Source organism: Salvelinus alpinus, chromosome 6 (genome assembly GCF_045679555.1).
Source record: "Salvelinus alpinus chromosome 6, SLU_Salpinus.1, whole genome shotgun sequence".
NCBI classification, from domain to species: Eukaryota; Metazoa; Chordata; class Actinopteri; order Salmoniformes; family Salmonidae; genus Salvelinus; species Salvelinus alpinus.
In genome coordinates this window covers 11,397,128-11,510,414 of record NC_092091.1, presented here as the reverse complement: position 1 = coordinate 11,510,414, position 113,287 = coordinate 11,397,128, and the positions used below count along the sequence as shown (strand labels likewise).

At 43.0% G+C, this 113,287-nt stretch overlaps 1 long non-coding RNA gene and 1 pseudogene across 4 annotated transcripts; both read left to right on the top strand.

Moving 5' to 3' along the window:
* The first annotated feature begins 28,318 nt into the window (after positions 1-28,318).
* LOC139578143 (uncharacterized) lies at positions 28,319-73,512 on the top strand. 4 transcript variants are annotated; one of them, XR_011675498.1, is made up of 4 exons: positions 28,319-28,436; positions 32,625-32,647; positions 39,865-40,006; positions 72,527-73,512. It is a non-coding gene; the product is annotated as an uncharacterized lncRNA (long non-coding RNA). The 4 variants fall into 4 exon arrangements; XR_011675496.1 differs by lacking the exon at positions 28,319-28,436 and adding an exon at positions 28,970-29,084; XR_011675499.1 differs by lacking the exon at positions 28,319-28,436 and adding an exon at positions 31,600-32,307.
* Positions 73,513-74,543: 1,031 nt separating this feature from the next.
* On the top strand, positions 74,544-96,154 carry LOC139578142 (very-long-chain 3-oxoacyl-CoA reductase-A-like; annotated as a pseudogene).
* The last annotated feature ends 17,133 nt before the right edge of the window (positions 96,155-113,287 follow it).

The window sequence follows — 113,287 nt, the reverse complement described above, 5'->3', positions numbered from 1 at the left end:
AAGGAGTGCATCCCAAATCGCACTCTTCCCCATTAAGTAGGAAGATATGGTGTTCCATCCGGGCTGCGGCCATGAACATCCGGGCTGCGGCCATGAACATCCGGGCTGCGGCCATGAACATCCGGGCTGCGGCCATGAACATCCGGGCTGCTGCCATGAACATCCGGGCTGCGGCCATGAACATCCGGGCTGCTGCCATGAACATCCGGGCTGCGGCCATGAACATCCGGGCTGCGGCCATGAACATCCGGGCTGCTGCCATGAACATCCGAGATGCTGCCATGAACATCCGGGATGCTGCAATGAACATCCGAGATGCTGCCATGAACATCCGGGATGCTGCAATGAACATCCGAGATGCTGCCATGAACATCCGGGCTGCGGCCATGAACATCCGGGCTGCGGCCATGAACATCCGAGATGCTGCCATGAACATCCGGGATGCTGCCATGAACATCCGGGATGCTGCCATGAACATCCGGGCTGCGGCCATGAACATCCGGGCTGCGGCCATGAACATCCGAGATGCTGCCATGAACATCCGGGCTGCTGCCATGAACATCCGGGCTGCTGCCATGAACATCCGGGCTGCGGCCATGAACATCCGGGATGCTGCCATGAACATCCGAGATGCTGCCATGAACATCCGGGCTGCGGCCATGAACATCCGGGCTGCTGTTGGCCTTTTGACATTGAACAATTGGTCCCATTTTATAAAGTATCTCAGAGTAGCAGTGCTAATCCAGGATCAGGTCTCCCTGTCAATCTAATCTTATTCATGATGATATAAAATGCCACGCTGCTCCGAGATCAGCACTCTTAATCTATTAAAATGGACCCTGAAATCCTCCACTAGAGGGCAACACAGACCAGCATTTTGTCCCCCCTGCCCCTGAACTCCTGCAATAGTAATTTACGTTTTTTGATTCTCTTTGCATTGCAGAATACATTCGTATCCGGTAAGTCTTACCGGGTATGAGAAGCTTTGAGACTTGGGACGCATTCAGTTCGTGATATGTTTTGCTCCTTTTCACAACGGTGTAAATAGAACGTCACATTTTCCACAAACTATGCTTACCATTCTTCAGTATTCTCTAAGGTATGTTTTCTTATGTTTTGTGGGCGTGGTTTAAACTGATCTATATGAAGGTGAACATTTTCGAAATCACACCACATGTCCACAACATCCCTCTGAACCATAATAACACATGTCCACTGTACACAACCACTTTCTGGAGCCACCATAATCACACTTAACACCGTTTCTGTTCTATTAAACGTTGCACAACGTTGTTGCCTGTTGAACACGGCCCTGCTAGTCAGGTAGAGAGAATCCCTTTCTCTTCAACCCAGAGTGTAAAAATTGTTCCTCTATAATGAGTCAGTCATATTTGTCAAGTGGAGTCAGAACATCATAACCACCTTGGCTGACATTCCCCATTGCGTGGTTCTAATGAACTGTAGATCTGAGATAAGTGAATACATCTTAGTAAATGATTAGGGCTTGGGACTATGGTGACCTATTGAGGTCAACATGACTCTACCATGACATGGATGGAAACAATACAAAAAGAGAGGCGTGTATCTGATTGGATGAGTATGCATTAGTCTATTTGTCTCAGGGCGTTTTGAGTTGCACAAATTACCCCTGCCGTTTTCTTGCCAATACTGAGTGCACTAAATAGGGAATAGGGCTTCGTTTGAGACGTGACCATTGTCTCCCGGATGCTCTGGTCTCACAAGGTTCTTTTGACTCCTCCTTCAGCCTTGTTGCCCTTATTTTAAACCTGATCATTTGTTATTTCTCTTTCTGGTGCGTCTATACAACTTTTATGTTTGCATGTATGTACCAGAGCCGTGAAAAAGTATTTGCCCCCTACTCTGATTTTCTCCTCCAGAGGGAGGTTGGTGTGATTATGGGGGGTCCGTCCAGAGGGAGGTTGGTGTGATTATGGGGGGGTCTGTCCAGAGGGAGGTTGGTGTGATTATGGGGGGGTCTGTCCAGAGGGAGGTTGGTGTGATTATGGGGGGGGGGGTCTGTCCAGAGGGAGGTTGGTGTGATTATGGGGGGGTCTGTCCAGAGGGGGGTTGGTGTGATTGTGGGGGGGGGGGTCTGTCCAGAGGGAGGCTGGTGTGATTATGGGGGGGTCTGTCCAGAGGGAGGTTGGTGTGATTATGGGGGGGGGGGGTCTGTCCAGAGGGAGGTTGGTGTGATTATGGGGGGGTCTGTCCAGAGGGAGGCTGGTGTGATTATGGGGGGGTCCGTACAGATGGAGGCTGGTGTGATTATGGGGGGGTCCGTCCAGAGGGAGGCTGGTGTGATTATGGGGGGGTTTGTCCAGAGGGAGGTTGGTGTGATTATGGGGGGGGTCTGTCCAGAGGGAGGTTGGTGTGATTATGGGGGGGTTTGTCCAGAGGGAGGTTGGTGTGATTATGGGGGGGGTCTGTCCAGAGGGAGGTTGGTGTGATTATGGGGGGGTCTGTCCAGAGGGAGGTTGGTGTGATTATGGGGGGGGGGTCTGTCCAGAGGGAGGCTGGTGTGATTATGGGGGGGTCCGTCCAGAAGGAGTTTGGTGTGATTATGGGGGGGGTCTGTCCAGAGGGGGGTTGGTGTGATTGTGTGGGGGGGGGGGGTCCAGAGGGAGGTAGGTGTGATTATGGGGGGGTCCGTCCAGAGGGAGGTTGGTGTGATTATGGGGGGGGCTGTCCGGAGGGAGGTTGGTGTGATTATGGGGGGGGTCTGTCCAGAGGGAGGTTGGTGTGATTATGGGGGGGTCTGTCCAGAGGGAGGTTGGTGTGATTATGGGGGGGGGTCTGTCCAGAGGGAGGTTGGTGTGATTATGGGGGGGGTCCGTCCAGAGGGAGGTTGGTGTGATTATGGGGGGGGGGGGTCTGTCCAGAGGGAGGTTGGTGTGATTATGGGGGGGGGTCTGTCCAGAGGGAGGTTGGTGTGATTATGGGGGGGGGGGTCTGTCCAGAGGGAGGCTGGTGTGATTATGGGGCGGTCCGTCCAGAGGGAGGTTGGTGTGATTATGGGGGGGTCTGTCCAGAGGGGGGTTGGTGTGATTGTGGGGGTGGGGGGGGGTCCAGAGGGAGGTAGGTGTGATTATGGGGGGGTCCGTCCAGAGGGAGGTTGGTGTGATTATGGGGGGGGCTGTCCGGAGGGAGGTTGGTGTGATTATGGGGGGGGTCTGTCCAGAGGGAGGTTGGTGTGATTATGGGGGGGTCTGTCCAGAGGGAGGTTGGTGTGATTATGGGGGGGGTCTGTCCAGAGGGAGGTTGGTGTGATTATGGGGGGGGTCCGTCCAGAGGGAGGTTGGTGTGATTATGGGGGGGGGGGGGTCTGTCCAGAGGGAGGTTGGTGTGATTATGGGGGGGGGTCTGTCCAGAGGGAGGTTGGTGTGATTATGGGGGGGGGGGTCTGTCCAGAGGGAGGCTGGTGTGATTATGGGGCGGTCCGTCCAGAGGGAGGTTGGTGTGATTATGGGGGGGTCTGTCCAGAGGGGGGTTGGTGTGATTGTGGGGGTGGGGGGGGGTCCAGAGGGAGGTTGGTGTGATTATGGGGGGGGGGGGGGTCTGTCCAGAGGGAGGCTGGTGTGATTATGGGGGGGGTCTGTCCAGAGGGAGGTAGGTGTGATTATGGGGGGGTCCGTCCAGAGGGAGGTTGGTGTGATTATGGGGGGGGCTGTCCGGAGGGAGGTTGGTGTGATTATGGGGGGGGTCTGTCCAGAGGGAGGTTGGTGTGATTATGGGGGGGTCTGTCCAGAGGGAGGTTGGTGTGATTATGGGGGGGGTCTGTCCAGAGGGAGGTTGGTGTGATTATGGGGGGGGTCCGTCCAGAGGGAGGTTGGTGTGATTATGGGGGGGGGGTCTGTCCAGAGGGAGGTTGGTGTGATTATGGGGGGGGGTCTGTCCAGAGGGAGGTTGGTGTGATTATGGGGGGGGGGGGTCTGTCCAGAGGGAGGCTGGTGTGATTATGGGGCGGTCCGTCCAGAGGGAGGTTGGTGTGATTATGGGGGGGTCTGTCCAGAGGGGGGTTGGTGTGATTGTGGGGGTGGGGGGGGGTCCAGAGGGAGGTAGGTGTGATTATGGGGGGGTCCGTCCAGAGGGAGGTTGGTGTGATTATGGGGGGGGCTGTCCGGAGGGAGGTTGGTGTGATTATGGGGGGGGTCTGTCCAGAGGGAGGTTGGTGTGATTATGGGGGGGTCTGTCCAGAGGGAGGTTGGTGTGATTATGGGGGGGGTCTGTCCAGAGGGAGGTTGGTGTGATTATGGGGGGGGTCCGTCCAGAGGGAGGTTGGTGTGATTATGGGGGGGGGGTCTGTCCAGAGGGAGGTTGGTGTGATTATGGGGGGGGGTCTGTCCAGAGGGAGGTTGGTGTGATTAAGGGGGGGGGGGGTCTGTCCAGAGGGAGGCTGGTGTGATTATGGGGCGGTCCGTCCAGAGGGAGGTTGGTGTGATTATGGGGGGGTCTGTCCAGAGGGGGGTTGGTGTGATTGTGGGGGTGGGGGGGGGTCCAGAGGGAGGTTGGTGTGATTATGGGGGGGGGGGGGTCTGTCCAGAGGGAGGCTGGTGTGATTATGGGGGGGGTCTGTCCAGAGGGAGGTTGGTGTGATTATGGGGGGGTCTGTCCAGAGGGAGGTTGGTGTGATTATGGGGGGGGGTCTGTCCAGAGGGAGGTTGGTGTGATTATGGGGGGGTCTGTCCAGAGGGAGGCTGGTGTGATTATGGGGGGGTCCGTACAGATGGAGGCTGGTGTGATTATGGGGGGGTCCGTCCAGAGGGAGGCTGGTGTGATTATGGGGGGGTCTGTCCAGAGGGAGGTTGGTGTGATTATGGGGGGGGGGGGGGGGGGTCTGTCCAGAGGGAGGCTGGTGTGATTATGGGGGGGGGGTCTGTCCAGAGGGAGGCTGGTGTGATTATGGGGGGGGTCTGTCCAGAGGGGGGTTGGTGTGATTGTGGGGGGGGGGGGGGTCCAGAGGGAGGTAGGTGTGATTATGGGGGGGTCCGTCCAGAGGGAGGTTGGTGTGATTATGGGGGGGGCTGTCCAGAGGGAGGTTGGTGTGATTATGGGGGGGGTCTGTCCAGAGGGAGGTTGGTGTGATTATGGGGGGGGTCTGTCCAGAGGGAGGTTGGTGTGATTATGGGGGGGTCTGTCCAGAGGGAGGCTGGTGTGATTATGGGGGGGTCCGTACAGATGGAGGCTGGTGTGATTATGGGGGGGTCCGTCCAGAGGGAGGCTGGTGTGATTATGGGGGGGTCTGTCCAGAGGGAGGCTGGTGTGATTATGGGGGGGGGGGGTCTGTCCAGAGGGAGGTTGGTGTGATTATGGGGGGGTCCGTCCAGAGGGAGGCTGGTGTGATTATGGGGGGGTCCGTCCAGAGGGAGGCTGGTGTGATTATGGTATTGATGTTTATCTCCTATTAAGGCCAGTCGTCCAGGTCCTGAGGCAGTAAAGCATAGAAGGAACCATGAGTTCTGCATGCAAGAGTGGGCCAAAATTCCTCCACAGCGATGTGAGAGACTGATCAACAACTACTGAAAGCGGTTGGTTGGAGTCATTGCAGCTAAAGGTGGCACAACCAGTTGTTTGTATTTTTGTATTTATTAAGTATCTCCATTAGCTGTTGCCATGGCAGCAGCTACTCTTCCTGGGGTCCAGTAACATTAAGACAGTTATATACCATTTAAAATATTACATGACATTACATAACACTTTACCCAATTTCGAGTGTATGGGGGCAATTACTTTTTCCCACAGGGCCATTGGGTGTTGAAGATCTGATAACATTTAGTATTAAAAAAATATGCAAAATTAGAAAGGGGGCAAATACTTTTTCACGGCACTTTATGTATCTACTAACTACTATGCATTTCTCCTTCCCATGCAGTAGGGGGTGACATGTTCTTAGCTAAACCTCCCCCCTGATTTATCGTGACCAGGTATTTCCCAAACCCACCATCCGCGGAGCCTGACACAAAAACACACACTGCCGAAAATAACCAGGAAGTGGAGGTGGAGCCGCAGCACCAGGAATAGAATAGAAGAAGAAACCTCAGAAAGACTGAGCGTTGAAACGGTTCCTCAATGAGTAGTCGACTTGAGCAGGAGAACCAGGTGAATCAACAACAAAAAAACATGAAACTCAATGAGCTTTGAATAAATGGTTTACATATGTGACCTCTATTGATGGTGGTAGTCTAAACTAGAACCCTTATAGAGCCTATTTCTCCAAACTCTGGCTACCTGGGGTTGTATGTATCCAGCATATCAAAGTAAATCTAGGATCAGTTTTGGCTTTTCGATCACAATGAATAAGATTGCATGGACAACGTGGACCTGATCCCATATCAGCACTCATACTCTGAGACGCTTTATGGATACGGCCCTGGTCGTGTACCAATAGTACCCCGTCTCTAAAGCCTTGTGTTCTGATCTTAGAGGCATTCAACCACCAAAAAATGCTACCTCATTTCGAATCCAAGTCTTTATCCTTACAGCAGTGGTTCCCAAACCTCTTCTCGGGAAATGTTGTTGTAGTCCGGAACAAACTCACCTGAACCAGCTGCCTAGTCAAGGGCTTGACAAGTTGAATCTGGTGTACTGGAATACATCAAATACACGGAGTGGCAGCGGGTCGCTGATGAGAGGGACACTTGAATATCCTTATGTTGTAAGGCTCCAGATAAATGTACTTTTTAATAAGACCTCGCCATGGTTTTACAAGGACTGAGAGGGGATTTTATACCATTCAGCACCATGGGATAGCGCCATACAGATAATGACTTGATTCCCAGTGATTGATAGATACATAAGTGATTAACGTATCGATGCAGCAGTTTGCTATGCAAACGACACAGACACCAGGGCAGGAACGTACCTACACGGAGAAATAAATGCATCCATTGTGAACAAAAACTATGTATTCTTCCTTTTACTAAAGAAAAGCAACGCCCGCCCCCTCATGTACAATGCTGGGAATAGTAACAGCACAGCGAGGTGTGCTATATATAGCAGCCAGTAAGCGCCAGAATGTCAACTTCAGCAGGAGTGCGAGGAAGTAGCTGCTACACGTGTGTGACAGTACTGAATATACGCAGCTCGCTATAAACAGCAACCTCGCCATAAATTATACATAAAAAAAGATTTGCTGTTGTTACAACCCCATACAAATTCAATCGCACGTGAGATTGAGCTCAGAAGACAAACACACATGGCGTAAATGTTGCAGCGCTATGCCAATCTATATCAAAGGGATTTATTTGGTGATTTCTGACAAAGGGCTCGGTTATATCGTTTTAGTTGTTGTTTTGATGTTATATCTGATTGACGATGGATATAGCCTATACTGTATGGAATATACACTGAGTACACCAAATATTAGGAACACCTGCCCTCAGAAGAGCTTTAAATCGTTGGCTTGGACTATACAATGTGTCGAAAGCGTTCCACAGGGATGCTGGCCCATGTTAACTCCAATGCTTCCCAAAGTTGTGTCAAGTTGGCTGGATGTCCTTTGGGTGGGGGACCATTCTTGATACACACGGAAACTGTTGAGCGTGTAAAAAATCCAGCAGTGTTGCAGTTCTTGACACAAACTACCATATCCCCGTTCAAAGGCACTTAAATATTTTGTCTTGCCCATTCACCCACTGAAAGGCACACATACACAATCCATGTCTCAATTGTCTCAAGCCTTAAAAATCCTTCTTTAACCTGTCTCCACCCCTTCATCTACAGTGATTGAAGTGGATTTAACAAATTACATCAATAAGGGATCATAACTTTCACCTGGATTCACCTGGTCAGTCTATGTCATGGAAAGAGCAGGTGTTCTTAATGTTTTGTCTACTCAGTGTGTATATAAAGGATTTGGGTTTGAAAGCGATATGGGGGTTGTAGTGTATTTTCATCACCTGCAACATGCAGAAATAGCCAATAAAAATAGACTTCAGTTCTCAACCGAAGACGCTTGTGCAGCGAACCGTGTCTTTATTTGTGATGGGAGGAAGACGTAAAGCCTCGTTATGTAATGTAGCATGTGAACGCAGCGAGAGACAACCAGTTGGAGGGGGTTTGGGGGGAGAGAAGAGTAGAACACCATGATATGTGGTCTATGCATAAAGCGCACCAAAAACGAATAACAAGGGAACACTGTGTACTTTTATGTCCCTGAAGATGTGTGTGTTTGGTAAAGTACAAAATGTACTCTACGTCAGAAGAACAAGTGTATTCCCAAATTCATTCGTCTAGTCATTCGGGGAACTCGGGAGGAATTCTGTGAATGACTGGGTGAAGGGATGAATGAATGAACCCAATATGAGCGCGCGCGCGCGCGTGTGTGTGTGCGCGCGCAATCCTTGTCAATGGGTGCGAGTTGCAGTCAGCTACAGCTGCACGTTTGCGGGGGCGAAATTGCACGTAAAGGTTTCGGTTAAATTAAGAAGAAGAAAAAATAAAACATCCACCCACTCCAAACACACCCACGCACAACTTTTTTCAAACGGGTGTTGCACAGCGGGTAAATGTGACAATGGCAGGACACCCGTCCGTTGATAAATATTCACCGCCTCTATTCATGCACACTCTTGTCTTGAGGTGGTTATTGTGCAGCAGCTCTGAACCACGTGATGCCGAGGGGTGGGTGGGGGGGGGATGCTATAAATAGCGCCTACAGCTCTGCTTCCATTGACATCATTTAGGCAGGAGAGATGGAAAATAAACAGGGAGGGGGAGGGAAGGGATCCTTAATCTGAGTTTGAAATTCAAACAAACCCCCACCATTAATCTCTTCCACTCCCCCCATCCCATCCATGCCCCCCCCCCCCCCCCCCCATCCAGCTCTCAATAGTAAACAACCAAAATCCTGTCGATTTCCTAGAACGACTATGCGTCGCCCGATACGAGATGGAATGGAAACCCGAAGGCAGATGGGAGGGACATCAAACAAATTAAAATGTTCCCTGTATACACACACAGGCACATGTGGGAGACGAGGGGGCAACCATAAGGAAAATGTTCCCTGTATACACACACAGGCACATGTGGGAGACGAGGGGGCAACCATAAGGAAAATGTTCCCTGTACACACACACAGGCACATGTGGGAGACGAGGGGGCAACCATAAGGAAAATGTTTTGGAGAGCTTAATAATAGAAATGGAAAATGAAACCATGTATTATTGACATGTTTAAAATACTGCCGGTTTTAGATAGCGGCCGTATTCTAATTTCTTTATCAAGTCATATATGCTTCCGTTATGATGGAGGGAGAGTTTAAACAGGCGGAGGGAGGCGGAGATGGAGAGGAGGCGGGTGGAGTTGAGGTGACTTGTGTGTTTATGTTTTCATAAAGGAGGACAGCACTCTGTTTCCATGGTCGGTGGTTCTTAGTCACCTCCGGAATCGCTCTCTCCAGGCAGCCTTGGCTCTGACCCCTGAGTGCTGCTGCGTGACTCCTGATTGTTCCCGATGACGTCTTATGATCCATCTCTGGAAAGGCAAGGACGCGGACGACGAGCCATTTGCTTTATGCCGAGAACACCCGTATAGGCCTGTCACCCTTGACAATTTTATTGTAGATTTCATGATTTATGCAAGTAAATATAAACCTTGCTTATCATGTCTGACATTTGTGTTATTACATCATATGATTCTCCATTTTTGATTCGACTACAGGTCGTCAATAAGCCGCCTAGCCTATTAGTTCATCGTTTACTTGACAATATCAATACGAAAGAAAGACTATCATAAACCAGGCTAAGGAAAATCTAATTCACCTCCCATGATTTAATCTCAACAAATTGAGCAACTGCCCCTAAAAAACTACTTATCTAGTAGAAAATGGACTATGTGGCATCGATAAGAGTCAGAAACATCCATTCTACCATCAAAAGTGACTACAAAGTGTAAATAGGATCATTTTGGCCATAAAGTCAGTCTCATCCATAACAGAGTTTTGTGAGACATTTGGTCGTGACTACGTCACAACGTAAAATTAAGGTTGGGTTTGTTTCAATCCTGCCCATATGCCCACAGCTGACATCACACACGTTGGCGTAATCATTCATTCGCGACAGGGATCATTATGCCTGTGGTAAATGCGGGTTGACTTTGGATGTTAGACAGGGATAGTTAGAGACCATCTGTAAATTACACAATGTACATGGGACAATATGTTAAGATTCCAATAGTGCCAAATGTAAATAACTTAAAAACCTCAAACCAACTATAAATTGTAGAAATTCATATACAAATATTTGAAGGAATTTAATGAGATACAAAAAAAAAGTGTGCAACATGAAAATGTCAAATTTACATTGTGTACAACACAATCTCACACTCAATTAGTGCAAATATGTACAAAAAATATTTCAGTCGGTTTTTATGTGTTTTAATTCATGTGAAAATACGCACATTTTTTTGCGATTTAATTCATAGGAGAATACACACATTTTTGTGCGACTTCATTCATAGGAAAATACATTTTGGAAGGTAAAACTTCGGAACAATCTTTTGAAAGTTATTGGAGCAATGCATTTTGGGCAATGGTGTTCTACGCTGCCTTTTTTTGTGTCTGACATTTCTATATATATATATTATTTTTTTTAAAGTGTTAACAACCCAATATTATTAATCAACCAGGTTGTCACCGAAATACTTATAATTGTAGCGTTTTTATTAGATTTTTATTATTGCCGATGTGGTTTTCTATGCTTGTTTTCGCTTAATTCTTTGGGATCCTGGTGCTATGTCAGATTTTTATGAAGGTTGCCAGATTGGAGTAAGAAGCTGTATTCGTCTGTTTTTTTGTTGTTGTGGTTTTGATTAAGGTATTTGATTGGGGAATGGCGATACATTTCATGATGGGAGATTAATTCATCAATAAATGTTGGGAAACGGAAGACCTGCAAAAAAAAATCTGTTTGGTTTAAATCCCCCTGGTGCAACTGCATGGTATTTGCCACTATAACGAGTCTGGACTATGATCAACTAAGACATATCTATAACGAGTCTGGACTATGATCAGTTAAGACATATCTATAACGAGTCTGGACTATGATCAGTTAAGACATATCTATAACGAGTCTGGACTATGATCAGTTAAGACATATCTATAACGAGTCTGGACTATGATCAATTAAGACATATCTGTAACGTGTCTGGACAATGATCAATTAAGCCATTTCAATGCAGTTAAACAGGTTCATGTAAAATAATGAATTATGTTGACTTACACTTATGGCTTTTCCAAGGTCGTTTCATGATGTTTATTACGGTCGTGTCAATCATGTTATATACTTAGGCTATTGTAGCAAGGCATATGCCAGCGTTGTAGCCCTACTGCCTCTGCCCAGAGGCCTACTCTGCTTTCATGACAACTGCTATTAGAGCTCACTTTGCCATGTATGAGCCCTGGTTAGAGTCCCTGTTGCAGCTTTCACTTTCTTCCGCTACATTGGTGGCAGCGTTTGGATTACGTCCATATCACGTCTAGTCATCCGATCTAGTGGTGGGAAGCATTCTGTTCTTCAACATTGTGTTGGGTGTAATTACATTGATATATCTATTGGACAATAGATAAGCAACAATGGGCGTGATGGACAGTAGTCACTACAGGTGTGATCAAGCCTTACATCAAAGTAGCCTGAGGCTGAATGGAAAGTGTTATGCCCTGACCAGGTATTCAGAAAAAAATCTTCTTGTGATGGTCTAAGTTAACTTACCAGTGTGGACCCAAAACAAAACACATTCTACACATTTACAAATGACCTGTTTAAAGTGTTATTACAACCATGGTGTTCTGTTGTTTTACGGAAGTTTATATATCTAATAACCTGACAATGATCCACATCATATGGATAGACAAATAATGTGTGTTACGCAGCCAAACACAACTATCCTTTTTATAGGATGCATACCAGTAATATGAATCACTGTTGAATCCATCCTGTTCTGATCTAATGAGATCGATGGAGGATTTTCTACAGCCTATCATCAAGGCCTTTTCCAGTAATGAAGGACAAAGCTAGGCCTCTCTTGGTTTTCATTGGTGAAGACTGAACTCAAGATAGAAGTTATATGTCAGACTCTCCTATACTACTTGGCCCAACATGTTAAACCCCAGAGGTTCTAAATAAACCCTTTTTTGTCACACCCTGATCTGTGTCACCTGTCTTTGTGCTTGTCTAACCCCCCCTTCCAGGTGTCGTCCATCTTCCCCATTATCCCCAGTGTATTTATACCTGTGTTGTCTGTTTGTCTGTTGCCAGTTCGTCTTGTCTTGTCAAGCCTACCAGCGTTTTTTCCCGTACTCCTGTTTTTTCTCTAGTCCGTTTTCTAGTTTTCCTGTTTTTTACCATTCTGCCTGCCCTGACCCTGAGCCTGCCTGCCGTTCTGTACCTTGTGACAGTGCGCTGGATTACTGACCTCTGCATGCCCTTGACCTGTTGTTTGCCTGCTCCCTGTTTTTATAATAAACTTTTGTTACTTCAAACTGTCTGCATCTGGATCTTCTCCTGAGCCGTGATACTTTTTAAGGTGATATAACTTGTATCATTATTATAGGGCTGTGAAACCCATCGCCGAATGGCTTCAGACTGAGCATTTCTCACCATTTATTTACATAGAGCAATTTCCTATTTTATAACAGGTCGTGTCCATTTATTTACAGTAGTGTGTTGATTAATTAATGCTTTAATCAGTGGAAATACAGCATATGCATAAAAATGCCAAATTTTCCAAAAGATAAATCATGCAAAGATTTACGACTATTTAACCATGTTAAACATTACTGAACAATGCAAACTGCAAACACTTAACCCGTTAACTAGTTACAAATATTTTATAAAAAATAATTAATACAAAAGTCAAGAGTTGACTATAACAGGAGTACAAACAAAGTATTTGTGTGTGTGTGTGTATTATCGTGTGTATTATAATTTCCCATCATAAAAAGTTATCCCCATTCCCCAATCAAATACCTTCATCGATACCCCAAAAAAAGATTATATATATTTTTTCTCCAATCTGGCAACCCTCATAAAATTCGACATAGCCTTGGATACAATGCATTATGAAAGAAATTGTGTAATGTAGGCTCCACGAAATATGAAATGTGTTATGAAGAAAATCATGTAGACCTGGTGTTGCCTACACGAATAAAGGGCATTTCTGACTACAAGTGCACCAGTATCCCAAAGTATTAAGCGTAAACAAGCATAGAAAACAGTATTGGCATTAATTAAAAATACAACAACATAAGGATACTATTATTACAAGTATTTCGGTGACAACCTGGTTGATTAACAATATTGGGTTGTTAACGCGTTTTTAAAAAATATATAAAAAAAATGTGGGACACACAAAAAAGGCAGTGTAGAACACCATTGCCCATCATGCATTGCTCTAACAACGTTCAAAAGATTGTTCCGAAGTCTGCCCCCCCCCCCCCCCCCTAAAAAAGGTATTTTCCAATGAATGAAGTCGCACAAAAATGTGTTGTATTTTCACTCTAATTAAGCCACACAAAAAGCACAAAAATGCACAAAATCTGCTGAAATACATTTTGTACATATTTGAACGAGTTGAGTGTGAGATTGTGTTGTTGTGTAATATTGACAGTCCCTAACTAGCCCCTGAGATAGACAATCCAAAGTCAAACCAACTTTGTCACGGTTGCACACTAACTGGCTGAAGCTACTTGGCGTAAAAGTTTGTCTAACTCTTCCCACCTGCGAACACACACAATAGACACCCACATCAAACCACACCCAGAAAGAAACTCACGTTTGGATTCAGTTATGGCCAAATATTAAACGTGGCCAAATCAGGAAGTTCAGTATGGCGCCATCATACTCCATTGAAGCAGACCTAGCATACTCTTCCCTCTTAACGTTTCAGAACAATAGAGTGTTCGCGTCATTCGTATAGCCCCCCCCCCCCCCCCCCCAGACATAATGCTAGAGTAACCCATAGGCTATAGCCTATTGAGACTTTTTAATATGTTGAACGATTCTCTTAGCAACTCAGAGAAATGTCTTCTGCAGGTCATGTGTAAAAGGTGACGCTTACCGTCTGCAATATGTGTTTCTCTCAACTCTTGGCAAAGGTTATTAGTCATGGTTCCGTTGTGGTGAAGTCTTTTTGCTATTCTCAGCAGGGCCCAACAAAACGAAGTACCAGTGGTGTTTGGAGACACTCCTGAGGTGAGGTGTATGAGTGCATCCAAAATAGCATCCTATTCCATATATTTATGCACTAAGTTAGACCAGGCTCTGGTCAAAAGTAGTGCCCTATATAGCGTTCTATAGGGTTCTATAGGGCTCTGGTCAAAAGTTGTGCCCCCCCCCCCCCCAATAGGGAATAGGGTTCAATTTAGGACACACTCTTTTTTTTACGTGTAGGCTAATAAGTGCTCATGTGGTCAAAGGCTACGTATTGTTGATAAAAGGTGAGGTGCACAGGTGAGCGAGTCGGTCAAGGATCGACTCAGACGAGGAGTTAAAGTTTAACAATCAGCAGTTTATTCAGAGTAAATATATTTGGTACTGCGCATGCGGGCTCCGTCTAAGAACTCCGAGTGAGCTAAAAGAGGAGAGCCCCTAAAACAGGTTGATTACAGATTATATACAGTACAGAAAGTAGGTTGATTCTTTGAAGTCCTGGTCCTCTGGTTGGCTCTGGTCCGGGCGTAGTCCATGCTTATTGGTCCACCATTGTTGTTGAAGAATGTCCCTTGCTTAATGTCTGTTTTGAATTTCCCAACTGCCGTGGGTGCACAATGTTGATAAGCTTAGGATCCCTAGAAGCTCTATTAGGTATTAATGCGGTGTGTGTGGTTCTCTGTGTTTGAGTGTAAATGTGCGTGGGTGGGGTGTGTGTGTCTGTGTGTCTTCCAGGCATCAGCAGATATGTCATCACAAGATGAAGTCCCTTAGACCTCTGCGGTTGACCCAGTTCCTGTTTTCTTGGCTGTATGTGGAAACATTAGTCTGGCATGCCAGAAGCAGGTTGTGCAACATACTGCAAACACACTTGTAATATAAGTTCATTTGCTTTGCCTTTTGTTACTAAAAGCTAATGCATAGATATAAAGGCCTATCTTGGCTTCAAGCATATATGAGCATAAAAGTTATTTTTTGTAGGGTCTTCAGTTTTCCCTCATGTGTCAGGCCGTGCGCTTCTCGAATCAGTTCTGGGCAGAGATTAGCTGGTGCTACTAATCTTCCATCATGGGAACGCCAGAGGTCATCCATCCCTTTTGTGGCTCCCCTCTGTCCCCAAACTGAGTGTTCATATGATCCTGCTGAGAGCTGTAGTTCTTTGATGTGAAAAAGATCCCGATATCTGAAAGTCATTGTTCCCCAGTGGTTCTTCCTGTGTCCTGGGGTTCGGAGTGAGCCGTGACAGCAGTCTTGGCTCCTCAGAAAAAATAAATGGGTTGCTTGTTGATCGTCCTCCAGGGGAACCCAAATTCCCAGTGTCCATGGAGTAGAGAACGCCAGGGGGCTCCAGATCCACAACATCGATTGTTCCCTCCATCAGGCGTACTGCCACTTCCCCCTTCACCACACCCCCTCTCACAGTTAATACAGGGGCCTGTACAGTAGCTGGTGGTAAGGCTGAGGGAGGCGAGTAGGGTGGGGGTCTGTATTCTTCTGGCAGGTTTGGATAGAGGCGCTGGTTGGGTGGTTGTCCTTCGTCTGGGTTGGCTGGTGGGGTTGTGGGGTCTCCTCCCTCTTTTATGTCAGTGACTACTGCCATTACTTCCGCTTTTTTTGTCATTTGGTATCTTCGGATCTCCTCGATAGCCCAAGTGCCTATTTTCAACTCAGCCTCTGCTGTCTCTCTCTGTTTAGTCCCTTCCTTCCTAAATACGTGCTGTCTATTTAGGTCTACTTCGCTGTCCCTTGCACTCTGCTTCCCCTCTCTTAGCTCTCCTTCCATTGTGTTCAGCTGAACCCTGGTTGGCGTTCCCCCTACCAGATAACCTGCTTGTGTCCACTTCAATTTTAACCCTTCCCACACCTTCTTACACTCTTTCCACTGTACCTTTCCCCCTGCCCTTTCCTGCACCCGCTGGTCTAGATACTCGTTAAATTTCAGTTTTGGAGATTGCGAAGCTGCCATGGTGATGAAATAATTGTGACTATCTGAATATACTTAGCCCGTCACTGCCTTGAGACAGCGATGTATTCTTGGAGAAACAATTACTCGTACTCTGTCTTAACTCAGAGCTCCTCCGTCATATACTCAGAGTTGAACGAGACCTAAGACCCAATTAAAACCTTGTGAAACGCTGTGTACAGTTAAAACCTCACTGGTCACAGCCAGTCTGTTGGTTTGCTACTCAATCAACAATATGCCTCATTCGCATACCCCTTTGAACTCAGGTAGTAACTTTACAACACATTTAACCAGTCATGAGCTAAGTTATGGTATGTAAATTACCTTGTCCTTGTATTACCGAATCTGTTGGTCATATTCAAAACACAGATCTATCCCTCATCGGAACGCTGCCGAACTGTCTGAATAGTATCTCTTCTAGGTCTGTTTCACCCTAGGTGCACAACTTAAGCCTGTTTCATCCTAATTGTACATAACACAGATCTATTCCTCATCGGAACGCTGCCGAACTGTCTGAATAGTATCTCTTCTAGGTCTGTTTCACCCTAGGTACACTTAGTCTACAAACAATACAATTAAGCCTGTTTCATCCTAATTGTACATAACACAGATCTATTCCTCATCGGAACGCTGCCGAACTGTCTGAATAGTATCTCTTCTAGGTCTGTTTCACCCTAGGTACACTTAGTCTACAAACAATACAATTAAGCCTGTTTCATCCTAATTGTACATAACACAGATCTATTCCTCATCGGAACGCTGCCGAACTGTCTGAATAGTATCTCTTCTAGGTCTGTTTCACCCTAGGTACACTTAGTCTACAAACAATACAATTAAGCCTGTTTCATCCTAATTGTCAAACAATAAAATTAAGCCTGTTTCATCTTAACCTTACAAACAATAAAAATTAAGCCTGTTTCATCTTAACTTTACAAACAATAAAATTAAGCCTGTTTCATCTTAATTTTACAAACAATAAAACTAAGCCTGTTTCATCTTAATTTTACAAACAATAAAATTAAGCCTGTTTCATCTTAATTTTACAAACAATAAAATTAAGCCTGTTTCATCTTAATTCTACAAACAATAAAATTAAGCCTGTTTCATCTTAATTTTACAAACAATACAAATTAAGCCTGTTTCATCTTAATTTTACAAACAATAAAATTAAGCCTGTTTCATCTTAATTTTACAAACAATAAAAATTAAGCCTGTTTCATCTTAATTTTACAAACAAGAAAAATTAAGCCTGTTTCATCTTAATTTTACAAACAATAAAAATTAAGCCTGTTTCATCTTAATTTTACAAACAATAAAAATTAAGTCTAATACATCTAACATTGTATTGTACCACATACGTTTACTTCACTGCTTGGTGGAATTTAGTAATAAATTTACACAAAATTCATACTCACACTCGGTATTACTGATCTTAAATTTGGTATTGGACTATACGACAATGTGCAAAGTTTGTTTTAACAGGTTTTGCTTACCTTTTCAGTGGTCGACCTGAGATCAGTTCCCCGAGTTGAGCAGAATTTTGTCCTCCCCCGAATTGGCTCGTCTGTCTCCTTGAGCCGTCCTTTCACCAAATCGCTCCCGCACTCTCACGTTTTATGGGTCTTTAGAAAACCATCCTCTGCTACCAAAGTTCTGTTGATAAAAGGTGAGGTGCACAGGTGAGCGAGTCGGTCAAGGATCGACTCAGACGAGGAGTTAAAGTTTAACAATCAGCAGTTTATTCAGAGTAAATATATTTGGTACTGCGCATGCGGGCTCCGTCTAAGAACTCCGAGTGAGCTAAAAGAGGAGAGCCCCTAAAACAGGTTGATTACAGATTATATACAGTACAGAAAGTAGGTTGATTCTTTGAAGTCCTGGTCCTCTGGTTGGCTCTGGTCCGGGCGTAGTCCATGCTTATTGGTCCACCATTGTTGTTGAAGAATGTCCCTTGCTTAATGTCTGTTTTGAATTTCCCAACTGCCGTGGGTGCACAATGTTGATAAGCTTAGGATCCCTAGAAGCTCTATTAGGTATTAATGCGGTGTGTGTGGTTCTCTGTGTTTGAGTGTAAATGTGCGTGGGTGGGGTGTGTGTGTCTGTGTGTCTTCCAGGCATCAGCAGATATGTCATCACAAGATGAAGTCCCTTAGACCTCTGCGGTTGACCCAGTTCCTGTTTTCTTGGCTGTATGTGGAAACATTAGTCTGGCATGCCAGAAGCAGGTTGTGCAACATACTGCAAACACACTTGTAATATAAGTTCATTTGCTTTGCCTTTTGTTACTAAAAGCTAATGCATAGATATAAAGGCCTATCTTGGCTTCAAGCATATATGAGCATAAAAGTTTTTCTTACAGTATTCGTATTAAAGTGATGGAATGACATACGGTGGAGCAGTCTATTGGACTGGGGGTTTACCGTGTGCCTCAACACGCATAGGAGCCTAGCGTTGGCAGCCATTTCCAGCATCATGGACAGCGCCACCTCACGTTTCTATGGCGCCACCTCAATATATACGTTTGCCCTCGTGCAGTAGGCCAGGGTTTACCAAATTCAGGGCAAATTAGCGTTCCTTATGGAAAAACCACATGAATTTCACATGTGATAACGTGATTTAATGTGATGTTAATGTGATAACATGTGACAACATGATCTAATGTTAAATTAATGTGAAATAAATGTGACATGTTGATGCAAAATGTAAACATGTGAGAACATGAAAGTACACATGACAACATTTGAACATATGTGATAACCTGATCTCATGTGAATTTTGTTTTACAACATAGGGATGCAACATTTCAATATGTGATACCATGAAATTTCATGTGACATCATTTGAGCACATGCAAAAGCCAAGAGGTCAAACGTCATTTAGAATACTTTACTTTAAATTACATTAATTCCTTTTAAACATTCATGGTCCCCAGGTTTCATTCTAGTTCCAAGGTTTGTTCCAGGGACGTTCTCAGAACGTTGTGTCATGGTCCCCTTCAGGTTTAATTCTAGTTCCCGGTTTGTTCCAGGGACGTTCTCAGAACGTTGTGTCATGGTCCCCTTCAGGTTTCATTCTAGTTCCAAGGTTTGTTCCAGGGACGTTCTCAGAACGTTGTGTCATGGCCCCCTTCAGGTTTCATTCTAGTTCCAGGGACGTTCTCAGAACGTTGTGTCACGGTCCCCTTCAGGTTTCATTCTAGTTCCAAGGTTTGTTCCAGGGACGTTCTCAGAACGTTGTGTCATGGTCCCCTTCAGGTTTCATTCTAGTTCCCGGTTTGTTCCAGGGACGTTCTCAGAACGTTGTGTCATGGTCCCCTTCAGGTTTCATTCTAGTTCCCGATTTGCTCCAGGGACGTTCTCAGAACGTTGTGTCATGGTCCCCTAGAGGTTTTTGTCTAGTTCTAGTGAAAATATAGGAAATTTACAACGAGTTAGTGTATTTTTTATGTTAAATGACAGTATGCTGATTACTTGGGACTGAACCTCACTTCGGGATTTGAACTCACTACATCTTGGTTACTAGCTACCTGAAGTTCCTGCCGAGCCTCCAGGTCTATGGACATAACAGAGATTGGCTATATATTTATTGCCAAGAATACATTTTTGCACTTTGCCTTAAGTTGCAGTAAAAATAAAGTAACTAATATACAACAACTTAAAAGTGTTATTTTAAAAAATAAAGAAGATTTATTCTGATTTCAATTACTGGTAAATCTTTTGTGTTGTGAACCAAACTTGTAATGTCCTGCTGCAGGGCAGCTACACCACCAGATCTGTGAGTGTAAAAGAGATATGGCCACAGACTTATTGGCTAGAATGCATTTCTGCACTTTGCTAAAAGCCACCCACAATCAAGTAAATAATTGTACAATTATCACCACCAACATTACATCAACATAAAGCTAGCAGTTCTCAAGGACACTTGACGTAGAGTATACAATAATTATTTGAACTTGCAACCTCCTGATTGGGAGTGCATCAATATTTCCGCAGTGCCACGAAGTTTATGATTGTTGCTTGGAACATATACTTTACTAACACACTTTCAGGTTGTCATTGTAAATAAGAATTTGTTCTTAACTGACTTGCCTAGTTAAAAAAAACAAGTACAGTGCCTTCCGGAAAGTATTCAATTTCCATATTTTGTTATGTTACAGCCTTATTCTAAAATTGATTAAATTGATTAAAATAAATGTAAAACTCATCAATCTACACACATAATGACAAAGCAAAAACAGGTTTTTAGAAATGTTTGCTAATTTATAAAAAAAATTAAACAACATAAGTATTCAGACCTTCATTCAGTACTTTTTTGAAGCACCTTTGGCAGCGATTAGATATTCGTGTCTTCTTGGGTATGACTCTACATGCTTGGCACACCTGTATTTGGGGAGTTTCTCCCATTCTTCTCTGCAGATCCTCTCAAGCGCTGTCAGGTTATATGGGGAAAATCGCTGCACAGCTATTATCAGGTCTCTCCAGAGAGGTTCAATCGGGTTCAAGTCTGGGCTCTGGCTGGGCCACTCAAGGACATTCAGAGACTTGTCCCGAAGCCACTCCTGCGTTGTATTGGCTGTGTGCTTAGGGTTGTTGTCCTGTTGGAAGGTGAACCTTCACTGCAGTCTGAGATCCTAACCACTCTGGAGCAGGTTATCACCAAGGATCTGTCTGTACTTTGTTCCGTTCATCTTTCTCTCGATCCTGACTAGTCTCCCAGTCCCTGCCGCTGAAAAACATCCCCACAGCATGCTGCTGCCACCACCATGCTTCACCGTAGGGATGGTGCCAGGTTTCCTCCAGATGTGACGCTTGGTATTCAGGCCAAAGAGTTCAATTTTGGTTTCATCAGACCAGGGAATCTTGTTTCTCAAAAGGCACCTAAAGGACTCTCAGACCAAGAGAAACAAGAGTCACACACACACACACACACACACACACACACACACACACACACACACACACACACACACACACACACACACACACACACACACACCAACTGATTAATGGACTGCTGAATGTATATTTTTTTCTCTTGCTTTGTTTGCTCTTTTCCATATTATGTCTATAATATAGAAAATAATATAAGAAAGCTGAAAATATCCCATATTAATATATGTACCCTTAGAAATAAGGTTCATGAAATCAATAACTTGCTAACATCAGATAACATTCATATATTAGCCATTTCTGACACTCACTTAGATAATTATTTTGATGATACAGCAGTAGCAATACAAGGATATAACATCTATAGAAGAGACAGGAATGCCTATGGGGGAGGTGTAGCTGTATATATTCAGAGCCATATCCCTGTAATGCTTAGAGAATAGCTTATGTCAAGTGTTATTGAAGTGTTGTGGTTGGAGGTTCACTTGGCACATCTAAAGCCTTTTCTTTTGTCGTGTTGCTATAGGCCACCAAGTGCTAACTGTCTGTATCTAAATAATGTGTGAAATGCTTGATAGTGTATGTGATGTAAACAGAGAGGTCTACTTTCTTGGGGACCTGAATATTAACTGGTTTTCATCAAGCTGTCCACTAAAGAGGAAGCTTTTACTGTAACCAGTGCCTGTAATCTGGTTCAGGTTATTAATAAACCTACAAGGGTATTTACAAACACTACAGGAACAAGATCATCCACATGTATCGATCACATTTTTACTAATACTGTAGAACTTTGTTCTAAAGCTGTATCTGTACCCATTGGATGCAGTGATCACAATACAGTGGCTATGTCCAGGAAAGCCAAAGTTCTAAAAGCTGGTTCTAAAATAGTGTATAAGAGATCATACAAAAGATTTTGCTGTAACTCTTATGTGGATGATGTTAAAAATATTTGTTGGTCTGATGTGATTAATAAGGAGCATCCAGACACTGCACTTGATGAATTTATGAAATTGCTTCTTCCAATTATTGATAAACATTCACCTGTTAATGCCAGTGGCGGGTCATTGGTAAAAATAGAAAAGAGTAGAGGGCCTAGAGAGCTGCCCTGCGGTATACCACACTTTACATGTTTGACATTAAAGAAGCTTCCATTAAAGAAAACCCTTTGAGTTCTATTAGATAGATAGCTCTGAATCCACGATATGGCAGAGTTTGAAAAGCCATAACACATACATTTTTTCAACAACAGGTTATGGTAAACAATATCAAAGGCTGCACTGAAATCTAACAGTACAGTTCCACAGTCTTCTTATTATCAATTTCTTTCAACCAATCATCAGTCATTTGTGTCAGTGCAGTATATGTTGAGTGTCCTTCTCTATAAGCGTGTTCATTTGTTTACAGAGAAATAACATTGTATTAGTTCCAACACAATTTTTTCCAACAGTTTGCTAAGAGCTGGCAGCAAGCTTATAGGTCTGCTGTTAGAACCAGTAAAGGCCGCTTTATCACTCTTGGGTAGTGGAATTACTTTGGCTTCCCTCCAGGCCTGAGTTCAAAGACTTTCCTCTAGGCTCAGATTAAATATATGACAGATGGGAGTGGCTATAGAGTCAGCTACCATCCTCAGTAGCTTTCCATCTAAGTTATCAATGCCAGGAGGTTTGTCATTATTAACAATAATTTTTCCACCTCTCCCACACTAACTTAACAAAATTCAAACTGGCAATGCTTTTCTTTCATTATTAGTTTTTTATGCATAAGTACGGTGGCTCACTGTTCATTGTTGGCATTTCCTGCCCAAGTTTGCCCACTTTGCCAATGAAATTATCATTAAAATTATTGGCAACATCAAATGGTTTCGTGATGAATAAGCCATCTGATTTGAAATTGTCTTTCTGCCCATCATTTAAATTACTCCAACGTTTTTTTCCATCATTCTTTATATCATTGAATTTGGTTTCATAATACAGTTTATTCTTCTTTTTGTTGAGTTGAGTCACATAATTTCTCAATTTGCAGTAAGTAAGCCAGTCAGATGTGTAGCCAGACTTATTAGCCACTCCTTTTGCCCCATCTCTTTCAACCATACAGTTTTTTAATTCCTCATCAATCCATGGAGCCATAACAGTTCTAACAGTCAGTTTCTTAATGTCAATGCCAATGCAAGCAGAGCAACTCCTTTGACACTATTCTGCAAATTCTCCAAGAGAATGGGTCCGTAATGAGCTGCACTGCACAGAGGTTATTGTCCATTTTCCAGTTACTTGAGAATTTGTATTTTTTTTACTGGAAACTACCTATTAAAGGTCAAAACAACTTACTGGAAAAACGTTGCCTGACACTAGCAATCCTTGACAGTAACCTACTGTGCCTTCACTGACGTTTTGTTGACAACATATGCACATCACTTGCTGATTGGCAGCATACTGTAGCAGCATCAGCCTATCAGAAGATTGCAGGAGTGGCTTATTTGAGGTGTGGCTTTTTTGGTGTCCCATGAGAGGGAATGTCATCCAAGTTAACCTAGTCTGTTGTATTCTGTCCATAAACATTAAGCTTGTTTACTATCAGGTCTGCAGACATTTTATAGGCTGACCTACCGTAGGCGCGTATGTTACCAAAGAGCCATACAATATTTAATTCATAACTAGTCACCATGTTATTTTAATTCTCACTTACTTCAAAATTCAAAAGCCCCCCCCCGCTCATCTGATCTATCTTTTTTTTGCAGGTGCATGGTAACAGTTGAATAAAATGAGAAAAAAGAAGGAACCGGCACACTGCTCTTGATAGTGTCACTGCTCTTGAGAGTGTCACTGCTCTTGATAGTATCACTGCTCTTGATAGTATCACTGCTCTTGATAGTGTCACTGCTCTTGATAGTATCACTGCTCTTGATAGTATCACTGCTCTTGATAGTGTCACTGCTCTTGATAGTGTCACTGCTCTTGATAGTATCACTGCTCTTGATAGTATCACTGCTCTTGATAGTGTCACTGCTCTTGATAGTATCACTGCTCTTGATAGTGTCACTGCTCTTGATAGTATCACTGCTCTTGATAGTATCACTGCTCTTGATAGTATCACTGCTCTTAATAGTATCACTGCTCTTCATAGTGTCACTGCTCTTGATAGTATCACTGCTCTTGATAGTGTCACTGCTCTTGATAGTGTCACTGCTCTTGATAGTATCACTGCTCTTAATAGTCTCACTGCTCTTGATAGTGTCACTGCTCTTGATAGTGTCACTGCTCTTGATAGTATCACTGCTCTTGATAGTGTCACTGCTCTTGATAGTGTCACTGCTCTTGATAGTATCACTGCTCTTGATAGTATCACTGCGCTTGATAGTGTCACTGCTCTTGATAGTGCCATTGCTCTTGATAGTATCACTGCTCTTGATAGTGTCACTGCTCTTGATAGTATCACTGCTCTTGATAGTGTCACTGCTCTTGATAGTATCACTGCTCTTGATAGTGTCACTGCTCTTGATAGTGTCACTGCTCTTGATAGTATCACTGCTCTTGATAGTATCACTGCGCTTGATAGTGTCACTGCTCTTGATAGTGCCATTGCTCTTGATAGTATCACTGCTCTTGATAGTGTCACTGCTATTGATAGTATCACTGCTCTTGATAGTGTCACTGCTCTTGAGAGTGTCACTGCTCTTGATAGTGTCACTGCTCTTGATAGTATCACTGCTCTTGATAGTGTCACTGCTCTTGATAGTGTCACTGCTCTTGATAGTATCACTGCTCTTGATAGTGTCACTGCTCTTGATAGTGTCACTGCTCTTGATAGTATCACTGCTCTTGATAGTGTCACTGCTCTTGATAGTGTCACTGCTCTTGATAGTATCACTGCTCTTGATAGTGTCACTGCTCTTGATAGTATCACTGCTCTTGATAGTGTCACTGCTCTTGATAGTGTCACTGCTCTTGATAGTATCACTGCTCTTGATAGTATCACTGCGCTTGATAGTGTCACTGCTCTTGATAGTGTCACTGCTCTTGATAGTATCACTGCTTTTGATAGTATCACTACTGTTGATAGTGTCACTGCTCTTGATAGTGTCACTGCTCTTTAATAAGCTTTATGTATTATCCTCACAGCCTTCGTCAGAACTTTTGATAGCTGACACTGTCAAGAGCAGTGTGTGGGTTCCTTCTTTTTTCTCAATACTCACCTAACAGCCTGCCAGGTTAGTGAATTTGACACATTAGCTACAGTAAATTACTGTGAATTTTACAATAACCCACTTGCAATTAGTTGATAATAAGTTATTGAAAAATAAACATTAACTTCCTGTAAACAAGTGGTGAAGCAGGAAATCCAGGGTTCTGGAATCCAAAAGGTTGTGAGTTCAAATCCTACGTGTGGTTAACTCCCAAGTGTGCTAACTGACGTTGAAGGTCAATTCCATTTAACTTTCAGTCAATTCAGAAAGTAAACCAAATTCCACATTTTCCAGTATTGAAAATAATTTTAATTTCTGTGTACTTCCTGAATACAGTTTGTTGTTGTACAGTATATTTACCGTAAACATACAGTTCAGTTGTAGAAATACATGAATAGTTGTTTCCACACTTTTCACTAAAATTACAGGATTTTAAAAAATCTGTTTTTGCCATAAGTGCATCTAAACAGGTATCCTGTAAGTTTAAATGCAATTACAAGTGAGGCGTGCAAAGTTAATTTGCAGGACTGGCAAAAAAGTACCCAAGTGCATTGCTATTCACAGTAAATATATAGCGAAACACTATTACTGTAGAAACATACTGTACATTTTCAAAAAAATCTGCAAAATTAAAAGCAATGGCTAACGGTGTAGTTTCATGTTATCACATTTTGAACCACATGTATTTTACATGTGGAAAATCACGATTTCATACGATGTGAAAAAAATGTGTTTTTGAACACTTCAAATGTAAATTCATGTGAAAACATGTTTTTGGAATACTTCATGTGACATTTCAGATGTGAACATGTGTTTTTGGAACACTTCACATGTAAAAAATGGTGTTCTTGAAACTTCACATAGAATGCGTTTACACTGTTCAGCTGAAGTATGGCCCATCCTGGGATTCGAACTCCCAACCTTTGGATTTACGGAACACTGACCTTTTTTTGCTGAACCAGAAAGTCTGTAACGTTCTCATATACATTCATTCACTTAGCAGAAGAGTGACATCTTTATTTAGTTATTTATTTAGTTATTCTGACTATTCCTTCATCATTGATTTAATTGAATTATTTTAGCAATTGTAGGCTTTTCTGTATAGTTGTCTGATGTTGGTATGTTATATTATTCTGTTTTAATATTACCCCTGAATCACTATTATAAATATAGTATTGAGCGCAAAAGTCCAAAGTGTGGGAATACAGGCGAAATCAGCTATTGACACAGACGTGGTGGCGTAGCAGGCAGATTGGAATGCGGTGACACAAAAGGTTGTCAGTTAAAATCCCAGGTAAGGAAATGTTTAAATAATAATGACTGTATAAATAAACTCATAATATACTCGTATGTGTCAAAGTGGATTAAATATGTACATTGAAAACGCTATGCTAGAAGTACTGTGTGTGTCATAGAGACTCATCTTTGTTTTAAGTGCACCGGATGTGAAGTGTTTCAAAAACGCCTGATTTCACATGTGAAAATCCACATCACCTGGAGTGTTCCAAAAACACATGGTTTCACACGTGCAAATGCTACACGTGAAATCATGTGATTTTGCACATGTGAAATCATATTGTTTTTCCATAAGGGGTTGCAAAGTTCCATTAACTTTCGCAAAATTCCCAGGTTTTCCAGAAATTCTAATTGGATTTCTGGAAAACATGGGATTTTGGGGAAGTTGTCGAAATTGTGCAACCTTAGGGCAAACTAAGCCAGAATCTGTGTCCGATTTCTACACAGGGGGTTTCCAGGTATAAACATCAGTCTGGCTGAGATTATGATTCGTGACCAAGTATAAGACTCTGCCTCCCCCACATTATCTGAGAGTGAACAACACAATGACACCTGTTGGCGAATAATTGGCAGCAGTTCATATCTATAATGTATATGTCATATAATCTCAATGAAAAGCTTTATGTGAATTAATTAGGTAGTTTGTTTTAGATTTTACAGCCCATCAACAAAGGCTTTCCTACTGAACGTTAAGGTAATGTAACACCCAAATTAGCTCTCACAAAGGCAGCAGCCTGTAGCATGTCAGTCTCTGAGGATTCTTATCCTTGTTCTGTATGTGGCAATTGCACTATTCTGGGTCTGTGTTGCCTTGCAGAAAGAAGGGTTAAATGCGGAGGTTTTTCAACATACTCTCTCCAGTCAGCTGGAGATGTGCGCTATTTTTAGATCAGGAGAGAGAGAGAGAGAGAGAGAGAGAGAGAGATAGAGAGAGAGAGAGCTGCCTTTAGTCTGATCGAAGTCATTTATTTTTCATATTTTCGCTCTTCCACAGCTTCATACACACTAACCCCTCAAAATCAACTCTGGACCGCGAAGCCAGTTCCACTGCGTTTTTTCATTGTTCCTCTCTAATTAATTATCAGGTTGAACAGAAAACCAGGAACCTCCGGAACTCTATTTTCAAAGCAGGGCGTCTGGTAGTATTAGAATGGTCTGGTTTAGGGGGATGTTCTATCGTTCGAATGTTGACCTCCCAACATTTACCCCCTTTCTCTCCCCATCACCCATACCCACCCATTTCGCCCCACCCTCTCCCGTTGAATTAATTTGATACTATTTTAGAAAGTCTGTGTTTCTAAGGGATACCTAATGACGCAATGACGTCAATGCAGGTCAATAGCACACGGGTGAAATGGACTGGCGGGCTGAGAATAGCCGTGTGCCTGTGGCTGCGCGCGAACTCCTCTAGCTGTCTCCCAATGCCCGGGAACGAGTCTCCGCGTTAAAGCTGTTCGTTTGCCCACGGTATAGCCTACTCATTGTAAGAAGGACTGCCTATTGATAATATTCACTACACACAAAACGCTCGTGCTTTTAATGAATTGTTATTGTTGGAGATCCCGTTGCATCCTCGCTGTGTGAAGAGCTGGTTGGACCTGGTCGTCTGACACTATGAATGGAGCGGGACAAGTCCCTGTCTCGCTCTGCTTCACAATATCACGTTACACGGTTCATTCACACTTTCCTACTTCCCCCATCTCCAAGTCATTCACATATATGTCGCGGTGCGCATCGTAGCAACCACACCAATAATGTTCACCCCAGAGAGAAGTGAAACGAAGAGCACGGCGTGACCCCGTCCGTCCTGACGCAAGAGATGCGTACTGTCCCACTTTGGCTCCTAGAGTTATTTCCCTTTCTTGGTCTCAAAAAGCATCTCATTTAAGACGAATCCCTTTTGTAGGCTACTCGAGCACAGCCAGACAAGACTTCTTAGACGGGTAAGTGCTTTCTTTTGTGCACGCGGGAATCACGACTTCTCCAGAGGTGCCACAAGTTGTCTCTTTCAACCCTGGCAATCAGGGTAGGCAGACATGATGATACTTTAGTTCAGCATAATCTTGAAGCATGCTATTTTATGTAGCCTTAGGACCGAAACATGACAGATATTTTAGCCCATTGCCCTAATGTCTGAGGCATCTGAACACATGCATGCATACAATCGTTATTGTTATAATTTAGGCAATGACAACTAACACTGTGGCTATATGAACGGTGCATAGTATTTGTTTAGAGTTACTGTTAGTCCTGCAATTTGGGAGAGATCCAACAACGAACACAGGGAGTTGTAGACAGTGGGGGCTTCGCTAATGCGTAGGCGTATTCACGTGCTGGGGTTTCGCTGCTTAGCCCGCTACTCTGCTGGGATGCCTAGTAACAGCTCTCTGAGAGAGAGAGAGATAGAGAGGGAGGGGGGTAGGGAGAGAGAGAGAGAAAGAGAGATGGAGAGGGATGGGGGGGGGGGGTAGGAAGAGAGAGATATAGAGAGAGAGAGAGCATGGGATGGCACATAGCCTATAGCTGTCCATGGCAGCTCCGCACGTGGCGCGTAATAGACAAAGCTGTAACATTGATTCACGAGCTAAGAGGTAAGCACTTTTTTTGTAGGCTACACTGTTACACTTTGATAATATGTTCATGTGGGACTTGCGTCAGCGAGAACTTATTGTATATTCCGCTGATGTACGTCATCCGAATGACATCGAATGAGTTATTTGAACGTTTAGCCTACCTTCGTAGTTTCGTAGGTAGGTCACAGATCATTTTGGTGACCCTCTTTCCCTTGTCATAGCGTGTGACATTAGGTCTTCAAGAGCAATTATTTCGCTAGGCTGTATGCGTGTCCTGAAGGCACTTGTATGGGTGTTGTTATGACGACAAAATAAACAACGACGTTGCAATTGGTCACTATAGGCTATAGGTCTACTCGTTTTTATGGACTCGCATGAGATAAGTAAGCATACCTTTTGCGTCTATTAACGTCTCAGCACCATGGACAGCGTCACCTTGCGGCTAATCTAACCACGGTCGGGCAATATGCTACTGTGCCCCTCGTAACTTTTCAGCACCCTGGACAGCGCCACTGTGCTGCCAATCTCGCCACGTTTTTTAAAATCGGTTTGCTCTCTTCTGAACTTTACAGCACCATTGAGTTCAGATAACTTCAGGAAGATGGCAGATATCAAACCTGATATGAAATATCTGGGAGGGCGTTTTCAACATTTGAAGTAAAATATACTTCTCAACACAAAAACAGTGACATTATATAGGCTAGGCAAAGGAATAAAACAGTTTATGCTATGGCAACAAGTTTGGCTTTACACCTGGGCTGGCGCATTGATCTAATATTTTTTAGAGTCATTTCCGATGCACTATACATTATTCAAAGAGTACAGTATCTAAAGGGAGGCGCTAGCCTGTATCTATATTTAGCCTCCAGGTTCTTTTTAGCCTACCATATAACTTTTGTATATTTTGTGTGGGGAGTGTAGGTGGACTGAATTCTTACAACTGTATCAGGTTAAGTGTTGGATAACCAACACGCAAGAGACGTCACACTGTGTGTTTGGAGCAGAATCGCGTTAGTTGGAAACGTAAGCCGTTTTCAGGGCACGCCTTATGTAGCTATGTTCGTTTCGGGTCGGGGCCAATTTTAGCATTTTAGCTATGCCTAAACCTAATTCTCCTAACCTGCCACGTGAATTCTCATAACCTAACCTAACCTGCTAAGAAAAGTCCCTTCTGCTGAGAATAGCGTGGGCTCTGAATAACGTGTTTGAAGAGAAGTTCCCCAAGTGGCATCTGGCGAGTGGCCGGGCCGGGCCGGGCAGCGATCCGAGTCAGGGAGACACTAGCTCTTTAAAACAAATGCTCCAGCTGACATTTTCATTAATCCAAGAGAAAGCTCCATTGAAAGCAGTGGAAGACGATGCTCCAGGGGGGATTGGAGGGAGAGAACTCGGGCTGAGTGTGGCGACACCGTGCGGCGATCTCGGTGCTCTTCACTGATAGTCCCGCTCATTGATATTTGTTGCTGGTTCACTGATTGAAAGATTGCAGCTGCAGCAAAGGCGGATGAGAGAGAGAGAGAGAGAGTAGAGAGAGAGAGTAGAGAGAGAGAGAGAGAGAGATTAGAGAGAGAGAGTAGAGAGAGAGAGTAGAGAGAGAGAGTAGAGAGAGAGAGTAGAGAGAGAGAGTAGGGAGTGAGAGAAGGGTGTGTGAGGGGGGGGAGAGGAGGGGTGGAAGAGATGAGGGAAGAAGGCAAGGGGTAACCTCAAACAGCAATACAAATGGTGCTAGAGTACTGCTGTAGTATGTAGCCTAGCGGTTAAGAGCGTTGGACCAGTAACCTAAGGTTGGTTAGAATCCCAGAATTGACTCGATGAAAAATCTGTCCGTGCCCTTGAGCAAGGACCTCAACCCTAACTGGTCCTGTAACTCTGGATAAGAGCGTAGCTAAATGACTCAAATGTAAAAAAAAAAAAATATATATATATATATATAAATAAAAATAAACGTTGTATCCAAGGCTTTTCAACAGTTTATAGGGAGCAAATGGGAGCAAAAAGGGAGGTGCCCCAACGTTTATGATCCTACGGTTTCTGTCAATATCTAGTTATGAATGGAACTTCTATAGCTTTCCAAAAGCCCCAGCTCACTTCCACCCCGCCCTTAGTGTCAGGAGCTGCCCCAACTTGCTCTCCGCAGCAGAGTGAAACCTGCAGCAGCCAGCGGAAATACAGTGTACTATTCATCATAATACAAGCCAATACGCATTATAAATAGCATCAACCACTGCGACGGACGCAACCTTTTTTTCCCTCTGAGATGACTTTTTGCACACACACACACCGGTATCTCGTGACTTTTCACGCTGGTGCATGCTGGCAAGAGGTCAGGGTGAACCCGAGAAAGGAGAGTAGGGGGATGAATATTGGAGAGGGGGTTAAGGATACGAAAGAGACTTTTTAGAGCTAGGGTGTGTGCACAGGTTGTATCTGGCGTGTTGGTGCGCTGGTGCTTGCTCTGACAGTTCTGCTCTCACTGTGAGTCCGGTGGTGAGCGAATCTAGCGCGTGGGCACGGGCAGCGAGCGTACAGAGATTGCATTGTTATTGTCACCAGCTCAGATAGAATGTTTGCCTAGCAAATACACGGATGGGAACCAAGCCTCAAGACTACAGTTCATACCAATCCAGTGGACGAGAAAAGCGCTTGAGACACAGGGGCGGGGGAGATGGAGAAAATTGTTAATTCGTACTATAGCGCTTTATGAGACGCATAGGCTATATGGCCGTTTCTAGCCTCTCCAACCTTAATATTCCCCAACCATTTTATTTCCAAAGCAAATTAAAAGATGGACAGACAGCAAATGTCGAAGCGGCGTCTTTAATCAGGCGCTATAGGCTGTAAAGTGGGGAGAATCTAAACGTGACGTCAATGCCTAGTAACTGACGCAGCCCCTCCACAAAAAAATAGGGCTTTTTTCTTTTTTCGTCAGCAAGCTTATTTTTTTTCCCGATAAAAAGCCTAAACCACAGGGATAACGTGGGGTTATCCATGTTATGTGAAGGGACCTGATATATTTCTTATGTATAGGCCTATTTTCTGAATTGCAAATCAACCAACTGCTGTGTAGTGAATTCTTCAGCGAAAGTTGCATGGAGACAGGCGCGAGAAGGCGCGAGAAGGCGCCAGAAGAGCTGAGCGAGAGCACGCGAAATCAAATATACATAATAACAATAATATACGACAAGTACGAGTGAGAGAGATACGGAGAGGCAGCTCTTGTGCAGAGTTGGTAGATGAAAATGTATGTAGCCTTCATTACATGCGCTCCACGTAACGTTCCTGAGCGATGCCTTTGTGAGTGTTTTTTTTTTCGCCTTACTGCGACCTAAAAATAGCACCATGGTTTGATCGCGCGCCAGAAATAGACAGAGGGTCTCACTTGTATAAAAAGGAAGCCGATCCTGAGAAAACTTGGACGTGCCATATTAAGGCTATTTATGAAGCATGGACTGAATATTTGTTTATACCCAATGTGTTATCCCATGTGTCAGTAGAGCATGTTTATGAATGCATTGTAAATGTTTTTTTTCTTTCTTCTCATTCCCTCGGTTCTGCAAGTGGTCCCTGGCCCCTGCTATATGGTAAGTGAGACTTTGAATGTGCGATGTTTTTAATTCAATGTACTTTCTCAGTTTGTCATTTTTGCTCTGTTGCTTGTCTGTTGAGTCTTGTCGTGCTTCCCATCACATTTAGCTCACAACGTAGTAACCGAAAAAGACTATAATTCTTGGTCTTGTTTTTATCGTTTTTGACAACATTCAAATGAAACCATGCAGCCTTTCTCTGCAGGAAAGGGAATCACCCCACTGGTAAAACAGCAAGTTCAAACTCCTTTGTCTGTTGTTGGCGCTGTTGCGTCTCTTTTCACATATCTTTCCTCCCGCCAAAAAAACATAAGCTTGCGAGGGAAAATCCTTCTCTGATGAGCCTAATCTGCGCTAATTTCCCCCTTTTTTTAAGAGGATGCATAAAGACAGGAATGGAGGAGGAGGAGGAGAAGGCGGGGGAGAGGAAGAAAGGAGACGAGCAACGATGAAAATTGGGAGCTGCAGCCTGAAACGTTGCACCGACTTGGGGAAACCCAGAGCTGGCCAACAGTAATGGTGCTGAAAATAACATCGAATGGCACCAGGGGGGTTCCGTACATCACCGAACCTTAGGCGCGCGTGTTCGGAAAGGAAACCAATGCGATTTGATTGAATGAAAACGTTTTCTCTTTCGCGGAGCCTGATCGGAGGCTGAGTCCTTTCCCCCAGGATCAAAAGCCTACATGAAACTCCCGATTGTCGTTAGCTTTGAATGAGTTCGCCAGTAGCAGGTAGACTGTAGCAGCAGAGCGTAACATAGGCTATATACAGGGTTGGGTAGGTTACTTTCTAAGTGTAATCCGTTACAGTTACTAGTCACCTAGCCAACATTGTAATCAGTAATGTAACTTTGGGATTCCCCAAACTCGGGAACGTAATCGGATTACTTTTACGTTACTCTTCTATTACTTTCCCCTTAACAGGCATTAGAAGAAGACAACACGGATCCATCAAACGCATTTGGTGTGTGTTCTCTGACTTGTGGTCAGACTAGCTCAGGTGGAACAAATTTAAACTTGCGTCTTTTTTTAATGCTGAATTGAATGTCTTTGAGAAAAACAGAAATGTGTCATGTATTTTTTTGCAAACATCCTTTCTGAATTTAAAAATAATCCATGTTTTTCAAAGTATCTGTAATCTGATTGCAATATTTTTTTGCTGGTAACGTAACTGATTACAGTTACAGTTTTTTTGTTGTTGTTGTAATCAGCTTACATGTAGCCTAACTATTGCTACATATCATAGAGAGTAACATAGGGGAGTCTTCTTCCCGCCAGCGTCGTTTGAACAGTTTAAACAGATAATGTGTAGGGCACAGACAGGGAGGCTATAGGCGGGTAGACTTGGATTACCCTTCTGCACACGTCATGCATTGCCATCTTCAGTGTATCAAGCTAACTCTAACCTATACCGTATGATATGACCGTAAACCCATCTTCTGAAGCATCCCCAAAACATTTGTTTCTTCATTCTTAAACAATGTGATCGTTTTCATCCGTCTTGATGATACTACTGGTGAAACCGCGCGTCACCATCCACGTTTCATTGAAAAATAGTCTACCGTTTGCAGCTTTTGGGCTATGCTGCTTTTCAATCCGATATGCATGACTTTATGACAAAGTGAAGACGGACCTCGTTTTTTATTTGAATTAGGGAGCGATTCTAGAGGTCGTGATTTGAGGGCCATAGACCGTACCGCCAAATTCCTGTTTTGGTTAGACTTCTCTCCACAGTAACTTAGCGTTATACTGTAGATGTGGTAAAGAGGGGGGTCGATATGGATGGTTTGACAACAAGATATCGGGCTGCCAAATGGGCAAGGAATCACCCATACAACTATGAAAGTGTCGAAGCAATCACAGCCAATTTAGCAATGTAGGTCCCATAGATTAAAGTAGCCTAAGCAATGTGTCGCATGTCAAAATATTGAATCGAGTTCAACCAACGCTCGTATCTGCCTGCAGTTTCGTTCACGTCACACAATAATCATGCTCACTCACTCATAGCTACAGTTCTCGCACGACTTTTGTCCGATAGCCTATATATAGCATTATTTTCGCCGCGGGAGAAGAGTTTGCAGTACACGACATCTACAGTGTCATATCATGGAAAAAGACATCGTCAATGACTGTCTCGTGTTGTGATAGAGTGTGTAACCATTCACCTGTTATATTACTTCCACCCTTTTAAAAAACCTTCGCATTTACTCTTCCTTTAACCAAAGCCAGCAGCAGATATAGAGACACATCTCCTTCCTTCAATAATTAAATGTCGGGCCGTGTAATTTCAGTAGAAACCACGGATTCTCGAGTCGTGACTGCTAAACTGAGTAATGTGCGTGTTGGCTGCGTCAGGAGAGGCAGTCACTGTGCAGTGCAGACGGAGGGAGAGAATCGTGACTGACTGGACAGACGGTCGCAAATGAAAATAGCACCCATTAAAAATACCCAGCAGGGACTGGGCAACGTTTTTGATACATTTTCATTGATGTCCCCCTGAATACTACCTCGTTCCTGTACCCTGCATGCTTTACTAATCGTGGCACCAACTTGATGCAGGAGAAGAGAGTTTCAGGGATAGTGGGGCGGTGGGGAGGAAGAGGAGAAGGAGGGAAGGAGGGGGGGGGGGGTCTTGGTTTGGGATAAAACGAGACACACATTGGGGAGGGAAGATCCATACATAGAGCGTGACCCAGCCTCCTACTCGGTACAGTAACTTTCCTTGTTCCAAGAGGGGAGTACACAGGGGCTCTTGTGATTTGAAAACAAAACTAATTGATGGGGTCTAAAAACATAGAGACATGGGACTGTGGGAAAATAACTTCAAGGGTAAGTAGAGTTTTGCTATTCTGTAACTTTCCCGATTGATCTAAATTTATTAAGTCCATTAAAGATTGTTTAACCATTAGTGTGTGCAGAGTTTAAGAATTGGGCTAGGTGACTATTGTTATTATTGACGTATTATTATTATCATTCTGGTGTTTTGTACCGACTCTCCTTCTTCTTCTTCTTCTTCTTCTGTGTGTTGGAGCCTTCATTGTCATTCTGGATTGCACTTGCTATAATTATGAATCTTTAACATGTGGTACTGACAACAAGTGTGTTTTGAGAGACCCCCGTGTCCTCACTATCAGTGGTACCATCCAGTGAACTCTCGCTGGTCATACAATAGAATCGCTTCAGATGCTGGTCGTGTTGTTGTTATCGCGTGGAGAGCGCTGCGGCGCTTTCCCACGCCTGGTTCACATGCGTTCTGTGGCGCCACATTCATATGAACGTTTCAAAATGGTTCGTGTCTAGCCTATATGCATGTCACTTGGGATGCAGTATATTAATAGCTAACCTGTTGTGATTTATTTTTTCATCATTCTAAACCTGATAGAATTAATTGTGATCTGGTTTGTGTATGCCAACTTGCATTAGCCGTAGGTAAGATGCAATCCATGCACGAATCGAGAATCAATCAATCAATCGATCAATCGATATATAAAATCCACCCAGATGTTCTTTGTATAAAAAAAACCTTATTCGGTCGCATTTATCAAGTCACTTTCACCAGCTAGGACAAAATTTGGTTTCCCCTTTCTTTTTTTTCTTTCTTTTTTTTTTAAAAAGGGGGGTCCCTATATGAGCGAGACACCGATTGGTCGATGACGAGTTTTCGTTTGCTCCAATAAGATCCCTCACTGCTCTCTATTTATTGCGAGCAGATTACTTCTTGCTCCCTCCTTACACAGACCGCTCGAGCGGCTACAGCGAGCTAGTTCTCCACTAGGCGACATCACGAACGAGGGGAATATATATATATATATATATATATAGAACCAAAATAAAAACAGTGCTCCTTCTGATACTCAGCGCCTAAACGACCAAACTGGCTTAAACATTTGTGCATTTGGACCAAATAATATTCGAGAGAGAGAGGGACTGAGGGTGAGAAGGGAGAATAAGGGAGATGTGGGAGAAATGAAACTACGGAGAAGGAATGAGATTCAGGACCATGGACAGCGGTAGAATGCAGTAGCGTTGGCATTTTGATGTAGCTTCGCTTGGAGCACCCCCCTACCCCCCACCCACCCCTCCCGCCTCGCCTCATAGTGTGTGATTCAGTTGGAGTCACACAATTGCCTAGGGTTGCTGATGGCTGGATGCACCCAATACGGGACGGGAGATAAGCGAGGAAGCGACCTTTTTTGATGTCGCTTGCTTAAGACTCACGGACTCTCGACAGGATGTAGAGACAGAAGCCGATCTGATCTGTCCTTCGCGAATCTTTTTGCGGTCTGGGCTTGCTGTACGTAACTATCAAGCTGGGAAGCCCTTACCCCAAAAAGCATTGGCGGAGGGCGCATTCGCCGAGTCACATCGCAAGACGTCTTGCAAGCACGCTTCGTGATTTTTTTTTCAACAAAATCTATTTTTAGTCTTTCCCCCCTCCCCTCTTTCTTTTTCACATGATCATTTTTTGCTATAATTATTGTTCATATTATGTTCATACTTATTTTTATTCTGACTATTGTTATCATTGTTATTGGGCCTACTTTATATAATTGTTACGTGTTAATTGTACTTGGTTTGTTATTTGTTTTTATCGTTAGCCTAAGGTCCCATTTCCAAACTTCGGTGTGCCTCCCAACCCGGGGATATTTAAAAGATTTCTCAGCTCCAGAGTTTCTGAAAATGTTTTTGACTCAACTTGGAGTAATGTGATGTCAATCAGTTCATAGCACCACACCCCCCAGATCCACACCATCAGTACATACTATAGTCCCCTCAGCGGTACGCAGAACGCCCTGCTGAGAAATAAGGCTGCGGCATCCCGAATGATACCCTATTCATTATAGTGCACTATTAACTTTAATATTGCTGCCTCACAATAGTGACCGTGCAGCGAGAGAGAGTGTGTGTGTGTGTGTGTGTGTGTGTGTGTGTGTGTGTGTGTGTGTGTGTGTGTGTGTGTGTGTGTGTGTGAGAGAGAGGGAAAGAGCCGTACTGTGTGTGCAGCCGTCCTCTAATAGGAGCGGAGAGGCTGAGATGCTTATTTTATTTCACCCTGCCGACTCTTTCTCTCTCTCTCTCTTTCACACACACACACACACACACACACACACACACACACACACACACACACACACACACACACAACACAACACAACACACACACGTGTTTCCCCCCAATGTTTTGATATGTAGCCTATTCCCCTTCGAGCATCGCCCGCCACTGCCCCTTTCATCAAGCCTAAAGCATGGAGCACATCCTTACATCTGTGGGCCATATAAGTTAACGTGGAAGCCCAATTTGAATTGATTGATCAGTTGACAAACTCCGAAACATTCCTCAAATTTACTTCCAACAGCATGGAGCATCTTTCCCGTGCATCACACTTGTGCACATGCGCAAAACCATGAAAACAAAACTCGCAGTTTTTTACTCCTTGTCCAGTTCGATAGAGTAAAATACTGCTGTAATGACACAACTCAATTTACACCCGAAAAACTAAGTTAAAAAGCATACACCGGAAGATGTATTATACTCTATTGTCCCTGAGTTCAGGGTATCCCCGGCCATTACGCATCAGCTCAACCGTTTCAGGAGCAATTATATGAATGTGGGAATAGTATTGGCTTGTTTCATTCAAAATAGTTTGCTACTAATCCGTACAGTCAAGGGTCGGCTATTTATAAGAATGACGTAATGGCATTGCAAGACATCCAGAACTCATATCAATAGGCCTACTTCTCGTCTGCGGTGAATGACATCACATCTCCTTGGCCTCGTCAACTGACAAGACTTGTAACAACATGCATACAAACTCAACTGAAGCTTCGAGTGTAACTTTATAATGTATAAGACGTGGGAATTATCCCCAGAGGTCAAAGGTTGTTTTCCTATTTATTATGAGAAAGAAACAACGAACGCACCAGTGACACTCCCGTTCACCACCATGGACAGTGTCACATTTTCACCAATCTGACGACACTCGGTTCTTCCTCGGCCCTATTTCAGTGCCGTCACATTCTGTCAATCTGCAGCTCAAATTGATCACTAAATAAACATAAATGGGACTTCATGCTCACGCCTTTATTTGACTAGCTCTTGGCACAGGTTTGTTTTCTTATGGTGAAAAGTATTTGAGACAGTAGTCGTATGCATATAAAGAGCATACAATAGTTTACACTTGACAGTGGAGATTGTCCTACTGAGATAAAAACAATAGTTTACACTTGACAGTGGAGATTTCCCTACTGAGATAAAAACAATAGTTTACACTTGACAGTGGAGATTTTCCTACTGAGATAAAAACAATAGTTTACACTTGACAGTGGAGATTGTCCTACTGAGATAAAAACAATAGTTTACACTTGACAGTGGAGATTGTCCTACTGAGATAAAAACAATAGTTTACACTTGACAGTGGAGATTTTCCTACTGAGATAAAACAATAGTTTACACTTGACAGTGGAGATTGTCCTACTGAGATAAAACAATAGTTTACACTTGACAGTGGAGATTGTCCTACTGAGATAAAACAATAGTTTACACTTGACAGTGGAGATTGTCCTACTGAGATAAAAACAATAGTTTACACTTGACAGTGGAGATTTTCCTACTGAGATAAAAGTCAACTTCTCGCTTTGAACCGACCTTGATCAAACCCGAGTTGGTTGTCTCTTATTGGACCCACAACCACTGTTTTGCATGGTGTTGTATATGTGTTGTAATGTGCATTTCGGATAGGTAGCCTACATACTTCCTAATTACTATTTTGGTATTTGAACACCACTGCATGCATTAAATGCCAATACCATTGGCTAAATATAAACGTCATGTTTTGTAGTTTGTGTGCGTGGAGCAATATGGATAGACAACGATGCATTGAGTAGCCAAGGCCTAACTAGGCATATCTGTATTCTCTAATAATTGTTAAACTGTCTCGGAAAAGATTTGAGCTATATGTAGGAAACAACCAAGGCAACGTTTACCTGTTATAGAATCTCTCGAAGCAGTCATTAAATTAGTGTGAATTTAAGACGTTTCACTGCATGTGCATTGTTGACGTATGGCCTTCATGCAATCTCCACATTCTTTCAAAGCCTCTGTATTTGTGCGCACGGGACTACCCTCTTCCACTCAGTTGTTTTATATTTGAATGACAATGCTCTATAAATCTAACAGAACTAATGATACGACTGTTTTTCCGTTTTCTGTAGGTGAGAGCCTGGGAAGAAGAAGAAGTAGGAGGAGGCACGATGACTTGACGAAGAAGGGCTCTGGCGTTCGTTCCCTACGCCATGTTACATCCTGGCCAGAAACGTCGACTCTCTTGGGATTTCATCGTCTCCATTGAGAAAGGTAGCCAGCCTATAGGCCTATCACCCCTGGACCACAAAAATCACCACCTCTCTGTCTGTTCTCGTGTTCAGCGCAAGGTAACAGCTAACCCGAGAGTGTTAACAGAGGCTATGACAGAGGCCACTAGAACGATGACATCAGAAAATCACTTCCCTTTGAAATATAATTTTGTCAGGGCATTATCACGTGAACAGAAGTTGACCGGCAATGAATGTTAAACGATGGTAAATCATCGCAGTCTTTTGTTATAAATATAGGCTATGGACACGTAATGTCATTAAACATGAATAACTTTTTAGATTTAAGAGACGTAAATACAACAAACACAATTGTTTTTTTGTCGAGTTTTGACACCTTCCATGTGTATATTTAAGCCCATGGTGACATCAGTGCATGTGTGTGAAGGGTGTCTAGGCTATGCCTTCTTGTACTGATCTGTGATAGCGTGTGAGAACGCCTGGTGTAGGCATACATATAGTGTAGTTAACAAACGGGCCTGTCTGTCATTTTTTTAAATTATTTTTATTTCACCTTTATTTAACCAGGTAGGCCAGTTGAGAACAAGTTCTCATTTACAACTGCGACCTGGCCAAGATAAAGCAAAGCAGTGCGACAAAAACAAACAACACAGATTCTGAAATATGCTTTGGTGGTTAATGTGTTACTAATGTGTTATAAATCATGGAAACACAATCTATATCTCTGAGCTAGTACCACACAACGTTCATAGACCTATTATGTCATATTTTCTGCAATTAGTGAATAACCCGGAAATAAGCAGTGAAAGGAGGGCTAATGAGGGATCCATGAGCAGAGCCGTCATCAAGACGTCACATGCCAAATTATTCCCGCTGCGATTGTTTACTAAGACTAGTAAAGTTTAGGTCTGGAGTGCTGTGAATTAGTGGTTTAAAACCTGTGTCTCTCTGGACATGGCTTTTCAAGGTGTCTCTCATAATGTACAGGGTAATAGTGAGATTTTTATGACTACACTGTAAAACATTTCCTGTCATTTTTACAGTCAATTACTGGCAGCACAAAAAGACAGTAAATTACTGTAGATTTACAGGACCTTTAATGTAACACAAATTTACAGCATATTACTGGAACACCTGATTACAGTAACATGCTGTATTTCTAGAATTTACAGTGTATTTACTGGAAGCACAGTGGTTAGTAAACTGTTGCAGATGTACAGTGCTGGTAACTAGTGCCAACAACGGCAGTATTTCTGTTACATATATTTGATATAGGTCTTAAGCACCGTGGTTAGTAAACTGTTGCAGATGTACAGTGCTGGTAACTAGTGCCAACAACGGCAGTATTTCTGTTACATATATTTGATATAGGTCTTAAGCACCGTGGTTAGTAAACTGTTGCAGATGTACAGTGCTGGTAACTAGTGCCAACAACGGCAGTATTTCTGTTACATATATTTGATATAGGTCTTAAGCACCGTGGTTAGTAAACTGTTGCAGGATACTTTCACTACCTAGTTTGTAATTTATATTTCACTGGCCTGAACTACAATTCATATAGCCTATTTTGTAACAGTTTAATTAGAATACATGTATTTTGTATTTTATAATACAAATATACACTTACAAGTAGCCAGCTTAACTACAGCACTCTCGATAACGGTAACATAATCTCTTCACTTGCTACGGTTGTGGTATATGCCTGTTTACCTTAGTTTAATACACTGACTGTAAGGCGCTCTGGATAAAAGGGTCGGCTAAATGACCAAAATGTAAATGTGAACATGAACACACAAAGAAAACTGCTGGATATTGTTATTATGACCTCTGCCCCCCCCAAAAAGCCAAATTTGATCAAAATAACAAATAGTTTGAGGGCGGAGTTCATTAGAGTAATACCCAGCATTGTGCTTTGCAAAAGCATATTTTTCACATTTACATTTTTGGTCATTTAGCAGATGCTCTTGTACAGAGCAACTTACAGTCAGTGCATTCAGGTTGATAAAAAAAACACATTTCACAGTCATAGCAAGTAAAACGTTTCTGTAACCGTTACTGGGAATGTTGTTGTAGTTAAACATACAATGGTCTTCAAAATGTCTTATATTTGTAACAAAATACCCTTTGGATGTTTGTTTTCCTGTCTCTAGCTAGTGTAAATTACATTACTGTAAAATTTACAGCAACTTGTGACCAGCTTCCTGTATGGTACTGTAAAATGCTGGGCAATGACTTAGTACAATATTGTAAAATGAGCTTACTACACTCATTTAAAGTAAATGCTACTGAAGTCATGTTGGTATTTCACTGTAATTACATAGGATTAGTGCAAGCAGGTTGGCTGCTAGGTATTTGTATATTACGGCATATATCATAATATTTGGCATTTGTATCACCTACACGTCTAGAGGCCTAAACAAAAGCTTCCAAACAGATCAAAAGGACATGGCTAAACACTCAAAGACCTGCTGCCACTTTGATCTGTTCCGTATATACATTTAATTGTTAGGGAATCACTACCACATCTCACCTAATGCAACAAGTATAGCCTCTTACAAGGCACGCCTCGAAATGTGTTAATGAGCCACGACAATACCATGCACCCACAAAAAGGTTTTTTGGCGCTCCAAAATTACAGGAGTTTACTGTATTCTGTGGGGGTGGTACTGAATTACAGTAAATGACAGGCAGCACAGTAGCCAGTAAATTACTGTAGATTTACAGGAAAAGTTTTTTCAGATTCCAAAAATACAGTATGGAACTGTATTCTGTGGGGTGGTAATGAATTGCAGTAAATTACTGCCAGAGCAGTAGCCAGTAAGTTACTTTACATTAACAGGACAAATATATATAAACAAAAAAAGTATGGTAATCTATTCTGTGGGGTACAGCATTCTCACTAACGGGTGCAACAAATATAGCCTCTTACAAGGCCGCCCACAGCATTTTCCCACAATGCACCATAAATCACAGTATGCTGCTGTAAATATACAGCAATTTTACAGAAGTGTGGTGGAACACCATTGATATATAATATAATATATTGCTCTTTTTTTACAGCAATTTGTTACAGTGTACAGTATTTCTCATTCTGGGTGCATTTTCTATTGCCTCTGTGAGATATGTGTAGTTTAAGGAAACAGTATGTATGGTTTTAGGAAACTATGTATGGTTTTAGGAAACAGTATGTATGGTTTTAGGAAACAGGAAACAGTATGTAATGGCTTTAGGAAACAGGAAACAGTATGTATGGTTTTAGGAAACATTATGTATGGTTTTAGGAAACAGTATGTATGGTTTTAGGAAACAGGAAACAGTATGTATGGTTTTAGGAAACAGTATGTATGGTTTTAGGAAACAGTATGTATGGTTTTAGGAAACAGTATGTATGGTTTTAGGAAACAGTATGTATGGTTTTAGGAAACAGTATGTATGGTTTTATGAAGCAGTATGTATGGTTTTAGGAAACAGTATGTATGGTTTTAGGAAACAGGAAACAATATGTATGGTTTTAGGAAACAGTATGTATGGTTTTAGGAAACAGTATGTAATGGCTTTAGGAAACAGGAAACAGTATGTATGGTTTTAGGAAACAGGAAACAGTATGTATGGTTTTAGGAAACAGTATGTAATGGCTTTAGGAAACAGGAAACAGTATGTATGGTTTTAGGAAACAGTATGTATGGTTTTAGGAAACAGGAAACAGTATGTATGGTTTTAGGAAACAGGAAACAGTATGTATGGTTTTAGGAAACAGGAAACAGTATGTATGGTTTTAGGAAACAGGAAACAGTATGTACTGTGCCTTCAGAAAGTGTTCATACCCCTTGACTTATTCCACATTTTGTTGTGTTACAGCCTGTAAGGCTGCTCTGGATAAGAGCGTCTGGTGAATGTCTAGCATGTAAACATGTAGCACGTAAATTCTAAATGGATTAAATATATTTTTTTCTCACCCATCTACACACAATACCCCATAATGACAAAGTGAAAACATGTTTTTAGAAATTGTAGCAAATTTATTGAAAAGGAAAATCCAGAAATATCTCATTTACATAAGTATTCACACCCCTGAGTCTGTACATGTTAGAAGCACCTTTGGCAGTGATTACAGCTGTGAGTAGTTCTGTAAATCTCTAAGACCTTTGTACACCTGGATTGTACAATATTTGCACATTATTCTTTTTAAAACTCTTCAAGCTTGTCAAGTTGGTTGTTGATAATTGCTAGACAGCCATTTTCAAGTCTTGCCATAGATTTTCAAGACGATTTAAGTCAAAATTGTAACTAAGTCACTCAGGAACATTCAATGCCGTCTTAGTATGCAACTCCAGTGTTTATTTGGTCTTGCGTTTTAGATTATTCTCCTGCAGAAAGGTGAATTTGTCTCCCAGTGTTTGTTGGAAAGCAGACTGAACCCTGCATTTCCTTTAGGATTTTGTTTGTACTTAGCTCTATTCAGTTAGATGCAGCCAACACTATGCTTGAAAATATGAAGGGTGGTACTCAGGGATGTGTTGTGTTGGATTTGCCTCAAACATAACGCTTTGTATTCAGGACATAAAGTTAATTTCTTTGCCACATTTTTTGCAGTATTACTTTAGTGCCTTGTTGCAAACAGGATGCGTGTTTTGGAGTATTTGTATTCTGTACAGGCTTCCTTCTTTTCACTCTGTCATTTAGGTTAAGGTATTGTGGAGTAACTACAATGTTGTTGATCCATCCTCAGTTTTCTCCTATCACAGCCATTAAACGTATTGTTTTAGTCACCATTGACCTCATGGTGAAATCCATGAGTGGTTTCCTTCCTCTCTGGCAACTGAGTCAGAAAGGATGCATGTACCTTTGTAGTGACTGGGTGTGTTGATACACAATCCAACGTGTAAGGGATATTCAATATCTGTTTAAATTTTTTACCCATCTACCAATAGGTGCCCTTCTTTGCAAGGCATTGGAAAACCTCCCTGGTCTTTGTGGTTGAATCTGTGTTTGAAATTTACTGCTCGACGGAGGGACCTTACAGATAATTGTATGTGTGGGGTACAGAGATGAGGTAGTCATTCAAAAATCATCTTAAACCCTATTATCGCAGACAGAGTGAGTACATGCATCTTATGTAACTTGTTAAGCCATTTTCTACTCCTGAACTTATTTAGGCTTGCTATAAGAAATGGGTTGAATACTTATTGACTCAAGACATTTCAGTTTATAATTTTTAAACATTTCTAAAACATAATTCCACTTTGACATTATGGGGTCAAAGGCCAGTGACACAACATCTACATTTGATCTGTTTTAAACTGGGGTAGCAGGTAGCCAGGTAGCCTAGTGGTTAGAGTTTTGGATCAGTAACCGAAAGGTTGTTGGATTGAATCCCTGAGCTGACAAGGTAAAAATCTGTCGTTCTGCCCCCGAACAAGGCGGTTAACCCACTGTTCCCCGGTAGGCCGTCATTGTAAATAAGAATTTGTTCTTAACTGACTTGCCTAGTTAAATAATAAAACATTAAAAAAATTAAAAATGTGGACAAAGTCAAGGGGTGTGATTACTTTCTGAATGCACTGTATGGTTTTAGAAAAAGTCAGGCTGAGCTGTGCCTTCTGTTTTACTACCTACACTACATCATCACCAAAAAGTATGAATTATTTCAAGGATATTTAGAACGTTCAACCTCTGTCACTGATTCAGTGCATTCATTGTGCAGGTGAGATTATCATGGTCAACCAAAGGTGAAAAAATGTAATGAGCACAATATACAAACCTTCACAAAACTTCACTCACAAAAATTATGCCTCTATAGTTTTCTTTTTACCTTTACCACAATAAACCAGAACTTGTAGAAGAAAAAAAACATTTCTAAAAATGCTCTTGAATGAATCAGTTCCTGTAATGTAGCATTTTCTATCTAGGACATAAAGGACCACTTTCTGTATACAACCATATAGGACTCAACATCTAGAAATGGCTGTTTATGTCCCCAAGATGCCTGATTTGTATGCCTTAAGGTGTAAGGGGACTGTCTGGCCCCAGGAACAGAGATAAGAATGGGGACTATTTTCTTGAATGGAAGAACGTCATCACTCACTTCTGTCGTGACTCATATCATCACAAAGCTTTTTTTCTCTCATTTCAAATGTCTTTGTTTATTTTTAAGGGAAACGTGTTCTGCTCATATACGAACATAAGGCTGGTGGACACACGCACACACACACACACACACACACACACACACACACACACACACACACACACACACACACACACACACACACACACACACACACACACACACACACACACACACACACACACACACACACACGCAGACACACACACACACACATGACGGAAGCACACAGAAACACACACAGAAACACACGCGCGCGCACACACACACACACACACACACACACACACACACACACACACACACACACACACACACACACACACACACACACACACGCACACACACACCAGGGTTGGGGTCAATTCAAATTGAAATCAGTCAATTCAGAAAGTAAACTTACATTCCAATTAAATCATTTAGTATTTTAGTTTCAATGATTTCTCAACGAACTGAAAAGGACCAGCTACTTACAGTTTTTTTACAGTCACTTTTGCACTAATTTCAGAACCTTGTGGTCATTTTTCAAAACTCTAGGCGCAAAACTCAAAACAGTCCTCACTTGTAATACAGGCTGTCCAATGTTCAAAACATTGCATTGTACATTCATATCTTCAAAGAAACCTTGCACTTGCAGAATCATTGGTTCAAATAACTCATTTATCATGAAATACCATAGGAACATTAATTTAGATCCTCCATACACAAGATACAAATAGTTTCACAGTGTAGTTCTTCATACAATCATTAAATATTGTAGTATTGTCACATCTGCTCCTGCCACACCCTCTAGTGCTCATCCGGTGTCTCCTTGACCTGCCACCACTCCCCTAGTGCTCTCTCCCTCTCCCTCACTGTGTGTGTGTTTGTGATTGTGTGGGCGGAGACAGGTGTGCTGGAGTCAGAGCAGATCCCCACCAGCTGCAACCTGTTCCATAATCAAGACCTCTTCAAATACTCAGTCCTGCCACTTCCACACTGCCAGATCGTAATCTCTGTCCAGTCAGTCCATGTTTCTAGCCGTTTGTTCCTGTTGTGCCTGTTTTCCCTTGCCTGACGCTGTTTTCCTCTCCGCTACAGTTCTGCCCGCTCTGACTCTGGCCCCTGTCTCCAGTCTGACTTCTCGTCAGTCCTGCTACTCTGTCCTGGATTCCCCACTCTACGCTCCCTTGGATTCCCCTCCAGACCTGCTTACCCTGTCCCCACACCTCTTGCTCCCGCCTCAGCCTCCGCACCTAGTTTCCAGCAACCCGCCCGAGCTTCCCCTGGCCTGCACTCAATCTTCCCCCCGTGTTTCAATAAATACCTTGGTTACCTCATCCCAGTCTCCTCGTCTGAGTCTGCTCTTGGGTTCACCTGTTCCGCTCTGCGTGACAGTACGATCTGGCCAAAGACATGAACCCAGCAGACTCAGATCCTCTCCACCAAACCCTCGCCGGCCAAGGCGCCCTGCTTGAGCAACATGACCAAGCCCTGAAAACCCTTCTGGAGTTTCAAGGAGTTTTCACGGAGCCTGTCTGACCTGCAGGGCCGACCCTTTGCCCAGAGCTCGCAACCAGCCCCTAGTTCGCCTCCTCTGCTCTGTGAGCCATTCGTTCCGGCCCCCGAGCGTTACGACGGCAACCTCGGAGCTTGCAGAGCCTTTTTGTTACAATGTTCACTGGTATACGAGCAACAGCCCTACGCTTATGCTAGCAAACGGGCCAAGATTCCTTCCTGATTGGCAGCCTCTGTGGAGCAGTGCTTTCTTGGGCTACATCTGTGTGGGAGAAACAGTCCCCTGTGCTCCTCCTACTCCAGCTTCACGGAGGAGATGAGGAGAGTCTTTGACCACCTTGTCTGCGGTAAGAATGCTGCCAAGTGACTCCTGTCCCTCCGCCAAGGCTCCCATAGTGTTGCTGAGATGGGGATCGAGTTTCGCACCCTCGCCGCTGAGAGCGGCTGGAATGAGGAGGCCCTTCAGGGAGCATTCCAGAACACTCTCACCGAAACCATCAAGGATGAGTTGGTGTCCAGGGATGAGCCTGATGGACTCGAGTAGCTCATTTCTCTCGCCATCCACATCAACAACCGTCTCCGTGAGCGTCGGAGAGAGGGCAAAACCCGAACCCACACGGCTCGACCGGGCCCGTCTCTCTCCTGAGGAGAGGTAGCGGAGAGTCAGCACTAGGAGCTGCCTATACTGTGGCCAGGTTGGTCACTTTGTGTCCACTTGTTCACTGCGGCCAGCTAAAGGGGATGGCTCGGCTGTTGTGGGGGATATAGTGTTGAGTCAAGCGCCGACCCAGCTTCCCCCAGACCCTTGCTAGACAGCACTCTTGTATGGCAAAGCCAGGCTTTTTCTCTACCTGCCCTCATCGACTTGGGTGCCGACGAGAGTTTCCTGGACCGAGGTGTTGTTACCCAGTTGGGTCTGGACACTGTTCCACTCGATTCACCTATCAATGCCAACACTCTCAATGGACAGCTCCTCGCCCGTGTCAGTGAGAGAACCGTGCCGGTCATCCTGTGTCTCTCTGGGAATCACCAGGAAAGGATCAGTCTCCACATAATCGACTGCCCTCGCTCTCCCCTGGTTCTTGGCCATCCTTTGTTAAATCTGCACAACCCACAGATTGACTGGACCTCTGGAAAGGTCACCACTTGGAGTTCATTTTGTCACTCTAATTGTCTACATTCTGCCCTTGTCTGTGCCTTGTCTGTGCCCCAGTCAATTCCAGAACCCCCGGACCTGTCATCAGTTCCTCCAGAGTATCACGATCTAGATCCTGTGTTCAGCAAGCACCACACCCTGGCTCTCTGCCACCTCATCGGCATACGACTGCGCTATTGACCTCCAGCCTGGAGCTCCTCTCCCCTGTAGCCGGTTGGTTAACCTCTCTCGCCCCGAGCAAGAGACTATGGAGGAGTACATCCAGGATTCCCTGGCTGCAGAACATGTCTGGCCTTCTTTCTCTCCGGTAGGGGCTGTTTTTGTCTTTGTCAAGAAAAAAGATGGGTTACTGAGGCCGTGCATAGACTTCTGTGGGCTGAATAGTATCACTGTTAGGAACAAGTATCCCATGCCACTCATCAGTTCTGCTTTTGCCCCGCCTCCATGGTGCAACGGTGTTCACTAAACTCGACCTCCCGAATGCCTACCACCTTGTCCGCATCAGAGAGGGGGACGAGTAGAAAACGGCGTTCAACACACCACTTGGACACTGAGTATTTGGTCATGCCGTTTGGTCTCATTAATGCTCCTGCTGTTTTGCAGAGCCTGGTTAATGACGTTCTGAGGGATGTGATTGGACACTTCGTTTTTGTCTATGTGGATGACATTCTAATTATTTCTAAGGACTCTGAGGCTCACCAGTAACACGTTCGCCAAGTTCTCCAATGGCTGTTGGAGAATAAGCTTTTTGTTAAGGCTGAGAAATGTGAGTTTCATGCTTCCTCTGTGTCCTTCCTGTGTTACATAATTTCACAAGGACAGTTACGGATGGACCCTGCCAAGGCCAGGGCAGTCGCCTGTGCCATCGAATCTGAAGCAGGTACAGCGTTTCCTGGGCTTTGACAATTTTTAAAGACGTTTCATCCGCGACTACAGTCATTTGGCAGCCCCTCTCACCTCCACCTCCATTCCACTGGTCCCCTGAGGTAGTGGCAGCGTTCCGGGAACTGAAGCGCCGCTTCACTTCCGCTCCGATCCTCAACAAGCCAGACCCAGAACTCCAGTTCGTTGTCGAGGTGGACGCCTCCGACACCGGGGTAGGTGCTGTTCTGTCTCAACGTTCCCCCTCTGATGTGAAGCTCCACCCATGTGCTTTCTTGTCCCGCAAGCTCTCACCTGCAGAAAGAAATGTTGACATAGGTAACCGGGAACTTCTGGCTGTGAAGCTGGCTCTTGAAGCAGGCTCTTGAAGCTGGCTCTTGAAGCTGGCTCTTGAAGCTGGCTCTTGAAGCGTGGCATCACTGGTTGGAGGGCTTGGTTCTCCCCTTCATCGTGTGGACGGACCATCCTACATCCAGACGTCTGAACTCCCGGCAGACCAGGTGGGCCTTGTGCTTTGGAATATTCAACTTCACACTCACTTATCGCCTCGGATCTAAGAATACCAAGGCTGACGCGCTCTCCCGTCAGTTCACCGCCGACAACACAGGTTCCGAGCCAGAGACCATTATGCCATCCACCTGCATCGTTCCCCGCTGTGTCCTGGGAGATCGAGTCCCATATTCGCCAGGCTCAGCAGAACCAGCCTGACCCAGGTAACGGTCCTAGAAAGGCTCTGTTTGTTCCAGATCCAGTTCGCTCTGAAGTTCTTCAGCGGGCCCATTCTACTCACCTCACCTGTCTCCCTGGCATGAACCGCACTGTCGCCTTCTGAATTACTGCCAAAGTGATTGTAAAAAAAACCTGTACATTTGCAAAAATGTCTTAAAACCTGTTTTCACTTTGTCACTATTGGGTATTGTGTGTAGATTACTGAGGATGTTTATTTTATATTTAATCCATTTTAGAATAAGGCTGTAACGTAACAAAATGTGGGAAAAGTCAAGGGGTCTGAGTACTTTCCGAAGGCACTGTATGGTGTTTGTTCTCTGGAGAGTGACATTGGGCATCTAATCAGAAGCTCATGGCCCAATCCATGTCTGTCTTATACTGAGCTGAGGCAATGGCCTCTCTTTGTGCAAACTGTTCCTCTTTATGGTCCTGTGTAAATGGTTGTTCACATTCACTGTTCATTTTCAAATGCATATTCATGTTCCTGTCTTCTCATTGTTCCCTCATGATTACAGCCAGTCTAATGACAACAGCCAGTCTAATGATAACAGCCAGTCTAATGACAACAGCCAGTCTAATGATAACAGCCAGTCTAATGATAACAGCCAGTCTCATGATAACAGCCAGTCTAATGATAACAGCCAGTCTCATGATAACAGCCAGTCTCATGATAACAGCAAGTCTAATGATAACAGCCAGTCTCATGATAACAGCCAGTCTCATGATTACAGCCAGTCTCATGATAACAGCCAGTCTCGTGATTATAGCCAGTCTCATGATTATAGCCAGTCTAATGATAATAGCCAGTCTAATGATAATAGCCAGTCTCATGATTATAGCCAGTCTAATGATAATAGCCAGTCTAATGATAATAGCCAGTCTCATGATTATAGCCAGTCTAATGATAACAGCCAGTCTCATGATTATAGCCAGTCTAATGATAACAGCCAGTCTCATGATTATAGCCAGTCTAATGATAATAGCCAGTCTAATGATAATAGCCAGTCTCATGATTATAGCCAGTCTAATGATAATAGCCAGTCTCATGATTATAGCCAGTTTCATGATTATAGCCAGTCTCATGATTATAGCCAGTCTCATGATAAAAGCCAGTCTAATGATAACAGCCAGTCTAATGATAACAGCCAGTCTCATGATAACAGCCAGTCTAATGATTATAGCCAGTCTCATGATAACAGCCAGTCTAATGATAACAGCCAGTCTAATGATAACAGCCAGTCTAATGATAACAGCCAGTCTAATGATAATAGCCAGTCTCATGATTATAGCCAGTCTAATGATAATAGCCAGTCTCATGAGTATAGCCAGTCTCATGATTATAGCCAGTCTCATGATTATAGCCAGTCTAATGATAACAGCCAGTCTCATGATAATAGCCAGTCTAATGATTATAGCCAGTCTAATGATAACAGCCAGTCTCATGATAACAGCCAGTCTAATGATAATAGCCAGTCTAATGATTATAGCCAGTCTAATGATTACAGCCAGTCTCATGATAACAGCCAGTCTCATGATAACAGCCAGTCTAATGATAACAGCCAGTCTCATGATAACAGCCAGTCTCATGATAACAGCCAGTCTCATGATAACAGTCAGTCTAATGATTATAGCCAGTCTAATGATAACAGCCAGTCTAATGATAATAGCCAGTCTAATGATTATAGCCAGTCTAATGATAACAGCCAGTCTCATATTAACAGTCAGTCTAATGATAACAGTCGGTCTCATGATAACAGCCAGTCTAATGATAACAGCCAGTCTAATGATAATAGCCAGTCTAATGATTATAGCCAGTCTAATGATAACAGCCAGTCTCATATTAACAGTCAGTCTCGTGATAACAGTCAGTCTCATATTAACAGTCAGTCTCATGATAACAGTCAGTCTCATATTAACAGTCAGTCTCATGATAACAGCATTATTATTTTCATTGTACTACAGGTGTATATATTGATACAGTAATGAATCTGCAGCACTGTGTTATGAGACTGGTGTTCTATCTTATTAGAGCTGGTCACAGCACTGTGTTATGAGCCTGGTGTTCTATCTTATTAGAGCTGGTCACAGCACTGTGTTATGAGCCTGGTGTTCTATCTTATTAGAGCTGGTCACAACACTGTGTTATGAGCCTGGTGTTCTATCTTATTAGAGCTGGTCACAGCACTGTGTTATGAGCCTGGTGTTCTATCTTATTAGAGCTGGTCACAGCACTGTGTTATGAGCCTGGTGTTCTATCTTATTAGAGCTGGTCACAACACTGTGTTATGAGCCTGGTGTTCTATCTTATTAGAGCTGGTCACAGCACTGTGTTATGAGCCTGGTGTTCTATCTTATTAGAGCTGGTCACAGCACTGTGTTATGAGCCTGGTGTTCTATCTTATTAGAGCTGGTCACAACACTGTGTTATGAGCCTGGTGTTCTATCTTATTAGAGCTGGTCACAACACTGTGTTATGAGCCTGGTGTTCTATCTTATTAGAGCTGGTCACAGCACTGTGTTATGAGCCTGGTGTTCTATCTTATTAGAGCTGGTCACAGCACTGTGTTATGAGCCTGGTGTTCTATCTTATTAGAGCTGGTCACAACACTGTGTTATGAGCCTGGTGTTCTATCTTATTAGAGCTGGTCACAACACTGTGTTATGAGCCTGGTGTTCTATCTTATTAGAGCTGGTCACAACACTGTGTTATGAGCCTGGTGTTCTATCTTATTAGAGCTGGTCACAGCACTGTGTTATGAGCCTGGTGTTCTATCTTATTAGAGCTGGTCACAGCACTGTGTTATGAGCCTGGTGTTCTATCTTATTAGAGCTGGTCACAGCACTGTGTTATGAGCCTGGTGTTCTATCTTATTAGAGCTGGTCACAGCACTGTGTTATGAGCCTGGTGTTCTATCTTATTAGAGCTGGTCACAACACTGTGTTATGAGCCTGGTGTTCTATCTTATTAGAGCTGGTCACAGCACTGTGTTATGAGCCTGGTGTTCTATCTTATTAGAGCTGGTCACAGCACTGTGTTATGAGCCTGGTGTTCTATCTTATTAGAGCTGGTCACAACACTGTGTTATGAGCCTGGTGTTCTATCTTATTAGAGCTGGTCACAGCACTGTGTTATGAGCCTGGTGTTCTATCTTATTAGAGCTGGTCACAGCACTGTGTTATGAGCCTGGTGTTCTATCTTATTAGAGCTGGTCACAACACTGTGTTATGAGCCTGGTGTTCTATCTTATTAGAGCTGGTCACAGCACTGTGTTATGAGCCTGGTGTTCTATCTTATTAGAGCTGGTCACAGCACTGTGTTATGAGCCTGGTGTTCTATCTTATTGGAGCTGGTCACAGCACTGTGTTATGAGCCTGGTGTTCTATCTTATTGGAGCTGGTCACAGCACTGTGTTATGAGCCTGGTGTTCTATCTTATTAGAGCTGGTCACAGCACTGTGTTATCAGCCTGGTGTTCTATCTTATTAGAGCTGGTCACAACACTGTGTTATGAGCCTGGTGTTCTATCTTATTAGAGCTGGTCACAGCACTGTGTTATGAGCCTGGTGTCTGACACACACTTCACACATTGTCCGTGCTGTCTCTGTGGTTGCTCTGACATCACCAAGTCTCTCTCTCTCACACACACACACACACACACACACACACACACACACACACACACACACACACACACACACACACACACACACACACACACACACACACACACACACACACACACACACACACACACACACACACACACACACAAACTCTTGACTTTCACACACACATGCATGCTCGCACACACAAATCAAATCTAATAAAATTGTATTATTCACATGCACTGAATAAAACAAGTGTAGAACTTTCCGTGAAATGCTTAATTACAAACCCTTAACCAACAACGCAGTTCAGGAAATGCATAGGTATTACACAGATAATAGCAGCAGTGTAAAGGAGGGGGTGGGGGGGTCGATGTAAATAGTCCGGGTGGCCATTTGATTAATTGTTCAGCAGTCTTATGGCTTTGGGTTAGAAGCCGTTAAGGAGCCCTTTGGACCTAGACTTGGTGCTCCGGTACCGCTTGCCTTGCAGCTGTAGAACCTGTTGAGGATCTGGAGACCCATGCCAAATCTTTTACGTCTCCTGAGGGGGAAAGGTTTTGTCGTGCCCTCTTCACGGCTGTCTTGGTGTGTTTGGACCATGTTAGTTCATTGGTGATGTGGACACCAAGGAACTTGAAACACTCAACCTGCTCCACTACAGCCCCGTCAATGTAAATGGGGGCCTGTTGGGCCCTCCTTTTCCAATGGTCCACGATCAGCTTCTTTGTCTTGCTCACGTTGAGAGAGAGGTTGTTGTCCTGGCACCACACTGCCAGGTCTATGACCTTCTCCCTATAGGATGTCTCATCGTTGTCGGTGATCAGTCCTACCACTGTTGTGTCGTCAGCAAACTTAATGATGGTGTTGGAGTCATGCATGACCACACAGTCGTGGGTGAACAGAGAGTACAGGAGGGGACTGAGCATGCACCCCTGAGGGGCCCCCGTGTTGAGGGTCAGCGTAGCAGATGTGTTGTTGCCTACCCTTATCACCTGGGGGCGGCCCGTCAGGAAGTCCAGGATCCAGTTGCAGAATGAGGTGTTTAGTCCCAGGGTCCTTAGCTTAGTGATGAGCTTTGAGGGTACTATGGTGTTGAATGCTGAGTAGTAGTCAATGAACAGCATTCTCACATACAGTTGAAGTCGGAAGTTTACATACTGTCAAGATGTGTATGAAGGCGAAGTCAGGTGCAGGAGAGCAGAGTATGATTAAATAAAGCGTACTTTATTATAGTTCCAAACCGGGAGCACGACAAAACAAACACGCTCAAAAACCGGAACAATAAAGTAAAAGCGCTTAACGAACATCACTTGACATGAAGACAATTACACACAAAACATGATGGGAAACAGAGGGTTAAATACAAGTAGATTGATTGGGGAAATGAAAACCAGGTGTGTATGAAAACAAGACAAGACAAATGGATATATGAAAAATGGAGCGACGATGGCTAGAAGGCTGGTGACGTCGATCGCCGAGTGCCGCCCGAAAAAGGATAGGAGCCGAAGTCGTGACACATACACTTAGGTTGGAGTCATTAAAACTCGTTTTTCAACCACTCCACAAATTTCTTGTTAACAAACTATAGTTTTGGCAAGTCGGTTAGGACATCTACTTTGTGCATGACACAAGTAATTTTTCCAACAATTGTTTACAGACAGATTATTTCACTTATAATTCACTGTATCACAATTCCAGTGGGTCAGAAGTTTACATACACTAAGTTGACTGTGCCTTTAAACAGCTTGGAAAATTCCAGAAAATTATGTCATGGCTTTAGAAGCTTCTGACAGGCTAATTTAAATAGTTTGAATCAATTGGAGGTGTACCTGTGGATGTATTTCAAGGCCTACCTTCAAACTCAGTGCCTCTTTGCTTGACATCATGGGAAAATCTAAAGAAATCAGCCAAGACCTCAGAAAAATTATTGTAGACCTCCACATGTCGGGTTCATCCTTGGGAGCAATTTCCAAATGCCTGAAGGTACCACGTTCATCTGTACAAACAATAGTACGCAAGTATAAACACCATGGACCCCGCAGCCGTCATGCTGCTCAGGAAGGAGACGCGTTTTGTCTCCTAGAGATGAACGTACTTTTGGGGGATAAGTGCAAATCAATCCCAGAACAACAGCAATGAACCTTGTGAAGATGCTGGAGGAAACAGGTACAAAAGTATCTATATCCACAGTAAAATGAGTCCTATATCGACATAACCTGAAAGGCCGCTCAGCAAGGAAGAAGCCACTGCTCCAAAACCACCATAAAAAAGCCAGACTACGGTTTGTCTATGGAGATTGCATGGCTGTGTGCTCGATGTTATACACCTGTTAGCAACGGTTGTGGCTGAAATAGCCAAATTGGGGACAAAGATTGTACTTTTTGGAGAAACGTCCTCTGGTCTGATGAAACAAAAATAGAACTGTTTGGCCATAATGACCATCGTTATGTTTGGAGGACAAAAGGGGAGGCTTGCAAGCCGAAGAACACCATCCCAACCGTGAAGCACGGGGGTGGCAGCATCATGTTGTGGGGGTGCTTTGCTGCAGGAGGGACTGGTGCACTTCACAAAATAGATAGCTTCATGAGGCAGGAAAATGATGTGGATATATTGAAGCAACATCTCAAGACACCAGTCAGGAAGTTAAGTTTGAGGTGAGTAATTGCTGTTCTGATGTCCAGAAGCTCTTTTTCGGTCATAAGTTGCAAACATTGTGAAAAAAATGAACAAAATAGCACAGTTGGTTAGAAGCCCGTAAAACAGCAGCCATCCTATTATTCACCAGTGTACGTATGCCATGAATTTGTCTACTTCAGCCACAACCGTTGCTGACAGGTGTATAACATCGAGCATTATTCACCAGTGTACGTATGCCATGAATTTGTCTACTTCAGCCACAACCGCTGCTGACAGGTGTATAACATCGAGCATTATTCACCAGTGTACGTATGCCATGAATTTGTCTACTTCAGCCACAACCGTTGCTGACAGGTGTATAACATCGAGCACACAGCCATGCAATCTCCATAGACAAATGGCCTTACTGAAGAGCTCAGTGACTTTCAACATGGCACCGTAATAGAATGCCACCTTTCCAACAAGTCAGTTTATCAAATTTCTGCCCTGCTCGAGCTTCCCCGGTCAACTGTCAGTACTGTTATAGTGAAATGGAAACGTCTAGGAGCAACAACGGATCAGCCGCGAAGTGGTAGGTCACACAAGCTCACAGTGCTGAAGTGTGGAAAAATCCTCTGTCCTCAGTTGCAACACTCACTACCGAGTTCCAAACTGCCTCTGGAAGCAACGTCGGCACAAAAATTGTTAGTTGGGAACTTCATGAAATGGGTTTCCATGGCCAAGCAGCCGCACACAAGCCTAAGCTCACCATGCGCAATGCCAGGCTGCTGGAGGGGTGTAAAGCTCGCCGCCATTGGACTCTGGAGCAGTGGAAACGTGTTCTCTGGAATGACAAATCACGCTTCACCATCTGGCTGTTCGGAGGACTAATCTGGGTTTGGCGGATGCCAGGAGAATGCTACCTGCCCGAATGCATAGTACCAACTGTAAAGTTTGGTGGAGGAGGAATAATGGTCTGGGGCTGTTTTTCATGGTTCGGGCTAGGTGCCTTAGTTCCCGTGAAGGGAATTCTTAACGCTACAGAATAAAATTACATTTTAGACGATTCTGTGCTTCCAACTTTGTGGCAACAGTTTGGGGAAGTCACTTTCCTGTTTCAGAATGACAATGCCCCCGTGCACAAAGCGAGGTCCATACAGAAATGGTCTGTCAAGATCCCCATCAAACAAGTTTGGGATGAATTGGCCAGGCCTAATCGCCCAACATCAGTACCCAATGTCACTAATGCTCTTGTGGCTGAAGTCCCCGCAGCAATGTTCCAACATCTAGTGGAAAGTCTTCCCAGAAGAGTGGAGGCTGTTATAACAGCAAAGGTGGGGGGGGGACCAACTCCATATTACTGCCCATGATTTTGGACAACGAGCAGGTGTCCACATACTTTTGGCCATGTAGTGTAAATTGATTTGAAACTTCATACTTATGACCACGGCTCTCAGGTTCACACGTTGACCCCACTCTATAGAACACACTTTCACTCTATAGAACACACACTCTATAGAACACACACTCTATAGAACACACTTTCACTCTATAGAACACACTTTCACTCTATAGAACACACTTTCACTCTATAGAACACACTTTCACTCTATAGAACACACTTTCTCTCTATAGAACACACTTTCACTCTATAGAACACACACACACTCTATAGAACACACTTTCTCTCTATAGAACACACTTTCACTCTATAGAACACACTTTCACTCTATAGAACACACTTTCTCTCTATAGAACACACACACACTCTATAGAACACACACACACTCTATAGAACACACTTTCTCTCTATAGAACACACTTTCTCTCTATAGAACACACTTTCACTCTATAGAACACACACACACTCTATAGAACACACACACTCTATAGAACACACTTTCACTCTATAGAACACACTTTCTCTCTATAGAACACACACACACTCTATAGAACACACACACACTCTATAGAACACACTTTCACTCTATAGAACACACTTTCTCTCTATAGAACACACTTTCACTCTATAGAACACACTTTCTCTCTATAGAACACACTTTCACTCTATAGAACACACTTTCACTCTATAGAACACACTTTCACTCTATAGAACACACTTTCACTCTATAGAACACACTTTCACTCTATAGAACACACACACTCTATAGAACACACTTTCTCTCTATAGAACACACACACACTCTATAGAACACACACACACTCTATAGAACACACACACTCTATAGAACACACTTTCTCTCTATAGAACACACTTTCTCTCTATAGAACACACTTTCTCTCCATAGAACACACTTTCACTCTATAGAACACACTTTCTCTCTATAGAACACACTTTCACTCTATAGAACACACTTTCACTCTATAGAACACACACACACACTCTATAGAACACACTTTCACTCTATAGAACACACTTTCACTCTATAGAACACACTTTCACTCTATAGAACACACTTTCTCTCTATAGAACACACTTTCACTCTATAGAACACACTTTCACTCTATAGAACACACTTTCACTCTATAGAACACACTTTCACTCTATAGAACACACTTTCACTCTATAGAACACACACACTCTATAGAACACACTTTCTCTCTATAGAACACACACACACTCTATAGAACACACACACACTCTATAGAACACACACACTCTATAGAACACACTTTCTCTCTATAGAACACACTTTCTCTCTATAGAACACACTTTCTCTCCATAGAACACACTTTCACTCTATAGAACACACTTTCTCTCTATAGAACACACTTTCACTCTATAGAACACACTTTCACTCTATAGAACACACACACACACTCTATAGAACACACTTTCACTCTATAGAACACACTTTCACTCTATAGAACACACTTTCACTCTATAGAACACACTTTCACTCTATAGAACACACTTTCACTCTATAGAACACACTTTCACTCTATAGAACACACTTTCACTCTATATAACACACTTTCACTCTATAGAACACACTTTCAGTCTATAGAACACACACACACTCTATAGAACACACACACACTCTATAGAACACACTTTCTCTCTATAGAACACACTTTCTCTCCATAGAACACACTTTCACTCTATAGAACACACTTTCTCTCTATAGAACACACACACACACACAAACGCCCGCCCGCACGCATGCACACACACTCACACACACACACAGAATTTGTCAAATAGAATAGAATGTATGATTCATGTATTTATTCATTATGGTTTTATTATAGTTAAGTTCTCATTGCTGCGGAAATAAATGTTTATCCCCAAACAAATCCCTAAATGATATCTAACCTCTAACTTACTTTCTGAAAAGATGACTGTACTGAAAAACAGCATTTAAAAGAGTTCTTAAATGAAAGAATAACATTGTTTTATCACCTTTTTGTTTTTTCAACTTTTAACAATATTAGTGATGAACAGAAGATACTTTTATAAGTTTGTTTAGACTGTAGATGTGTATTTGTTCGAGTTTTGAATATTATAATATTTTCATTTTCCAAAATAGATTTTTTGAAAATGGACTCATGCAATTTACTTACTTTTATCCCACAAAGAAAGGAGTTTTGTTGTATTACAATAACGTTTTGTGGCCTCGTTTGAGAGGGAATATGTCTTTACATTACAGTAAATTCAGACAACAAAACTGTATGATATGAAAAATGAACAATAAGCTGTTTCCTCTTATTCGGACATATGTCATAGAAAAAGTTAGATGAAAATAAACACTTATTTGTTAAAGGATTGAGACATTTCTATCTTACTACATCATTTCATTGGATACAATAAATAGAAACTTGCGCAGATTAAAAATGTCACGTTCCTGACCTGTTTTCTCTTGTTTTGTATGTGTTTAGTTGGTCAGGGCGTGAGTTGGGGTGGGCATTCTATGTTATGTGTTTCTATGTTGGTTTAAATGGGTTGCCTGATATGGTTCTCAATTAGAGGCAGGTGTTTTACATTTCCTCTGATTGAGAACCATATTAAGGTAGGATGTTCTCACTGTTTGTTTGTGGGTGATTGTCTTCCGTGTCTGTGTATGTCGCACCACACGGGACTGTTTTGGTTGTCGTTCGTGTATGTAGTCTGTTCCTGTTCGTGCGTTCTTCGTGTCTATGTAAGTTCTCATGTTTAGGTCAGTCTACGTCGTTTTGTTATTTTGTATCATTCAAGTGTAGATCGTGTCAGTGTTCGTCTTGTCAATAAATTCATTTATGTCAGAATACCTCGATGCGTATTGGTCCGATCCCTGCTTCTCCTCTTCAGACGAAGAGGAGGAGAGCAACCGTTACAAAAAATCCATTTGTAATTGTTAAATAGTACAAGGGATCAAATTCAAGACTTACCATTAAGGCTGAAATTAGCAATATATCAAATATCTATTGAGACAATTGTTCTGACAGAAAATAAAAAATTGCAGAATTCTGTGTAAATTATGTAGAATGAAATGTCAGAATATTCGTCATTCCATTGTATCTTTGTACTAAATCAAGGTCAAGCATTCTCTGCTGCTAGCCTGTATCTAGGATATAACAAAGACATGCGGTCGACATTGTTACAATGGTAATAAAGTCCAATAGACTGTAGATACAGCATTACTTAACCTGAAATGAGTCAATAGTTGAAGAGAGAGAGAGTGTGTGTGTGTGTGTGCAGGCGGGCGGGCGGGCATGAAGGTGTGTAAAAGCAGTATATTGTTAGTTTATTATTCGACCACTAAGGAATCAACATAATTTCAAGTAAATTTCTGTTTATACAAACCAACATATACAAAGATGCAACCAGATGAAAATAGAGAAATTAGATGGAAATAAACAGATAGAGATTAATACAGACTAATACAGATAGAGATGTACATACTAATACAGATATAGACTAATACAGATAGAGACATACATACTAATACAGATATAGACTAATACAGACTAATACAGATATAGACATACATACTAATACAGATATAGACTAATACAGATAGAGACATACATACTAATACAGATATAGACTAATACAGACTAATACAGATAGAGAGTAACACAGACTAATACAGATAGAGACTAATACAGACTAATACAGATAGAGAGTAACACAGACTAATACAGATATAGACGAATACAGATAGAGACTGATACAGACTAATACAGATAGAGAGTAACACAGACTAATACAGATAGAGACTAATACAGATAGAGAGTAACACAGACTAATACAGATAGAGAGTAACACAGACTAATACAGATATAGACGAATACAGATAGAGACTGATACAGACTAATACAGATAGAGAGTAACACAGACTAATACAGATAGAGACTAATACAGATAGAGACTGATACAGACTAATACAGATAGAGAGTAACACAGACTAATACAGATAGAGACTAACACAGAATAATACAGACATAGACTAATACAGACTAATACAGATAGAGACGAATACAGACTAATACAGATATAGACTAATACAGATAGAGACTAATACAGATAAAGATGAATACAGATAGAGACGAATACAGACTATTACAGATAAAGACGAATACAGACAAAGATGAATACAGACTATTACAGATGGAGACGAATACAGACTATTACAGATGGAGACGAATACAGACAAATACAGATAGAGACGAATACACACTAATATAGATAGAGACGAATACAGACTAATACAGATAGAGACGAATACAGACTAATACAGATAGAGACGAATACAGACTAATACAGACAGAGACGAATACAGATTTAGATTTAGAGAGGTAAAGAAATCAAATAAAGACAGTAGATGTAAATGATGTTGATCCTGTTCCTCGGGATACATGGTGTACTCAACTATTTCAACTTTTTGACCCATTCCAAATCATTTCTTTATCTACCAATTGTGCACAGGTTTTCAACTATTTTAACTGTTACTTTACTTTCTCAAAGACTTTCAGGTATTTAAACCATTCCAAATCGTTACTTTGTAGGCCTATAACAGATTGCTACAGGTTTTAAGTTTGATTTTAGTCAAAGACAGAGCAAGATCCCATGAATGTCAATGGACCCTCAGAAAAGTCCTGTTTTGTTGTTGTTGTTGTGGTTGTACTTTTTAGCGGAGCCGTGAGATATTCTGACAGGATGCTGTGTCTGGACACCAGCTTGTATAAAAACAAAAGGAGACGTCTATTTTTTGGAGGTAAATTGGAGCTGTAAACAGTTTTAATGAACGGTGGTGCCTGCGTGTGTGTGTGTGTGTGTGTGTGTGTGTGTGTGTGTGTGTGTGTGTGTGTGTGTGTGTGTGTGTGTGTGTGTGTGTGTGTGTGTGTGTGTGTGTGTGTGTGTGTGTGTGTGTGTGTGTGTGTGTGTGTTTCCACCAGACGGATGTGGTCGCCCGTAAACAAATAACAGAGAATGTCTGTGCAGTCACTGGGTTGTGAGTGTGTCTGCGACATTCAATAATACTTTTGAGTAACTTGAAGCCCTGTTGCTTTGGTTTGAAAAATGACATAGGAAAGTGGAAAGTATAGTATGTAAAAAAAAAAAAGGGATTTGGAAGCTGTTGATGAAGTGATAAAATACCAAGTATGCCACTAATATAGGACGTTTTAATCCAATCTCACTGCACCTGATATTGTGCTGTGGGTTGCCCACTTCAACAGCACCCTTCTTGTTGAAACATGCTAGCGTATCACCCCGTATTATTTAAGAAATATATTACCTTCAACAGTGTTATCTTGTGATCAAGACATTAATGTCTTGTAATTATTGGTGTCGTAATAATGTTAGCTAACGGGTTAGCAATTAGCATGTTTGACATTTCAGTGGAGTTAGGGGGTGTCCCTTTGTTGGGAGGAAAATTAGATAGCCATTTGTGTGTGCGTTTATGTATTTGTGTTTTTGGAGTGTGTAATCTTGCAAACACATTCAGGAACTGTGAACAGTCTGTCCAGAGATGCCTGTGGGCTGGTGAGACTGTAACACCCACCATCAAGAGTCCCAGCCCAAAAGGGAGCACTACTCCTCCTACCAGAAACACAACGGTGCTCTGTTAATTACTGTACACCCATGTAACATGTGCTCTGTTAATTACTGTCCACCCATGTAACATGTGCTCTGTTATTTACTATCCACCCATGTAACATGTGCTCTGTTATTTACTGTCCACCCATGTAACATGTGCTCTGTTATTTACTATCCACCCATGTAACATGTGCTCTGTTATTTACTGTCCACCCATGTAACATGTGCTCTGTTAATTACTGTCCACCCATGTAACATGTGCTCTGTTTATTACTGTCCACCCATGTAACATGTGCTCTATTTATTACTGTCCACCCATGTAACATGTGCTCTGTTTATTACTGTCCACCCATGTAACATGTGCTCTGTTATTTACTATCCACCCATGTAACATGTGCTCTGTTTATTACTGTCCACCCATGTAACATGTGCTCTGTTTATTACTGTCCACCCATGTAACATGTGCTCTGCTAATTACTGTCCACCCATGTAACATGTGCTCTGTTATTTACTGTCCACCCATGTAACATGTGCTCTGTTAATTACTATCCACCCATGTAACATGTGCTCTGTTATTACTATCCACCCATGTAACATGTGCTCTGTTAATTACTGTCCACCCATGTAACATGTGCTCTGTTAATTACTGTCCACCCATGTAACATGTGCTCTGTTAATTACTGTCCACCCATGTAACATGTGCTCTGTTATTTACTATCCACCCATGTAACATGTGCTCTGTTATTTACTATCCACCCATGTAACATGTGCTCTGTTAATTACTGTCCACCCATGTAACATGTGCTCTGTTAATTACTGTCCACCCATGTAACATGTGCTCTGTTAATTACTATCCACCCATGTAACATGTGCTCTGTTATTTACTATCCACCCATGTAACATGTGCTCTGTTAATTACTATCCACCCATGTAACATGTGCTCTGTTAATTACTGTCCACCCATGTAACATGTGCTCTGTTATTTACTGTCCACCCATGTAACATGTGCTCTGTTAATTACTGTCCACCCATGTAACATGTGCTCTGTTATTTACTGTCCACCCATGTAACATGTGCTCAGCTCGGGGCAATGGCAGAGTTCCTTAAGCAATGTGAACAGAGTGTGACAACACCACGTGTGGACCCTACCTAGGGTTGGAAAATTCCAGTAACTTTCTAGATTTCCTGCTTATTCCCTCCTGATTCAGAGAATCTTCCAAATGGGATTTCTGGAAACCTGGGGAACCCTAAGCCTACCGAAACGGTTTAATTCTTTATCTTTAGTATTTTACTTAATTTCCTTTCAGGCATCAATCCCAATTATACTAAAGTATCTCCAATTCCCAAAATATTTTTCATTTATTTTGAAGGGTAAGAGTGCTTTAAGACAACCAGAAACACCCAAATGGTTTTGGAGAAATTGTTTAACAAATCGGATGCTCTGTTTGTGTGTATTTTAAAGACCCAAACTGCTTGAATGGCGAGATGCGCACGTGTGTGTGTGTGTCTGTGCCTGTGTGTGTGTGCGCACACAATATCATTTGCTGCTCATGTGAGTTTTACAGTGTGTTTGTCACTTTGTCGTCATAGCAATAGTAGTGTGTTAGTCCCATTGTTATGAGCAGAGTCTCATGACGTCTGTGTCTTCATTACTCCCATTGTTATGAGCAGAGTCTCATAGCGTCTGTGTCTTCATTACTCCCATTGTTATGAGCAGAGTCTCATGACGTCTGTGTCTTCATTACTCCCATTGTTATGAGCAGAGTCTCATGACGTCTGTGTCTTCATTACTCCCATTGTTATGAGCAGAGTCTCATGACGTCTGTGTCTTCATTACTCCCATTGTTATGAGCAGAGTCTCATAGCGTCTGTGTCTTCATTACTCCCATTGTTATGAGCAGAGTCTCATGACGTCTGTGTCTTCATTACTCCCATTGTTATGAGCAGAGTCTCATGACGTCTGTGTCTTCATTACTCCCATTGTTATGAGCAGAGTCTCATGACGTCTGTGTCTTCATTACTCCCATTGTTATGAGCAGCGTCTCATGACGTCTGTGTCTTCATTACTCCCATTGTTATGAGCAGAGTCTCATGACGTCTGTGTCTTCATTACTCCCATTGTTATGAGCAGCGTCTCATGACGTCTGTGTCTTCATTACTCCCATTGTTATGAGCAGAGTCTCATGACGTCTGTGTCTTCATTACTCCCATTGTTATGAGCAGAGTCTCATGACGTCTGTGTCTTCATTACTCCCATTGTTATGAGCAGAGTCTCATGACGTCTGTGTCTTCATTACTCCCATTGTTATGAGCAGAGTCTCATGACGTCTGTGTCTTCATTACTCCCATTGTTATGAGCAGAGTCTAATGACGTCTGTGTCTTCATTACTCCCATTGTTATGAGCAGAGTCTCATGACGTCTGTGTCTTCATTACTTCCATTGTTATGAGCAGAGTCTCATGACGTCTGTGTCTTCATTACTCCCATTGTTATGAGCAGAGTCTCATGACGTCTGTGTCTTCATTACTCCCATTGTTATGAGCAGAGTCTCATGACGTCTGTGTCTTCATTACTCCCATTGTTATGAACAGAGTCTCATGACGTCTGTGTCTTCATTACTCCCATTGTTATGAGCAGAGTCTCATAGCGTCTGTGTCTTTCTTTTGTTTTCATAGGAGATTTATTAAAGACAGGATGTTGTGAATGAGGGAGTGGTGAAACTGAGGGATTTGTACATCCTGGGAGAAGAAGGGAGAAAAGGAAGAGGAAAATGGTGGAAAGAAACGGACTAAGAGTACGAAACAACTGGGGGGGGGGTTAAATAGAAGGAGAAGAATCCAGAAAGTTCAATAGAGGAGGTATCAGGAGGTATCAGGAGTTATCAGGAGGTATCAGGAGGTATCAGGAATTATCAGGAGGTATCAGGAGGTATCAACAAGAGAGGAGGTACGCTGAATCACGGCCATTTTGGGCGGGGCACATGCACTATGAGAGAGCGAGAGAGAGAGAGAGCGAGAGACGGAGAGAGAGAGAGAGAGAGAGAGAGAGAGAGAGAGAGAGAGAGAGAGAGAGAGAGAGACAACAAACTTGGAGGGAAAAAAGAGCGACATCTAGAGTGTGTCTAGATACATAATGAAATTGCCCAAATTTTGTCCTAATCTGTTCCCGAAACAAATCTCAAAGGCTGACGATACTGCCGACCGCACTGTTTTCTGAGGAGAGTCTCTCAAGCAGAACTTAACATTTCATTGGAAGTAAAACCATGAATACAGTGTATTCGGTGTCAGGGGGAACAAGATCATGCATATCATATTAGGAGTGCTGTTGTAGGCTCAGTTTTGTCTTTTGGATCCCAATGGATAAGATTATATGGACAGGTGGGTGGCTGATCCTAGATCAGTACTCTTATTCTGACATTTACGGTACCAGAGGTCAGGGATAGAAACAAGACTTAGGGTTCCATCCTCTCTGTGTCCTCTTAATCATCCTCTCTGTGTCTTGTTAGTCATTGTCACCGTGTCTTGTTAGTCAATGTGTCTGTGTCTTGTTAGTCATTGTCACTGTATCTTGTTAGTCATTGTCACTGTGTCTTGTTAGTCATTGTCACTGTGTCTTGTTAGTCAATGTTTCTGTGTCTTGTTAGTCATTGTCACTGTATCTTGTTAGTCATTGTCACTGTATCTTGTTAGTCATTATCACTGTATCTTGTTAGTCATTGTCACTGTATCTTGTTAGTCATTGTCACTGTGTCTTGTTAGTCAATGTGTCTGTGTCTTGTTAGTCATTGTCACTGTGTCTTGTTAGTCATTGTCACTGTATCTTGTTAGTCATTGTCACTGTGTCTTGTTAGTCATTGTCACTGTGTCTTGTTAGTCAATGTTTCTGTGTCTTGTTAGTCATTGTCATTGTATCTTGTTAGTCATTGTCACTATATCTTGTTAGTCATTGTCATTGTATCTTGTTAGTCATTGTCACTATATCTTGTTAGTCATTGTCACTATATCTTGTTAGTCATTGTCACTATATCTTGTTAGTCATTGTCATTGTATCTTGTTAGTCATTGTCTCTGTGTCTTGTTGAGTGTGTGCTTCTTTAAAAAGGAGCATTTTACCCAGCATGCTTTGTCATGAAAAACACTCAAATAAACAATGGTTAAAGTAAGGTGTCTCATGTAGACCAGGCAGACGTGGGTAGGTGCCATTCTGACGTCAGACTCGGTCATTTCCTGGTGCTATAGATGCCATTTATGAGATGATACTCAGAACAAGCCAAGGAAATCATGCATGTATTTGTGAGCAGACAATATGTATACGTTTCAAAAACTTTGTTTGATATCAATGACTGTATATAAATCCAGATATAAAGCCACACATTTACAACTGCACATACTTCTGTTCTCAACATATTATATTAGTATATTGTTTTGGTCATTGATTTTAAGCTCTTGTCCTCTGAAACTAATATCCAGTTTGATAAAGAGATTAGAACAGAACAATGACAGAGTATTTTTAGAACGGAAAAATGACCACGAGTATTCTCAGGACAGAAAAAAGACAGAGTATTCTTTGAATATAAAAATTACAGAATATGCTTAGTACAGAAAAATTACAGAGTATTCTTAGAACAGAAAAATTACCATGAATATTCTTAGAATATACAAATTACAGAGTATTCTTAGAACAGAAAAATTACCATGAATATTCTTAGAATATACAAATTACAGAGTATTCTTGGAACAGAAAAAGGACAATGAATATTCTTAGAATATACAAATTACAGAGTATTCTTAGAACAGAAAAATGACAATTAATATTCTTAGAATATACAAATTACAGAGTATTCTTAGAACAGAAAAAGGACAATGAGTATTCTTAGAACAGAAAAATGACAATTAATATTCTTAGAATATACAAATTACAGAGTATTCTTAGAACAGAAAAATGACAATTAATATTCTTAGAATATACAAATTACAGAGTATTCTTAGAACAGAAAAAGGACAAAGAGTAGTCAATCCTCCTGTTCCATTTGTGAAGTATCCCATTGATAATTCAATGTGAGAGGAGAAAATAGTTTTTTCTTTGTTCCAAGAGACATATGTTAGCACACATGCAATATATTTAGCAGCTGATCTTGAATCCTAATTTTGCTCTTGAATTGGCAGTGTTCTTGAAGCTCTAAGATTTACTTTGATAAATTGTAGGTTAAAGTTTACAATAGTTGTACTGGTAATGATTGTCTTAGTTGAGGTGAACATTTTCAACTCCAACATGTAAAGATAAATTAGGGTGTGTGTGTGTGTGTGTGTGTGTGTGTGTGTGTGTGTGTGTGTGTGTGTGTGTGTGTGTGTGTGTGTGTGTGTGTGTGTGTGTGTGTGTGTGTGTGTGTGTGTGTGTGTGTGTGTGTGTGTGTGTGTATCCTCTCAACCTGGACCGAGTCTGATGCACACCTGTCACTCTGCCTCCAGAAGAAAAAAGTCCCAGGTAATTATCCACTAGACTGTATAAGGCTCTGGTGAAAGGTAGTGCACGAATAAAGGGAATAGGGGTGCCATTTTAGACGCAGCCATTGGCTGTAGGCATGGGATGAAACAAAACTACACTGTTAAATTCTCCATAGATATAGAGACAACAGAGGTGGGTCCTCTGCCCTCTGTCCTTTGACCTCTGCCCACCTCAACATTTGCCCATTAAATGGTACTCTACATAACATTGAATTACTCTGCGGTAGCAGCTCCATCCAAATATAAATACTGTATGTATTATTTATTTTCAAAAGTTGTCAAAGATTAGGTAGCCTAAACATGGCAGTTTCATTGTGTAATTGTGACCAGGTTAGAATCCAACCAATTCTTGAAAAGTTCTGTGTCCTGTGGCGGTTCTGACAATTTAAAAAAATTTTTTTAAAAAGTTCAAACAATTTCAGAACCAGAGAAACAATTTAAAGTCTTGTTTATGATCAATGTTTCCACTTCTATATATATTAGACTATTAATATATAGGTTACGGCCAGCACATAGTATTATAGTGTAGTACACATAGTATTATAGTGTAGTACACATAGTATTATAGTGTAGTATACATAGTATTATAGTGTAGAATACATAGTATTATAGTGTAGTACACATAGTATTATAGTGTAGTACACATAGTATTATAGTGTAGAATACATAGTATTATAGTGTAGTACACATAGTATTATAGTGTAGTACACATAGTATTATAGTGTAGTACACATAGTACTCAGCGTCAAATAGGATGCAGTTGACTTTGATTTGAAGGAAAAACTGAAGAAAAGCAGAATTTACATCATTACAAATTGCACTGAAAATACATACTACATGGCCTAGCTAGAAGACAGGACAGTTAAAACATATTACAGGACATTTATTTATTGAAGATATTGGAGAACTAGAGTGACTGTCTGACAGCAGAGTAGTGTTTCTTAGCCGGTTCATACAGCCAGTTATACAGATGATGCAGGATTAGACCATTAGAATATACAGATGTCCTTTGAACTACCAAATAATATTGTGTGTGTGTGAGAGAGATAAAATAGAGTGTGTGTCAGTATACAGTATGTAAGAGGGGTGTCTGGAAGGGTGTGTGTGTGTGTGTCTGTTTCAAGAGTGTGTGTCAGTATACAGTATGTAAGAGGGGTGTCTGGAAAGGTGTGTGTGTGTGTTTGCACGTGTGTGTGTGTGTGTGTGTGAGAGAGAGAGAGATAGAGGATGTGTATGAATATATTGATTGGTGAAATTTTATGTCCTCTCCCTAAGAAATTTAATACATTTTAGCATTATATAGTTAGACTCTTTTGCTTGCAAAATCATGTAGCCTTGAAGTACGACCTTGTGTGGCCTACTGATTTGATTTAACCTTTGCAGATATTATCACGGTACTGTAATTTCTCAAAATATTAGAAAGACGTTAATTACTTATCAAAATGTCTTATGTTCTGTGTCGTAAAAGTAAGACATTAGTAAATTGCTTGTTAGTTTGTTAGGGAGTGTTTGATGAAGTTAGAACTGAAATTCTTGATACAAACATGGTAAGACTGTGCTCGGGCTCGGGCTCGGGCTCGGGCTCGGGCTCGGTAAAGTATTGCTGTTATTCTCAGTGTGAATACGCGCTCTACTCGTTTGTGAAGGAGCAGGCAGTTTGATGGTATATTTGAAAACTGTGGTACTGTGACAGAATCATACGTTTGTCAAGAAACCGGGTATTTTGTTCTTTACTCTTACACAGATATTATATTGTGTATTTCAAATGTTGTCAAAGATAAGAGCAATTAGATTGCCTTAATGTGGCAGTTTCAGTGTGGAATTGTGACCAGGTTAGAAATAATCCGATTGAAAAAAAAAAATGCAAGGTCTGTAAATTCACGTTGTATTTTGAAGCACATGCAGCATGTGCCAGCAGGGAAGAGCTTGAAAAATGTATGCACAGCTGTATGCATATTTGTACATACCTTGTCTGTGGAGAAAAAGTTCCCTAAACATCATGAACAATTGCTTTAATATTGAGAGGACATAATATTGGAGCACATGAGCAGCCGAGCTGGGGGCTGTTAGATGAGTGTCGCTGTCCACTGAACGGTGGTGCTGAACTGTTGCGCTCTCTGTATGACTTCAAGGGGCCATTTTAAACACTTAACACATCAAAGAAAATATTGATTGGTATATTTTATTACAAATGTCAAATGTGAACTTTAAGTACAAAACAGAGATAAACATACACATGGTGATTGTTTGAAACGGGGGGAAAAGTGATATGCACTGGACAAAAGAGAGGGGAAAGTGTAGCAGCCCACGCGATACTAGTGGAGTAACTGTGTGTGTTTCAGGGGAAATGTATGTAACACCCAGGTGTTTCAGAATATTGTCAAGATGAGAGTCCATATATTTTCTGTAATTCTGAATGAGTTGTATGTCCCATTCCAACTGCACAAGACGCTGAAATGTGTTTGAGTCAAATAGGATGCATTTGACTTTGACTTGAAAGAAAAACTGAAGAAAAGCAGAATTTACATCATTACAAATTGCACTGAAAATACATACTACATGGCCTAGCTAGAAGACAGGACAGTTAAAACATATTACAGGACATTTATTTATTGAAAATATTGGAGAGCTAGAGTGACTGTCTGACAGCAGAGTAGTGTTTCTTAGCCGGTTCATACAGCCAGTTATACAGATGATGCAGGATTAGACCATTAGAATATACAGATGTCCTTTGAACTCCCAACGCTGAAATGTGTTTTATATTTTCCATCAAATAGGCTGTTGCAATGTCAATAAATGCCTTATTTTTAATGTGTTACCGGGGACACTATTTCTGTTAATGTATAATCGGTGTGTGTCTGCGTATAGGTCTTTATGAATACATACCTGTCTATAATTCATCACGTGATGTTCCATTAAAAAAAATGCATGCGCAAACACATATATATATATATATTCTCTAAAAGAGAAAATGTTGTTGCGTGGCATGATGTATGGAATTGTTGCTAAATAAGCTGTTGGGTGTTTGAGTAGCCGACACAGTCGTGTAGAATATTTACGTATAATTTTTTTGTTTATTGTGCATTGTCATATTTGAAACCATGGCAGAAAATCATAATGACAGGTTGAGGAAGTTGTTGTGAGTTATGTTATGTGGTAAATATAACTACTTCTTCATTGGAGATGAGAAAGGTGTTGGATATTTGCAGCATTGATATGATTGTTTTGAAATCATTCTGAAATATCTGTGCGTGAATGGGGTGATGAATTGTTGATTTCACCTCTTATTTTTGGGCATTTAAAAAAAATCTCTCTATTTTTGGCTGGGGTGTCATTGTGTATTGCTAACGTTATGGGCTGACGCATAATCACTGTTTTTCAGATGTTCGTGGTGGGGGCTCAGAGCAGTGTGAATAACTACTACTGACGTAACTCACAAAACAGATGGACGTGACATATGAAGAGTGCTGAATATATGAATGTATTTTTATCCTAATTTACAATTACATGTGGAATTGTTGTATTCATTTGATGGGTATAGACTGTAAGTCATGTCTCTTTGATGCACGTTCATAAGATCTCAAATGCTGAAAGATCTTTTCAAAATACTCATTGATTGTAAATGTTTTTGCCCCTTTGTTTTTGTTGCTGTCTTTAATTTAGAGATTAATTCTGATGGACCTTTATAAAATGGCTCTATAGTTGGTAAAGTTAAGTTACATCACATTCATAAGCTATCTAAGCAGGATGATAAATAAAATAGGCTACCTCTTAATGAATAACCCCTGTTTGAGTAATATCCTATCATCTGAAGAGATATATTCATGTAAGAATATTCTGTAAGTTTGCTACTATGCCAAATAGGCTATGTTACAAAAGTGAGATAAACGTCTGATACGCCAGTTCATCCAAGCCATAACGTAGGCGCTACCTATCACGTATATATCGAATGATCTTCACTTCTGTCAAAGAATGCAAATGATTGAATGATGACTTGTCAAAAGTCAATCGTTTTTTCCTACTAAGCACATTTTGCTGAGCACATTGCATTGGTAAAATGTTCTAAGGCATTTGTGGTTTGTTCATATTTCATGTTCAGTTACATGTCGGTGCAAGCATACAGCTAATAGACTATGGCGACAGCGGGGTGTCTTCAAGGCAAGAATAGCCTAGGATACACTGTTGTGAGACGCTCTGTCTGGATTGCTAGCTGACGCACTGTACCTCAAAATGCCCAACAACAAATTTACATTTTTCCACAGTCGTGACATCGCGCAAAGGAGACGCATATTCTCTCAATAATCATGTTCGAGTTGTCATTGTGGCTCACAAATGTACAGTGCAACGGAATAAAATGTTAGAAATTCACTGACTGTCTCTCTGTTTATGTAATCACACATCCACCCCTCCTCTTCCGTGTTTGGGAAATTTACTCAGAGACAGAAGAGGAAGCGAGACATCTCACTCTCATTTTCTCTGGTTCATATTCAACTGAGCAGACCAGACACAGCTGCAAATGCATTGGTGCTAATGAGAGACCCCTTAAGCAGACCGGAACTTTGATTTTTTTTGGTCACAGTTGTGGGAGTGGGACGTCTTTATTAATCCACCATCTTTGATTTACTATGGAGAGACAGTAGTCTCGCGAAACATGAGAATAGAATGAAACCGGCCAGATGAGGTTTGTAGTTTTTATGGGGGGGAGTTGCTCTTGTTCACGCGCGCCTCTAAGATCTCATAAAATGTAAGCAAAAAAAACACGCGTGTGCTTTCACTGTGAAATGTGAAATAAAATACAATTGTATTCGTCACATGCTTCGTAAACAATAGGTTTAGACTAACAGTAAAATGCTTACTCACACATACCCTATCACATGTTGTAATTATCAATATAATGGTACCAGGGTGCTTAAAATAGGCGAATGAGTCATGTCCAGAAGGGTGCGCGCTGATACCAATGATAGACATTTCTTTATCGAATGGCGTCTTTCCAAAAGCTCTCCGGGAGGCTGGTGGATAGATTATTGTTCGACCAATCGGAGCATCCTTCCATTCATAAAGTGGTGTGGACAGTTTTTTTTGAATGCGTGGGTTTGGAGGGTTTCATAACCCTGACTGAAACTGAAAAACCTGTTCGACAAGAGCCAATAAAAGGCTCGGAAAAGAAGTTGCCGTAATGTGCGCCCAATCGCTCCTCACCTAGGACCTACATGTGACCCCCCCTCCTCACACACAAAATTGCATGAATGGGAATAGACTCTTCGTGATTGACATGTAAATTCACCAAAGTGTGGGCCGTTTCTATTGGTAGACAGCTGTTGTAGCCAATCACGAGTGGAGGTGGGTTTGCAGGCAGCCGTAGAGTAGGTGGTGGGCGTGTGCTTAAATCTGGATAGACGAGTGTTGGGGGAGTTGTGGAAGTGTGACGCTACAACCACCTTATAAAGGGACTCACGGTGTGTCTTGAAATTAGAGCACGTTGCCTAAATTTGAGGTCTCCACACAGTCACTAAAAAGCCGCTGTCATGCATTCGTTGAAGGTGGACGACATGCTTCATATGACGGAGACGCCACTCTTCTGGGTCGGGACATTCACCGTGGCCTCACTGTCTTTATGGGTGCTCCACCGACTCCTCCAAGGTTTTCGGATTTGGGTCTTGGGAAATGGACAGTTGCTCTCTCCGAAATTGGGCAAATGGGCAGGTGAGTTGGTCACACGAATTCCTTACGAAAAAACCCAAGTCACGAAGGCTGTTCAATAAGCCCTGAACTCGACAAAATGTAAACATTGGGATATTTCAGGGAAACTTTGCAATTCCCCAAAAAGCTGTATTCTCATCATTTTTGACGTATCAGCGACATTAGAAAGTTGAGTTGTGTAACAGGGCTATCGAGTAAACGCACTAACTGGTTAACAAGATCATGCTTATTGGCTAAATCTGTTGTGTGTGTGTGTGTGTGTGTGTGTGCGCAACACCCGCACTTCAGCACCGCTGACTGATGTTCCAGAACCCAAACCAGCGTTGTTTTTCGTCCTCCTTTAGAATCGACAAAGATGTCCAGTATAGATGAACCACAAACCAATTTGCGCACGTTGTACACTCATTCAGAGATCTGTCATGTGTTGTGGGTGAGCATTCATCCAGCGGCACACTGGGCAACAATTGCCCATCCACTTGATGTAGGAACAACCTGCCCAATTCTATAAATATAGATGCCTAATGTTGACATCGTTGGGTTATTAAACAGTTTATATATTTGGTCATGCGTACTGTGTTACCATGTTTTTTTTGTTGACGCAATGGGTTATCAAATATATTGATCTTTGATTATTAGTTTGTTTGCCTCTGGCTGTATTTGGTCCAATTCGTATCCAGACAGTTTCTCGTTTCAAAATTGTATTTTTGTGTGTTAAAACTATAGGGCTTTCTGTCGCCGTTTTGGTCATCTAGAAGTTTGTCTTCGCTGTGTAGACATGTTTAGGATCGTGTCTTTGCATAATGCGGAGACTAATCTCGTTGGAATAGCTTTGGCCTAGCTTGACCCAGTTATCCAGTCTCCTCATTCGAGAATACTACTGCGTCTGGAGGAGAAGCGCGTTTTCGTCTTGGTGCGCAATTGGCCCATCGCGCACTCCATAGCATCCGGATAGGTTTTATCTTAGACGTTCTCATATGCAAAACGGCCACATCTTTCTCTGCATCATGACGCACGTTTGTCTAAAAAAAAATATTCTGGGTTTGGAATGATATTTTAATTAATTTGGTACAAAATGAATGCCATGTGCGTTTAAGGAATCGAACACGTGTCACATTGATATAATGACCTAGTTTGATATACTCTCGGTTTCTATGCCTCGGGGTTCGGGTTTGTCTGCGCTCTAGCTCTGTGATCGGTTATTACCTTGTCATAGATTCAAAAAATCATTCATGTTGCATGGACGTTCGTATGTAACCATTATAGGTATGTAGTCAATCTCCACATTGATTGTTACACATTGATTGTTACACATTGAGGTTTGGCAGGCTGGAGGGTGGAGACGCTGGTGGGTGGGTGGAGACGCGGGTTGGGGGGGGGGGAGACGCTGGTGGGAGGGGTGGAGATGCGGGTAGAGTGGTTGGGGGTGGAGACTCTGGTGGGTGGAGATGCTGGTGGGAGGGGTGGAGATGCGGGTAGAGTGGTGGGGGGGTGATGCTGCTGGGTGGAGATGCAGGCGGGGGTGGAGACGCGGGTAGAGTGGTGGGAGAGTGGAGACGCGGGTAGAGTGGTGGGGGAGTGGAGACGCGGGTAGAGTGGTGGGGGGAGTGGAGACCAAGGGGTGTGAGTGGAGACGCGGGTAGAGTGGTGGGGGAGTGGAGACGCGGGTAGAGTGGTGGGGGAGTGGAGACGCGGGTAGAGTGGTGGGGGAGTGGAGACGCGGGTAGAGTGGTGGGGGAGTGGAGACGCGGGTCGAGTGGTGGGGGAGTGGAGACGCGGGTCGAGTGGTGGGGGAGTGGAGACGCGGGTCGAGTGGTGGGGGAGTGGAGACGCGGGTCGAGTGGTGGGGGTGGAGACGGTGGTAGTGGAGACGCCGGAGGGGGGGGGGGTGGTGGTGGGTGTGGAGACGCAGGTAGAGTGGTGGTGGGTGTGGAGACGCCGGGGGGGGGGGGGGGGTAGTGGTGGTGGGTGTGGAGACGCCGGGGGTGGTGGTGGGTGTAGACTCCTGTGGGGTGGAGATGCCGGTAGTGGGGGGAGTGGACACGCCGGAGGGGGGGTAGTGGTGGTGGGTGTGGAGACGCCGGGGGGGGGGGGGGGTAGTGGTTATGGGTGTGGAGACGCCGAAGGGGGGGTAGTGGTGGTGGTATAGAGGTGGGGGGGGGTTAGAGCAGCGTTTCGTTCATTGTAAGGAACATGCACATATGTGAATGAAATGTATCGCCAGTGTGTCTGTTACTCAGGAATGGTCTGCAGCTCTCTATGCTTGTGAATGTGCTTCCCCCTAGTGGTGTGAATGGTTGTGTGTTTGGGGGGTTTTGAAAGAAAGAGTTGTACTAGAGAGAGAGCGGCGTTGCAGTTCATGTGACGAACATGCTCCGGGGCTGCTGGGTAAAGAATGCTGCACCTCTTCATTTCAGGCCCCCCCACCAGCCCCCCTCTCCACCACTCTTCTCCACTCTTCTCCGTCTCCAGCCAGCAGCATCTCTCATCTCTCCATCCATCTCTTGATCTTTCTCTCTCTTCACCCCCCGTCACCTAGACTTTGTCGTCATGATACAAAATATTCCCACAAGGTGCTGTTCCTGTCCACTTGTCCTGTTTAGTCAGTCTGAATGGTTTGAACCAAAACTATTTTTCGATTGTCTTTTTGTTAGGAGATCCCACCGTAGCAGTGTAGCTGTTCTGTAATGGGGGTCAATAAGTGTTGATTTAGTGGCCCGAAAAATGCACAGCACCGGTTCCTTATCTGTCAGTGTCAAGTGTGTACACAACACATGGCGTAGTGCCCCATTTTGGAGTGATGTATTGCACCGTAAATACTTCAGTAATACTGATCTCTAAACCTGTCAATCAATAGCAGGTTCTTTTCTGTCAGTTTCAGTCGAGAGTTCTGGGTATTGGAATCAGAATGGTTACCACCTCCTCCTTGGCAATAACTCTAAACCCATTCTCCTCTGGCCTTCTTTTCCCGATGTATTGGTTGTCTCAATATAGGTGACACATTCGAGACATACGTTGACGTCGTGCAAGGCTCTACAGTTGAGTTTTGTCTATTGTTTACCTCCTTGGCAATATCTCTTGACTGTAGAGCATTGGGACGCCTATGTCTCCGTATGGTCTCTTAACTTTAACACCTTTTTTAGTTATTTTATTGAGAAAAATATTATTTCACATTTTTTATTTAACCAGGTAGGCCAGTTGAGAACAAGTTCTCATTTACAACTGCGACCTGGCCAAGATAAAGCAAAGCAGTGCGACAAAATCAAAGAGTTACACATAAACAAATAGAGTCAATAACACAATAGAAAAGTCTATATACAGTGTGTGCAAATGTAGTAAGATTAGGGAGGTAAGGCAATAAATAGGCCATAGAGGCAAAATAATTACAATTTAGCAATTAAACACTGGAGTGATAGATGTTGAAGGGATGTGTTCATACTGCATTGTTGCTGTGCCTTGGGCAGACATGGCACGCCAGTTTAAGTGTTGATGACAGAGTATCATAATACTATCCTGCTTGGTTTCAGAGGTGTCTGATCTCAAGTCTCTCTACAGCACCTTGGTACCCAGAGAAACCTGCTGAATCTAGACAGTTTTTTTTTTTAGTTGTATTTTTGTCTTGCAGATAAGCTTACGTACCATTAATGCAGTGATCAATAATATTTTATATCTAATTCATTAGACTGTCATATTTGATATTTAACACAAATCGAATGACCTTAAGTGGCTTTAATTTAGAATTGTGTTTTCAAGAATCTCCAGTATCACCATTCTTAAAGGAATGCCTGTTCTGGTTGTTTAGATATCTGCTGCAGTATCACCATTCTTAAAGGAATGCCTGTTCTGGTCGTTTAGATATCTGCTGCAGTATCACCATTCTTAAAGGAATGCCTGTTCTGGTTGTTTAGATATCTGCTGCAGTATCACCATTCTTAAAGGAATGCCTGTTCTGGTCGTTTAGATATCTGCTGCAGTATCACCATTCTTAAAGGAATGCCTGTTCTGGTTGTTTAGATATCTGCTGCAGTATCACCATTCTTAAAGGAATGCCTGTTCTGGTTGTTTAGATATCTGCTGCAGTATCACCATTCTTAAAGGAATGCCTGTTCTGGTTGTTTAGATATCTGCTGCAGTATCACCATTCTTAAAGGAATGCCTGTTCTGGTTGTTTAGATATCTGCTGCAGTATCACCATTCTTAAAGGAATGCCTGTTCTGGTTGTTTAGATATCTGCTGCAGTATCACCATTCTTAAAGGAATGCCTGTTCTGGTTGTTTAGATATCTGCTGCAGTATCACCATTCTTAAAGGAATGCCTGTTCTGGTTGTTTAGATATCTGCTGCAGTATCACCATTCTTAAAGGAATGCCTGTTCTGGTTGTTTAGATATCTGCTGCAGTATCACCATTCTTAAAGGAATGCCTGTTCTGGTCGTTTTGATATCTGCTGCAGTTACAGTATGTTATCATTTTAAATGAAACCATTCTATTTATTGATGTCGATCTTTAATAAGTTAACTAGGCATCAACGGGGGGGATTAGAAAGCAACAAGTTGCCCTAAAGTTTCCTCTCTCCAAACATACCCCCGAGAGAGAAGTTGAGATGTGAAGAAAAATAAACTATTGATTTTTGTAACAAGCATGTGACCAGTAAGAGACGTCATGGACCTAAATATAGATGCTATTTTTGGTCCTGGGTGGCTCTGAAGTAGACTTTAGTAAAACATGTCTTTTCTCTCTCAGCTGATTTGCTCTGCAGTATTTTTCTTCTATTCTATGTTTGTTTGCCCATGTGACTTTCTTCTTCTCCTGCTATTTAAAGCAGCGTGTGTCTGAGAGGGTGGTGGTGGATGGAGGGCACGTTGGCTTTTCTACTGCAGCCCTCGCCCTCCCACTACCACACACTCCTCTCTCGGGAGGGGGCGGCTCGTTGATAGGAGGGAGAGGGGTGGGACAGATTACGCAACGAGAGGCGAGAGGCTCGCTTCTCCTCACAGAGACAGGGATCCACTTGTAGTTTGGTACCCATTTTTTGTATTTGCTACAGCGCTGTATTGTATACAGCCATGAACTGTGCTGCAATAGGAGGCTAAAATAAGGTTTCACGCACTGCTCCTATGGGTCTTCCGTTGGGGAGAATGCATTGCTGAGTGCAGACACGATATCAGCCATAGTAGGTGGTTTTCTATCCCCCTCCCTTTTTCAGTGTCAATTCCTTGACAAGATCTAAAGAATCTCTGTTGCATGAGGCTCTAGGCTATACAGAATGTGTTTTCAGTTTCATGAGACCCTATGTGTTTTCCATGTTGCTCGATGCGACTGGGCAGCCATAGGGGGTCTGTAGAGGGAAGAGCTCAGCTTGTTGCGGTAGGCAGGCAGGGGCAGCTCCGCTGTGTGGCCGAGGGAGGGAACGTCGATATACAGCAGCTACCTCGGCTACGTAATGTGCAGCACTCTGCGCTGAGTGCAACTGATGCCCTCCCCGCTCGGGGCATCATTGAGCCAAAATTGCATTTAGGATAATTTTTGGGGTCTTGAAGGTAGATGAGATGGGAGTGAAACATTTGCGCCGTTCTACATTTCAATTCAACACTAAAAAGGGCTCTATGGATACACACACACAGGAACCCCTCCCCCCACATTGGTTGTCATTGTGTTCCTGTCCTCCCAGTAGAGAAGCGTCAGCTGCTGTGATGTCACTCACGGCTGCTTGCGTAGCCCCTTTTGTGTGCGGATTGTCACCGACGTAACTCTCGCCTCACGTGAGGGGAATTAACCATTCTTCTTGTAGCCCTGGTGTGTGTGTGTGACTGAATTTTAACAATGAGAAGTTTGGACACAATGTTCCTTTCTGGGTCTATGAGTGGAAATGTTGAATGAATGATTTTCCAGCATCTTTTTGATCTATTGTTTTATTCCATTTCACAAGAGTACAACACAATGGTGCAGTCTATGAATGGGTCTGAAATGGCCCCTATTCCCTATAGCAGTCCATGAATGAATATGAAATGGCCCCTATTCCCTATGGGAGTCTATGAATAGATCTGAAATGGCTCCTATTCCCTAGGGTGTGCTACCTAGGTATTTTTTTTTAAACGTTTATTTAACCTTTTATTTAACTAGTTAAGAACAAATTCTTATTTAAAATGACGGCCTACCAAAAGGCCTCATGCGGGGATGGGAGCTGGGATTAAAAATACAAAATTAAATAAATTTATAATATAGGACTAAACACACATCACGACAAGAGACAACACAACATAAAAGAGACCTAAGATGACAACACAGCATGGTAGCAACACAGGGTACAAGCATTATTAGGCAAAGACAACAGCACAAAGGGCAAGAAGGTAGAGACAACAATACATCACACAAAGCAGCCACAACTGTCAGTAAGAGTGTCCATGATTTGAATCTTTGAATGAAGAGATTGAGATTAAACTGTCCAGTTTGAGTGTTGGAACTCGTTCCAGTCGCTAGCAGTTGCTACCCTATTGGAACCCTGGTCAAAAGCGGCCCACCATTTTAGGTGATAAAGTTACATTTCAGATGTACTATCATGCCACACTCACTGATGTGCAACCTATACGTTGAGACATGAGATCAATATACGTTGCATCATTTCAGGGAGCCATGAATTCTCACTCTGTCTCTCACTCTGTCTGTTTTTCCTGTAGAGGGATGGACTGATCTGTTAACATGGTGTTTCTTTCTCTCTCTCCATCTTGTGAATACCCTCATCCCCCAGACTACCCTTTTTTTTGTTTTTTTTGTCAACCTGATGTGATGCAGTCAGTTGCCCATTGATGCTTTTCTGCCAAGGAGTGTTTTAATTCTTAAGATGGCCAGGGAATCTGCTTCTCTTTTCACTTTGTGCTGCGCTCTCCCTCCTTTGTTCACTTTCTCTCTCCCTCTTCTCATTATTCTGCTCTTTCTATTTTTAGCCACCCCTAGGATCCCTGCTCTCCCTCCCTCTCTTGTGCTTCTTGTTCGTCATCACCCCCCCCCCCCCCCCCTCTCTCCAGCTCAGTGCTAGATAATAATGGCTACTGCCTGTATGAATCTTTCATCTGTGGGTTAGTTCCTCTGCTACAGTGCCTGTCATGGTGCATGATGGTTTGGGGTAGGGTAATAGTAAGCATTGGTACCCACTTCCCACCCTGAACATCCTGAATCTGATGGCTTTGGGTAGAGAGAGGTGTGTGTGTGTGTGTGTGTTGATCAGTCAGGCAGGGACTAGGGGTGAACGGCAGAAGCTGGCTAAAAATAGCCATGCTCCCTCCTGACAAGGAGAGCAGAGAATGTCACTAGAACATCAGTCCGGACTCCTTGTACATCCATCTATCCTGCTTGGGCTCCGCTGTCTTTAGTTCTATAAAACAAGTGGTTATAACTAAGAATATCTCTTCAGCCAACTGTAAAGACCATTGTCAAGAAGCCTCGTTTTAAAATGAGTCAGCGTAGCTTATTGATAATGTTGTAGAATTTATACTACTTATTTTCTTCTTTCAGTACCGCGTTTGTCCGTTGTCATGTGGATTAATAACGTTGTTGGGCGTGTCTCCTTGACTGATTTGCTGTTGGCACAGGTGTTCTATTTGAACCGATTGCCATCCAGTACCTGTGAAGGCTCCAGTACTGTGGAAACTCTGTGTTGCTGTTTTGATCATCCGAAAAGCAGTCTGACCAGAAATTATGGCGTCACATTTTAGCTAAAACAAAGGAATTTTCTCTGTAATGAGTTTCTTTTGAAAGCCTTGACAGGAATTGCAAGAGGACACTTCATGTTAATGCATACTGAACAAAAATATAAAGTGTTGGTCGCATGTTTCATGAGCTGAAATAAAAGATCTCAGACATTTTCCATATGCTTATTTCTCTAAAATGTTGTGCACAAATTTGCTTACATCCCTGTTAGTGAGTATTTCTCCTTCGCCAAGATATGCCACACCTGTTAGGTGGATGGATTATCAAGAAGCTGATTAAACAGCATGATCATTACCCAGGTGCACCTTGTGCTGGAGACAATAAGGCCACTAAAATGTGCAGTTTCGTTACACAACACAATGCCACAGATGTCTCAGGTTTTGAGGGAGTGTGCAATTGGCATGCTGACTGCAGGAATGTCCACCAGAGCGGTTGCCAGAGAATTGAATGTTAATTACGCTGCCATAAGCCGCCTCAACATCATTTTTGAGAATTTGGTAGTATGTCCAACCAGCCTCACAACCACAGACCACATGTAATCATGTCAGCCCAAGACCTCCACATCCAGCTTCTTCACCTACGGGATCATCTGGGACCAGCCACCTGGACGGCTGATGAAACTGAGGAGTATTTCTGTCTGTAATAAAGCCCTTTTGTGGGGAAAACCTCTGACTGGTTGGGCCTGGCTCCGCAGTGGGTGGGCCTGTGCCCTCCCAGGCTAACCCATGGCTGCACCCCTGCCCAGTCTTGTGAAATCCATAGATTAGGACCTAACTAATTCATTTCATTTAACCGATATCCTTATATGAACTTTAACTCAGTAAAATTGTAGCAATAGTTGTATGTGGCAGTTATTTTTGTTCAGTATGTTAGACCCCAATATATTGGCTATGTCATATATTCCCCACTATATGTTAGCAGTCCATACAGTTTGAAGTGTGGTGTATAGTGATTTGGCACCCGGCTGAAATGTTATGAGAACCTGTACCGGCCCCTCTGTACTGACTTCTCCCCAAATAAAATAAATATTCTCTTTCCTTTTTATCTCCAGTTGTGACGGGAGCCACAGACTGAATCGGGAAAGTCTATGCAGAGAAGGTGAGTTTCCTGCATGGGCCCATTATTTCATTTCCTCCATAGAAAAACGCAGGAGAGCAGTGGTTCCCAGGCTACTACTCAGTTCCACACGCACAGAGTTCCATGTTGAGTTGGAGAACCCTTGTCATTGGGCCATGTGTTTTAGAGTAGTAGTAAAAACCCAGACGTGGTAGTTGGCCGGCCCGTGCGACAGGTCTCTCTCTCCCAGGCAAGACGTGGTAGTTGGCCGGCCCGTGCGACAGGTCTCTCTCTCCCAGGCAAGACGTGGTAGTTGGCCGGCCCGTGCGACAGGTCTCTCTCTCCCAGGCAAGCCGGGGTAGTTGGCCGGCCCGTGCGACAGGTCTCTCTCCCAGGCAAGACGTGGTAGTTGGCCGGCCCGTGCGACAGGTCTCTCTCTCCCAGGCAAGCCGGGGTAGTTGGCCGGCCCGTGCGACAGGTCTCTCTCTCCCAGGCAAGACGTGGTAGTTGGCCGGCCCGTGCGACAGGTCTCTCTCTCCCAGGCAAGCCGGGGTAGTTGGCCGGCCCATGCGACAGGTCTCTCTCTCTCCAGTCAGGACGTGGGAGTTGGCCCATGCCACAGCTCTCTCCAGTCAAGACGTGGTATTTGGACCATGCAACAGTGTAGCTTGATTCCTATTGAGTCTCCCATTCAAGACCAGTAGAGTTCCCTGGTTCAGTAACTGGGGTGATGGTGTTCAGTAACTGGGGTGATGGTGTTCAGTAACTGGGGTGATGGTGTTCAGTATACTGCGTCTTCTCGCCCCTCCTTCTCAGCTCGCTGGAAAAGGGTTTGCAATGATGCTCATCAGTCGCTCCCAGGACAAGTTGGATGACGTCGCCAGGCAGCTTGGTAAGTGTGTGTGTGCACCTCTTTTTGACTGATTGTCTGGCAGTCATCCCAATGCTAATGGATGGATCACTAGTCACTTTAATAACGTCACTTTAATAATGTTTACATATCTTGCATTACTCATCTCATGTGTATATACTGTATTTTATACCATCTCCTGCATCTTGCCTATGCCGCTCGGTCATTGCACATCCATATATTTATATGTACATATTCTTATTCCATCCCTTTAGGTGTGTGTGTATTAGTAGTTGGTGAATTGTTAGATATTACTGCACTGTCAACTAGAAGCACAAGCACTTCACTACACTCGCAATAACTATCTGCCAACCATGTGTATGTAACCAAGAACATTTGATTTGGAGTATAGTGTGTGTGTGTGTGTGTGTGTGTGTGTGTGTGTGTGCATGCACCAGGTCTGCTGACGTGTAAGATGGGGGCCACTTTAAAAAGCTTCCCCAGCCTTTACTAAAGGCTAGCCTGTACATCATTACAGGAACTGTATATGACATGGGGATACACACTCCTGTCTGTGGAAGCCTGGAAGCCCTTCAGATGGCTGTCGTCATGGAAAGCTGTCGGGTTGAGGGCACAGTGTGTGGGAAGATGAAGATGTCTGCGTGGGCAGGCCTGCGTTGTACACTACATGTCCAAAAGTATGTGGACACCCCTTCAAATTAGTGGATTCAGCTGTTTCAGCCACACTCATCGCTGACAGGTGTATAGAATCGAGCACACAGCCATGTAATCGCCATACACAAACATCGGCAGTGGAATGGCCCGTACTGAAGAGCTCAGTGACATTCAACATGGCACCATCATAGGATGCCCTGCTAGAGCTTCCCCGGTCAACTGTAAGTGATGTTATTAAAGTGGAAATATCTAGGAGCAACAACAGCTCAGCTGCAAAGTGGTAGACCAAACAAGCTCACCGAACGGCACCGGCGAGTGCTGTAGCGCGTAAAAAATTGTCTCCTGGGTTGCAACACTCACTACCGAGTTCCAAACTGCCTCTGGAAGCAACATCGGCACAATAATTGTTCGTCGGGTGATTCATGAAATGGGTTTCCATGGCTGAGCAGCCACACACAAGCCTAAGATCACCATGTGCAATGCCAAGCGTCAGCTGAATTGGTGTAACACTCGCCGCCGTTGGACTCGTGAGCAGTGGAAACGCGTTCTCTGGAGTGATGAATCACGCTTCACCATCTTGCATTCCGACGGACTAATCTGGGTTTAGCGGATGCCAGGAGAACACTACCTTCCCGACAGCATAGTGCCAACTGTAAAGTTTGGTGGAGGAGGAACAATGGTCTGCGGCTGTTTTTCCATGGTTCGAGCTAGGCCCCTTAGTTCCAGTGAAGGGAAATCTTAACGCTACAGCATACAATGACATTCTAGACAGCCCTTTCCTGTTACAATCATGACAATGCCTCTGCACAAAGCAAGGTCCATACAGAAATGGTTTGTCGATCGGTGTGGAAGAACTTGACTGGCCTGCACAGAGCCCTGACCTCAACCCCATCGAACACCTTTGGGATGAATTGGAACGCCGCCTGCGAGCCAGACCTAATCACCAAACATCAGTGCCCAACCTCACTAATGCTCTTGTGACAGAAATGGAAGCAAGTCCCCGCAGCAATGTTCCAACATGTAGTGGAAAGTCTTCCCAGAAGAATGGAGGCTGTTAACAGCAGCAAAGGAGGGACCCAACTCCATATTAATGCCCGTGATTTTGGAATGAGATGTTTGCCGAGCAGGTGTCCACATACGTTTGGCCATGTAGGGTATCTCTCCAAGGCTTTTACCTAAATGTCACCCCTTATCCAGCAGTGGTGACTCCTGGCTGTGTTCACAAATATCCCTCTCTGTGACTGGCACATCCCCCTGAATTTCTCTCGTATCTTACCGGGGCGCACATCAGACAAACGAGTATTCTACATTCTAATTGCGGCAAGCGTGTTAAAGGAGAAGAGGGAAAGGAGGTTTTTTTTACGTATTTTTTTGTTGTCTCTTTGTATACATCGCCCACTCCTGTTTGAGTAGGGAAAGTTGTGTATTTTCATACTGCTGATTTAAAAAAGAAATTGAATTTTTTTGTTGTTGAAAGAGGGATCGATCACCTGTTGGATGGGACATGGAAGGGGCTTAGTGCAGTCAGTGAATGGGCTGACTGATAACGTATGAATGTGAGGTGTGAGTATGTAGGCCATAGGAAGTGGAGACTACTTGATGGGCGTGTTTTTTTCCCCAGGTTGTCTCTACATTAGAATGCGAAGTTAACTTTGCTGCCTCCTGTCTGCACCTAAACTATAACTGATTAGGAAAGCATTGAAACACAGCCAGACAACCATATAAATCTCTCCTCGAATATGTACTGCTCTCCTCACGCTCATCATTAATGGAATGTTGTATTAATGTCCCACCGTTAACCCAACTGTGTTTTCCTCCTGTTTACAGAGGAGCAATACAAGGTGGAGACCAGGACCATCGCTGTGGACTTTGGTCTGTCGGATATCTACCCCAAGATCGAGGCTGGACTGGCAGGCCTGGAGATCGGAGTGTTGGGTAGATGTTCCCTTTGTCTGGTCGTCCTCGCTCTGTATACCACCACATTCTCATCTGTTTTACAAAATATCCTCACAAACCACATACTGACATCGGTCTCATAATCTACACAGATAAACGACTCTCGCGCACACACACACTTTTGACATTGCACGTTTTGTTTGTTGTACCGAGTTAAACGTGTTTTTTTTTTTTTTTTTTTTTTACATTTCCCAGCAACACACTGACACTATGGTGGCATGCATGTTAACACTTTTGTTTAACAACACATGTCGCTGGTCCATGGACTGTCGGGTCGTGTCGCTGGTCCATGGACTGTCGGGTCGTGTCGCTGGTCCATGGACTGTCGGGTCGTGTCGCTGGTCCACGGACTGTCGGGTCGTGTCGCTGGTCCACGGACTGTCGGGTCGTGCCGCTGGTCCACGGACTGTCGGGTCGTGTCGCTGGTCCACGGACTGTACTTTGACACCTTAGAAAATAAGATGCAGTCAGTCCTGAGTTCTAACCCTGGAGTTGTGACCCTAAAACAGTAGAAGTGTTACTCTATTCTCAGTGTGGTCATTCAGAATGAACCGCCTACTAGTATGCCTTAGGAAGTACCTACAGAGTTTATTCGTTTTCAGATGTCACTCTCCGTCAGTCCACATTCTTGCTGTGTGGACAGTGTCACTTTCAGACAAGACCATTGTTCTTTGTGTGAGAGCCCATAAGTACATGTGCTGCTTGGCTTGCTCTTCCAGATTAAGGTGTGGTTGTGTGCCCTTTTTATGAACGCCTTGCTCTCATAAGGTCCTGCTGCCCTCTGGTGGCTTTCAAGAGTAACAGCAGCACCGTTTTTAATATCCTTATTGCCAATAACTATGGTCTCGTCTGCTTTTAAATAAAACAATTATTCAACAGTGAACAATGTTGGAATCTCCTATCCCTACCCTGAGTACTTCCTGCATATTCCTGACCTGGACAACGTGAGTATTTTTTTTTTTAAGAAAAAAAGAAATGTGAGTGAAGCATGGGCTCACCATCAGTTAGACTGACACCAGTCACCTTCAGGGAGACTGACACCTTTTGAAACCAGTTGAGTTCCAGGAGGTTCCTAGTGTTACTTTAGCTGTAGAAAAATTTACTAAGACTGTTTGCATTTGGAATGATTTAAAGATGCAATCTGGGATCTTAAGCACAACAAATTCGTAACATATCACACTATTTGCAAAATTCGTGACACACATAATAAATGACGTAGTACACAACTGGGACCTGTTTTGGCTCTTCAGAACCACTTTCAAAACTGTTTGAGAGGAGAGTTTTAATACTTAAACTAAATCTTTTTTCTTCTACATTATAGTTCATCACCAACGTGATCAATGTCAACATGACCTCTGTTTGCCAGGTAAGAGTTCTCTCGTTTCTGGAGCAGTTCTATGAGTGTATATGTATACCATAGATTTATCATCTAGTATATTTTTATCAGTGACACTGTGCACTTCGTCTCTCTGAGGCCAAGTTCAGGGTTTTCAGTGGTAAGACAACGTATTGACGACACACTGGTATCACTGGCACAGACGGCATGTAGATGGGCGTCCATATTTCTCTCTTCCTCGTCACCCCCCCCCTTTTTCCTCTCCTCCTTCACTGTTGCTGCTGTGCTATCTGCAGGTTCCCAGAGCATCGGTGAACTACACCAAACTGTCAGTGTTCACCCATAGACTACCCTTCCTCTCTCTTTCCCTCTCGCCCTGCCTCTCACGTGGCTGAAATGTACCAGTGTGCCATACATCTCCCATAATGCCACTGGGGTAAATCTGTAGTGGGATCTAAAGTTCATCACTGGTCCTGTATAACTTTAAATGACAGTGTTTTTAGAGACAACTGTCTTGTCCAATCGAAATTAGAATTTTGTCTGGAAATTGAATATTTGCATCAAGTGTGATCTGTAGAAGTGTCCCACGTGTTGTATTTATTTAATACTCTATATGCTGCAGCCACTGATTCCTGGCCTGTTCTGTCAGATCGTTGACCTGTTGCTCAGGAGTTGACCGTTCTTTCCCTTTTCAGATGACCCGTCTCGTCCTGCCCAGAATGGTTCAGAGGTGAGTTGGTTTCCTTTTATAAGTGCTGTTGCCACATTTCATAAAGGAACGTTCATTCAGTTTTCATTGGCGTTAGTTCCAAACTAGGTAGTCTGAGGCAGTTCTTTATAAGGGGTTTTACGTCTCAGTCAAATTCTTGTCATGCTCAGCCACATGACAATGCCGTGCGTCACCGTAAAACTACAAATTGTAAATAAAATCCTTTGTCAACCTGAGTGGTAGATTTTTTTTTTTTTTTTCTTCGCCCACCCCCTTCTAATGCCAGTGTGGGTACCAGTCTGTTGAGCGATCATTCCACTACTTGTCACTCTTAATTCCATAAAGAGTTGGCAAGAGGGCAGACACGAGCTGTGGCACTCGGGCTATTCCGATGCTGGAACCTACACCAGAAAAGCCTAAATGTGCTCTATTAGAAGGACCATGATATGAAGACGGCCTTGATGTGTTTAGAACAGGGGACCAACAGAGTGTTATCCAGAGGATACACTAATACACAGCTCCTCCTCCTCCCAGCTGCGCCGCCGCCTCCCCCTTCTCCCAGCTCCCCCACCTCCCAGTAACGCCTCCCCCGCCTCCCAGCTGTGCCTCCCCCTTCTCCCAGCTCCCCCGCCTCCCAGCTGCGCCTCCCCTCCTTCTTTCTAGCCCTCTCTTTCTTTGTTCCCCATTCTGACCAGCTGCTTTTCAATTCACACAAAGTGCGCCCTCAGATTGGCTCGGACGAATCACATGGGATCTCTGAGCCAATGGAAAGGTGAGGGGCCAACCAACCCCATGTTCACTACATCACTGCAGCAACAGGGGCGCAAACTACGTCAGCAAGCGGCTGCCATGGCAACCCACACAGTGACTTTGATTACTGTGTGTGGCAGTTTACAGTGGAACTAGTCTGCTTGTACTCTGACAAACAGACCACGCCACCTTCCAGCGCGCCATAGCAGAACAAGAGGAAAGTCCTCTCATCCCCTTTTTTTTGTTTTGTGTGTTTCAGGTCCAAAGGTGTGGTCCTCAACATCTCCTCTGGCAGTGGCATGTACCCTGTCCCACTCCTCACTGTATACTCCTCTTCCAAGGCAAGGGCCACTCATAGACCTCTATATACAGACACGCACCACCCGCAGACCGACAGATACAACACACGTGCACACGTGTTTATAAAATGTTCCATAGTAGGATTTGTTACATATAGCGAAGCCTTTTGGTTCTCCAGCTGTAGTTCAGTAGGGGGCGCTCTCTCTCATATTCAAAGGGATTTATTGGCATGGGGAAACGTATGTTTACAAAGCAAATGATAAACGATCAGTAAACATTACACAATTTTAAAAGAATATAGACATTTCAAATGCTATATTATTGGCTATGTACAGTGTTAAAGTATGAAAGGGAAAATAAATACAGATATAGGTTGTATTTACAATGTATGTGCTCCTCTGGTTAGCCTTTTGTCATGGCAACGGGCCACAAATCTTACTACTGTGATGTCACACTGTGGTATTTTGCCTAACAGATATGGGAGTTTATCAATGTTTTGAATTGTTTTCCAATTCTTTATGGGCTTGTGTTCTCTGTGGGGAAATGTGTCTCTATTGTGGGCATACATTTGGCAGGTTAGGAGGTGTAGCTCAGTTTGTACCTCATTTTGTTTGGCAGTGGACACATAGGCAGACCTGGCTCTCGAAGACAGCGAGGTTAAGTTCAGTCTGTAGACAGTCAAGGATTTTCTTTATTTGTGGTCAGTCAATGGTCAGGTATTCTGCCACTGTACTCTCTGTTTAGGGACAGATAGCATTCCAATTTGCTCTGTTTTTTTGGTTGATACTTTCTAGTGTCAAGTAGTTCTTTTTGCTTTCTCAAAAGTTGTTTTTGTCTAAATGTGTTTCTCCTGGGACTCTGTAGGGTGTGTTTGTGTTTGTGAACAGAGCCCCAGAACCAGCTGGCTGAGGGGACTCTTCTCCAGGTTCATCTCTCTGTAGGTGAGGATTTTGTGGTGGAATGTGTGTGTATCACTTCCTTTTTAGGTGGATGTAGAATTGAACAGCTCTTTTCTGGATGTAGATAACCAGCGGGTATCGGCCTAATTCTGCTCTGCATGCATTGTTTGGGGTTTGCGTTGTACACAAAGTATATTTTTGCAGAATTCTGCTTGCAGAGTCTCAATTGGGTGTTTGTCCCATTTTGTGAATTCTTGGTTGGTGAAAATACCTGTTCATTAACTGATTTGAAGTATTATTTTAAGTTAAATGTTTTTTGTCACATCCTAATTGGGATGTTGCGTTTTCATGTTCTTTTTGATGGCATAGGTCTGTACATGATGATGATAATATCTCTTGGTACCTTTAGGCTTTTGTGGACTTCTTCTCTCGTGGACTTCAGGAGGAGTACAAGGCCAAGGGAATCATTGTCCAGGTAGGAACTCTCTTCCTGTTAACCTGGGCCACTTTCAGCAGGACACCACGTTGGCCAACGTTCAGGTACAATTGTGTTATGTAGAACAAACATGCCTCTCTAGCAGGTAGACTAGGATAAGGGATCACCTCAGCTCTATTCATGGCATTTCTATCTGCAACGTTTGCACAACGTTCTACAACGTTTGCATACAAAACATGACCCTGTTCGCTACTTATTTCTGTTGGACTTATTCTCCGTCAGTTCTACAAAGCTAGCTATGGCTACACCGTACAGCCCTGCAGTTCCACAAAACTCAATGTTTCCTAATCTTGGTCATACACTTGATTCAACTATTCTAAATTTACCCCTTTGGGTTCCCAGGTCCCAGATTGGGAAACACTAACTCAACAGGTCTCAAGTCGTGTCTTTAACGTGGATACTGTTGCTGTATATAGGTTGTTTAATTTTCAGCTAAACTTTCTCTCTTGCATTTTGTTTTCTAGAGTGTACTGCCCTTTGTGGCCACCAAGATGACCCGTATCAAGAAGCCCACCCTGGACAAGCCCACCCCCGAGCGCTATGTGTCCGCTGAGCTGACCACCATCGGACTGCAGGGCCAGACCAACGGCTACTTCCCCCACGCTGTCATGGTACGGCCCGACCCCCTCATCTCCCTTAGTTTTCCTTTAAATAGTTTTTGAAAACAACAAAAGTACGTTTCTTGTTGGACAAGTCGAGGTAGTCCTTCCCCGTTTTCAGTATGTTTTCTTCTGTTTGGTGCAGAACGTTCTGAGCTGGTATGATCTGTTTGTCATGTAGAAGCATTCTGTTTCACGTCACTGAATAGTGAATGCACCCTCTGTGTACAGTGCATTCGTAAAGTATTCAGACCACTTAACTTTTTCCACATTTTGTTAAGTTGTAGCCTTATTCTAAAATGTATTTCATGTTTTATTCTCATCCATCTACACACAATACCCCATAACGACAAAGTGAAACCACGTATAATTATTTTTTGTACATTTATAAAAAAATAAACCCATACCTTATTTACATATGTATTCAGACCCTTTGCTATGAGACTTTAAATTGAGCTCAGGTGCATCCTGTTTTCATTGATCATCCTGTGGTAAATTCAATTGATTGGACATGATTTGGAAAGGCACACACCTGTCTATTTAAGGTCCCACAGTTGACAGTGCAAGTCAGAGCAAAAACCAAGCCATGAGGTCGAACAAATTGTCTGTATAGCTCTGAGACAGGATTGTTTCGAGGCACAGATCTGGGGGAGGGTACTAAAAAATGTCTGCAGCATTGAAGGTCCCCAAGAACAGTGGCCTCCATCATTCTTAAATGGAAGAAGTTTGGAACCACCAAGACTCTTGCTAGAGCTGGCCGCCCAGCCAAACTGAGCAATCGGGGTAGAAGGGCCTTGGTCAGGGAGGTGACCAAGAACCCAATGATCACTCTGACAGAGTTCCTCTGTGGAGATGGGAGACACTTTCAGAAGGACAACCATCTCTGCAGCACTTCACCAATCAGGCCTTTATGGTAGAGTGGCCAGACAGAAGCCACATGACAGCCCGCTTGGAGTGTGCCAAAAGGCACCTAAAGGACTCTCAGACCATGATAAACAAGATTATATGATGAAACCAAGATTGAACTCTCTGGCCTGAATGCCAAGCGTCACGTCTGGAGGAAACCTGGCACCATCCCTACGGTGATGCATGGTGGTGGCAGCATCATGCTGTGGGGATGTTTTTCAGCGGCAGGGACTGGGAGACTAGTCAGGATTGAGGCAAAGATGAATTGGAGAAAAGTACAGAGATCCTTGCTGCTCCAGAGCGCTTAGGACCTCAGACTGGGATGAAGGGTCACCATCCAACAAGACAATGGCACACAGCCAAGACAACGCAGGAGTGGCTTCGGGACAAGTCTCTGAACGTCCTTGAGTGGCCCGGACTTGAACCTGATCAAACATCTCTGGAGAGGCCTGAAAATAGCTGTGCAGTGACGCTCCTCATCCAACCTGACAGATCTTGAGAGGATCTGCAGAGCGGAATGGGAGAAACCCCCCAAATACAGGTGTGCCGAGCTTGTAGCGTCATACCCAAGAATACTCAAGGCTGTAATTGCTGCCAAAGGTGCTTCATAGTACTGAGTAAAGGGTCTGAATACTTATTTAAATGTGATATTTCATTTTTTTTAAATACTTTTGCATTATTGTCGAACCTGTTTTTAGCTTTGACATTGCAGGGGGGAACTATTTAATCCATTTTAGAATAAGGCTGTAACGTAACTCTGGAAAAAGTCAAGGGGTCTGAATACTTTCCGACTGCACTGTATACACTGAGTGTACTAAACATTAAGAAACACCTTCTAATATTGAGTGGCACAGGAATGCTGGTCCATGTTGACTCCACTGCTTCCCACAGTTGGCTGAATGTTCTTTGGGTGGTGGACCATTCTTGATACACACGGGGGAAACTGAGCGTGAAAAACCCAGCAGCGTTGCAGTTCTGGACTCAAACCGGTGCGCCTGTCACCTACTACCATACCTCGACACTTAAATATTTTGTCTTGCCTATTCACCCTCTGAATGGCACACATACACAATCCATGTCTCAAGGCTTAACAATCCTTCTTTAACCTGCCTCCTCCCCTTCATCTACACTGATTTTTGAAGATTTAAGAGGTGACATCAATAAGGGATCATAACTTTCATCTGGATTCACCTGGTCAGTCTGTCATGGAAGAGCAGGTGTTCCTAATGTTTTGTATAGTATGTCCACACTGAGTGCTAACTAACCTCTTGCCACTGGGCTGGCTGACCACTACCCTGGTGGCTATTTAACCTGGTCTTCAGGGCTGGCTGACCACTACCCTGGTGGCTATTTAACCTGGTCTTCAGGGCTAGCTGACCACTGTCCTGGTGGCTATTAACCTGGTCCTCTGTTGTCTTCAGGGCTGGCTGACCACTGTCCTGGTGCCTATTAACTTGGTCATCTACTTCGGGGCCAGGATGAACCGAGCCAAGAGCACCGGATACCTGAAGAGGAGGAAGCTGAGGGAACTGGCCAACCAGAGCAATGGGAAGAGTGTGACAGGCTGAAGAGCGAGTAAACGGAACTCCATAGCAACGAATGGAGACTAGAAGCTGACCATAGAACTACCATTCAACTACTCTGACTACCCTGGACTATGTCCGTTTTGATCAGGGTTCCACAAACCTCTCCTCGGCCCCCCCTAGACGTTTCACTTTTTTTAGTTTTAGCCATAAACTGGCACACCTGATTCCATTAGCCAAATGATGATTAGTTGACTAATGGTGTCAGGTGTGCCAGTTTAGGGTTAAAACAATGTGAAATGTCTGGGGAAGCCTGATGAGAGGGTTGGGCAACGCTGCATTAGATAATGGTGTTGAATTTTCACTTGACTGTGTTTTAATATTTGTGTGTGTCACCGAGTCCATATTGATATAACTGTAGCAGGTCTCTCTGAATGAAGTGGTAACTGGCCAAAGTGGCTGGAACAAAATAAATGAAAGGAAAAGGTCTTTGTTCTCAGCACAGGGAATAGTTATTTTTCAATGTAACAAAAATAATTGGTGATAAGAATGTAAAATATATTTTATGTACGTAAAAGCAAGCTATATCTTCAGGCACTTTACGAAGTGTAGTTTACACGCTGTGGCTGAAAAGTGTACAAGTGATCAAATCTTAATTCCTTGTGTTCTTGATTCCTAATTTCCTTACCGACCTCTAAGCACATTGGAGGACAGGCTCGAAGGTCCCACCCCTCGGACCGCTTCCAATGAGCTTCGAGAGGGAGGAATCAAGGACCCGAATAGTCAGAGTTGATGCCTTGTACACTTTTCAGACCTAGCCCATGTAAGGAGCTCTCTAGCCTCAGCTTGTCTTGTTTTGTCTTTAGCTGAGTTGTTGGCCTTTTGTGTTTATTTCAGTTTTTGTGGATTTGTTTTGTTTCCTGGTTTCAGTTGTCCAATTGCAGTCTTGTAAGGTTGTTTTTATGGATTTGATGGAGAGAGAAAAAAGTACATTCTTTTCTCTCTTTCTCATCCAGTTCATGTTGGTTTTGGTCCAACAAGAGGGACTCTGGCACATTGAGGTCCTTGTATGGAGCTCTGAACGAGTGACAATAATAGTTGAAAAGCTGACAGTACACGCTGTTGGTTTACAGCTCATATACTGTATTGCAGATACCAAAGGATTGTATGTATTATATTGTGCAAGATTGCCTCGTCGTACAACAAGCACAACTATTTCTGACTGTGTTGGTCTGTGAGGGCCTTGGATCTCTGTATGCCTTGTCCTGACCAATGTTCAGACTTTAACTCTTCTGAAAGGCACCACGGTTTTCAGTGTGAAACTCCACAAGTTTTTTTATATTTTTTTTATATTATATTATCAGGGATGTTGAGCAGTGAATTGCAACTTTTTTTATGATTTTACAACTTAAAAAAATACTGTGCAATGTGCTCTGTAGTTTCACTCCGACTTTTTGTATGATATCTGAATATTATTAATGAACATGTACTATGCTGTTTAAAAGGGATTCAAATGTTGAGCATTAACTCAAATGAAGTTTTATAAAACATTGTACTGGTATTTGGGGTATATTTTCTCCGGTGTTCTTTTTGTGGTAAGATTCATCCCAAATGGCACTCTGTTCCCCTAGTGCACTACTCAAAAGTAGTGTACTATAGGAAACCGTGTACCGTTTGGGGGCACAACCAATGTGTTCCCAGCCTCCATCTTTACTAAGATTTTGGGGCCAAGACTAGCTCTGTTATGTCACTTTATGATATCACAACCGGGAAGCCACCATTGTCATAGAGTTCCGAGAACAGCAACAGCTGTCTGCATGCGGAATGACCAGAGACTGTCAAGACGAATGATAAGTGGCTATTTCTCTGAATATTTAAATAGTTTACTTTATTGCTTCTTACTGTGTTTCATTTGAGACCTTTACACGGAAATGAAAATAATTGGATAAAACTGATATGCGTTTGAATTTTTTGCTATAAATAACTTTTTAATGTTAAAAATGGGACACATTGAATGAAACACCTGCCACTAACATATGAGCTAATGTTTCGTTGTGTGAGGAATACCTAGATCTTACTGGCTTGAATGATCTAGCTTGGAAGGTCTAATCAGAAGACATTTCAAACCATCCACATGGCTGTCCACCTATTCTACTGAACAAAAATATTAATGCAACAATTTCAAAGGTTTCTTATGTGGAAATCCATCAATTGAGAAATTCATTAGGCCCTAATCTATGGATTTCACATGACTGGGAATACAGATATGCAACTGTTGGTCACAGGTACACCCCCCCCCCCCCCAAATTGGGCTTCAGGATCTGGTCACGGTATTTTTGTGCATTCAAATTGCCATTGATGAAATGCAATTGTGTTCTTTGTCGGTAGCTTACGCCTGCCCATACCATAACCACACTGCCACCAGGGGGCACTCTGTTCACAACGTTGACATCAGCAAACCGCTCACACGACGCCATACACGTGGTCTGCGGTTGTGAGGCCGGTTGGACGTACTGACAAATTCTCTAAAACAACGTTGAAGGCAGTTTATGGTAGAGAAATGGACATTAAATTCTCTGGCAACCGCTCTGGTAGACATTCTTTCAGTCAGCATGCCAATTGCGCGCTCCCTCAACTTTAGACATGTGTCATTGTGTTGTGTGACAAAACTGAACATTTTAGAGTGGCCATTTTTTTGTCCCCAGCAGAAGGTGTACCTGTGTAATGATCATGCTGTTTAAGCTTCTGGATATGTCACACCTGTCAGGTGGATGGATTATCTTGGCAAAGGAGAAATGCTCACGAACAGGGACGTTAACAAATTTGTGCACAAAATCTGAGAGATGCTTTTTGTTCATATGGAACATTTCTGGGATCTTTTATATCAGCTCATGAAACATGGGACCAACACTTTAAACGTTGCATTTAGATTTTTTTTCAAGTTCAAAGCAGCCGCTGGGGTAGAAGACATTTCAAAAGTAGGTTTTCCAAGTATGTTAGGCACGCTACTAAAATTGGTAAAAGCTCATTTAGTTTGAAGAAGCAGGATTGGGTGGCAGGGTGAGGATCAATATTATATAGCCTATGTATTGTAGCCTACATTTGTACTACACTGTGTTTTATAGTATGTTGGAATGATAATGCCATTGGTTAAATAGGAGATAAAAATATCCGTTAACATAGGCCTACTGCTAACAGTGGGTGATGTCTCAGAGGGGACATGGACATGGAGACAGACTACCATGGCAATTTGAGTTCTCTAAATAGAACATATAGCATGTCATAAAGGCTGTTTCCTGATGAAACAATAATAATAACAATAATGATTTATAGTGCTTTTCGTTACTTATTTCAAAGCTCTATAGAGAAAATAAATTATATATTTATTCAAAACAATGTAGTTATAGGTTAAGCCCCAACTCAACCCTAGTAGCCATGACCTCACCTAAATGTACATGTACATCTAATGGTCCACTGGAATGTCTGAGCCTTTTCCATTCAGGGTCATGTTCAGTTGTAAAAAGAAAAACAGGTGCAACCTGAACTTGTCCAAGAGAGACTAATTTTCATAATTCTTTCCCCTGCTGAACACGACCCCAGGTAAATAACATGCTGCTGAACACAACCCCAGGTAAATAACATCCTGCTGAACACGACCCCAGGTAAATAACATGCTGCTGAACACGACCCCAGGTAAATAACATGCTGCTGAACATGACCCAGGTAAATAACATGCTGCTGAACACGACCCAGGGAAATAACATGCTGCTGAACAAGACCCAGGTAAATAACATGCTGCTGAACACGACCCCAGGTAAATAACATGCTGCTGAACATGACCCAGGTAAATAACATGCTGCTGAACACGACCCCAGGTAAATGACATCCTGCTGAACACGACCCCAGGTAAATAACATGCTGAACACGACCCCAGGTAAAAATAACATGCTGCTGAACACGACCCCAGGTAAATAACATGCTGCTGAACACGACCCAGGTAAATAACATCCTGCTGAACACGACCCCAGGTAAATAACATGCTGCTGAACACGACCCCAGGTAAATAACATGCTGCTGAACACGACCCAGGTAAATAACATGCTGCTGAACACGACCCAGGTAAATAACATGCTGCTGAACACGACCCAGGTAAATAACATGCTGCTGATCACGACCCAGGTAAATAACATGCTGCTGAACACGACCCCAGGTAAATAACATGCTGCTGAACACGACCCCAGGTAAATAACATGCTGCTGAACACGACCCAGGTAAATAACATGCTGCTGAACACGACCCCAGGTAAATAACATGCTGCTGAACACGACCCCAGGTAAATAACATGCTGCTGAACACGACCCCAGGTAAATAACATGCTGCTGAACACGACCCCAGGTAAATAACATGCTGCTGAACACGACCCAGGTAAATAACATGCTGCTGAACACGACCCCAGGTAAATAACATGCTGCTGAACACGACCCCAGGTAAATAACATGTTCAGTTGTCCCATTTAAGCTCCTATAACTGCGATTTTTATCAATGACGCTTGGAATCTAACTAAGCTAGGGTGTGGATTACCAAGCAGATCCTGTATGTATGATCCTACTGTTCATTTCTCTCGTGGAGAATAAATGTTTGCTGTATGTTCTCCTGTGTTGACTCCATCCAGGATGAGTGAGGAGAACAGGGCATTCATCATAGAATTAGGAATTTGAATACTAGAATGAACACAAGCTTTCTTATGAAGGTCCAAAGGTCAGCCATGTTAGTCAGGGAGTTGGTCAACCATGGCTTGCCAGTGCTGTGATAAGATACGTTCTTCACGTTCATTGTTTTAAAACAGTATCTGCACTGTGTGTGTTAGCTAGCTTGCCAGCCAGTTTTAGAGGAATAATTCCATTCATTTTTCAAATTAACTGTCAATATGCCAACAATCCATTGAAAAGATGGAACGGTACAGCCAGAAGAGGACTAGCCACCCCTCAGAGCCTGGTTCCTCTCTAGGTTTCTTCCTAGGTTCTGGCCTTTCTAGGGAGTTTTTCCTAGCCACCGTGCTTCTAAACATGCATTGCTTGCTGTTTGGTGTTTTAGGCTGGGTTTCTGTACAGCACTTTGTGACATCAGCTGATGTAAGAAGGGCTTTATAAATACATTTGATTGAAAATATGCAGTGAATCGACAGTTATACAGTGGCTCAAATCAGTTGATGATACGACAAGTTGTGAATGCACAGGTACTGATATTGTATCATATAATAGCACTCAGATTTTCCCAAAAATAAAACAATTCTGAGACATTTATGGTCTGTTTACATATATTTTAGAGGCTATTTATACAGAAAATTGGTGCAAAAGCTGTTTAAACTGTATAATTATATGACAATATTTTAGGTTGACTATAATTACATTACACACTTTCTGATACATCACATGACACTTGACTTTTATTTTCCTGCATCAGTGAAATCTCTACTGTCATTCATTCAAATTACACTGTTTCTGGATTTCTCCTTGACCAAGATGGCTGCTATTTTCACCCCATTATGGCACTTTGAGGGTTTATGACATAGCTCCTCTAGTAATTTAATTGGATCTCTATGGCTTTCATACTTAAGCAGCTCCATAGGATGTAGGACAAACTGATTCAGGCCTGCATTGAGGCCCGCTTCAGTGAGCTGCGGAAGGAGTTCCTTATCAGGGAGCAACCTCAGAGAGAAGAGATCTATAAGCTACTGGACTCAGAGTCCGGCTTCAAAATGGCTGCTGTGTTGCGGGAGCAACAGAAGAGGTGACTGGACCCTTAATATTATTTAAAAAAAAATTGTAGGCCTATAGGCAGACTTATTTACTTTGTTTCATTTCATCTTGTCCACATTTACAGCAAAAAATTGCAGTATACAGACAAAGGAAAACATTGATAGCTAATAATTGTAGACAGCCTACAGTATACTGTTATTATGTTACTGGTTTAGGCCGTGGACAGATATGGTGTTTAATCAATTCAATCATTCAACCCATCAGGTGAGAGGAAGTCAGTTTTGGACTTCAGGTCAAAGAAAGAGAGGAGTCTGGAGGCTCAGAGAGGGGAAGTGAGAACAGGAGGATGAATTAGAGGAGGAGAATTAGAGAGAAGTAGAGGGCCAGATGATCTGAGGAAAGTGAAAAATTGAGGGAAACGAGGGAAGGCTGAGATGGAGAGGGAGCAGAGGAGAGAAAGCCTAATCAATGTCAGAATAAAAGTCAGAGAACAGCTTGACAAAAAAGAGAGGAAGATGAGGTTAGAGGAAGATAGACAGAGCGCATAACCTGTTACGAGGACATCAGAGCAAGAGAGAGGAGGGGGGTGCAAGAGAGAAGGGAGAGGGGGACAAGAGAGGGGGGGAAAGAGAGGAGGGAGCAGGAGGGGGGAGAGAGGAGAGGGAGAGGGTGGGAAAGAGAGGGGAGAGGAGGGGTGGGAAAGAGAGGAGCGAGAGAGAGGGGGGATAGGGAAAGAGAGGAGAGAGAGAGAGGGGGAAAGAGAGGAGAGAGAGGGGGAAAGAGAGGAGAAAGAGGGGGGACAGAGAGAAGAGAGAGGGGGGAGAGAGAGAGTGAGAGAGAGAATTTTGCAGAATTCTGCAAAACTATCCTCCGTGTACAACGTAGAACACCAAATAATGCATGCAGAGCAGAATTAGACCAATAGCCGCTAATTATCAAAATCCAGAAAAGAGCCGTTAAATTCTACGACCACCTAAAAGGAAGCGATTCCCAAACCTTCCATAACAAAGCCATCACCTACAGAGAGATGAACCTGGAGAAGAGTCTCCTAAGCAAGCTGGTCCTGGGGCTCTGTTCACAAACACAAACACACCCCACAGAGCCCCAGGACAGCAACACAATTAGACCCAACCAAATCACGAGAAAACAAAAAGATGATTACTTGACAGATTGGAAAGAATTAACAAAAAAAACAGAGCAAACTAGAATGTTATTTGGCCCTAAACAGAGAGTACACAGTGGCAGAATACCTGACCACTGTGACTGACCCAAACTTAAAGAAAGCTTTGACTATGTACAGACTCAGTGAGCATAGCCTTGCTATTGAGAAAGGTCGCCGTAGGCAGACATGGCTCTCAAGAGAAGACAGGCTATGTGCACACTGCCCACAAAATGAGGTGAAAACTGAGCTGCACTTCCTAACCTCCTGCCCAATGTATGACCATATTAGAGACACATATTTCCCTCAGATTACACAGATCCACAAAGATTTCGAAAACAAACCCAATTTTGATAAACTCCCATATCTACCAGGTGAAATACCACAGTGTGCCATCACCGCAGCAAGTAACCTGTTGCCACAAAAAAAAGGTCAACCAGTGAAGAACTGGTTGTAAATACAACCCATATTTATGCTTATTTATTTTCCCTTTTGTACTTTAACTATTTGTACATCGTTACAACACTGTATATATACATAATAGGACATTTGTAATGTCTTTATTATTTTGGAACTTCTGTATGTTTACTGTTAATTTTTATTGTTTATTTCACTTTTGTATATTATCTACCTCACTTGCTTTGGCAATGTTAACATATGTTTCCCATGCCAATAAAGCCCCTTGAATTGAATTGAGAGGGAGAAAGAGAGAGAGAGAGGAGAGGGGGAAAGAGAGGAGAGAGAGAGTGGGGGAAAGAGAGGAGAGAGGGGGGGAAAGAGAGGAGAGAGAGAGTGGGGGAAAGAGAGGAGAGAGGGGGGGAAAGAGAGGAGAGAGGGGGGGGGCGAGAGGGGGAGGGAAGTGGCGAGAGGGGAGGGAAGTGGCGAAAGGGGAGGGAAGAGGCGAGGGAATTGGAGAGGGAAGAGGGAATGAGAGAGGGGAGGGGAGAGGCAAGGCGAGGGAATGATAGAGGGAAGAGGAGAGGGGAAGAGGCGAGGCAAGGGAATGAGTGAGGAGAGAGGAGAGGGAAACATTACTATTGATAAAGGAAAATGAGCTGAAGGATGAGAAGCTTAAAGAGGAAATTAGGAAGGAAGGAAGAACAAGAGAAATTAGTGGAAGAGAATGAAGGAGAAAACAAGAGAGAGGGGGAGAGAGGAGTGACAGTTGAAAAATAAACAAGTTGATGAAAGAGATCAAAGGTTGGAGGGGATGGGAGAGGAGATGAGAGGAGGGCAGGGCAGGAGAGGAGAGGGCAGGAGAGGAGAGGAGGTAAAGTTGAAAAATAAATAAGTTGATGAAAAGATTGAAGGTAGGGGAGAGAAAGTATAAGCAAGAAAGAGATGTGATAATGATGTTGGATAAGATGAGGACGAGATAGGAAGATGGAGGAGGAGAAGAGGATAGAGAATTCAAGTCAACACAAGATGCTGAGAGATAGTGGAGATAATCAGAAAAATAAGAGAGGCAGAAATACAAGGAGCAGAAGAAAGAGGAACAAAGGAAAAACATGGAGGGCAATGAGTTTTGGGGTCAGGTGGTACTTCCTGACTCTGAGAGGGAAGATGTTCCCAGAACTATTTTCATTTAATGGACACCTCCAGTAAAATAAAAATAATAAGCCAGAGACCAGTAGGATTTGTGGCCAGATTAACTTTCCTTACCCAAAAGTATTTCATAAAGGGGGTGGGGATATCAACTATTAAAAAGTCAGTTGACGTTCTGAGCATTTTAATAACATTTCAATAATATTTCAATAACCTTGCCATGCCTGATGTTTGTGTGGTGTCCCCCTTTTTATTGCTTAGACAATTTACAACGAATGAGTCAACACAGTAAAACATAAAGAGTACAAATGAAATAACACAGTTAGTAGAAATATTAGAGTCCATATGTTTTTGTTGTCCTTGTCATTTGGTAAATCAGTTTCCATCAGACTTAGTGATGTACATGCAAAAACATATATATATAAACGTAGCTGCGAGCGGCAACGAACGATGTTCACAGGATGAACGAAATTAACACAAGATCGGTTGGATAACAAAGCAAGCAGTCTATTCATTTATGCGCAATCAGTGAAAGCATTACCATGTTAATAATCTCTCAATACCACAAGGATGACGCAAGTGAAGTTTAGTCTAGTGCTGTCATCTTTGAATGCAGCAGGTAATCATGCTTAAAGTCATTTCTTAACCTATTGAGTTTATATACCAATTCTGGGGTCAATTGGACCAATGGTTTAAATATTTTCAGCGTTAGTGTATTGGTATATTGTGGTCAACTTTGAATCCCGGGACTTCCTTTTGTCGAAATCTGTTTGTGTAAATGATTAAGACTGATGTAATGTTCCTAAATACAAAATCTGGAGTGAATCTGACCTATGGTTCATGAGGAGAAGATGATTACGGATGATATTTGAGCTTTAGCGTTACATATGCAACAAATGAGTTGTTAATAGTTTCCTTGTTTTTAGAGATATCAAATTGTATTTGTCACATGGTCCCAATACAGCAGGTGTAGATCTTACAGTGAAATGCTTACTTACAAGCCCTTAACCAACAATACAGTTTAAGAAAAATACCAACAACAAAAAATTATAAATAAAAGTAACAAATAATTAAAGAGCAGCAGTAAAACAACAATGGCGAGGCTATATACAGGGGGTACTGATACAGAGTCAATGTGGAGACTATATACAGGGGTACCAGTACAGAGTCAATGTGGAGACTATATACAGGGGGTACCAGTACAGAGTCAATGTGGAGACTATATACAGGGGGGACTGGTACAGAGTCAATGTGGAGACTATATACAGGGGGTACCAGTACAGAGTCAATGTGGAGGCTATATACAGGGGGTACCGGTACAGAGTCAATGTGCGGGGGCACCGGTTAGTTGAGGTAATTGAGGTAATATGCACATGTAGGTAGAGTTATTAAAGTGACTATGCATAGATAATAACAGAGAGTAGAAGCAGCGTAAAAATCCCAGATTTAGTGGGGTTTATTTTAGACTACAAGTTTCAAGTTGCTAGGCCATCTTTTTTACCGATCCCTTAGCTAAGTTAAGAAATGTACCATGGGCCGCCTACATTACAAAGTTGGTGAAATTCGGTCCTATGGTTCATGAGAAGATTTTTGAAGTCAACATTATTTTCTCAAACTCTGTATGTGATTTGTCCAAAGACAACATTTGGAGTGAATCTGACTTGTAGTCCATCAAATCAAATCAAAATGTATTTGTCACGTGCACCGAATACAACAGGTGTAGTAGACCTTACAGTGAAATGCTTACTTACCAATAGTGCAAAAATGGTATTAGGTGAACAACAGATAAGTAACGAAATAAAAACAACAGTAAAAAGAGTGAAAAATAACAGTAGCGAGGCTATAAAAGTAGTGAGGCTACATACAGACACCGGTTAGTCAGGCTGATTGAGGTAGTATGTACATGTAGATATGGTTAAAGTGACTATGCATATATGATGAACAGAGAGTAGCAGTAGCGTAAAAGAGGGGTTGGCGGGTGGTGGGTGGCGGGACACAATGCAGATAGCCCGGTTAGCCAATGTGCTGGAGCACTGGTTGGTCGGGCCAATTGAGGTAGTATGTACATGAATGTATAGTTAAAGTGACTATGCATATATGATAAACAGAGAGTAGCAGCAGCGTAAAAGAGAGGTTAGGGGGGGGGCACACAATGCAAATAGTCTGGGTAGCCATTTGATTACCTGTTCAGGAGTCTTATTAGCTGGGGTAGAAACTGTTGAGAAGCCTTTTTGTTCTAAAATCAGAAGCGTTTTTAATTATTATTTTTAGTATTAGCAATAGATAGTCAAAAAAAGTGAATTGTTAGTTTCCTTATTCTTTAAGATGCCAATGCCAAACTTAACATGGTTCATCATGGTAAGACCTTCCCAAGTTTCATAGGCCACTGTGAAGTGGATTTACAAAAGATTTAAATGGGCACGTAAAATCGGATTTCCTGATTTATAAATAACTCAGCCATCTCATAACCAATCCCCTTAGCTTTCCTCAAACTAAGTTAAGAGATTGGCCTACATTTTTTTGGAGAGATTATGTATTTCAAAAGGTTTTCCAACATTTCCAAGATGAAGGAAAATCGATCTTGACAAAAACCTCATGGGTCCTTGAAGCTAATTTGTTCAGCACGAGGAAGAACAGCTACATACAAAGTTCGAATTCAGACGAGGCACAGCGGATATGAGGGTTTTAGTGTGACTGCTTATGAACAGCGCCACCTACAGGCCAATCGGTGCCATTATTTTTGACCAAGTTACTCTTGGCCTCAAGTTTCCTTGTGCCAACTTTAGAAAAACGTTACCAATCTATGCTTGAGTTTTTGGACCATGGCAAGGAAAAATAAATATTCTAAGAACAATAGCGTTGCTGTGAACCCCTAATAAATAATATGAAATACATTTTATGAAAATTTGTAGAAAGCCTTTCCATGTAAGCTTCCACAAACTGAATTTTTTTTGGGCTCAATATTTTTCTGAATATTCATATAAACCTTTTATTTTTCGCTGCCAAGCTATTGTTTAGTAGGTCTTTGTAGCCTACCCATGTACAGACCCTTTGACTTTTCCCACATCTTTGTTACATTACAGCCTTATTCTAAAATTGATTAAATCGTTTTTTCCCCCTCATCAATCTACACACAATACCCCATAATGACTAAGTAAAAACACGTTTTTAGAAATGTTAGCTACAAGCTTGGCACTCCTGTATCGGGGGAGTTTCTCCCATTCTCCTCTGCAGATCCTCTCAAGCTCTGTCAGGTTGGATGGGGAGTGTGGCAGCACAGCTATTTTCAGGTCTCTCCAGATATGTTTGATCGGGTTCAAGTCCGATCAAGCTCTGGCTGAGCCACTCAAGGACATTCAGAGTGTTCCCGAAGCCAATCGTGCGTTGGCTTGATTGTGTGCTTTGGGTCGTTGTCCTATTGGAAGATGAATTTTCACCACGGTTTGATGTCCTGAACGCTCTGGAGCAGGTTTTCATCAAGGATCTCTCTGTACTTTACTCTGTTCATCTTTGCCTAGATCCTGACTAGTCTCCCAGTCCCTGCCGCTGAAATACATCCCCACACCATGCTGCCACCACTATGCTTCACCATAGGGATGGTGCCAGGTTTCCTCCAGATGTGACGCTTGGCATTCAGGCCAAAGAGTTCAATCTTGGTTTCATCAGAACAGAGAATCTTATTTCTCATGGTCTGAGAGTCTTTAGGTGCCTTTTGGCAAACTCCAAGTGGGCTGTTATATGCCTTTTACTGAGGAGTGGCTTCCGTCTGGCCACTCTACGACAAAGGCCTGGTTGGTGAAGTGCTGCAGAGATGGTTGTCCTTCTGGAAGGTTCTACAATCTCCACTGAGAAACTCTAGAGCTCTGTCAGAGTGACCATCCGGTTCTTGGTCACCTCCCATCAAAGTCAAAGAGCTCAATGATACCTGAGCTCTGTGGATAGAATAGAGACATATTTGATGGACATATGAACCAAACCGAGACAGCCTCACAATGTCACATTCTGACTATTTGTTATTTATGATATGACATTTATGGCTTTAAATAGATAACATTATTTTGGGACTACACTGTAAAATTGTTGGACTGTTGAGGACTGCAAAATAAGTAAATGGGAACCATGAATTTAGTTGATGTTCCAGGGGGACTTATTTCAAGTAACACATGACAGAGCTGCTATTTAGCTAGCCAGCTTTTACTTTTCTCTAATACATTTGGTACGTAACAAACAAGCAAGAAAGTTATATTTAATTTAACCAAAATATGTTTGGAGACCTTCATAGACCATGTTCGAATCTAGTGATACATTTTACTCAAGCTGTAAGTTAGTAGCTAAGTAGCTAGCTACACATGCTAACTAGCCACCATGCTATTTGTGTCACAATGTGACAGATATTTCACCTGACGTGTAAATGTGAAGCATCCGCTTGGCGTTTACACGACGAAGCCCATTGGCGGACAGTGGGAGAAGATGGAACGAGATGGATTTTGGCCGACAGTCTACACATATTCTCATCAATGAAACATTTGATCTCAAAACAGTGTTCTGTTCCCAAAACTAGAATCTGTGCAGAACAGATTGTAAAACGTTTTTTTTTAGACTTTACCCTTTGCCAAAGTTTTTTTTTAAATGCGTTGTTTAGATGGAGTGCAAAGGCGAATTGAGTTATTGCACACGCACTTCACTTTCTAATATTTATTAGAACGCGCCAATAGGATCTCGCTAGCTTGTGCTTGGCTCTGCCCACCTCTTTGCTTGTTCCCATTGGAAACGACAGGCTGTGGTCTATTTTAGTTATAAAAATATTTGTGTCTTCCTACTAAGTCCTAGCTAGTTAACTTGTAGGTAGCGGATAAAATAATGCAATTTATTCAAGGCATTTTTATTCTAAACTGTGTTCTTGGAACAGAATGATCTCTGTCCAAATACATTTCAACACAACCAGCTTGCTAGCTTCAGAGAACTTACAGTTTGATGTTGTTACACAAAGTTGACCTCTGGGTGGGGGTATATGCAAGCTAAAAAAGTGACTGACTGCTTGTTTCAGACTGGTTTCAACCCTCTTGGGACCTCTAATCGTGGTCCTCAACCAGAGGTGATAAACGTCAGCATTCCAGGGTTCGTGGGCCAAACCACTGCCCAAACAACCACTTTCAACAGGTCCCTGCCACACTGACTAAATTAAACCAGGGCCCATATTCACAAAGCGTTTAAAAAATAGTCTGCTCTAGGATCAGTTTTACCTTTCAGATAATAATTAATATGATTATTTTAACAGGGGGGGGGGCAGATCCTAAATCAGTACTCCTGTTCTGAGACGCTTTGTGAATACAAGCCCAACTGTTAATGAAAGTTCTATCCATGGTAATATGATTGTTTTGAAATAGTCATATGGAGGCATAATTATACATCTTCTTTGGTAGGAGCAGTTCCCAACAGCAGTGTTGTGAAACCAAGTGCCAATCCACCACCTGCAGCGAGGGGAGTGGAACAGCAGATGTTTGAGTATCAACCTCTCTCATCGTCACTCAACGCCTAGGTTTACCCCCACTGTACTCACACCCTACCATACCCTTGTCTGTACACTATGCCCTGAATCTATCCTACCACGCCCAGAAATCTGCTCCTTTTATTCTCTGTTCCCGACACGCTAGACGAGCAGTTCTTATAGCCTTTATCCGTACCCTTATCCTACTCCTCCTCTGGTGATGTAGAGGTTAACCCAGGCCGTGCGTGTCCCCAGGCGCTCTCATTTGTTGACTTCTGCAACCGTAAAAGCCTTGGGTTCATGCATGTTAACATTAGAAGCCTCCGTAAGTTTGCTTTATTCACTGCTTTAGCACACTCCGCCAACCCTGGTGTCCTAGCTGTGTCTGAATCCTGGCTTAGGAAGGCCACCAAAAATTCTGAAATTTCCATCCCCAATTACATAATTTTACGTCAAGACAGAACTGCTAAAGGGGGCGGAATTGCAATCTACTGTAGAGATAGCCTGCAGAGTTCTGTCATACTATCCAGGTCTATGCCCAAAAAGTTAGAGCTTCTGCTTTTTTTTTTATCCATCTCCAGAAATAAGTCTCTCACTGTTGCCGCTTGCTATAGACCCCTCTCAGCTCCCAGTTGGGCCCTGGACACCATATGTGAATTGATTGCCCCCCATCTATCATCAGAGTTCGTACTGCTAGGTGACCTAAAATGGGATATGCTTTACACCCCGGCCGTCCTACAATCTAAGCTATATGCCCACAATCTCACACAAATTATCAAGGAACCTACCAGGTACAACCCCAAATCCGTAAACATGGGCACCCTCATAGATATCATCCTGACCAACTTGCCCTCTAAATACACCTCTGCTGTTTTCAAACAGGATCTCAGCGATCACTGCCTGATTGCCTGCGTCCGTTATGGGTCCGTGGTCAAACAACCACCCCTCATCACTGTCAAACGCTCCCTAAAACACTTATGCGAGCAGGCCTTTCTAATCGACCTTGCGCGGGTATCCTGGAAGGACATTGACCTCATCCCATCAGTAGAGGATGCCTGGTTGTTTTTTAAAAGTGCTTTCCTCACCAACTTAAATAAGCATGCCCCTTTCAAAAAATTTAGAACTAAGAACAGATACAGCCCTTGGTTCACTCCGGACTTGACTGCCCTTGACCAGCACAAAAACATCCTGTGGTGTACTGCACTAGCATCGAATGGTCCCGGCGATATGCAACTTTTCAGGGAAGTCAGGAACCAATATACACAGTCAGTTAGGAAAGCAAAGGCTAGCTTTTTCAAACAGAAATTTGCATCCTGTAGCACTAATGTCCCAAAAGGTTCTGGGACACTGTAAAGTTCATGGAGAATAAGAGTACCTCCTCCCAGCTGCCCACTGCACTGAGGATAGGAAACACTGTCACCACTGATAAATCCACGATAATCGAGAATTTCAATAAGCATTTCTCTACGGCTGGCCATGCTTTCCACCTGGCTACCCCAACCCCGGCCAACAGCTCTGCACCCCCCGCAGCAACTGGCCCAAGCCCCCCCCCCCCCCCCTCTTCTCCTTCACCCAAATCCAGACGACTGATGTTCTGAAAGAGCTGCAAAATCTGGATCCCTACAAATCAGCTGGGCTAGATAATCTGGACCCTCTCTTCCTAAAATTATCCGCCGTCATTGTTGCAACCCCTATTACTAGTCTGTTCAACCTCTCTTTCGTATTGTCTGAGATTCCTAAAGATTGGAAAGCGGCCGTGGTCATCCCCCTCTTCAAAGGGGGAGACACTCTAGACCCAAACTGTTAATTAAAGACCTATATCCATCCTGCCCTGCCTTTCTAAAGTCTTCGAAAGCCAAGTAAACCAATCAATCAATCAAGTTTATTTTATATAGCCCTTCGTACATCAGCTAATATCTCGAAGTGCTGTACAGAAACCCAGCCTAAAACCCCAAACAGCAAGCAATGCAGGTGTAGAAGCACGGTGGCTAGAAAAAACTCCCTAGAAAGGCCAAAACCTAGGAAGAAACCTAGAGAGGAACCAGGCTATGAGGGGTGGCCAGTCCTCTTCTGGCTGTGCCGGGTGGAGATTATAACAGAACATGGCCAAGATGTTCAAAATGTTCATAAATGACAAGCATGGTCAAATAATAATCAGGAATAAATGTCAGTTGGCTTTTCATAGCCGATAATTAAGAGTTGAAAACAGCAGGTCTGGGACAGGTAGGGGTTCCATAACCGCAGGCAGAACAGTTGAAACTGGGACAGCAGCAAGGCCAGGTGGACTGGGGACAGCAAGGAGTCATCATGCCCGGTAGTCCTGACGTATGGTCCTAGGGCTCAGTTCCTCCGAGAGAGAGAAAGAAAGAGAGAAGGAAAGAATTAGAGAGAGCCAAGATGTTCAAAATGTTCATAAATGACAAGCATGGTCAAATAATAATCAGGAATAAATGTCAGTTGGCTTTTCATAGCCGATCATTAAGAGTTGAAAACAGCAGGTCTGGGACAGGTAGGGGTTCCATAACTGCAGGTAGAACAGTTGAAACTGGAACAGCAGCAAGGCCAGGTGGACTGGGGACAGCAAGGAGTCATCATGCCCAGTAGTCCTGACGTATGGTCCTAGGGCTCAGGTCCTCCGAGAGAGAGAAAGAAAGAGAGAAGGAGAGAATTAGAGAGAGCATACTTAAATTCACACAGGACACTGGATAAGACAGGAGAAGTACTCCAGATATAACCAACTGGCCCTAGCCCCCCGACACAAACTACTGCAGCATAAATACTGGAGGCTGAGACAGGAGGGGTCAGGAGACACTGTGGCCCCATCCGATGATACCCCCGGACAGAGCCAAACAGGAAGGATATAACCCCACCCACTTTGCCAAAGCACAGCCCCCGCACCACTAGAGGGATATCTTCAACCACCAACTTACAATCCTGAGACAAGGCCGAGTATAGCCCACAAAGATCTCCACCACAGCACAAACCAAGGGGGGGCGCCAACCCAGACAGGAAGATCACGTCAGTAACTCAACCCACTCAAGTGACGCAGCCCTCCTAGGGACGGCATGAAAGAGCACCAGTAAGCCAGTGACTCAGCCCCTGTAATAGTGTTAGAGGTAGAGAATCCCAGTGGAGGGGAACCGGCCAGGCAGAGACAGCAAGGGCGGTTCGTTGCTCCAGAGCCTTTCCCTTCACCTTCACACTCCTGGGCCAGACTACACTCAATCATATGACCTACTGAAGAGATAAGTCTTCAGTAAAGACTTAAAGGTTGAGACCGAGTCTGCGTCTCTCACATGGGTAGGCAGACCATTCCATAAAAATGGAGATCTATAGGAGAAAGCCCTGCCTCCAGCTGTTTGCTTAAAAATTCTAGGGACAATTAGGAGGCCTGCGTCTTGTGACCGTAGCGTACGTGTAGGTATGTACGGCAGGACCAACTCGGAAAGATAGGTAGGAGCAAGCCCATGTAACGCTTTATAGGTTAACAGTAAAACCTTGAAATCAGCCCTTGCCTTAACAGGAAGCCAGTGTAGGGAAGCTAGCACTGGAGTAATATGATCAAATTTCTTGGTTCTAGTCAGGATTCTAGCAGCCGTATTTAGCACTAACTGAAGTTTATTTAGTGCTTTATCCGGGTAGCCGGAAAGTAGAGCATTGCAGTAGTCTAACCTAGAAGTAACAAATGCATGAATACATTTTTCTGCATCATTTTTGGACAGAAAATTTCTGATTTTTGCAATGTTACGTAGATGGAAAAAAGCTGTCCTTGAAACAGTCTTGATATGTTCGTCAAAAGAGAGATCAGGGTCAAGAGTAACGCCGAGGTCCTTCACAGTTTTATTTGAGACGACTTTACAACCATCAAGATTAATTGTCAGATTTAACAGAAGATCTCTTTGTTTCTTGGGACCTAGAACAAGCATCTCTGTTTTGTCCGAGTTTAAAAGTAGAACGTTTTCAGCCATCCACTTCCTTATGTCTGAAACACAGGCTTCTAGCGAGGGCAATTTTGGGGCTTCACCATGTTTCATTGAAATGTACAGCTGTGTGTCATCCGCATAGCAGTGAAAGTTAACATTATGTTTTCGAATAACATCCCCAAGAGGTAAAATATATAGTGAAAACAATAGTGGTCCAAACAGATCACTGACCATTTCGAATCCCACCGTACCTTCTCCGCTATGCAATCTGGTTTCCGAGCTGGTCACGGGGGCACCTCAGCCACGCTCAAGGTCCAAAACGATATCATAACCGCCATCAATAAAAGACAGTACTGTGCAGCTGTCTTCGTCAAACTGGCCAAGGCTTTCGACTCTGTCAATCACCTCATTCTTATCGGCAGACTGAACAGCCTTGGTTTCTCAAATGACTGCCTCGCCTGGTTCAGTAACGACTTCTCAGATAGAGTTCAGTGTGTCAAATCGGAGGGACTGTTGTCTGGACTTCTGGCAGTCTCTATGGGGGTGCCACAAGGTTCAATTCTCGGGCAGACTCTTTTCTCTAATATATAAAAAACGATGTCACTCTTGCTGCTGGTGATTCTTTGATCCACCTCTATGCAGATGACACCATTCTGTATACATCTGGCCCTTTGGACACTGTGTTAACAAACCTCCAAACGAGCTTCAACGCCATACAACACTCCTTCCGTGGCCTCCAACTGCTCTTAAATGCAAGTAAAACGAAATGCATGCTCTTCAACCGATCGCTGCCCGCACCCACCCGCCTGAGT